The following is a 144,179-nucleotide window of genomic DNA, read 5'->3' as shown; positions in this document are numbered from 1 at the left end:
CGGTAACGGAATTCAAACATGCGTGGGATAAACATAAAGGAATCCTGTTCAGAAGGAATGGATCCTCAGGAGCTTAACCGAGATTGGATAGCAGAGCCGGTAGTGGGAGGCGGGGCCAGTGGTGGGAGGCGGGGATAGTGCTGGGCAGACTTATACGGTCTGTGCCCTGAAGAGCACAGGTACAAATCAAAGTAGGGTATACACAAAAGTAGCACACATGAGTTGTCTTGTTGGGCAGACTGGATGGATCGTGCAGGTCTTTTTCTGCCGTCATCTACTATGTTACTAATATCTACCATTCTATGCGGTGTACAAACTAACCTATGGGCGTTTATTCGAGGAAAATCCGAGGGAACAGTACAGTATATGGGGTGAAGTGCTTCAGTGTGTGAAAGAAGAGCGGGACCTGGGGGGGGTGATTGTGTCTGACGACCTTAAAGCTTCCAAACAGGTAGAAAAAGCGACGGTCAAAGCCAGAAGGATGCTTGGGTGCATAAAGAGAGGCATGACCAGCAGGAAAAAGGAGGTGATAGTGCCGTTGTATAAGTCTCTGGTGAGGCCTCATTTGGAGTACTGCGTGCAGTTCTGGAGACCGCACCTATGGAAAGATATAAACAGGATGGAGTCGGTCCAGAGGGCGGCCACGAAATTAGTAAGCGGTCTTGAACGCAAAAATGATAGGGACAGGCTTATGAACCTCAACATGTATACGCTGGAAGAGAGGAGGGAGAGAGGAGACATGATAGAAAGGTTTAAATATCTCAAGGGCATTTATGTACAGAAAGAGAACCTTTTTCAAATGAAGGAGAGCTCTGGAATGAGGGGGCATATGACAAAGTTAAGAGGGAATAGACTTAGGAGTAACCTAAGGAAGTATTATTTCACAGAAAGGGTGGTGGAGGCGTGGAATGGCCTCCCGGTGGAGGTGGTGGAGTCGAGGACTGTTCATGGGATAAGCATGTGGGATCGCTTAGGAACAGGAAGAATTAGGGGTTACAGAGGATGGGCAGACTGGATGGGTCATATGGCCTTTATCTGCTGTCATGTTTCTATGTTTCTATTATACATTTACCGGCCATCACTAGATATATAACTTGCACATCTATGTATTTTTTTTTTTAATTTGGTTAATATTAGGCTGTTTAAATCACTAAGGGTCCATTTTCATAAGATGTACTAAGTGCAGGGATTCTCAATTCAGTCTTCAGGACACACCTATCCAGTCAGGTTTTCAGGATATGTACAATGATTATGCATGAGATAAATTTGCATGTCCTACCTGCTTTCTATGCAAATCGATCTCACGCATCTTCATTTCGGATATCCTGAAAAGGGACTACAACTCCCATACTGCTTTGAGGTGTAAATGCAAAAGTAGGACTGGATAACTTGGGCAGCTGTAAGTTTTAGTGCTGAACAAGGCCCCTTCCTTAACTGAATTGTAATGGAATCGCTGACCATTTCCAAGCTTTGAGTTCCCAATAAACAATTAAAAGCTAATATTTTTACCAAGCTAGGCAACTTTTAAATTCACTGCGTTTTGTCATTCTATCTTACTGATTACAATGTCTCCTGTTAGTTTGCAGTTGTCCTGCTATTGCCAGACTGTATTATACAAAATGACCTTTCCAAAATGCCTGTGGGAACCATGTTCTAATTAGCTGAAGATGGTTTTTAAATTGATTTGGACTGTTACGAAAGTGATTTTTTTTTTTTTATTTACTTGGAAAGCATTTTTAATAAATATTCTTTGCTTGAGGTAGTAACAAAAAACACAGAGACACAATCAAATACTGTAGCCTGAAGCCAGAGATAACAGGAAGTCAAAGATTTACTAAGTGTCCCCAATCCACATCACCAGCAGACACCCACCCCCCTCCTTTAGCACGGTCAGCTGAGTTCACAAGGGCTATGAAGACTCATAGGATGGGTGTTCTTGCTTTTATTCTCCCCAGTATCTCTCCACACTGGTCCTTCCCTACACCCCTTCCCGTGCACTCCGCTACATGGATAAATCCTTCTTATCTGTTCCCTTCTCCACTACTGCCAACTCCAGACTTCGCGCCTTCTGTCTCGCTGCACCCTACGCCTGGAATAAACTTCCTGAGCCCCTACGTCTTGCCCCATCCTTGGCCACCTTTAAATCTAGACTGAAAGCCCACCTCTTTAACATTGCTTTTGACTCATAACCACTCACCTCCACCTACCCTCCTCTCTTCCTTCCCGTTCACATTAATTGATTTGATTTGCTTACTTTATTTATTTTTTGTCTATTAGATTGTAAGCTCTTTGAGCAGGGACTGTCTTTCTTCTATGTTTGTGCAGCGCTGCGTACGCCTTGTAGCGCTATAGAAATGCTAAATAGTAGTAGTAGTAGTCTCTTGTAACCAGAGCTAATATTGTGATGTCATAATGCCTCAGTCCACCAATAAGAGCCAACCTCATCAGTGATGTCACAATGGCTTGATTGTCCTATACTTGGCTCACTTTTATTACATAGCTCTTTGAGCAGGGACTGTCTTTCTTCTATGTTTGTGCAGCGCTGCGTACGCCTTGTAGTGCTATAGAAGTGATAAATAGTAGGTTAATTAACCAGAGCTAATGTTGTGATGTCATAATGCCTCAGGCCACCAATAAGAGCCAACCTCATCAGTGATGTCACAATGGCTTGATTGTCCTATACTTGGCTCACTTTTATTACATAGCTCTTTGAGCAGGGACTGTCTTTCTTCTATGTTTGTGCAGCGCTGCGTACGCCTTGTAGCGCTATAGAAATGCTAAATAGTAGTAGTAGTAGTAGTTTTATTCTCTGGAGGGTAATATGCAATCCTGGCACATGTCCCAGTGAAATGAGATGTTTATTTGTTTTTTTTTTTCCTACCTCTCCACATTGTTGCTAAAGTACATTTGTCTCTTTCACTGGTTTTCAGATCCATCCTCAGAAAGACCCCTCTTTTCCACCAGTCGGGTGTCCTGGGTAACCAAACATGTAAATTAAAATGGTTCTTACTCTATAGGTGGACATCCCAAAAACTGACCGCTTCAGGAGTATTCCAGGATGAGTTTTGAAAATCGGTGGTCTGTTTCATGAAATTGATACCGTTTGGATCCGTGTCCTAAGGTACAGGCTGAGCCAGTCCTGGTGTCTCTCCTCCATTATGTCTATGAATTTGTAGTTCCACATTTTTCTAAGACCGTCGGGAACTACAAGTCCCAAGATGCAATAGGGCTCAGCAAATCCACTAGTAACTTTAACTGCAGCCATCCTTCTTGGGTCATCCCACTGTAGAAAGCTACGAAGTGCCAAGTGCTTTAAAATGTACATTGAATCCATGAATTTTACGCATCCAGTTTTTCCTACGTAAGCACACAACTGTGGAACGCATTGCCAAAAGCCTTGAAAACTAGGTACGACCACCTAAAATTCAGGAAATCACTAAAAACTAACCTGTTTAAAAAGGCATACCTTACCGATCCACCTTAAATGCCTGATCTCTGCAACACAACAAAACTTAAGTAGGTAATGGACAAAACTCAACTCTTCCGATGTACGTTTCCCCCAATGTGGCCATAAGTACATAAGTAATGCCTCACTGGGAAAAGACCAAGGGTCCATCGAGCCCAGCATCCTGTCCACGACAGCGGCCAATCCAGGCCAAGGGCACCTGGCGAGCTTCCCAAACGTACAAACATTCTATACAATCAAGCCATTGTGACATCACTAATGAGGTTGGCTCTTATTGGTGGAATGAGCCACTATGACATCACAATAGGTTAAATCACTGCTCTATGTAATAAAAGTGAGCCAAGTAGAGGACATAACTACATAAGTAATGCCACACTGGGAAAAGACCAAGGGTCCAACGAGCCCAGCATCCTGTCCACGACAGCGGCCAATCCAGGCCAAGGGCACCTGGCGAGCTTCCCAAACGTACAAACATTCTATACAATCAAGCCATTGTGACATCACTAATGAGGTTGGCTCTTATTGGTGGAATAAGCCACTATGACATCACAATAGGTTAAATCACTGCTCTATGTAATAAAAGTGAGCCAAGTAGAGGACATAAGTACATAAGTAATGCCACACTGGGAAAAGACCAAGGGTCCATCGAGCCCAGCATCCTGTCCACGACAGCGGCCAATCCAGGCCAAGGGCACCTGGCAAGCTTCCCAAACGTACAAAAGAATGACACCATGCCACATGAACTTTATCTTGCCATAACATCACTTTGTATTTATTCTCACCGGAGTCTGCAAACGCCGCTCCGGTACTATGTAAGCCACATTGAGCCTACAAATAGGTGGAAAAATGTGGGATACAAACAGTGGCGTTCCTAGGCTGGCTGACACCGAGGCGGATCACCAATGCACCCCCCCCCCCCCGGGTGCATTTTTACCTGCTTGGGGGGGGGGGTCCGCGTGCCTGTCGGCTCTGAGTCCGCTCGTTCCTTGCTGCTCCCTCTGCCCCGGAACAGGAAGTAACCTGCTCCGCGCAGACGGAGCAGCAGGGAGGGAACGAGCGGACTCGGCCAACAGGCGTATGGCACCCCCCCCCCCAGCAGCTTGCACCCGGGGCGGACCGCCCCCACCGCCCCCCCCCCCTTGGTACGCCACTGGATACAAATGTAACAAATAAATAAATAATTTGCAAGTGACTCCTGTAAACATATGATGATTCCCCCACTCACCCAACCCCCCCCCCCCACTCACCCCCCCCCCCCCCCTTTTCATGTTGCCTGCAGGAATCAGCTGATTTGTTTGGCCTGCACCTTGGGCTCATGTTGGTAAATGAGATGATTTATTGTAATGTACTATTTTTTGGTAATAAGTGTCAATATAAAAAAAATTGCAGATCAATCAGAGCACGGCTGCCAGACTAATATTCAGACTGAATAGATATTCTAATGTATGATCTCACCTTATTCAACTTCGCTGGCTTTCCATATCAGAAAGAATAAGCTTTAAAGGCGGCTGCCTAGTTTTTCAAATCTTACAGGGTTTTACATCAGAACTGCTAATGAGAGTTGCTTCACTATGTCTGGTCCAGTCCAACAGATTAACAGCCCTTTTTACTAAGTGGCGGTAAGACCAATGCGGGCTTACTACTCGCTAAACAGGAAGTACCGCCAGGCTACTGCAGCAGCTCAGCGGTATTTCCCACCCCTAGTCCGCCGTCATATCCAGCGCTACAAAAATATATTTATTTTTGTAGCGCCGGAGTGTACCCGGTGGTAATAGGGCAGGTGCACTGCACGGTTACCACTGGGTTAGCGTGAGAGGCCCTTACCGCCACCTCAAAATGGCCGCTCCGCAAGTGTTTTACTTGCCGCATGGCCATTTCCTGCAGGAAAGACAGACTTCCTTTTTAGCCACTGTGATAAAAGGGGGCCTCGGCACATGTGAAAAACACACGCCTCTGCCAGCGCAGTCTCCCTTTTGCCGCACCTTGGTAACGAGAACCCTGAAAGAACAAATGATGCTAGCAACACCATATTGAAAGATCTTCGGTTGTCTAGTCCTTGTACTTGGAGTTCAAACATGGAACTCTCTACCTTTGAGCCATCAGAACAAAATATAACTACCTTAGCGTCCAGAAGAGGCTAAAAAAAACCTTTCTTTTCCCAAAGACTGCTTCATAACAGACCATTTTGATGTCTCCCTCCTCTTATTTCCACCAGTCTTCCCAATTAAGCTATTTTGAATCATGTATACACTTTAACAATTTTTTTTTTGCCTTGTCACACCCATAATGTAAACCACACTGAATCCTGAAATGGGGATTTTAGCGGTATACAAGAACTGTAACATAGTAGATCACGGCAGAAAAAGACCTGCACGGTCCATCCAGTCTGCCCAACAAGATAAACTCACATGTGCCATTTTTTGTCTATACCTTACCTTGATTTGTACCTGTCTTTTTCAGGGCACAGACCGTACAAGTCTGCCCAGCACTATCCCCGCCCCGCCCCCCACCACCGGCTCTGGCACAAACCGTATAAGTCTGCCCAGCACTATCCCCACCTCCCAACCACCAGCCCTGCCTCCCACCACCGGCTAAGCTCCTGAGGATCCCTTCCTTCTGAGCAGGATTCCTTTATGTTTATCCCACGCATGTTTGAATTCCGTTACCGTTTTCCTCTCCACCAAATCCCACGGGAGGGCATTCCAAGCATCCACCACTCTCTCCGTGGTTTGATTTAATGACACCAGAGCCCAGTGAAAAGCACAACTGAACAAATAATTATAGATACTCCAGCAGTAGGTACATAAGTACGTAAGTATTGCCATACAGAGACAGACCAAAGGTCCATAAAGCCCAGCATCCTGTTTCCAACAGTGGCCAATCCAGGTCACAAATACCTGGCAAGATTCCAAAAAAGTACAAAACATTTTATACTTCTCATCCCAGAAATAGTGGATTTTCCCCAAGTCCATTAAATAACGGTCTATGGACTTTTCCTTTAGGAAGCCGCCCAACCCTTTTTTAAGCTCCGCTAAGCTAACCGCCTTTACCACATTCTCTGGCAACGAATTCCAGAGTTTAATTACATGTTGAGTGAAGAAAAATGTCCTCCAATTCACTTTAAATTTACTACTTTGTAGCTTCATCACATGCCCCCTAGTCCTAGTATTTTTGGAAAGCGTAAACAGACGCTTCACATCTGCCCATTCAACTCCACTCATTATTTTATAGACTTCTATCATATCTCCCCTCAGTCACCTTTTCTCCAAGCTGAATACACCAGCTGCTTTGTTTTCGGTACTGGCTTCTTTTTTTTCGCTCTGTGCCCGAGGACTTGTATTTTAATTATTGGGGAGAGGGATGGGAGAAGAAGAGATAACTTATTCCAGTTTTCATCTTTCCCTCCTATTCACCCTTGATTGCAATGATAAGAACCACATTCGTGCACCAGATTCGAACAACAACAACAAAAATCAATGAACTTGGTAGCAGATTAAAGAAGTGGTTTCCACGGTAACGGCAGCCATGTGAGAACTCCGAGAGCATTGCCTTTCCCAGGAGCGTGGTGTGGCAACCCAAGGTGGAGAGTAGAGATGCCTGTCCATGTATTATGCAATAATGGCCGCAATGAAGAAATATTCCTAGAGGATTTCACTAAGGGTGTGCATTTGTTAGCAAAATTGATTTTAATATATGTTAACCTATGAAATAGGACTCACACACATTCGGTTTGCATGCGTAAAATAGTTCTAGCACATGTTAACAGTTATTACAACAAATGCATGAAATGAACCGAAACAAAGCTAATCAAAACGAAACTAATCTTTTTGACTTCTCTATATCCTTCGTTTTCTCCTAATAAGGTACTAAAGGGCCCTTTTAATTAGCTACGTAAGCATCAAAAATGGACTTACTACTATACTACTACTATTTAGCATTTCTATAGCGCTACAAGGCGTACGCAGCGCTGCACAAACATAGAAGAAAGACAGTCCCTGCTCAAAGAGCTTACAATCACATTAATTGATTTGATTTGCTTACTTTATTTATTTTTTGTCTATTAGACAAAAAATAAATAAAGTAAGCAAATCAAATCAATTAATGTGAACGGGAAGGAAGAGAGGAGGGTAGGTGGAGGCGAGTGGTTACAAGTGGTTATGAGTCAAAAGCAATGTTAAAGAGGTGGGCTTTCAGTCTAGATTTAAAGGTGGCCAAGGATGGGGCAAGACGTAGGGGCTCAGGAAGTTTATTCCAGGCGTAGGGTGCAGCGAGACAGAAGGCACGAAGTCTGGAGTTGGCAGTAGTGGAGAAGGGAACAGATAAGAAGGATTTATCCATGGAGCGGAGTGCACGGAAAGGGGTGTAGGGAAGGACGAGTGTGGAGAGATACTGGGGAGCAGCAGAGTGAATACATTTATAGGTTAGTAGAAGAAGTTTGAACAGGATGCGAAAACGGATAGGGAGCCAGTGAAGAGTCTTGAGGAGAGGGGTAGTATGAGTAAAGCGACCCTGGCGGAAGATGCCCAGCTACCGCGTGGCTCTTGCGGTAATTTCATTTTTGGCTTGTGTCTGATGCACATGTCTGAAAAATCATTTCAGATGTGTGTATTGGGCGCACGCCAAGTGGCACTTGATGCACCTAGGTCATTCCCTCCTAATTACCGCGTGAGACTTTACCGCTAGGTCAATGGCTGGCGGTAAGGTCTGAGACCCAAAATGGACGCATGGCAATTTTGATTTTGCATCAACTTCGTCGGTCCCAGATATTATTTTTTCTCCACCACTTTACTTAACGCAATTTTTTTATATATCACAATTTTCACAATCAATTCTAACTCTTGCCTCAGTAGTGCCAGATTGTCCAACGATAACTCTTGGCAATTCAGACGGCACTCAGTTCTCCATTGGCTTTATATTTCTATATTAATATTTTTAAAGCACTTATCTTAGGCATTTTCGGACCGGGGGCTCAAAGCTGTCTGACATGCATGTTTCGCCACAGGGCTGTGTCAAGGACTTCCCCTGTAAAACATTTTACAAATACCGTCTCAGCCACCTTATGCAGGAGTTATACTTTTCCTACCCACACCACCATGGAAATTTCTATCATAGTGATCATATTTACCCTTATGCCGTTCTAAAGCCAGCTCGACTGATTCACTCAAGGAACTATTCCTGTCAAGATGACGTCTAAACTGAAACCCTTTGAATGATTACCCACATGACATATCTGGAACCCCAGGCTCCCACTGGACAAAATTGGAAACCTTCAAATTAAAGAGCCCCACTCCAGTTCTGCATTCAAACCTACCGGGCTAACTGTATTTAACCAATAGATGTACCACTGCTCCTGATCTATATAAATAAAATCCCCCTCAGACGTTCTGAAGCTCACCTCTCTCCAACTGTGGCTCCTGACCTAGGCTATTCGGACTCCCGCACTCAGCCACGCCCATCTGCGCCCTAGGCCATGCCCCATCTGGACATAAAAAGCACTCTCAACGTTCCATTGACCACTGACGTCAATGAAGCCAGTTCGTTTGTTCGAAGCTCTGTAGCAGCAGATGTGGGCCCCGCCCTCGTGTCAAACGTAATGACGTTGAGGGCGGAGCACATTCAAGGAGCCAATCAGTAGCCAAAAGCAGGAGAGAGGCCAGGTTCACACTCTCGCACAGGACGAAGAGGGAGGGCGGCAACCAGGGGCGTATCTGCGTGGGGCCTCAGGGGCCTGGGCCCCCGCAGATTTCGCCTGGACCCCCCTACCGCTGCCAACCCTCCCCCTCCGTTGCTCGCCTACCTTCGCTGGCGGGGGACCCCAACCCCCGCCAGCCGAGGTCCGCGTCCTCCTGCCGCTGCCGGCTGCCTTTGGTCCTTTAATTCTTCCATTGAAGCTGGCGCCGACGAAAGTTTCTTTTGAGTCTGACGTCGCTGCACGTTGTACGTGCAGGACGTCAGACTCAGAAATTGTTTCTGAGTCTGACGTCCTGCACGTACAACGTGCAACGTGCAGCAACGTCAGATTCAAAAGAAACTTTTTCGTCGGCGCCAGCTTCAATGGAAGAATGAAAGGACCAAAGGCAGCCGGCAGCGGCAGGAGGACGCGGACCTCGGCTGGCGGGGGTTGGGGTCCCCCGCCAGCGAAGGTAGGCGAGCAACGGAGGGGGAGGGTTAGCAATGGCAGCGGCTGGGGGGAGGGGGATCGGCAATGGCGGCGGCGGCGGCGGCGGCGGGGGCGGCGGCGGCGGGGGGGGGGGCTATAATGTGCCCCCCCTCTCTGGCCCTGGCCCCCCCTACCGCCGCAGTTCAGATACGCCCCTGGCGGCAACACGGCGAGCAAATGGCTGCGGCGAGTGTCCAATGTGGAGGAGGCGGGTGAGGGCTCGGGGTAGAGGACCACTGGTGACTCGGAAGCGGGGGGGGGGGGGAGGAAACAGCACTGGCTACCACTCCAGCGCAGCCGTCATCCCATTCACTGAAAACAAAAGAAGCAAACCTATGACATGCTTCAGGACGTTTAATACACAGGAGTGGAAGTGACCCAACCAAGTGTACGCTAAGCAAGGAAGCCCATTGGTTAATCTCTGTTTCAACTCCCCCACGCAGCCGTCATTGCTATACACTCACAAACAAGCAAACCTAGGAGCTGCTGCTTCTAATTGAGGACAAAAGGAGAGGGGACACAGACAGACCCTGCAACTGGGAGGGGGGACCCTGCAACTGGGAAAAAGGGACGGGGGAACCCCCCTGCAACTGGGAGGGAGGGGGGAATCCCCCCTGCAACTGCAACTGGGAGACAGACGGGGGGGGGGGGGAGACCCTGGCACATACTCTCATTCTCACACACACACTCGCACCCAGTCTCACTCTCCCTCTGTCACACACACACACACACGCGCACATTCACTCTCTCTCACACACTCACTCTCTCAAACATACACACTCCGAGGAAAACTTTGCTAGCGCCCGTTTCATTTCTGTACGAAACGGGCCTTTTTAACTAGTAGTTTAATATTCTCTTAACTGATCCTCCCTCACTGCCTTGCTGTATATGTTCTAATACTCGCCATCGGATATCCTCCACCTTATGATTTCTTCCTACCCAGTGCTCAACCAGTGCTGAACGTCCATTTTCAGCAAAAAATTTTAAAGAGCCCAAAACACGCGTCTACACTACCTCAGGCCATTTTTTCAGCTTGTCTTTGTAAAATCTCTCGTGTCTTACATTTCATTCTAGAGCCACCCTTTTATGTCAAATGCTCACGTGTAGCATTTGCTAAACCAAAGGGATCTCAAGTCGAGTCCTCAAGTGCCATCAACAGATCCAACTGTTCAGATGTCTTCAATGAATATTCATAAAGTTTATTTACAACGTGCAGCCCCAATTCAGAGTCCGTTTCAAAATTTGGAGAGTACATAAGTATTGCCACACTGGGACAGACCAAAGGTCCATCAAGCCCAGTATTCTGTTTCCAGCAGTGACCAATCCAGGTCACAAATACCTGGCAAGATCCCGAAAAAGTTCAATACATTTTATGCTGCTTATCCCAGGAATAAGCAGTGAATTTTGAAAAGTCAATTTAATAATGGTCTATGGGCTTTTCCTTTAGGAAGCCGTCCAGACCCTTTTTAAACCCCGCTAAGCTAACCGCCTTTACCACATTCTCTGACAACGAATTTCAGAGTTTAATTACACGTTGAGTGAAGAAATATTTTCTCCAATTTGTATTAAATTTTACTACTTTGTAGTTTCATTGCATGCCCCCTAGTCCTAATATTTTTGGAAAGAGTAAACAAATTACTCACGTCTACCCTTTCCACTCCACTCATTATTTTATAGACCTCTATCATATTTCCCCTCAACCTGAAAACAAGACCAGACTAGTTTGCAGCCTCCAACAGTAGACATTTGAGACTCTTCCATTGTCAGCTTCAGAAGAGAAAAGGAACCTTTCAGGGAGAAAGGTGGGGGAGAAGAATTGAACTCCTGTTAAAAAAAAAAGTGAACTATTAATTCTGGAAACAAAAACATAACTATAACTTTGGAGACCTCTCTTAGCACTTCCCCAAAATGGCGCCACTGATAAACCACTGCTGGAGTTCCTAACTAAAAAAAAAAAAAGGGTTAGCTTCCTCCAATCTCAAGGGTGTAAAGAATTTGAAAAGAACAGTTTTTTCCTATCGCATCCATTTTATATCCTCCATAATCCCTCCTTGTCCCCTTCTACCAACCACCAAGAAGAGTTTAAAAAAAACAAACAAACCTGATTTTGTCGAGAGCTATGTAAGACAAGTGTTGGAAGTCAGGATGTGAAAAATGAACAAGATGAATGCAGTGGATGTGTTAATCGGAAAGTCGTCTTTGTATGTGTGAGCTGTTCTACTACACAAAAGCTGGAACATTGTTCGTTGATTTATTTTAGATTCGGGGCCAAGAGTAAATTGGAAGTCATGAATCATTTTTGACACAGGCAGCCCAAGTTAGATTACCTGTGTTAAGGACTCCTTTCTTCTCCTTTTCACTGGGATTTTTTTTTTTTTTTTTGGAATCGTGAGGAAATTAATTTCCATGACAAGCAAAGTGAGTTGAGACACTGCTGAAGCAGGAATATGGGTTCGCCCAGTGATGGTGTTGCCTCTCCAAGAGTGTTCATCAGTTCTTGTACTGCTCCACTGGCAGCTGAAATTCACTCCCTGACTCACACAACACAAATATGCAGCCACCTGGTGAACCGCTATGAATTTACAGCCTGCTTCACTGACACAGACTATGCGCGCCTGACCAAAATGGAGTCACCGCCCGGCTACCACGTGGCTCTTGCGGCAATTTAATTTTTGGTGCACATCCGATGCGCGCATCTGAAAAATAATTTCAGACGCGCGTATCGGATGTGCGCCAAGTAGTATTTGACGCGTGTAGGTCATTACCGCCCTGTTACCGCGCGAGTCTTTTTTGATTTTGCCGCACATCCATTTTTGCCAAATATTTTTAAAAAGGCCTTTTTAACAGGTGCGCTGAAAAATGGATCAGCGTGCACCCAAAACCTGCGCCAAAGCTACCGCAAGCCATTTTTCAGCGCACCTTAGTAAAAGGACCCCTTAATATCCAACTTTAGATACTCTACTCTCCATGTTAATGTCCCACTTAAGGTACCCTGCTCTCCAAAATGGTGTCTGAATATCTTCGAGCTCTGCCCTGATGCTGCTGCTTCCAGAGCACCTTGGCACTGCCCAGTTTGACCTGATATTCAGCCGCACATCTGGTTTAGCACCGCTGAATATCAACGAACAGATTGTTGAGTGCGATTTCACCGAGCAGTTAAATTGGTTTCAAAGGAGTGGAGGAGTGGCCTAGTGGTTAGGGTGGTGGACTTTGGTCCTGGGGAACTGAGGAACTGAGTTCGATTCCCACTTCAGGCACAGGCAGCTCCTTGTGACTCTGGGCAAGCCACTTAACCCTCCATTGCCCCATGTAAGCCGCATTGAGCCCGCCATGAGTGGGAAAGCGCAGGGTACAAATGTAACAAAAATAAAATAGATACTATTGGAGATTCTACATGGAATGTTGCTATTCCACTAGCAACATTCCATGTAGAAGGCTGCGCAGGCTTCTGTTTCTGTGAGTCTGACATCCTGCACGTATGTGCAGGATGTCAGACTCACAGAAGCCTGCGCGGCCACATTGGTGATCTGCAAGGGCCGACTTCTACATAGAATGTTGCTAATGGAATAGCAACATTCCATGTAGAATCTCAAATAGTAGCAACAGTGGAGGAGTGGCCTAGTGGTTAGGGTGGTGGACTTTGGTCCTGAGGAACTGAGTTCGATTCCCACTTCAGGCACAGGCAGCTCCTTGTGACTCTGGGCAAGTCACTTAACCCTCCATTGCCCCATGTAAGCCGCATTGAGCCTGCCATGAGTGGGAAAGCGCAGGGTACAAATGTAACAAAAATAAATATTGATCCCATAGTTTATATATCACTGAATTGCCCGATGCCTACCTTCAGCGCGCTCAAGGCAGACACAGAGAATGTCAGTGAGGGTATTTTAGGAAGATGGCTGCAGAACAACTAGGGTCTACAGTGACACAGTGAACAAGAGAGCAACTTGGAAGGTTTCAGGGCCAGTTTAACCCTCGGGCAACTCTAGGCAGCTGCCTCTGATCATAGGAGAACAGTAAAGAGCAATATAAGATTGTTCTAGTAACATTGTACATGATGGCAGATAAAGATCCGAATGGTCCATCCAGTCTACCCAACAGTCAAACTCATTAACAATTCATGATTACACCAACAATGAATGTGATATCAACTATTTGATCATGGTCTTTCTTTGGCGTTTCTGGGACATAGGCCGGTGCTGGGCAGACTTCTACAGTCTACGCCCTGATGGTGACTGAATAGATACGGATGGGCTTGAGTGTGAATTTTAAGGGATTTCGATGTTAGCTTCAGAACTTTTAGTACAAGAAGAGTGCTGGGCAGATTATAGGGTCTGTGCCCTGAGAATGGCAAGGACAAATCAAATTTGGTTATACATATAAAGTATCACATACCATGTAAATGAGTTTCTTGTTGGGCAGACTGGATGGACCATTCAGGTCTTTATCTTTCACATCCTTACTATGTTATCACGTAAGTCTACCCAGCACTGACCTTACGTTCCAACTACTGAAACAAAAGAAGGTATTGTAAGTACGTGTACGTGTTTGTCACAGTATTATTATTATTATTTATTACATTTGTACCCCGCGCTTTCCCACACATTGCAGGCTCAATGCGGCTTATTATACTTTGGTTTGTAATTCAAATCTACATTTTTAATGTTTTTATTTGTTATTTTATGTTTTGTTGTTTTTTAGGCTTTGTTTTTACAAGCTTTGTTTTACATTTATGATTATGTTTGTTAGTTGTTATCTGCATTGAATTATTAGAAATAGCAGGCTACAAATCTTTTAAATGAATAAAAACCAAAGTCTTGCCAGCCACTTAAATGCAAAAACCATCAGGCTGTACTGATATACGTAGGGAGTGTTGGCAATTTCCAAATAATTCATTAACCCAGGAAGAGTGGCTTTTGAAAATTGCTCTTGTTATGTGCATATATATGAAATAAAATTTAAAAGTACAATACCCAATTACGCATGTCAATAAAACAACAATATCCAATGTAGATATTTATTTATTTATTTGTTACATTTGTCTCCCACATTTTCCCACCTATTTGCAGGCTCAACGTGGCTTACATAGTACCGTAAAGGCGTTCGCCAATTCCGGTATGAACAAATACAGTAATGTTGTGGTAGAATAAGGTTCGTGTGTACAGACACATTAGGGAATCGTAGAGAGGAAGAGTTATTATATGTCCATTACGAGCTTTGGTTTCGTTGTGTTGCAAGGTACCGGCATTTAAGTTGGGTCGGTATCAGAATTGAGGCAATATCCAACGTGGAAATTGAAGAGAAGCAGGATAGTTATATTTAATTGTAGACTTTATTCACTATATATGCTCCTGAATGTTTATACATACGTGCCCAACATGGCCATGTTTTGCCCAAGGGGCTGCCTCAGGGACAATAATTACAGAATTGTTCCCTCTTTCAGTTGGTGTTATGGCTTAAACCACAGGAGCAAATCCAAGAGAACAGGAATAGCTTCCACGGAGAATCAAAACAGCGAAAGTGGAGGCTGACAAATTTACAAACCAATAGGAAGATAATATTTAAAAAAAAGTTTATTCAGAATATTCATATCAAGGACCTGACACGGTCCGTGTTTCGGCGCCAAAGCGCCTGCCTCAGGGGTCACAAGGTGTTGTTTGCTGATCGGTTTGCTGTTCTTTTGTTCTCTCCGTGGAGTAATTTGTTTTATAACCACGTGCATACATTAAGAATTTATCCAAGCCAATCAGCTACTTTTCAGGGAAAGTTGTTTGTGACCCCTGAGGCAGGCGCTTTGGCACTGAAACACGGACCGTGTCAGGTCCTTGACATGAATATTCTGAATAAACTTTTTTTTGGTATTATCTCCCTATTGGTTGATACATTTGTCAGCCTCTACTTTTGCTGTTTTAAACCACAGGAGCACATATACCGCTGGACTCTATATATCACGGTTAACATTCTGCGCCAAAATCTAAACATATTCTATAACAGCACGTGTAACTTGATTGGCTTAACAAGTGTTTTTAACAGCATTTAAAGAGCAATAATGAGCACTAATTGGCAATAATTAGAATTTATGCACATAACTCACTAAGGGGCCCTTTTACTAAGGTGCGTAGGTGCCTATGCGCATACAACATGCATCAAATAACTACCGCCTGGCTACCACATGCCCCAGGCAGTAATTCTAATTTTTCTATTTTCTACCGCGTGGCATTAACTGGGCGGTAATCAGCAGTGTATGAGCACTGACGATTAACATCCAGTTAACGCGTGAGACCTTACCGCTAACTGAATGGGTGGTGGTAAAGGTCTGAGGCCCAAAATGGATGCACCAATTTTAATTTTGCCGCACATCCATTTAAGGCCAAAAAGGGGGGGGGGGCATTTTTTGCAGGTACACTGAAAAATACACTCGCCTACACTAGCTCAGGCCATTTTTCGGCACGCCTTACTAAAAGGGTCACAAGCATATTCTGTAATGTAGTGCACCTAAATTCTAAATGGGTGTGGTTATGGGTGGGGAAATGGGTGTTTCATCAGCAATCCAAAATTTACACGCACTGCTACAGAAAATGGTTCTCTGCGCCGAAATCTACGTGCTGATATTTACGCCACATTTTCCTTGGTGTAAATGGATGCACGTCGTTCTAGGCGCTGGGATATCAACTAAGCGTTTTCTATGTACCGAGCCTACACTCTAGTCCACAAAATTATATACGGCATAGTCCCAGGATACATGATAGACCTTATAGATCTACCAGTAAGAAACAGAGTCGGATCGTCAAGATCATACCTAAACCTTCACTACCCAAATTGCAAAGGACTGAAATACAAAACAACTCACGCATCCGGCTTCTCCTACATAAGCGCACAACTATGGAATGGACTCCCAAAAGCGGTGAAAACAATCCATGATCACCTGAACTTCAGGAAATCACCTAAAACCATCCTCTTCAAAAAGGCCTACCCCAACGACCCAACGTAAACCTCTTCACCCAGGAACATAACATGACTAATGATCGAACTGGACATCACGCAATCTTCATCCCTTCCGATCCTCCACATATACCTCATTCGATCACTATACAACCTTGTATTTGTTATCAACCGACTGGGCAAACGCCTTTGACAGTACTATGTAAGCCACATTGAGCCTGCAAATAGGTGGGAAAATGTGGGGTACAAACGCAACAAATAAATCTAGATGCCACTTATTGAATATGGTTAGGCAGAAATTTATTCCGTGTGGATTTTTCAGGCGCCACATATGGAATCTAGCCCATAGTGAATAAAGTCCATGACTAAATATAATTGATCTGCTTCACTTCAATGTTCAATTAGACATTTTTACAGGATTGTTCCAGGCGGAGCGGCATTGAGGTAGTCATGAGTTTATCAAACTATCGGGGGTGGGCGGGGCCTAGTGGGCTTAAAGTTAATTGGTGGAGGCATAATGGTGAAGGTTCACCTACCACCTTATAATTGAAAGAGAAAAACGCCTAGATTTCGACCCAAATCGAGAGATAGACGTTTATCTCACAAAAACGAATAAATCGGTATAATGGAAAGCCGATTTTGAACGTTTTCAACTGCACTCCATCGCGGAAGCGTACAAAGTTGACGGGGGCGTGTCGGAGGCATGGCGAAGGTGGAACTGGGGCGTGGTTATCGGCCGAGGAGAGATGGGCGCCTTTCGCCGATAATGGACAAAAAGTATGCGTTTGTAGCTAGAATTTAGGGCACTTTTCCTGGACCCTGTTTTTTCACGAATAAGGCCCCCAAAAGTGCCCTAAATAACCAGATTACCACCAGAGGGAATTGGGGATGACCTCCCCTGACTCCCCCAGTGGTCACTAACCCCCTCCCACCACAAAAAAAATGATGTTTCACAACTTTTTATTTTCACCCTCAAATGTCATACCCACCTCCCTGGCAGCAGTATGCAGGTCCCTGGAGCAGTTATTAGGGGGTGCAGTGGACTTCAGGCAGGTGGACCCAGGCCCATCCCCCCTACTTGTTACAATTGTGCTGCTTAATGCTTAGTCGTCCAACCCCCCCAAACCCACTGTACCCACATGTAGGTGCCCCCCTTCACCCCTTAGGGCTATAGTAATGGTGTAGACTTATGGGCAGTGGGTTTTGAGGGGGATTTGGGGGGCTCAACACACAAGGGAAGGGTGCTATGCACCTGGGAGCTCTTTTACCTTTTTTTTTGTTTTTGTAAAAGTGCCCCCTAGGGTGCCCGGTTGGTGAGGGGGACCAGTGCACTACGAATCCTGGCCCCTCCCACGAACAAATGCCTTGGATTTATTCGTTTTTGAGCCGGGCGCTTTCATTTTCCATTATCGCTGAAAAGCAAAAACGCCCAGCTCACAAATTGTCGACTAAAACATGGACGTCTATTTTTTTTCGAAAATACGGTTCGGTCCGCCCCTTCACGGACCCGTTCTCGGAGATAAACGCCCATGGAGATAGACGTTTTCGTTCGATTATGCCCCTCCTAAGGTACCTGTACTATTGTGTTTCTTTGTTGCCCTAATTTGTGATGGAATTACATTCCCCCACCCCAAAATCAAGAGCATTACAGTGAACGTGCTCATGAGAAAAATGAATCTGCAATAAAAATAATACAGAGCATTTCATATTATTCACTATCCAGACACCTCTCACATTTTACCAAAGATGTGAAATATGATTTTTAATTAGTGATTTTTAATGGGAGAGGAGAAAGAGGGAGAAAGCCAAATATAGTTTTTATTACAGATCTAAACTGCAGCTTTGGCTTTTCTGAAAATATTTATGCAGTTGTAAATCCAGTCAAATGGAAAAATAGCCATCTTTATACACATTATTATGTAAATTATGCATTTGACAATATATGCTTCGATTATCGTCATTATTATTACTATTATTTTTGTGTTGCTAAAGCAGGTCCTTTCTCTGCTTCGGAACCTAATTCCCCATTCTAGCCTGACATACACAGGGGAAGGTTCCTTTTAGGAAATTCTTTGATCGCCTTGCCTCAAACACGAGTTGGGTTTTTACTCTCTCGTCCTTGCACTTTCCCGTAAAAAAAAAACAGAAAATGCCACATGAAAAATGGAGTTAATTTTTTTTTTTTAAAACAGCTTTGTTTGTCTTGTATTTAAATTCATAGCAAATGATTGGAAACCCAACACATTTGCAGTCCATTTAATTTGTCTGCGATGATAAAACAAAGCAGGAATTAGATAACATGGAAACAAAGACAGCGCTCATGAAAGCTAAAAAGATAATTTCTCAAATTGCAAAGAACCGAACTCGCCTGCAAAACATTTCAGTCACAGAAACAGAGACGTTCTGTAATATGGATAAGCACATTTAGTGAAGTTATTATGCACATGGGGGTCCTTTTGCTAAGGTGCGCTGAAAAATGGCTTGCGGTAGTGTAGACGCATGTTTGGGCGCGCCCAGAATTATTTTTTAGTGCACCTACAAAAAAAATGCCTTTTAAAAATTTTTTTTGGGGGGGGATTTAAATTTAAGTTTATTGATTGTTATAACAAAGGTAAACAACGTAACATACTCATAACATCATACATACATATCGCGGTTAAACTATACAACATGTAAAGTTCCCTCCCCCCCCCCCACACCCCCTCCAACCCCTCCTCCCCCCTAGTACTTAGTCTCGGGAACCTACGTACTGCTAACTGAGTGGTTACAAGTAAATACATCAGAACCATGTCATACCATCCTCAATGAGCATTAATAAGCAAGCTTCTACCCCTTGGGCTGAGCACCTGAAGATAAGGCATCCATATCTGAAGAAATTGTTTCCTACGTTTAGGCGATAATTTTGAATCTCTAGCCTCCCAAGAAGCTAATTGGTGCACCTGATTGTGCCAATGCCAGTAGGCAGGTGCTTCCGGTGAGGTCCAATATTGCATTATACACTTCGAGCCACCAAACACAACTTTCTACATAACAGAGTTGCTGGAGCACACAAAGGGGAAAAAGCTCTTGGTCGATCAAGCAAAAACTGGCCCTCCGTTCCCTGTATTTTATATCCTAGTCTAATCAGAAACCCTCGGATCCGCTGCCAAAATGCACGCACTTTTGGGCATTGCCACAATGCATGGTAGAAGGAGCCTGTTCGTGAACAGGCGCCTACGCATCTTAATTAAAGGGCCTCTTAGTCAATATTCAGACTTAGCTGGGTATCTTGAAACCAGCCAAAGATATTCTACAGTTTCATGAGGCCAAATATGGCAGCTAAACTTGCTTTAAAAATCGGCAAATAGCCAGTTATACTGCATGATATAATCGGCTAACCGCTAGTCGCTAACTGGGGATATTCAGAGGGGGATAATCGGTTATCCCCTGCTGAATATTGGTGGATAGCCAATTAAGCACTATTTAACTGGTCAGTAGCTGTTCTGAATATTGGGAGTATCATGACCAGAATTGCACGCAATACTCAAGGCGAGGTCACAACATGGAGCACTTCAGAGGCATTATGATATTCTTTGTCTTATTTTCCATCCCTTTCCTAATAATTCTTAGCATCCTGTTTGCTTTTTTCAGTGGCGTTCCTAGGCTAGCTGACACCCGGGGCGAATCGCCGATGCACCCCCCACCGGGTGCAGCGTGGCCCCCCCATGGTGAAATTACACCCCCCCCCCTGGTGCAGTGCGACCCCCCCCCCCCCCCCCGGCGAACTTACACCCCCCCGGGTGCAGCGCGACCCCCCCCCCCGGGTGCATTTTTACCTGCTGGGGGGGTGCCGCGCACCTGTCGGCTCCGAGTCCCCTCGTTCCCTGCTGCTCCCTCTGCCCCGGAACAGGAAGTAACCTGTTCCGCACAGAGGGAGCAGCAGGGAGGGAACGAGCGGACTCAACCAACAGGCGCGCAGCACCCCCCAACGGCGTGCACCCAGGGCTGACCGCCCCCACCTTGGCACGCCACTGGCTTTTTTGGCTCCACTGCACACTGGGCAGAGGATTTCAACATATTGTCTACAATGACACCTAGATTTTTTTCTTGGGTGCTAATTCCTAAGGTGAAACCTAGCATCAGGTAACTATGATTTGGGTTATTCTTCCCAAGGTGCATCACTTTGCATTTGTCCACATTAAATTTCATCTGCCGTTTGGATGCCACAGTCTTCCAATTTCCTAAGGTCTTCCTGCAATTTTTCACAGTTCGCATGTGTTTTAACAACTTTGAATAGTTCTGTGTCATTTGCAAATTTAATTCACCTCACATGTCATTCCGATTTCCAGATCCATTTATAAATATGTTAAGTAGCACCTGTCCCAGTACAAATCCCTGTGGCACTCCACTGTCCACTCTCCTCCATTTAATCCTACCCTCTGTTTTCTATCCATTAACCAGTTCCTAATTTACAACAGAACACTGCCACCTATTCCATACATTTTTAAGAGGTCCTTTTTCAAAGGCGCACTGAAAAATGGCTTGCGGTAGTGTAGGCGTGGGGTTTTGGGTGCGCGCAGATCCATCTTTTAGCGCGCCTGTAAAAAAGACCTTTTTTTAAATTTTTCCTGAAAATAGACGTGCGGCAAAATGAAAATTGCTGCGTGTTCCATTTTGGGTCTGAGACCTGACCGCCAGCCATTGACCTAGCAGTAGACTCATGCGGTAACCGGACGGTAATTACCTACTTGTGCCAAATGCCACTTGGCGTGCTTCCGTTACAGGTGCCCAAAAATGAAAAAATATTTTTCAGATGCGTGTATCGGATGCGCGCCGAAAACAAAATTACTGCAAGAGCCACGCGGTAGTCGGGCGGTAACTCCATTTTGGCGCACGCTGGGCGCATGTAGACACTTATGCGGCTTAGTAAAAGGGCCACTAATTTTCTTAGGAGACTCTCATGAGGAACTTTATCAAGGAGCTCTCTGAAAATCTAAATATATCACATCAGCCGGTTCACCTATATCTACAGGTTAATTCATGCATTCAAAGAAATGAAGCAAATTGGGTCAAGCAAAAACTTCCCCAGGCGGAAACGCATACTGACTCTGTCCCATTAAACCATGTTTGTCTATCCAGCTTATTTTCGAAAGAGAAAGACGCCCATATTTCCACCCAAATCGGGAGATGAGCGTCCGTTTCCTGTGGGCGCCCAAATCGGTATAATCGAAACCTGATTTTGGCGTCCTCAACTGCAGTCCGTCACGGAGACGAACAAAGAGCACGGGGCCTGTCGTAGGCGTGGCGAAGGTGGGACTGGGGCATGATTATCGGCCGAGGAGAGATGGACGTCTTTAGCTGCTAATCGAACCAAGAAGGGCGTTTTTGACGAGAATTTGGTCCGCTTTATTTGGACCCTTTTTTTTTCATTTACAAGTCCCAAAAAAGTGCCCCAACTGACCAGATGACCACCGGAGGGAATCAGGGATCACTTCCCCTGACTCCCCCAGTGGTCACTAACCCCCTCCCACCAAAAAAACCCCACTTAAAAAAAACTTTTTCCAGCCTCTATGCCAGCCTCAAATGCCGTACCCACCTCCATGACAGCAGAATGTGTTCTATCCTCTGACAGCCTTTCCCTGGTTCTGATGTGGCTCTCGGGTGAGTGTGACACCTTTTCTGTTAAGGGCACTGCAGAGTCACATCAGCAGTGCATTGTGGTGGGTGTAGGGTATTGGGCTCCGTGATTCCACTAGCTTGTGTTAAATGCTCACAATGTTGGTAGTTGGTAGGCTCTACTCCCATGGTGCTTTTCCCTCTGCTTACTGGGTCAGAGTGTGCCCTGTTTTGTTTCCATGAGGTAGTGGCCATTTGTGTAAGACACTTTTAGATCCCTTTCATGTGTTAGCTACGTTACAGCACTTAGTTCTTACCTTGAATGTTGCTGAAAGAGGGCATTGTACACCATTCTGCCAGCTCGGACCTACTGCTAATCTCTGTACCAGCGAGACTCATTGCCAGTGGGGCACAACCTCTGATCTGCTGTTAACTGTGAGTAAAGGTGCTTATTCAAATAAAGGACGTTTTCAGCGAGATTAGTCTTCAGGTGTCAACTGCTGTGCCAAGGTTATACAGCAGCAACAAGTCCTGTCCCTGGAGCACTTTAAGTGGGTACTACAGTGCACTTCAGGCAGGCAGACCCAGGCCCATCCCCCCCCCCCCCCCCCCACCCGTAACACTTGTGGTGGTAAATGGGAGGCCTCTAAATCCCACTGTACCCACATGTAGTTGCCTCCTTCACCCTTAAGAGCTATGGTAGTGTTGTACATTTGTCTCTCCCACGACCAAATGGCTTGGATTAGGACGTTTCTGAGCTGGGCGTTTTTAGTTTCCATTATCGCAAAAAAAAAAAAAAAAACCCCGCCCATCTCAAAAAGGACCAAATCCATGGCATTTGGTCCATCCAAACCGTATTTTCGAAACGAAAGATGGACGCCCATCTTTTTTGAAAATAGGGTCTGTCCCGCCTCTTCACATACCCGTTTTCGGACATAGACGCCCATGGAGATGGGCGTTCGCGTTCGATTATGCCCCTCCACGTGTTCTATAACAGAGAGAGGGAGCGAAGCACAAAAAAAGCCAGGAAACAAAACAAAAAGCACCAAAGGCCTTCAAAAAAAAAGGGGATAAAGTCTTTAATTGTAAATGGTGATGATGTAATACTTAAATGGATCCGACATGGTCCTTGTTTCGGCGCCCAGCACCTGCGTCAGAGGTCGCAAGAAATAGCTCACAACATGCGGCAGTATTGTGAAAACAATACAATGTGTAGAAGCAATATACTGCAATGTCCACAAAATTGATCAATATTCTGATTAAACACACACAGTCCTTCAGTCCCGGACTCAATCAGGTACCCTGACGCAGGCGCTGGGCGCCGAAACACGGACCATGTCGGGTCCATTTAAGTATTACATCATCAACATTTACAATTAAAGACTTTATCCCCTTTTTTTTGAAGGCCTTTGGTGCTTTTGTTTTGTCTCTTGTCCATGTGTTCTGTAATTTTATTCTTTATAATAGTTTGCAATGTTTTTGTCAAGCTTACCGATCTGTAATTTCCGGGATCACTCTGGAGCCCTTTTTAGAACTCGGTGTTTCATTGGCCACTCTCCAATCTTCAGGTACTATGGATGATTCTAAGGGCAGGTTATAGATCACTAACAGCAGACCAGCAACCTCTCCCCCCCCCCCCCCCACACCAATTGCTCTTGTATCTGCTGATGGAGAACTTCGAGGAGCTGGTGTGGGAGGGTGCAAGTGCAAATGCAGAGGGATAAGTAGGAATCACGGCTCCACAGCCCCAGAGGAACTGCATTAGTGACTGTTTCCAGTCTATCAGATTATCAATAGAAATCAAACAAAATAAAACATGGAAAAGAAAATAAGATGATACCTTTTTTATTGGACATAACTTAATACATTTCTTGATTAGCTTTCGAAGGTTGCCCTTCTTCGTCAGATCAGAAATAAGCAAATGTGCTAGCTGACAGTGTATATAAGTGAAAACATTCAAGCATTACTATGACAGTAAAATAGATACTATTGGAGATTCTACATAGAATGTTGCTACTATTGGACATTCTACATGGAATGTTGCTATTCCACTAGCAACATTCCTGCGCAGGCTTCTGTTTCTGTGAGTCTGACGTCCTGCACGTACGTGCAGGACGTCAGACTCACAGAAGCAGAAGCCTGCGCGGCCACATTGGTGATCTACAAGGGCCGACTTCTACATGGAATGTTGCTAGTGGAATAGCAACATTCCATGTAGAATCTATAGAAATCAAACAAAATAAAACATGGAAAAGAAAATAAGATGATACCGTTTTTATTGGACATAACTTAATACATTTCTTGATTAGCTTTCGAAGGTTGCCCTTCTTCCTCAGATCGGAAATAAGCAAATGTGCTAGCTGACAGTGTATATAAGTGAAAACATTCAAGCATTACTATGACAGTAAAATAGATACTATTGGAGATTCTACATAGAATGTTGCTACTATTGGACATTCTACATGGAATGTTGCTATTCCACTAGCAACATTCCTGCGCAGGCTTCTGTTTCTGTGAGTCTGACGTCCTGCACGTATGTGCAGGACGTCAGACTCACAGAAGCAGAAGCCTGCGCGGCCACATTGGTGATCTACAAGGGCCAACTTCTACATGGAATGTTGCTAGTGGAATAGCAGCATTCCATGTAGAATCTCAAATAGTAGCAACGGTGGAGGAGTGGCCTAGTGGTTAGGGTGGTGGACTTTGGTCCTGAGGAACTGAGTTTGATTCCCACTTCAGGCACAGGCAGCTCCTTGTGACTCTGGGCAAGTCACTTAACCCTCCATTGCCCCAGGTTCAAATAAGTACCTGTATACAATATGTAAGCCGCATTGAGTCTGCCATGAGTGGGAAAGCGTGGGGTACAAATGTAACAAAAAAAAAATGTTGCTATTCTTTGTTTTTCTGCCAGGTACTTGTGACCTGGATTGGCCACTGTTGGAAACAGGATGCTGGGCTTGATGGACCTTTGGTCTTTCCCAGTATGGCAAATACTTATGTACATATGCCAATGTATTCCTATGGTCGTCTTTAACATTTAGCGCATGCCTATTTTTAATGCATGCTAAGTAGAGGAGTGTGGTAGCCATGTTAGTCCACTCTTAAGGTTATCAATAGAAATCAAACAAAATAAAACATGGAAAAGAAAATAAGATGATACCTTTTTTATTGGACATAACTTAATACATTTCTTGATTAGCTTTCGAAGGTTGCCCTTCTTCGTCAGATCGGAAATAAGCAAATGTGCTAGCTGACAGTGTATATAAGTGAAAACATTCAAGCATTACTATGACAGTCTGACAGGGTGGGAGGATGGGGGTGGGTCGGAGGTATGCATGGGGACATCAAAGCATATCATTGATATTCTAACAGGATGGGTGTGGATAGGAGTGGACTAACAGGGCTACCACACTCCTCTACCAGTCTATCAGAAAAGCAGAAGAACTGATGTAAACCCCAGAAGAACAAATTTCAAAACATATTGACTGAGCAGCACCAAGACTGCAGATAGAATAGTACAAGTGGTTATCTCATTCCAAAGCAAAATGACACAGCCTGTGTGACTTCTGGACATGTTGTTAGGAGCTGTCTGAGACCCCCTCCTCCTATCCCTTCCCTGACAGTGCCTTGTTGGACAATTCAACCTTTTTATTCCTGTCTTTGACAGGCTGCTGTGTTCTGACTGGGATAATGAAGCAACAGCGACATCTAGAGAAGAAACATTTAAAAGAAACAGTGAACGGGAAACAACACAGCCTTCTGGATGGAAAGCCCAGCCGTCCCACCTCCCCATCCCTCCCTCCACCTCCACCTCCACCCCACATCTCTGGATGTCCTTACAAATTTAACTCATGTACCACTGTAGAATTAATTTACTTGGGAAGAGATTGTTTCTTTTTATTGTTTTCAGACCATATTTTGAAGGGTTGCTGTTTAGTTTGTGGGGTGCCCCGAAGTATTGTAATTTTGGTTCTGATGTATTTACTTGTAACCACTCGGTTAGCAGTAAGTAGGTTCCCGAGACTAAGTACTAGGGGGGAGGAGGGGTTGGAGGGGGTGTGGGGGGGGAAGGGAACTTTACACGTTGTATGGTTCAACCGCGATATTCTATTGACTGTATGTAGGATGTTATGAGTATGTTAAGATGTTTACCTTTGTTATAACAATAAATAAAACTTAAGGTAAAAAAAAAATTGTATGGAGGGGGGGGAATAATTGTTTTTTTTTAAGTTTAAAGTAATTTTATTGATAACTCAAAGTTAAGCAACACAACACACAACATACTCAATATTGCCAACTTACAAACAATAAGATACAATGCATGAACCATACAGCTTGTAAACTGCCCATACCCCCCCCACCCCACCCCTCCCCTTCCCAACCCCTCCATCCCAACCCCTGTACCACTCAATTTCCAAGTCCAATTGTTTTTAAAGTTTCTAAGTAATGTTTGTTTCCTAGATATAGCCCCCCCCAGAGTATCTACCCCTCCTAAAGCCCCCAAGAGAATCCCATTCCGAAAGAGCCACTCAAAAGCACCCCTCTCTCAAAGTGCCCCCTCTTGAAGATCCTCAGAGCAGCCACATCCTCTTGAAGCCCCTCAAGAACATCTCCTCTTTCAAAGCCCCCCAAGACCCCTCCAAGAGCATCCATCACTTCTCAGTTCCCCAGAACATCTACTCTCTTAAAAAATCTGAATTGAATGTGGAAGTGGGGAGTCCACTAGGAATGGGGAAAACCAAAGACATATCTCATTAGCAGAAAAAACACACTCTTTCCTAAATAATGCACCCCTTTCAAACCATTGCACATGCGTGACCCACGGCATGCACACACTATCAGGAAAAGCGTGCATATTCTTTCCAAAAGAGCACATCCACTTTGCAAATTGTGCCGACTCTTTCAAGAGACAGCGCTCAGGGGTCCTTTTACTAAGGTGCGCTGAAAAATGGGCTGCGCTAGTGTTCTGGATGCGCGCAGATCCATTTTTCATCATGTCTGTAAAAAAAGGCCTTTTTTTGCCAAAAATGGATGTGCGGCAAAATCAAAACTGGAGCGGGTCCATTTTGGGTTTGAGACCTTATCGCCACCCATTCACTTAGCGATAAGTTCTCAAATGTTAACCGGGCGGTAATTGTCAATGTGCATACAATGCCAATTACTGCCTGGTTTTCACCGCGCGCCGGAAAATAAAATATATTTTCCAGTGCAGCGTAAAAAATGAAATTACCACTCGGGCCATGTGGTAGCCAGGCGGTAACTCTGAATTGACGCGCGTTGTGTGCACGTAGGCGCCAGCGCGGCTTAGTTCCTATGACGACAAATGGGCCAAACAAAAATGAATAAAATAAACATTCCCAGAAATGACATTGGAAACAAAACAAAATGAAAATTCTTTGCCTGCCCATCCCTAGAGTTCGTGTAGTGACCTGGTGAGATGAATTTGTGTGAGATTATTAAAAGCTGCACTTCACAAGTTAACCATTCCAAGAGGGAGACTTTTTGGGCAATCCTGGTTTTAAACTTGCATCCCAAAGCAGTGTAGTATTTGTCGTCCATGATTCTACCCATTGTAATTAGTGCTGCAGGTCCCATAATGCACCAGGATGAAGTTAGCAGAAATCCGGGACTGGCCAAAAAGTCTTCCTCCTGGAACGGGTAACACGGCAGCTCTGATTTCAAGGAATGGCACCTCTTCTGCAGTCCACATCCAAACAGAATGAGTTTCATGTTTTATTTCAGGGATGGGTAGAAGCAACCTGCTCTACATTGGTTTCCTAGAATTTTATTTATTTGTTGCATTTGTACCCCACATTTTCCCACCTATTAGCAGGCTCAATGTGGCTTACATAGCACCGTCAAAGGCGTTTGCGCAGTCGGTTGATAACAAGTACAAGGTTGAAAAGTGATCGTATGAGGTACTATATGTGGTGGGTCGGGAGGGATGAAGATTGCATGTTGTCCAGTACGGTCAAAGTCATGCTGTGTTGCTGGGTGAAGAGGTTTACATGGGGTCGTTGGGGTAGGCCTTTTTGAAGAGGATGGTTTTTAGTGATTTCCTGAAGTTCAGGTGGTCGTGGATTGTTTTCAGGGCTTTTGGGAGGCCATTCCATAGTTGTGCACTTATGTAGGAGAAGCCGGATGCGTAAGTTGTTTTGTATTTCAGTCCTTTGCAGTTTGGATAGTGTAGGTTTATGTAGGATCTTGACAGTCTGACTTTGTTTCTTATTGGTAGATCAATAAGGTCTATCATGTATCCAGGGACAACGCCGTATATGATTTTGTGGACTAAGGTGCAGATTTTGAAGATGATCCGTTCTTTGATTGAGAGCCAATGCAACTCTTCACAAAGAGGTTTGGCACTTTCGAAGTGTGTTTTGCTGAATATCAGCCTGGCTGCTGTATTTTGGACGGTCTGGAGTTTTTTTATGAGTTGTCCTTTGTAACCCGCGTATATCTTCATTCACCTTTGTCATCATTCAACCCTGCTTGGACTGCTAACAGAAGTCATCACTTTCTAAAAGTCAGTTTGTGGCTTGTAGGAAATAGCACTTTGGCAGATTGGCATCATGGCCGCCAGTCTCAGCAGAGAGGATTGAAGATTCTTGTTTCGATAATATGGGTTGCCCCGCCCCTTTACGGGGCCGTCCTTAGAGATGGGCGCCCTTAGAGATGAGCGCCCCCCCCCCCCCCCCCGTTCATTTATCCCCCTCTCTGTCACCTACGAACCTTAATACAATATAACTCTGTATTTCTCATTCCGGAAATGGCGATCGCCATTATGGAACAATGTAAGCCACATTGAGCCTGCAAATAGGTGGGGAAATGTGGGATACAAATGCAACAAATAAATAATTAAGATCATATTGGGTATCTACTGACACAAAGCACATTAGTGGCGCAGTGTCAGGGAAGCCTACAATACTAAAGTCACCAGCAACACAGTGAAATTGTCAACACAAAATAAGGGACAACAGTTCATGCTTCTTGTTTCTGTATGAGGATTCCCTTGCAGTGGCGTTCCTAAGGGGGGGGGTGCTGCGCGCGCCTGTCCTCCGTTGTTCCATGCCTCTTCTCTGCCCCGGAACAGGAGCGGCGTGCACCCGGCGGGGGGGGGGGGGGGGTCCTTCGCGGGGGTGTCCTTTTGTCACGGGGGGGGGGGGTCCACGCTGCATCAAGGAGGGGGTGCTGCACCCGGGGGGCGGGACGCATCGGCGATCCACCCCGGGTGCCAGCCCCCCCAGGAACGCCACTGTTCCCTTGTCCTCCTGGATCAGCTGAAAGCTGCAGCTATGTAGGAAGCCAGAAAAGGCTGCTGAAGGAAGTGTGAATCTGAGAGAGGACGAAATCTTCTTCCTTTTGCCGCTAGATGGCAGGCGGCACCATCCTACAAACAGATGGAGAGTGAGTTGTTTTGGAAATGAGGCAGGGAGCACAGATCACCATTTTTCAAACTTGTGCAAGTTCACTCCTTGTGCCCAGTCACTCTTCTAAATATTTCCGTGACTGGGCTGAATTCCAGGACTGCTTCCCATGACCTCCGTCCCCCTTGCAGCCTCACACGTGTGAGTGCTCATTGCATAGGTGTCTCCTTTCAACTCAGAGACTGGAGTAATACACGATGGATTTTGGAAAAAAAGCATTCAGGCAACCTGACCAATGTACAATTTTACTTCATATGTCGGAAGTTAAAAACTACAGACAATTCTAGTAGCACTATAGAAATAATAAGTAGTAATAGTTGAATGGTAAGTAATAAATTCAAAAAACATCTGAGCAGGTAGGATAATGGATATATTTATTTGGTTACATTTACCCACATATTCTGCCACATTTTCAAAGCACGTAGACTTAAAAAGTTACAAATGTTACTGTGTACTTTGCCAGCTAGTAATATAGCTGAATAGCCAGGAAGTTATCAATGGGAGTTACCGTTAACTAAGACATCTTATTTTACCATTAACTTGTGCTATTTTACCAAAGGTTCCATTTTATACAATGAGACCTAGTCACTAATAACTAGGGTTAACAGTAAAATAACACATCTTAATAGTAAGGCTGCTAACTGGATCCAGATTCGCAGGCTAGGGTTCGTCCAGTCTTGGGTTTACCCCATTGCATGCAGGGACTTGAAGTTCTGATTTCCATTTTGCATTCCCTAAGAAAGCCTGTCTTAATAGTAGGCCACAATAACTTCTTCCCTTAATTAAAGAAAAAATGTTTTTAGAAATGGAAAGCAGTGCTTTATGTAATAAAAGTGAGCCAAATATAGGACAATTAAGCAATTGTGATGAGGTTGGCTCTTATTGGTGGACTGAGGCATTATGACATCACAATATCAGCTCTGGTAACCAGAGTCTGAAACTCTTCACACTATATGTAATAAAAGTGAGCCAAGTATAGGACAATCAAGCGTGACATCACTGATGAGGTTCGCTCTTATTGGTGGACTGAGGCATTATGACATCACAATATCAGCTCTGGTAACCAGAGTCTGAAACTCTTCACACTATATGTAATAAAAGTGAGCCAAGTATAGGACAATCAAGCGTGACATCACTGATGAGGTTGGCTCTTATTGGTGGAATGAGGCATTATGACATCACAATATCAGCTCTGGTTACCAGAGACTGAAACGTTTCACACTAAAGGTGGAAATTAAAAACATGCGCTACTGTTAAAATGGGTTATTAACACAGTAACGTAGTAACATAGTAGATGATGGCAGATAAAGACCTGTATAGTCCATCCAATCTGCCCAACAAGATAAACTCATAGCATAAGGTATGATGTAATACTACATATGTATACTTAATCTTGATTTGTACTTGCCATTTTCAGGGCACAGACCATAGAAGTTTTGCCCGATACTGGCCTCGTTACCCAGCTACTGAAGCTAAATCTGTCCAGCCATTTTCAGGGCATAGACCGTAAAAGTCTGCCCATCACTGGCTTTGCTTCCTAATTAATAGTGTTGCCATCTAATCACCGCTAAGCTTCTATGGATACATTCCTTCTGAACAGGATTCCTTTGTGTTTATCCCACACATTTTTGAATTCCATTACTGTTCTTATCTCCACCACCTTCTGCAGGAGAGCTTTCCAGGTATCTACCACCCTCTCCATGAAAAAGTACTTCCTGACATTATTTTACCACTAACTCAAGCTATTTTAGCACAGGTTCCGTTTTATGCAATGAGACCTAATTATTAATAATTGGGATTAACAGTAAAATAGCCTGACAAAATAGTAGCCCACAATAACTTCTCCTCTTAAGTAAAGGGAAAAAAGTGTTTCTATGACAGCCTCAGATGTTATGGCCAATCCTATTAGAGCAGCAAGCAGGTCCCTGGAGTAGTCTAGTGGTTGGTGCTGTGCGTTGTGGAGAAAGGGACCCAAGCCAATAATCCACAGTTACACTTGTACTGGAAAGTGTGAGCTCTCCAAAACCCACCAAAAACCTACTGTGCCCACATATAGGTGACACCTGTAGCCATAAGGGATATTGTAGTGGTGTACAGTAGGTTTTTGGTGGGTTTTGGAGGACTCACACCCAGTGGCGTAGCCAGTATGGGGCCACGGGGGCCTGGGCCCCTGTAGATTTGCCCCTTGACCCCCCTGCTGACGACCCTCTTGACCCCCCCCTCCCACCGCCAACCTGCTGTCACCTACCTTTGCTGGCGGGGGACCCCAACCCCCGCCAACCGAGCCGAGGTCCTCTTCTTCCCAATCCCACGCAAGGCTTCGTTCTAGTCTGACGTCCTGCACGTTGTACGTGCAGGATGTCAGACTCACAGAAACAGAACGAAGCCTTGCAGATGCGCATATTGGCGGCAGGAGGGGGGTCGAGAGGGTCGTTGGCGGGGGGGGTTCAAAGTTGGTGGTGGGGGTTCAGCAATGGTGGGGGGGGGGTCGGCGGCACCAGGGGGGGCTAAAATGTGCCCCCTCACCTCGGGCTCTGGACCCCCCTCCCGCCAAAGTCTGGCTATACCCCTGCTCACACCATACAATGTTACTATGTTACTATGTACCTGGGAGCTTTTAGGCGAAGTCCACTGCAGTGCCCCCTAGGGTGCCCCTCTGCTCTGCTGGTACGTTTGTGTGGCAGCTAGCTTACTAAGAATGCTGGCTCCTCCTACACCCCAATGGCTTGATTTTGTGTGTTTTTCATTTGGACTTTTTTTTTCCAAAAGTGGTCAAAAAAAAGATAAAAAATACTGAGTACAGCAACATCTAGAAAAAGGCCATTTTCAAAACAAAAAGATAAATGTTTTGCTGGTTCAAAAATGGTCATGTTTGCTATTCGATTTCCGGACATTTTGAGCAAAACGTCCAAAGTTGGATTTAGACATATCAAAAATGACCCTCCACTGATCCTAATTATTATTCTTATTAAAGAGCACTTCCTGTTATTGCATGCTGTTTCTCATGTCAAGGGATACCTCTGATTCTTCAAAGGCCAAACCTAAGAGAAGTATTCATATCCATAAACAACCCCCAGTGACCAGGAGCTAAGTACATAAGTATTGCCATACAGGGACAGACCAAAGGTCCATCAAGCCCAGCATCCTGTTTCCAACAGTGGCCAATCCAAGTCACACATACCTGGAAAGATCCCAAAAAAGTACAAAACATTTAATGCTGCTTATCCCAGAAATAAGCAGTGGATTTTCCCCAAGTCCATTTTAATAATGGTCTAGGAACTTTTTTTAGGAAGCCATCCAAACCTTTTTTTAAAACCCCGCTAAGCTAACCACCTTTACCACATTCTCTGGCAACAAATTCCAGAGTTTAATTGCACGTTGACTGAAGAAACCTTTTCTCTGATCATTTTAAATTTACTACTTTGTAGCTTCATTACATGCCCCCTAGTCTTAGTATTTTTGGAAAGAGTAAACAGACACTTCAGGTCTACCCATTCCACTCCACTCATTATTTTATAGACCTCTATCATATCTCCCCTCAGCCATCTTTTCTCCAAGTTGAAGAGCCCTAGCTGCTTTAGCCTTTCCTCATAGTTGAGTTGAGCTGATACTGCATCATATTTGTAGCTCCTAATGAGGTCAGGTATAGTCAAGTAACAAATTGCAGTCCTCATGCCATGAATCTAGTTGCCTCATTAGCAAAGATATTCTCCCATTGGCCCTTCAGGAAACATCTGTCCAGAGATTTTCTGTACAGCAAAATCATTAGTTATTTCTCCTTCTTTATAATTACCATTAAACATTTATGTAAAGTAGCATTTTTAATTGAAAGTGAATGTGCTTAATTTTCAACAGTGCGTTACTCCTTAAGGAAAGATGTTGAAAGATGGAGTGAGATAGTGCTCTGTCTTATTTGTTGAGGGATAATTATGTTTGTATTGTTCAGCTTATCTCATATTTCTTTGAGGTTTTCTGATTAATTTATTCATTTCCATTTCCTACTATAGAAAGTCAATCAGTAAAGGAGTTGCAGAAAAAGTGTTCATTTTACAGTGAGACAAAAATAACGTTTCAGAGATACACGTACCACTACTACTACATAAGTACATAAGTAATGCCATACTGGGAAAAGACCAAGGGTCCATCGAGCCCAGCATCTTGTCCACGACAGTGGCCAATCCAGGCCAAGGGCACCTGGCGAGCTTCCCAAACGTACAAACATTCTATACATGTTATTCCTGGGATTTTGGATATTTCCAAGTCCGTTTAGTAGCGGTTTATGGACTTGTCCTTTAGGAAACCGTCCAACCCCTTTTTAAACTCTGCTAAGCTAACCGCCTTCACCACATTTTCCGGCAATAAATTCCAGAGTTTAATTACACGTTGGGTGAAGAAACATTTTCCCCAATTTGTTTTAAATTTACTACACTGTAGTTTAATCGCATGCCCCCTAGTCCTAGTATTTTTGGAAAGCGTGAACAGATGCTTCACATCCACCTGTTCCACTCCACTCATTATTTTATATACCTCTATCATGTCTCCCCTCAGCCGTCTCTTCTCCAAGCTGAAAAGCCCTAGCCTCCTTAGTCTTTCTTCATAGGGAAGTCGTCTCATCCCCGCTATCATTTTAGTCGCCCTTCGCTGCACCTTTTCCAATTTTACTATATCTTTCTTGAGATGTGGCGACCAGAATTGAACACAATACTCAAGGTGCGGTCGCACCATGGAGCGATACAACGGCATTATAACATCCTCGCACCTGTTCTCCATACCTTTCCTAATAATACCCAACATTCCTCTCTTCACGGTCAAGGATACTTCCCAGCCAACGGCCACAGAATGTGACTGCCCGCAGGACAGCATTCTACCCATGACAGCTCTTCTCCCAATTCTCCGTTGCCTCAGCCACCTTGGCCAGATGAGCTTATTAGATCCTCTACTTGGTTCACACCCTAGCACCCCGCTTTCCCAATCTAACCAGAAAACTTTGCAATAGGGATAGGCAGCCAGAAAATGTTCATTCTGTGTAATTTCTGAGAATGTGTATTTTGTTTGGGATTTTACTACTACTACTTAACATTTCTAGAGCGCTACTAGGGTTACGCAGCGCTGTACAAATTAACAATTAAGGACGGTCCCTGCTCGGAAGAGCTTACAATCTAAAGGACGAAATGTCAAGTTGGGGTAGTTAAGTTTTCCTGATTAGGTGCCGAAGGCGACATTGAAGAGGTGGGCTTTGAGCATTGATTTGAAGATGGGTAGGGAGGGGGCACGGCGTATGGGCTCAGGGAGTTTGTTCCAGGCATAGGGTGAGGCGAGACAGAAAGGGCGGAGCCTGGAGTTGGAGGTGGTGGAGAAGGGTACTGAAAGGAGGGATTTGTCTTGAGAGCGGAGGTTACGGGTAGGGACGTAAGGGGAGATGAGGGTAGAGAGGTAAGGAGGGGCCGCAGATCGAGTGCATTTGTAGGTGAGTAAGAGAAGCTTGAACTGTATGCGGTACCTGATGTGTATTTTGTTTGGGATTTTCTCTCCCCCCCCCCCCCCCCATTATGTTACGGTGGTGCAATGTTGTTAAAAGTGGGTGCTCTTTCAGAAGGAAAGCATGCACTCTTTCAAACAACGCAGACCTCTACTTTGCAATAATCTATTTATTTATTTATTTATTTTATTGCATTTGTATCCCACATTTTCCCACCTATTTGCGGGCTCAGTGTGGCTTACAATACATTGTGAATGATGGAAATACAATGTGTTACAGCCACCAGCAATAGGACAAAATAGCTTTGCACCAAGAAGAAGTTACTTACTTTCAGGCAGCTGGACACCTGGAAACAGCACTGTTACTCTAAGTCAGAACAGAACTGAAATTACGGAACCCACGTAGTCCCAACTTCCCCATCCTAAATCATGACCTCATCACTTCTTTTTTTTTTTTTTTTTAGTTTAAAGTAATTTTATTGATAACTCAAAGTTAAGCAACACAACACACAACATACACAATATTGCCAACTTACAAACAATAAGATACTATGCATGAACCATACGGCTTGTAAACTGCCCATTCCCCCCCCCCCACCCCTCCCCTTCCCATCCCCTCCATCCCACCCCTGTACCACTCAATTTCCAAAAACTCAGGAACCTTCCTGTTGCTATCCGGATTAATTCAAGGAAGTACAACAGTACCAATAATCCAGAACTGTTTGGCAGTCTACAGATTATGCAGTTACCTCTGTACTCTAGGGAAAGCAGCTTACTACGAGGCAGAGAGGAGATGGGAACCCCCCACCCACCTACTCCACAGCCAAAATCAACAAGCATTAATAAGTAAACTTCTTTTTCTGTTTTTTTTTTGTAAATCTTGTAAAGCCAGAACTATCTTTGTTTTTGTTTCTCTGCGGGCATCCATACAAGATGCCCATAAGACTGGGCAGGTAGAGCAGAATAAGGGCAGAGTGGATGCCCAGCATTTCTGTAGGACCACAACTTCCAGGCTAGAACTGAAGGAGTCCCGTTACTACAGTTTGCTAAGTCCTAATTGTGGACTATTTATTTTGTTCTACACATTTTTGGGGCATTAGGTGTGACGTGGGTAGGGAATGCACATGGAAAGTTACCCAGTTAGTATGCTCACAATACCACAGACTTAACATGGAAGCATTTACCTGTATATAATATATGTAAAACTACTTTGATTGTAGCCATTGGAGCCAACTTTTCAAAATGATTGGGGGTGCCGAACATTTTTTTTTTTACAGGTTGTGCATTCCCCCTCCTCCCTCACTTTCCCCCATCTCCCCTCCCTTTCCTCCGTTCCAGGCCCCCTCCCTCTCCTCCGAGTTCCAGGCCCCCCTCCCTGTCCTCTGAGTTCCAGCCCCTCCTTCTCCGAGTTCCAGGCCCCCCTCCCTCCCTCTGAATTCCAGGCCCCCCTCCTCTGACTGAGTACCAGTCTCAACCGCAGCCCGACCTCTTCTCCCACAACAGTCCTCCGCCCTCGCCTTCCTGCATGCCACCCAGAATTTTAAAACTCATCTTACCTCAGCGGCAGCAGTGAAAGGCGACCAGGCTCTGCGCTTCAGCCTTCCCTTTTCTCTCAGCTCTGGTCCCGCCCTCATTTCCTGTTTCCGCAAGGGCGGGACCAGAGCTGAGAGAGAAGGGAAGGCTGAAGCACCGAGCCTGCTCGCCTATCACTGCTGCCGCCCGGACCCCGAGGTAAGATGAGTTTTAAAATTCTGGGCGGCACGCAGGAAGGCGAAGGCGGACCAGCGGAGGACTGTTGTGGGAGAAGAGGGCGGGCACCGGGCAGGTCGGGCTGCCTGGGAAAGGAACTTTCGACTTCCGGCGGGTGAAAATATTGGGGGTGCTCGAGCACCCACAGCACCCATGGAGTCAGCGCCTATGATTGTAACCACAAAAAGGCAGTATATCAAATTCCATCCCATCCCCTCCTAAATAGGAGGCGATAAATGCTCTGACAATATTTTTGCCAGTCCTGCACACAAATTGAAAACTTAGTGCAGGCCCTGTATAAATAAAATAGAAAAAAAGAAAAGCCCTATTTCACCGCCATGGTTAAAATGATAGCATGCAGGAAAGTCCTGCTTTAGGATGCTGTAATCCCATTTTTTAGCACAGCTTAGAAAAAGGGCTCCACTGTTTCTGGGATACGCAGTATAAAATGTTTTGTACTTTTTTGGGATCTTGCCAGGTATTTGTGATCTGGATTGGCCACTGTTGGAAACAGGATGCTGGGCTTGATGGACCTTTGGTCTGTCTCAGTGTGGCAATACTTATGTACTTGGGATTCTGAATGTAATCTTGCTACTCTTTGGGGTTCTAAATGGAATGTTGCTACGCTTTGAAATTCTGCACGGAATCTTGTTATTCTTTAGAATTCTAGAATGTTGCTGCTCTTTGGGGTTCTACATGGGATGTTGCTAATCTTTGGGTTTCTGACAGGTATTTGTGACCTGGATTGGCCACTGTTGGAAACAGGATGCTGGACTTGATGGACCTTTGGTCTTTCCCAGTGTGGCAATACTTATGTACTTGGGATTCTGAATGTAATCTTGCTACTCTTTGGGGTTCTAAATGGAATGTTGCTACGCTTTGAAATTCTGCACGGAATCTTGTTATTCTTTAGAATTCTAGAATCTTGCTACTCTTTGGGGTTCTGCCAGGTATTTGTGACCTGGATTGGCCACTGTTGGAAACAGGATGCTGGACTTGATGGACCTTTGGTCTTTCCCAGTGTGGCAATACTTATGTATTAGGGATTCTGAATGTAATCTTGCTACTCTTTGGGGTTCTAAATGGAATGTTGCTACACTTTGAAATTCTGCATGGAATCTTGTTATTCTTTAGAATTCTAGAATCTTGCTACTCTTTGGGGTTCTGCCAGGTATTTGTGACCTGGATTGGCCACTGTTGGAAACAGGATGCTGGGCTTGATGGACCTTTGGTCTTTCCCAGTATGGCAATACTTATGTATGTACTTATAGCTATTCTGGATACAGAAACTGAGTCACAGTAGCATTTTTAGCTCCCAGTAAAAATCAGCTGGCTGTAAACGCTAAGGGACCATAGAAATATAATGGGCGTCTCAGCGTTTACTGCCAGCTGATTTTTACCACCAGCTAAAAATGCTAGCGCAGCTTTGTAAAAGGACCCCTGAGTCTGCTATGTACGGTGTTATCTCATACATAATACCCAATGCCATTTTTCACTGCTTTAAGCATTTTGTAATAAACCCAACAATACCTGGTGTGAAGCAAGTGGCTCAGGAACAGACTGAGCAGGAAGAAGAGAACAAGAACGTTATTTCAGGGAAACAAGGAAAGAAAGAAATTCATGACAGCTGAAGCTTTTTTTTTTTTCAGTTGCTGCCTTACTGCCCAATCATTTGCATATAAGAAATACCTGAGCTTATTTATCCTGTAACACATTTCCCCTCTGGGGAAAACTTTGCTGGGTTTTCTTCAGGAACAGTAAAGTAGCATAACAACAGACTGTGGCAAGAAAAGACCCAGAGCCAGATGCACTGAAGTCGTCGGTAATTCCCGTTCCCTACCGATTCCATAGCGAATCGGTAGGGAACGGGAATGCATCAACGATAGGGAATGCAAATGAGCTACTGGTTGTAGCTCACTTGCATTCACTATTTTCCTCGGTTGCCAGTCAGAGAATCAGGCCGTCCCTTTCGATTATGCACCTCTTCCTGGTCTCTTCAGCCAATCAAAGCGGGTTTAGCTGGCTGTTGTCAGCGAAACGCGCTCTGTTTGGCTGAAGAGACCAGGAAGAGGTGCATAATCGAAAGGGACGTCCTGATTCTCCGGCAACCAGGAAAATAGAAAACTTTTGCTGTGGAGAGGTAAGTGGCACGGCGAAGACAAAATAGAAGGAGGAAAAAAACATCAGAGCGAAAAACGGCAAAAAAAAAAGACGTCTCTCACAAGCGCAGGGAGAGTACGTCCATAAAGGACGCCCCTCACATGCGCTCCCTGCTTTTTTTTTTTCTTTTTTACCTTTTTTGGAGGGCCCTTTTCCTTTCCGATTCCCTCACAGGAGCCCTAACAAGAGGTGCAGACCTCCCGTTAGGGTTCCCACGGTAAGGGAATCAGAAAAACGGTGGTGCATCTCATTATAATGGACTACAACGGTAGTGCAGCCTACTACCGTGGCAGGGAAAATGCCCTTAGTGCATGCCCCCGGTAAACTACTTGCGTTTTAAACTGGCTGGAACCAGTTTAAAACGCAAGTTGTGGGCTCGTTAGGTTTAGTGCATCTGGCCCCCAGTTGTTTGATCCAGTCTGCCTGTTATTCCCTAATTATCAGGGGTGTGCAGGCAACATTCCCTCTAAGGTGCATTTGAACTCCTATCATAGGGGGAGGGGCAGCATTTTCACACTTTCAATCATGATGGGCAGGCAAGAAATGTGGGATTCCCTGGGGACCTGACCAAAGCCACAAGATTGTTGTACCTCTCCCAGTGTTGGGAATGTGGGTACACAGATGCCAAGGCGAATCATCCCACAGAGTAAGATTTAGGGGGAAAGTTATCACCATGGGCTACTGTTAAAACATGTCATTTTATTGTTAAGCCCAGTTATTAGTAACTAGATCTCATTGCATACAATGGGACCTGTGCTAAAATAGCATAACTTAGTGGTAAAATAACACATTTTAACAGTAGTCCAACTTGATAATTTCCCTCCTTAGTGTCAAGAGTTTCAGCCTCTGATAACCAGAGGTAATATTGTGATGTCATAATACCTCATTCCACCAATGCCTAAGAGCCAACCTCATCAGTGATGTCACAATGGCTCGACTGTCCTATACTTGGCCCACTTTCCCCCCTTAGTGTGAAGAGTTTCAGTCTCTGATAACCAGTTGATATTGTGATGTCATAATGCCTCATTCCACCAATGCATAAGAGCCAACCTCATCAATGGTGTCACAATGTGGTTTATAGAATACACCACGCTGACGCCTAAATTAGATGCAGACCAGGTGTATTCTATAACCGCACACATAGATTTTTAGAAACGCATATGACCCGCTCATTCCACACCCATGGCCATGCCCCTTTCCAACTATGCGACTTAGAATTTACGCGCATCACATTATAGAATATGCTTAGGCAGTTGTGCACACAAATTCTAATTAATACCAATTAGTGTCAAGAATTGCTTGTTAAGTGGCAATTATCAGCACAGATTGGCTTTGTAACTAATTAAATTATACGTGCAAATCCAGAATATGACTGGATTCGTAAGCACAACTTAGGTTGTGCTATGTAGAATTCGGGGTTCTCTGGATAATGCTGCTGAATATCATACCGGTTACCTGAGTGGCAGGTCCTGCTACCAAATTAACTAGTTTTAAATATCGATCCCCATTGCGTGTACACTTTTGGTCTCATTTGCTTTGTGCATGAACAGAGATTCCCTTTTTAATATGCCTTTTTTTTTTTCTAAAAGGGATATACTTTCTCTTGGATCAAATGGTGCTGCTAATTGGGTTTCTGGCAGGTCAGTAGTTCCCAAACCTGATCCTGTAGGCACCCCAGCCAGTCAGGTTTTCAGGATATCCACAATGAATATTCATGAGAGAGGTTTGCATGCACTGCCTCCACAGCGTGCACATCTATTTCACGAATATTCATTGTGGATATCCTGAAAACCTGACTGGCTGGGGTGCCTCCAGGATCAGGTTTGGGAACCACTGTGCCAGGTACTTGTGACCTGGATTGACCACTGTTGGAAACAGGATACTGGGCTACATGGCCCATCGGTCTGACCCAGTACAGCTATTCTTATGTTCTTAGGATGTAGGTTCCCGGTTTTGTTTTGTTTTTAATGTTCCTCCTCAGGGCAGCCTGAATAATAGGCCATATGGTCTTTATCTGCCGTTATTTTCTTTGTTTCTATGTTTTAATCTAGCTTAGTCAGTACCTCCGCTGCCATCTGCTTCTGATCTGATCTTCTTGTGGAGATATCTTAGCCCTCCACTGCCTCATGTACAAACTCAGACTGAGCCTTACAGGGACAGAAAAATACCCATCGTATCAGAACGTACACACTGCTTCGATTGCTTTCGGACTTGCAGGCAGCATCTTAAGAAATTAAAAATAAAATACTTTCTGAAAACGTTTGATCTCACAACCTATGTGAATGACCAGGCCCCAAATCTGTACTGAATGTGGTCCCTAAACTAAACTGCTGAGCACTTTGGAGAGACTGATTAGTCAGGAGGAGCAGACAAAAACCCCCGACTGCAAAAGCTGATTACAAGACAACTCTCATGATTCATTCAGGTAAAAAAGCAAACCAATTTTAAGAGATCAGGAAATCAGTGAAGCCCGGAAAGAAGGAACTGTACCAGCAGGCTGCACTGCTGAGCCTGGCTGACTATTTGATTTCTTTTTTATCCTCTGAACTTTACTTTGGGTGAAAGCTCCACGCCCCTCCGAGACTCTTTTAAAAGGGCCTAGCAGCGTGCCTTCTGCTTTCCTGGTGCGGCGTTCCGCCATGGGCCTCACCCTGTCCTCTGCCCTGACCAGAGCTCGCTGAGCACGGAACAGCCACTGACAGTAAGTGCGGCTCATGTGTTCCGTCCGGATAAACTCTCTCTTTTCTCCCGGATGACTTTGTGATGAGACGGGGGATTGGAACTCACCTCCTCTTCTCTCAGCTTCCCCTGTTTATACATAGAGATACATTTTGGCATTTCGTTCCCAAAGAGGCGACTTGTTTCTGAACTCAATTTAGGGTGGGGGGGGGGGGGGCACAGTGGAGCCTGTACCAGGTGTACAACAGATTTGACGAGGGTTGTGACTCTCTCTTATCTATATAGGGCGACTTCATGTACACTGCACTGTACAGACCAACCATAAGATACAGTCCGACAAATGAAAAGTGTCAGGAAATGGTTTTATTATAGAAAAATCTACCCTTGCTATAACATCTCTCAGCCTCTGGCTGATGGGCCGATGATCAGAAGTAAACGCGAGCGCTAAGGGCCACAGGTGGCTTAACCCTTTAGTGTCCAATGTTCCCACCAATCTGCTCCCGTCTGGCTTATTACGGGCAACTTTGGACACTAAAGGGTTTTAGCATTTAATGGCCCTTGTACTATGCCAGACCAACTCCAGCTATTCTAGGCGTGTTTATGAGGGGGATCTGCAATGTCTGGGGGGGGGGGGGGGGGGGGGGGGGGGGGAAGTTATTTTTATTTTGTTCTAATAAAAGCTTTGCCAGTCAGTAATGCAGCTTATGTGTTCAGGTGCTGGGGTTAGCCCTGTATCCCATTGGAGCTGGCTCTGTGGGTGCTTGAGCACCCCTAATATTGAGAAAATTCCTTGTATGTGTCCAGGGAGGGGTCATTTCCATTGGGCTTAGCACCCCCAATAATTTTGAAAAGTTGGCTCCGATGCTGTATCCGCAGTTTGGAAAGGAGAGAAAGGGACTTTGCTTTGACAATCAAAATCCGTGGGATTTCAGGGGCCTCCACCGAGCAGCTGGTTCCAGCTGAGCCCTGGGCTCTGGGAAGGGGGGGAGACTGGTTTTATGTAGTTTTTTTTACGATGGGGAATATTTCTGTGTAGGTGTCCGCAGAAGGGAAATTAATAGTAGGCCCTTCCTTGACTGGAATAACACTATCCCTCTTGTTCCAGAAGAGGACAGGGAAAGGAAGGACATGTGGACCCTCCCCTTCAATTAACCCTTTCTATACTTAACCTTAGCCACTTTAGAAGACAAATTGCACATAATCCTTTCTAATAAATGAACTGAACTGGTTTGCCTGGATCCCTGTTCAAAAAAAAACAGCTCTACGTCATGACAGCCTGGGACAGTCCGGGCTTACCTCATGCCACCAACTTTTATAAGCAACGCTCCCATCCACAGAAGTTTGAATGCATTTGTGTGGTGGAAAGTGGGGGGGACGTGGACGTGAGGACCCAGGGAAACCATGGCAGAATTCAAGATGAGGGATAGATGCTGAGGATCCCTATACAGCAAAGAGGATAGACAAAAGTATGAAACATTTTCACCCGGAGCAAACAAAATATGCATGATTTTTAACACCTTACAGGGGTAACTTTCATAGAGTGGCAGATACAACCCTAAAATCAAAAGGGAGGTAACCTTCACAGAGGGGCAGTTACAACTCAAAGGGGGGGGGGGGGGATAAGCTTAATAGAGCAGCAGTTACAACCCTAAAAATAAAAGAGGGTAACCTTCTCAGAGAGGCAGATACAACTCAAAGGGGGGGGGGGATAAGCTTAACAGAGCAGTAGTTACAACCCTAAAAATAGGGGGGGGGGCAGATACAACACTAAAAAGAAAAGGGGAGTAACCTTCACAGAGGGGCAGTTATAATCCCAAAATCAAAAGGGGAGAGCAGCCTGCACAGAGCGGTAGACACAACCCTAAAACAAAAGGGCAGGTAGCCTGCATGGAATTGCAGGTACAACCCTGGCCACCTTTCTGGGCTGACCGGATAGGCCATGCTGACCTTTATCTGCCGTCATTTACTATGTTAGTGTGTAATTATATGTGGATGGAGTGTGTGTGTGTGTGTGTGGGGGGGGGGGGGGTAAATTAAACTCTCAAATGAGACGGAGCTGGATTATATTACTGTTTAGGCCTATTTCATCCTCCCCCTTCCAACATAGTTGTTTCTGTACTTGCTTTTGGGAAACTGAGTGGACACTTATCAATTACACTAGACTCTAAAGGATAGAGTAGTGGACTGAGAACCCCGCAAACCCAGTTTGAATCCCACTGTGGCTCTATAGAACCTTGAGGGATCCTGGTCACTTCAAAGTACTATGCTCTCACTGCCTTTCAGACTGATAATATGGGTAGAGATCGGGCAGGGAAAACTAAAATAACTAGAAGCCAGGACCTCCCAGAGAATTAAAAATATAGAGAGAAAATGAAAGTAAGTAAGGAGAGGGCATTGTCTTATTGAGAAGAGAAGCCTTGGTTAATTTTGTTGCTTAATATCTGTTGACATTAATGAATAACCGTGTATTCACAGGATTTGCATGCACGGGAAGAGCAGGACCTGCCTGAAGGAAGTTATGAATTTACATAGTATTTCCTATCCATCAAACTGCACTGTGGAATTTTCCAGCTGGAGTCAAAAGCCATCAATTGGCAGAGGCGATGCTACCGCTACCAGCTCTCCAGATTGGAGCATGAGTCCCGGGCACAGTTTGGAAAGGGATTCTCCTAGCCTAACCCATGTGCCTGTGAAGACCAGCAGTCTCGGGGGGTCCAGCATGAGTAGCATGGTGGATACGTACCAGGGCTACCCACAAGAACAGCCAGGCTGTGCCGAGTCCCTAGACCAGAACGAGGTGCAAATGAAAGTTGACTTTTTCCGCAAGCTAGGCTACTCTTCAGAAGAGATCCATGTTGTCCTCCAGAAACTGGGCTGCCGTGCGGACACAAATACGGTACTAGGGGAGCTGGTGAAACATGGTGCAGCCGCTGTAGAGAAGGAGGTGTCGCTTGAAGATTCCACTGACTCATTTTTGCTGCCCCGTGGGGGAGCTTCTGTTAAGACCCCTTTGTCATTGCCGTCATCTGAAGAGACAGAAGCCAATAACTTGAAGCCGATTGTGATTGACGGCAGCAACGTTGCAATGAGGTATGAATTATGAGATATTTAACTGCTTTCGAAGTCCGAATCAAGTAGGGGTCTCATACAGCTTCGCCATAGCAATTTTTAAAAGTAAATTTTTAAAGCATGAAACTGTTGGAATTTGGCATCATTGTACAGTAGTTGCAAGACTCCGTATTTCAAGGGTCCTTTCCCTAAGGTGTGCTGAAAAGTGACCTGTGCTGGTGTAGACGTGTGTATGGGATGCACGCCAGGTTCATTTTCCAGGGCACCTTCAAAAAAGGCCTTTTGGGGGGGGGGGCCGAAAATGGACGGGCGGCAAAATGAAAATTGGCGCATGTTCATTTTGGGCCTGAGATCTTACTGCCACCCATTGACTAAGCGGTAAGGTCTCATGCGTTAACCGGGACTGTAATAGTCAGCACGCGTACAATGCCGAATACTGCCCAGTTAGTACCGCATGCCGGAAATTTTCCGGCGTGCGTAAAAAAATGAAATTACTGCCAGGGCCATGCGGTAGCTGGGCATATCTAGTCGCCTACGCGGCTTAGTAAAATGGCCCCTTAATCCTTGGTTATCCTGTTAATCCTTTTGGAAATGTAGAAATAAGGGTCAACAAACATTTTATAAAGTCATTTTAACAGAAACGCAAGATTGGGTGGTTCCAAGAACAACCAGAAGTCCAAACTCTTCAATTCTAAAGCTTATTTTTAAAAAAAAAATAAAATACAGCGTCCAGACCTTACATGGCCCGTGTTTCGGTGTAGTATCTTTTTCAGGAGTCACAACTATACAGTGAAAATAATACAGAGCTAGAAGTACAGACAAAAATGCCTGGCGTGTACATAAATATTGAATAACACATTGAAATATTTACAAAGCCAGGATCAGATATACAATAAAGTGATCCTGGCTTTTTAAACATTTCAATGGGTCATTCTACTACTACTACTACTATTTAGCATTTCTATAGCGCTACAAGGCGTACGCAGCGCTGCGCAAACATAGAAGAAAGACAGTCCCTGCTCAAAGAGCTTACAATCTAATAGACAAAAAATAAAGTAAGCAAATCAAATCAATTAATGTGTACAGGAAGGAGGAGAGGAGGGTAGGTGGAGGCTCAGTCCACCAATAAGAGCCAACCTCATCAGTGATGTCACAATGGCTTGATTGCCTGATACTTGGCTCACTTCTGATATTGTGATGTCATAAGGGAAAGGGGGAAAGGGAAATGGGACTTGATATACCGTCTTTCTGAGGTTTTTGCAACTACATTCAAAGCGGTTTACATATATTCAGGTACTTATTTTGTACCAGGGGCAATTGAGGGTTTAGTGACTTACCCAGAGTCACAAGGAGCTGCACTGCACTAACCAATAGGCTACTCCTCTACTACTACTACTAGTACTATTTAGCATTTCTATAGCGCTACAGGCGTACGCAGCGCTGCACAAACATAGAAGAAAGACAGTCCCTGCTCAAAGAGCTTACAATCTAATAGACAAAAAATAAAGTAAGCAAATCAAATCAATTATTGTGTACAGGAAGGAGGAGGGTAGGTGGAGGCAGGTGGTCATTCAATATTTATGTACACTCCAAGAATATTTGGCTGTATTTTCACTTGTGTTTGTTTATTATTTTCAATATATAGTTGTGACCTCTGAAGAAGACGCTATGCCGAAACACGGGCCGTGTAGGGTCTGGACAGTGGTTGTTATTTTCATCGAAAACTAAGCTTTAGAATTAAAGATTTTGGACTTCTGGTTGTACTTGGAAAACTATCTCTTGTGTTTCTGCTTTTGACATTTGTGGAACTTCTTTCCCGCTTTGCTTTGGTTCGATAAAGTCGTTTTAGGTCATTTGTGGCAACAGACGGGTGTAAAATGGATTATGTAAAATTAGATTGGCCATAAATTAGACATGTTGGCAGGAACGTGTACACCTTTGCTGGGGGTGTGGTCTGGGCAGAGCTCGGGCAAAGTTATGAAGAAAGCATGTTGATGATTAAAAATACTAATCAGTGCACGAACTTGCATGCTCTGCCTGAACCCGTTTACGCCCATGGCTTCAGTGTTGGCTGCTATTGCTGCCGGATTTGCACTAGTACTTTATAAAAACACGTACTGCCGGATTCTATATAGCGCGCCTAGAAATTCGCACCGAAATCCAGGCGTATCCTACAACTATGTGCTTAATTTAATTAGCGCGCCTAGAAATTCGCACCGAAATCCAGGCGTATCCTACAACTACATGCTTAACTTAATTGGCTTAACAAGGTAATCAGCGTTGAAAACAGCAATCAAGCAATAATGAGCACTAATTGACAATAATTAGAATTTATGCGCATAGTTTTAGGCACTGGGATATCAATTATGTGTATTCTATATACCGCATCTAAATCTAGGAGCCGCTTGTAGAATACGCTTAGGCGGAAATGTTCACCGCTTGGATTGTTTAGGCTCCTTATATAGAATCTGGCCCATACAGCCTAGGTTAATTGGGCAGGATGGCACCTATCTGGACAAATTATTGCATTCGGCATAGATCAACTAGTGGGGCACTAGGAGAGAAAGGGGTACTATGAAAAGGAAGATGCGTAACTCAATCATTGCATTGCATGTTGTAGACTAGTTATGATAGAACAATACAGGAACAGAAGGGGGTTGATTTGAACTTTCTGCAAGCTTGAATAAATAATTATACAAAAAAAATGTATAGGAGTCCAGTGGTCAGACTGAGAATAATTAGCTGCACAGTCCAAACCACATGAGAGCCACTCAACCAGACTGATTTACAGGCAGTTCCCGATGAATATGTATGAGATACATTTGCATGCAGTGGATGTGCCTGAACAGATATCTCATGCAAAGTCATTGGGGTTATCCTGTAAACGAGACTGGCCATGTGGATCCTGAAACTGGGTTAAGAACTGTTGACCTTTCTGACCTTCAGTAAGTCTCGTTAGCTCACTCTGGCAGTATCATTTGCCCAGGTCTATTAAAAGGTTATTTAAAGCATTACTCTGCCCCCTTTTCAACCCAAACAGTGAAGCATTTGAACATTTTTTTTCCTTTCGTCATGAAGGAGACCATGTAAGCCCCCCTCCCCCCCCCCCGCCTTACCCAGCACCATGTCAACAAATTATTCAGAAAATATTTTTGTTCCATAAGCTTAAGTTCTAATTGCTTGTCAAAATGTGATGTAGAACCAGGCGTAATTTTATTTTTACACTATGGAAGTAAAAAGGTTTCCTGTGCTCTTTGAAGTAAACACAGAGATTGTAGGAGTGGAGGAGTGGCCTAGTGGTTAGGGTGGTGGACTTTGGTCCTGGGGAACTGAGGAACTGAGTTTCATTCCCAGCACAGGCAGCTCCTTGTGACTCTGGGCAAGTCACTTAACCCTCCATTGCCACATGTAAGCCGCATTGAGCCTGCCATGAGTGGGAAAGCACGGGGTACAAATGTAACAAAAAATAAAAACCAGGCAAAGAAGGAGGATTTGGGGGGGACACCGGTGCCGGAAAGAATATTTGAAGCGGGGGAGTCAGAGAAACTAAACAAATTCTCTGTAACCTTGGAGGATGTAATGGGTCAGTTCAGCAAGCTGAAGAGTAGTAAATCACCGGGACCTGATGGTATTCATCCCAGAGTATTAATAGAACTAAAAAATGAACTTGCGGAGCTACTGTTAGAAATATGCAATCTGTCCCTAAAATCGAGTGTAATACCGGAAGACTGGAGGGTAGCCAATGTTACTCCGATTTTTAAGAAAGGTTCCAGAGGAGATCCGGGAAATTATAGACCGGTGAGTCTGACGTCGGTGCCGGGCAAGATGGTGGAGGCTATTATTAAGAATAAAATTGCAGAGCATATACAAAAACATGGACTGATGAGACAAAGTCAGCACGGATTTAGTGAAGGGAAGTCTTGCCTCACCAATCTAATGCATTTTTTTGAGGGGGTAAGCAAACATGTGGACAATGGGGAGCCGGTTGATATTGTATATCTGGATTTTCAGAAGGCGTTTGACAAAGTGCCGCACGAAAGACTCCTGAAGAAATTGCAGAGTCATGGAATCGGAGGTAGGGTATTATTATGGATTAAGAACTGGTTGAAAGATAGGAAGCAGAGAGTAGGATTGCGTGGCCAGTATTCTCAGTGGAGGAGGGTAGTTAGTGGGGTCCCGCAGGGGTCTGTGCTGGGTCCGTTGCTTTTTAATGTATTTATAAATGACCTAGAGATGGGAATAACTAGTGAGGTAATTAAATTCGCCGATGACACAAAATTATTCAGGGTCGTCAAGTCGCAGGAGGAATGTGAACGATTACAGGAGGACCTTGCGAGACTGGGAGAATGGGCGTGCAAGTGGCAGATGAAGTTCAATGTTGACAAGTGCAAAGTGATGCATGTGGGTAAGAGGAACCCGAATTATAGCTACGTCTTGCAAGGTTCCGCGTTAGGAGTTACGGATCAAGAAAGGGATCTGGGTGTCGTCGTCGATGATACGCTGAAACCTTCTGCTCAGTGTGCTGCTGCGGCTAGGAAAGCGAATAGAATGTTGGGTGTTATTAAGAAGGGTATGGAGTCCAGGTGTGCGGATGTTATAATGCCATTGTATCGCTCCATGGTGCGACCGCACCTGGAGTATTGTGTTCAGTACTGGTCTCCGTATCTCAAAAAAGATATAGTAGAATTGGAAAAGGTACAGCGAAGGGCGACGAAAATGATAGTGGGGATGGGACGACTTTCCTATGAAGAGAGGCTGAGAAGGCTAGGGCTTTTCAGCTTGGAGAAGAGACGGCTGAGGGGAGATATGATAGAAGTGTATAAAATAATGAGTGGAATGGATCGGGTGGATGTGAAGCGACTGTTCACGCTATCCAAAAATACTAGGACTAGAGGGCATGAGTTGAAGCTACAGTGTGGTAAATTTAAAACGAATCGGAGAAAATTTTTCTTCACCCAACGTGTAATTAGACTCTGGAATTCATTGCCGGAGAACGTGGTACGGGCGGTTAGCTTGACGGAGTTTAAAAAGGGGTTAGATAGATTCCTAAAGGACAAGTCCATAGACCGCTATTAAATGGACTGGAAAAATTCCTCATTTTTAGGTATAACTTGTCTGGAATGTTTTTACGTTTGGGGAGCGTGCCAGGTGCCCTTGACCTGGATTGGCCACTGTCGGTGACAGGATGCTGGGCTAGATGGACCTTTGGTCTTTCCCAGTATGGCACTACTTATGTACTTATGTAAAGAAGGACTTTTTAACGTCCTTGTAGTCCAGGAGAAATTCCTTTATGAGCCGGGAGCTCTGAGAAATTCCCAGGGAGCTCTGATCATGACGCTTTCCTGTTCTCCAGATTACTGCATGCAATCATGACTGTGCATGTAGAATTCCCTTGGGCTTCTGGGTCACGGTGTTTCTCTGCTGCTGTTCTACACCCAGTGAGAAGGCCTGTTATTTCTGTCTATGTAGTAGGTGGATTCATTTTTCCGAGAGTGAAGATGGGGCACTTTCTTCCTCTCGTCATAGCCTGTCAATGTGGGTTGTTGCCAAGTCAACCAGATCAGAACAAAAAAAAAAAAAAAAAGCCCTCACAAACAGGAAGCAGCTCGAAGTATGAAGGACTCTTCAGTCTCGGCAGGTCCTCCCACTTCAGCTATGTTAGCAGGAGCGAAAAGAGAGAGAGGCGAAAACTTATCTCTCTTTCCCAAATGCCGATCCTTGAGGGCCACATCCAGGCCGGGCTTTCAGAGGAACCAGAAGCTAAGCACACCTAGTCAATGGTCACTGTGGCCATCCTAAAAACTAGGTCCCTCTGCAGCCCTCAGGAACTGAAGGTCAGAAGCCTCACACTCACGAGTCCCAGGCGAGTGAAGAGAGGAAGCCCCAGTGCAGAATCAATGGGGAAATCCAAACGTGAAAATCAGGATAGCCAGATAATATTTCAAGATGAATTTAAACACACAATCACACAATATATCACAGAACACTACACTTTGCTTTACAATTCATTTGAGTTCATTTATGGCATTTCTATACCAGACTTTTCACTCATCCGGGTGGTTCACAGCCTAATGGTGCTTCCTTTCTGACAGGGCTCAGAAAATTGTTGAACGTGTGCTGGGTCTTGGGTGTGAAAGGGCATATTTTTGTGTGTTCTAAATTGTAACCGTTGTGTGGCTTTGTGTGAGACTGGACATCAAGCTGAAGGAAGAAGAAAGGTCTGGGAATATTATAAAGTCTGAAGTAGCTCACGGTAACCGCAGATGCTGATAAGTCTTGAAATTCTTCTCAACACAGCAGGGCACCTTTTGCCAATTAATATCTGAGCTTTGGCCCAGGTCTGCCCCACTGTTTTTTTTCCCACTGAAAACACTGTCTTGAAGCTTAGTTGCTTTTCATTGGCAGCTCAAGGAAAGCTACGTTCAGACACAAGAGGGCTGACAATCAAGGGGCTAGATTTAGTAACACATATTAATGTGATTTTTAACACAAGCCCTGTTATTTGTTAAACACATAATTTGTCATTAAATCCAGCCCTAAGATTTGCGCAAGGTCAACAGGAATATCAAGCAGAAACCCAGTCCCCTGCTCGAACCACTAAACTACGCTTCCTCTCCAAGTTTGCTGCTGTTCGTGGGACTTCTTCAAGCTCCCAGTTACCAGGATTCATTCAAAATAGCCCCGACAAAAAAAGCTCCTGACGTAATAGTCCCTGACATAACAGCCACTGTCAAAACATCCTGCCCACAAATAACCCTTGACAAGTTAGCCCCCTGACAAAAGGGCCCGATCAGGCTGCCCAGAATATGGCACTGCATTGTTTTTTCCTAATAATCTTACTTTGTCAAACAGGATAACGTTGGTAAGACCAGGGCATATCTGCGTGGGTTCATGGGGGCCTGGGCCCCCGCAGATTTCGCCCTGGACCCTCCTCCCGCCGTCAACCCTCCCCCGCCGTGGGCTACCTTTGCTGGCGGGGACCCCAACCCCCGCCAGCCGAGGTCCGCTTCCTCCTGCCGCTGCCTTTAAAAATATTCCTTCAGCTGGCGGGGGACCCAACCCCCGCTAGCCGAGCCAAGGTCTTTTAAGTTCTTCTTCGTCCTCCGTGCTGTTCAAAGCTGCTGAATCCAGTTTCGGAGTCTGAAGTCGCTCACGGACTCTGTTTCTGTGAGTCTGATGTCCTGCACGTACAACGTACTGTGACATCAGACTCCGAAACTGGATTCAGCAGCTTTGAACAGCACGGAGGACGAAGAAGAACTTTAAAAGACCTCGGCTCGGCTGGCGGGGGTTGGGGTCCCCCGCCAGCAAAGGTAGGTGACGGCGGCAGGGGGGGTTGGCAATGGTGGCGGCGGCGGGCAGGGGGGAGGCTATAATGTGCCCCCTCACTCTGGCTCTGGCCCCCCCTACCGCTGAAGTTCAGATACGCCTCTGGGTAAGACTATGAAAATGATGATAATATTGTTTTGGGTTTTTTTTTTAATTAACATGGTGATGGAAGAATAGTTTCCTTGGTACAAAAATAAGTACCTGAATATATGTAAACTGCTTTGAATGTAGTTGCAAAAACCTCAGAAAGGCAGTATATCAAGTCCCATTTCCCTTTCCCTTATGACATCACAATATCAGAAGTGAGCCAAGTATCGGGCAATCAAGCCATTGTGACATCACTGATGAGGTTGGCTCTTAATGGTGGAATGAGTGGAGGAGTAGCCTAGTGGTTAGTGCAGTGGACTTTGATCCTTGGGAACTGTATTGGGCAATCAAGCCATTGTGACATCACTGATGAGGTTGGCTCTTATTGGTGGAATGAGTGGAGGAGTAGCCTAGTGGTTAGTGCAGTGGACTTTGATCCTGGGGAACTGTATAGGGCAATCAAGCCATTGTGACATCACTGATGAGGTTGGCTCTTATTGGTGGAATGAGTGTAGGAGTAGCCTAGTGGTTAGTGCAATGGACTTTGATCCTGGGGAACTGAGTTCAATTCCCACTGCAGCTCCTTGTGACTCTGGGCAAGTCACTTAACCCTCCATTGCCCCTGGTACAAAATAAGTACCTGAATATATGTAAACCGCTTTGAATGTAGTTGCAAAAAACCTCAGAAAGGGGGTATATCAAGTCCCTTTCCCTTTCCCCCAAACAGCAGAACAGATCATGAATACCAGTTGGTAGCTGTAGAAGTTTGTTTAGTTATAGTAACATAGTAGATGATGGCAGAAAAAGACCTGCACGGTCCATCCAGTCTGCCCAACAAGATAACTCATATTTGCTACTTATTGTGTATACCCTACTTTGATTTGTACCTGTGCTCTTCAGGGCACAGACCGTATAAGTCTGCCCCGCACTATCCCCGCCTTCCAACCTCCAGCCCCGCCTCCCACTACCGGCTCTGCTATCCAATCTCGGTTAATCTCCTGAGGATAGTTATATATGCTTTATACAATGCAATGCTGGTAGGACTCTTTATCAGTGAAGATTTCAGTTGTAGTTTATTATAGTTTTTGTGATGTGTTATTTTTTCTTAGGGGGCTGTTTTGTGTAGAGGCTATTTTGTCAAGGGCTATTTTGTTAGGGTGTGAAATGTCAAGGGTTATTTTGTTACAAGGCTGTTTTGTCGGGACTTTTTTGTCAGGGCTATTATGACTGGGTGCCCATTTTCGTAATTTTACCAGTTCTTTTCAGGGCTGCCGAGAGGGGACGAAAGTTTCCCTGAGCCCAGCCTCCAAGGGGAGGCCCGGCACCGGCAAGGTTTCGAGGGAGCAGAAGCCTTCTTCCTGCCTGCGTCCGGGTCTCTCTCCTGCTCCTGTGTGCCAGGACCCAATGATTGCATTAGCGCCAAAACCCGGGTCCCGGCACACAGTAGCAGGAAATGACAGACTGAGGGAGGAGCAGACACAGGAAGGTAAGGGGGCGGCAGCCCGAGAGTGGGGGAACACAGCGGCGACCCAGGTGAGGGGAGGCAGTCTTGACCTGGGCCCAACAGTGTCTCTCGGGGTCCCGGTTCTTTTGTCTTAACATTGCACATGACAGATTCAAAACCAAATACTTGTTTAGACATTATCATGGAAGCAGTTGAACCTGCCAGGCCACCACTGGAGGCTTTGCTATAGAACCAACAGGCTTCCAGCTGGACGGCAGTGACAATTGCGCCCAATCAGGTCATGAGCAATATAAGCAGCTTCTTAGGGTTCAGATTTGGAAGACGTCAAGTAAGATCCTGACTCTGCCTGGTTTAGCACTGTGCTCTTTGATCTCTGGGGGATCAATAGAAATCAAACAAAATAAAACATGGAAAAGAAAATAAGATGATACCTTTTTTATTGCACATAATACATTTCTTGATTAGCTTTCGAAGGTTGCCCTTCTTCGTCAGATCGGAAATAAGCAAATGTGCTAGCTGACAGTGTATATAAGTGAAAACATTCAAGCATTACTATGACAGTAAAATAGATACTATTGGAGATTCTACATGGAATGTTGCTACTATTGGACATTCTACATGGAATGTTGCTATTCCACTAGCAACATTCCTGCGCAGGCTTCTGTTTCTGTGAGTCTGACGTCCTGCACGTACGTGCAGGACGTCAGACTCACAGAAGCAGAAGCCTGCGCGGCCACATTGGTGATCTACAAGGGCCGACTTCTACATGGAATGTTGCTAGTGGAATAGCAACATTCCATGTAGAATCTATAGAAATCAAACAAAATAAAACCTGGAAAAGAAAATAAGATGAGACCTTTTTTATTGGACATAACTTAATACATTTCTTGATTAGCTTTTGAAGGTAGCCCTTCTTCCTCAGATCGGAAATAAGCAAATGTGCTAGCTGACAGTGTATATAAGTGAAAACATTCAAGCATTACTATGACAGTAAAATAGATACTATTGGAGATTCTACATAGAATGTTGCTACTATTGGACATTCTACATGAAATGTTGCTATTCCACTAGCAACATTCCTGCGCAGGCTTCTGTTTCTGTGAGTCTGACGTCCTGCACGTATGTGCAGGACGTCAGACTCACAGAAGCAGAAGCCTGCGCGGCCACATTGGTGATCTACAAGGGCCGACTTCTACATGGAATGTTGCTAGTGGAATAGCAACATTCCATGTAGAATCTATAGAAATCAAACAAAATAAAACATGGAAAAGAAAATAAGATGATACCTTTTTTATTGGACATAACTTAATACATTTCTTGATTAGCTTTTGAAGGTAGCCCTTCTTCCTCAGATCGGAAATAAGCAAATGTGCTAGCTGACAGTGTATATAAGTGAAAACATTCAAGCATTACTATGACAGTAAAATAGATACTATTGGAGATTCTACATAGAATGTTGCTACTATTGGACATTCTACATGAAATGTTGCTATTCCACTAGCAACATTCCTGCGCAGGCTTCTGTTTCTGTGAGTCTGACGTCCTGCACGTATGTGCAGGACGTCAGACTCACAGAAGCAGAAGCCTGCGCGGCCACATTGGTGATCTACAAGGGCCGACTTCTACATGGAATGTTGCTAGTGGAATAGCAACATTCCATGTAGAATCTATAGAAATCAAACAAAATAAAACATGGAAAAGAAAATAAGATGATACCTTTTTTATTGGACATAACTTAATACATTTCTTGATTAGCTTTTGAAGGTAGCCCTTCTTCCTCAGATCGGAAATAAGCAAATGTGCTAGCTGACAGTGTATATAAGTGAAAACATTCAAGCATTACTATGACAGTAAAATAGATACTATTGGAGATTCTACATAGAATGTTGCTACTATTGGACATTCTACATGAAATGTTGCTATTCCACTAGCAACATTCCTGCGCAGGCTTCTGTTTCTGTGAGTCTGACGTCCTGCACGTATGTGCAGGACGTCAGACTCACAGAAGCAGAAGCCTGCGCGGCCACATTGGTGATCTACAAGGGCCGACTTCTACATGGAATGTTGCTAGTGGAATAGCAACATTCCATGTAGAATCTATAGAAATCAAACAAAATAAAACATGGAAAAGAAAATAAGATGATACCTTTTTTATTGGACATAACTTAATACATTTCTTGATTAGCTTTTGAAGGTAGCCCTTCTTCCTCAGATCGGAAATAAGCAAATGTGCTAGCTGACAGTGTATATAAGTGAAAACATTCAAGCATTACTATGACAGTCTGACAGGGTGGGAGGATGGGGGTGGGTCGGAGGTATGCATGGGGACATCAAAGCATATCATTGATATTCTAACAGGATGGGTGTGAATAGGTGAGGGGTGGGGTGATCAACAGAGAAAGAAGAAGGGCAACCTTCGAAAGCTAATCAAAAAATGTATTAAGTTATGTACAATAAAAAAGGATTCATCTTATTTTCTTTTCCATGTTTTAATTTTGTTTGATTTCTATTGATAATCTCTGGGGGAGAAACCACCTCTCCCCACCGCTCTCTGTTCCGGCCTGTGACCACCAACATCTTACATTTGGAGCAGATTACAGTACTGCTCTACCAGGCCGACCCTTTCTCAGACCTCCTGACACAGGAAGTGGTTTAGGCTCAAAGTCCAGGAAGCGTGATATGACATTCACATTATACCATGCATAGTCAATGAACTGAGACCTGGCACCCATTCCTAAATTACCCCATGCAGTCACAGGACTCAGGTCCCTGGCATGAACAGCTCCAGCCATTGCTGCACACTGAAACAGGATAGTTGCTAACACCTGGACCTTTCACGCAGTCCACACTAAATATATCAAGGGTTCGAGTGGGGATAAGTTTCTATAACTTCTTTTCTTTCAATCTCCGATGCCTTCAAATGAGGAGAATAATTACTTGATTCCCATCTTGCATTTCCCAGGTACTGAAGCCAATAATGGAAACCGAGGACGCCCATCTCAAAAACGACCAAATCCAAGGCATTTAGTCGTGGGAAGAGCCAGCATTCGTACTGCACTGGCCCCCCTGACATGCCAGGACACCAACTGGGCACCCTAGGGGGCACTGCAGTGGATTTCCTAAATTGCTGCCAAGTCCATAGCTCCCTTCCCTTGTGTGCTGAGCCCCTCCAAACCCACTCCCCACAACTGTAAACCACTACCATAGCCCTTATGGGTGAAGGGGGGCACCTACATGTGGGTACAGTGGGTTTGGGGGGGGGGGGGGTTGGAGGGCTCAACATTTACCACTACAAGTGTAAGAGGTAGGGGGGCATGGGCCTGGGTCCGCCTGCCTGAAGTGCACTGCACCCACTAAAACCTGCTCCAGGGACCTGCATACTGCTGTGATGGAGCTGGGTATGACATTTGAAGCTGGCATAGAGGCTGGAAAAAATGTTTTTTTAATTTTTTTTGGGTGGGAGGGGGTTAGTGACCACTGGGGGAGTATGGGGAGGTCATCCCCGATTCCTTCTGGTGGTCATCTGGTCACTTCGGGCACCTTTTCGAGGCTTGATCATGAAAAAAAATTGACCAAGTAAAGTCGGCCAAATGTTCATCAGGGATGCCCTTTTTCCATTATCAGCCGAGGACGCCCATCTCTTAAGCACGCCCCCGTCCTGCCTTTGGTACGCTGCCAACACGCCCCTGTGAACTTTGGTCATCCCCGCGACGGAATGCAGTTGAGGTCGCCCAAAATCGGCTTAGGATTATGCTGATTTGGGCGACCCTGAGAGAAGGACGCCCATCTTCCGATTTGTGTCGGAAGACGGGCACCCTTCTCTTTCAAAAATTCACCTGAAAGTGATCAACAGAAGGCACTTGGTGGGGGAGGGGGGAATTCTATAAATGATGCTCAAAAAATCGGCGCTATCTTCTACTCTAGAAAGGTCGTGCGCCCTCTATAGAATAGTGCTTTGCTCCGATTCCCATGCCCAACTCTGAGCTTGGAGACCCATTATTGTAGAGCACTGTACCATGACCCACTCATCCCCCTCCCATGGCCACACCCCCTTTGCATTAGTATGATGGGATTTAGACACCCTGAGTTATAGAATAGCACACAGCTGGAGCGCATGCACTAATTCTAATTTTTGCCAATTAATGTCAATTGGTTGTTAGCATCCAGTTATTGATGGGTAACAGCTCGTTAGCTCACATCTCAGGCACATGCTGAAATCTGGGCGCCATATATAAAATGTGGGGGTTAGGGAGCAATTCTATACCAAGATGCTTTGAATCTTCGCAACTGCTTTATACAATTACCCCCTTAGGACTCGGTTCTATAAATGGCGCTCAGACTTGGGTAGTGTTTATAGAATAGCGTTTGGCGCCGGGATCCCTGCCTAATTTTAGGTGCAAGGGTTTACACCAAGTAAAACCTGGTGCGAATTGTCGCGCCTAAATTATGCGTAGATATCCCTTATTCTGTAAAACTGCGCGTACATTCCAAGAACGCCCCAGATCTGCCCATGATGGCCACGCCTCCTTTTTGGATCTAAGCATATAATTTACGCCCAGATCCCAGCGCCTGAAAATGTGCATGGAAATTTTAATGCCAATGAATGATAATTAGTGGCCAATTATTGGCATTATTTGGCTTGTTAAATTACACGCAAAAACTGGGCATGTGCTCAATATTCTACACACAGTTTTTAGCGCCATAGAATTGGGCCTTTCTTGTGCTCACAAATTCGCCTAAAAGAAAGCAATTAAACTGTATCCTAAGCTTTACCAGAAGCAAGGAATCGGATCACGTCTTTATGATCAATCCTATTGGCCACAATTTGCTTTCTAATGTACCAGGAAAGGAAGGAAAAACGGATGAGCTGCATTGTGTAAGTTTCCTGCTCTGTACTCCCTTAGCACCAAGGCCTGACCTGAAACAGCCTTGTAGCACCCAGGGCCACTCCTGCCTGCCTGTTGCTCCAATCCTTTAATGATGGCTGTAAACACACACTTGGTAAGAGTCATTACGCCTCATTAAATATTCTTCTGGAACTTATGGTGGAGATTCTCCTTTGAACAGACTTCCTTAAGGAGTGCCAATGCTGAGAAAAGACAAAATGTGTTGCATTTTCCAAAGAGCAGCACAAGGCACAGCTAATCCAGCAGGTTTCAGAGCCATAAGCTAGCATCGCCTCCTCTTACATAGTAACATAGTAGATGACAGCAGAAAAAGACCTGCACGGTCCACCCAGTCTGCCCAACAAGATAAACTCACATGTGCCATTTTTTGTGTATACCTTACCTTGATTTGTACCTGTCTTTTTCAGGGCACAGACCGTACAAGTCTGCCCAGCACTATCCCCGCCTCCCAACCACCAGCCCCGCCTCCCACCACCGGCTCTGGCACAGACCGTGTAAGTCTGCCCAGCACTATCCCCACCTCCCAACCACCAGCCCCGCCTCCCAGCACCGGCTCTGGCACAGACCATATAAGTCTGCCCAGCACTATCCCCACCTCCCAACCACCAGCCCCGCCTCCCACCACCGGCTAAGCTTCTGGGGATCCGTAGTCTCTTGAGAGACTACAGAAAAAGAGGAAGGTTCAGGGGAGTTTTCTTTTAGTGTGGCTTTTTTTTCCCCAAGAGGTTCATTCCTCACATCAGACAGGATCCAAACAATTTCATATCCCCTGGGGGGGGTCAGATTACAGCCCGCCCCCTCCCCCAATTGGGCAGGTTCTGGGTTTTTAACCAAGGGACCATCCTGTGCTCACAACTCAGACCTTGAATGTAACCTTAGTATTGTACTGTGGGCCCCTCCTACGAAACTGCATTTACGATTCCCGCGTGGCAAATGCAGCGAAGCGTATTTGGGCTACGTTGCATTTGCAGACCCAGGAATCACTAGTGCGGTTTAGTAAAAGGGGCCCTATGATATTTTTGTAACCCCCTGAGTGTAGGACATATGGAGCGTGTAAAAATATAATTGATTTCACCAGTTTTTTTTTTTTTTCATTTTTATAACACATTGAAAGACAGGTGCAGAAAACCCTGTGCTTTTTAATTAAAAAAAAGTACGTAAACAAGACAGCGAGGAAAATCCAAGGAGGATAACAAAGAAGTCTTTATTCAGATATTTAAAAACCGACCCGGCCGTGTTTCGGCCCGAAGGCCTGCCTCGGGGGTCTTGGTAAATCTCTGGTGTTGCAGGATAATACTCTACAACGGAGAAATTTAATACACGGATCTGGCAATCAAAATCCTTCGTTTATCCTCCATCTTGTAAAAACGCTGATGCATCATTTACATCAGCCAACAACTCGGATTTTTAATAATTTGTATCTTTGGTTCTTTTTTAGAGACTTTTTTTTTTTTATTTTAAGTTACATTTGTACCCCGCGCTTTCCCACTCACGGCAGGCTCAATGCGGCTTACATGGGGCAATGGAGGGTTAAGTGACTTGCCCAGAGTCACAAGGAGCGGCCTGTGCCTGAAGTGGGAATGGAACTCAGTTCCTCAGGACCAAAGTCCACCACCCTAACCACTAGGCCACTCCTCCACTGTTGCTACTATTTGAGATTCTACATGGAATGTTGCTATTCCACTAGCAACATTCCATGTAGAAGTCGGCCCTTGCAGATCACCAATGTGGCCGCGCAGGCTTCTACATGGAATGTTGCTAGTGGAATAGCAACATTCCATGTAGAATCTCCAATAGTATCTATTTTATTTTTGTTACATTTGTACCCTACTACTACTACTACTATTTAGCATTTCTATAGCGCTACAAGGCATACGCAGCGCTGCACAAACATAGAAGAAAGACAGTCCCTGCTCAAAGAGCTTACCCTGCGCTTTCCCACTCATGGCAGGCTCAATGTGTCTTACATGGGGCAATGGAGGGTTAAGTGACTTGCCCAGAGTCACAAGGAGCTGCCTGTGCCTGAAGTGGGAATCGAACTCAGTTCCTCAGGACCAAAAGTCCACCGTACAGACGTCAGACTCACAGAAACAGAAGCCTGTGCAGCCTTCTACATGGAATGTTGCTAGTGGAATAGCAACAGAATCTCCAATAGTAGCAACATTCCATGTAGAATCTCCAATAGTATCTATTTTATTTTTGTTACATTTGTACCCTGCGCTTTCCCACTCATGGCAGGCTCAATGCGGCTTTCATGGGGCAATGGAGGGTTAAGTGACTTGCCCAGAGTCACAAGGAGCTGCCTGTGCCTGAAGTGGGACTCGAACTCAGTTCCCCAGGACCAAAGTCCACCACCCTAACCACTATGCCACTCCTCCACTTCATGTTCCTCCTTGGATTTTCCTCACTGTTTCATGAGGTTTTTTTCCTCGTTTTTGGTTGCTTTTAATAAAACGTATCATATGTCCTGTTTTCCACATTGTCTGCAGAATGTTTGTGTTCACTGGCAGTCTTTACACTGATAGCTCTTCTTGACAACTGTGTGCATTCATTATTTATTATTTGTTACGTTGGTATCCCACATTTTCCCACCTATTTGCAGGCTCACTGTGGCTTACAGAGTACCGTAGCAGCGTTCGCCGGTTCCGGTCTGAACAAATACAAAGTGTACATAAGGACAAGGTGTGGTTGTGGTAGAGTGGGGATCGTATATAGTAGATACATTGGGGGAACAATTAGGTAGGAAGAGGGAGAGTTGGGGTGAATCCATTGCATTCTTGGTGTCGTTGTGTAGCTGGTAGTGTTGTTCTTATGTTGGGTCGGTGGGGTATACTTTTTGGGACAGGTCGTTTTTGGTAGGAAGCAACGTGAAATCAGAGATCAAGTGTTTATTTCAGTAGGATATAGCACAGTAGAGCCCCAAATTATTAATAATCAAATTTAAATCACTATTCAGTCAAATACAAAATAATATATTCGGGGCACTATTGAACTGAATATGAATATTCATGCATTAATATCACCAGTTTTCTGCAGAACTATGGTGATATTTTCCGGACCCACAGAGCTTTGATCAGGATCACTTCACACATTGCATTGTGTTGTCACTACCTTCTGTTGTTACATTTTCAACGATGTTCAAATCAAGGTTATTTCCTGGCCAGGGTTACAATAGTTGTATTTGTTCCTGAGCTGGTGATATCGTCACGGTTTTTTTTTCCATGGCATGATGCACCATCCTGTTTTGAAAATAAGTAATCTCATGAGTATGCATGAAATTCAGGAGAGTTTCTTTCGGCACAATCAAATAGTTTCATTGAGTCTTAGGTATAATCCTTAATCCCGCTTCACCAGCCGCAAACCATGACCTTTGACACTTTATTCACTGTGGGTTGTGTCTATGGTGTGATGGTCTCTTCACATGTCTACAAAACCTATAGAATTGAGTGATTAGTGTTTCATCTGAAGACGTAACATGCTTCCATTGCTCAGGTGTCCAGGGCTTGTATTTGTCGCATAAAGTGAGCTCCTCTTTAATACTGTTGGCAGAAAAACATTCAGCTTCCAAGAAGACCGATATGATTGAAGTGTAGCATGGAACAATCTTCTGCTTATTGCCTTCTTACTGGGCTTCTTTGTTGGAGGGTCTGGACGTCTTCACCTAACACGTGATGATGCCCTTGGGGAGAATTTTGCCGTCTTTATTGTTTGTTGTCTATTCACATTTCCATAGCCCTGGGTCACCCAGAACTTGCCTGCAATCAAAAATTGTTGAGCTCATGATTTCACCTCTTGACGCCACCTTTGGCTTTTTTGCAATTGCTAGTATTTATTTATCTTCTCTTTGTATAAAGTATCTGTGTGTTTCTCTGGTGTAAGTTCTTTCACACATATCATGATGCTGTACTAATTTACAAACCTGATAAATGCCGTGCCAAAACCACCACAGTATATACCGTAAATAAATAGATGTGTCGAGATAAATTAGTTTCATAAAACAGAAGACAGCAAACACGTTCATTTTGCTTCTATACTTTTATCAACTTGTTAACAAACTCGGCAATCGGTTTGCATTGCTTTGTATGGTTCGGTGAGACAAAAAGTAAAAACAAAATAGGTCATAAAACCCCTTAATGTCAACTCAGTTGTGATTATCTCAACATTATCGTAGACACTTGTTTTGACAATACCAAAGAGTGGGTTAGAATTTAAAAAACGATAAAGCAAATAGCTTTAGTTACACAAAATCCACTACATATGCCATAAATGCCCAAGGATTTATTTGTAAATATAATAATTATTAAGATGGCTGCAGCAATCAAAACAAACACCAAGTAGCCCATACAAATAAAGATTAAAGCCCAAACCATAGCCTAAAGCAAAATCAGAACAACAAACCCCAAAATAACAGTTGAAAACTGCCTAGCCACAAACTTTGGGCTGTGACTGTAGGGTTAGCTTTTAGCGAAGGACTAGCCGTTAAGCCCGTCTCCCCTGGCCTCACCCCGCCCACCGATCCTCCCCTCCCCCCATGTCCAGCAACCCTCCTCTGTGCCCTGCTCTCACCCCAAGTCCAGCAACCATGCCCTCTCCCCCCTGCCCAGCTACTCTCCTCGCCGCCCCCCTCCCCCCTCCATGCCGGGCCCCCTGCACGGACCTGACAGCACCTCTCACCTCCGTGTGAAAGCGCTACAGGCAGCAGCGGATCGCTGTGCTGCTGCCTGCAGCGCTTCCACAAAGAGGTGAGAGGCGCTGTCAGGTCAGTGCAGGGGGCCTGATACGGAGGGGGGTGGAGGTTGGTGCGCGTGATGTTCGTTTCCAGGCTCCAGCGGTGGCGTCCGACAGTGCGACTCCGTTTCCCTCTCTGTTCCGCCCTCTGACGTCATGACGTCTTGACGCGAGGGCGGGACAGAGAGGGAAGTCTGTACTGCGCATTTGCAGGTGAGTCGGTCACTTGCCGTTTATATGTTTGATGGACTCTGCCTGTTTTGAAGACAGACCCTCTTCTCTTCTTCATCCACCACGATTCCCAGTTTCACAGTGTCTCTCTTGTTCTTAAAAATGCCGTGGTCTCAAATAAATTCCAGTACAGAATAAAACATTTCCCCATTCAGGTCTTTCTTAAGAAGCTTCCAGGTGTTGGCAATTGTGCATTTCCTTTTACTAAGCTGTGTAGGTGTCTATCCTGCTTATTTTCAAAAGAGGACGCCCATCTTTCGACACAAATTGGGAGATGGGCGTCCTTCTCCCAGGGTTGCCCAAATCAGCATAATCGAAAGCCAATTTTGCGCGTCCTCAACTGCTTTCCATCACGGGAATGACCAAAGTTCACGGGGGCGTGTCGGAAGCATAGCGAAGGTGGGACTGGGGCGTGCTTAACACATGGGTGTCCTTGGCCGATAATGGAAAAAAGAAGGGCGTTCCTGACGAGCACTTGGACGACTTTACTTGGTCCATTTTTTGTTACAACCAAGCCTCCAAAAGGTGCCTGAACTGACCAGATGACCTCCCCTTACTCCCCCAGTGGTCACCAACCCCCTCCCACTCTAAAAAAAAAATGTTTTAAATATTTTTTGCCAGCCTCTATGCCAGCCTCAAATGTCATACCCAGCTCCCTGACAGCAGTATGCAGGTCCCTGGAGCAGTTTTTTTTGGATGCAGTGCACTTCAGGCAGGTGGACCCAGGCTCATCCCCCCCCTTGTGGTGAGGATGGTTACACTTGTGGTGGTAAATGTGAGCCCTTCAAACCCCACCAGAAACCCACTGTACCCACATGTAGGTGCCCCCTTTCACACTGTAGGGCTATGGTAGTGGTGTACAGTTGTCGGGAGTGGGTTTTTGGGGTGGTTGGGGGGCTCAGCACACAAGGTAAGGGAGCTATGCACCTGGGAGCAATTTCTGAAGTCCACTGCAGTGCCCCCTAGGGTGCCCGGTTGGTGTCCTGGTATGTCAGGGGGACCAGTGCACTATGAATGTTGACTCCTCCCATGACCAAATGGCTTGGATTTGGTCGTTTCTGAGATGGGTGTCCTCGGTTTCCATTATCGCCGAAAATCGAGGATGACCATCTCTAAGGACGACCATCTCTAAGGTGGACCTAAATTTTGCAATTTGGGCATCCCCGACCGTATTATCAAAACGAAAGATGGACGCCCATCTTGTTATGATAATACGGGTTTCCCTACCCCTTCGCCGGGACATCCTGCGAGGATGTCCTCAGGAAAACTTGGGCGCCCCTTTCAATCATGCCCCTCTATGTGCACCCAACATGCGTTAATTTGGAACTACCATGCTGCAACTGCGTGGCCCGGGTGCTAATTTCATTTTGTATGTGCGTCCAGTAGGCGCGCCGGAAATTTTCCAGCGCACAGCACTAACCGGGCGATAATCGGCATTCTACGCACACTGACAATTACCGCCCGGTTAATGCGTGAGACCTTACCGCTAAGTCAATTGGTGATGGTAAGGTCTCAGGCCCAAAACGGGCACGCACCAATTTTCATTTTGCCGCACATCCATTTTCGGCCAGAAGAAAAAGGTCTTTTTTGCAGGTGCGCTGAAATATGAACCTGCGCGTGTCCAATACACGCGTGTACACCAGCGCAGGCCACTTTCCAGTGCACCTTAGTAAAAGGACCCCTAAAGATTTTGATATAAGGGATCATCTGCAGAATTCTAGAGGCAAAGGTCTATACCAAAAATGCAGGAAACTGAGTAGACCTAATATATGGAACAGTAACCCTATATCCCCTCATTCTCAGGGGCTTAGCTAGGGCTGTTAGCAGTCTGCTCTCTGCTTCCCCCGATGCCTCACCTAGCTACGCTTCTACTCATTCTATAACCTTCTGTGCAGAATTTTACATTTAAGAATCCTTTTACGAAGCGTTGTTACCAATTAGCGTTTACTGAATGTGAAGAAGCCCATTCAATTCCCACGATCTTCTTCACATTCAGCCCACGCTAATTGGAAGTCACTTTGTAAAAAGAGCCTTCAGGGCCAGATTCTCTATATGGCGCCTAAAAAAATCCACGCGGTAAATACCTAAGCATATTCTATAAGTGATACCTATATTTAGGCACAGTATATAGAATACGCCTAGGTGGAAATCACAGAGCCTAAAAGTATACACATTCGTTTACACCAACGAAAATGTGGTGTAAATCCTGGCATGTTAATTTACACACACTGGGCCATATTGTATAACAGTGCGTGTAAATTTTGTAACGCCCAAAAATGCCCGTTTTCCCACCCATAACCACACCCCTTTTTGCCTGCACACATTAAAATTTAGCCGCAGTACGTTACAGAATATGCTTAGGGATTTACGTTTGTAAATTCTAATTATTGCAAATTAGTGCTCATTGTTGCTTAAGTGCTGTTAACGCTGATCGGTTTGTTAAGCCAATTAAGTTACGCACTTTGTTATAGAATCCTCTTGGATTTCAGCTCGGAACTCTAGGCGTGCTATATGGAATCCGGAGGTTAGTGTGGAAAATTGTGTACGCAAGTTACAAGAGTACCTACAGTTATGTGTATGACTTAATTGACAAATTAGCTGCTAGCTGGCACTGATCACCCATTGGTAATTAGTATTAATTGGCACTAATTGGCAGTTACATGCATAACCGTACTTAATATTCTATAACAATAGCATGCAAATTTTATAGATCATAACTGCAAAGTGGGTTGGATGTGGGAGGGGCATGAGCGGGGCAGGCCGCAGTTACGTGCTAGGGTTGTAGAGTACTGAGTTATTCATGCAACGGTGACATATATTTATTTAGATTTTGCTCACACCTTTTTCAGTAGTAGCTCAAGGTGAGTTACATTCAGGTACTCTGGATATTTCTCTGTCCCAGGAGGGCTCACAATCTAAGCTTGTACCTGAGGCAATGGAGGGTTAAGTGAGTTGCCCAAGATCACAAGGAGCAGCAGTGGGATTTGAACTGGCCACCTCTGGATTGCAAGACTGGTGCTCTAACCACTAGGCCACTCCTCCACTAGTAACATTCCATCTAGAATCTCAAATAGTAGAAACATTCCAGAATCTCCAATAGTAGCAACATTCCACAGACTCACAGAAGCAGAAGCCTGCGCGGCCACATTGGTGATCTGCAAGGGCCGACTTCTACATGGAATGTTGCAACATTCCATGTAGAATCTCAAATAGTAGCAACAGTGGAGGAGTGGCCTAGTGGTTAGGGTGGTGGACTTTGGTCCTGAGGAACTGAGTTGGATTCCCACTTCAGGCACAGGCAGCTCCTTGTGACTCTGGGCAAGTCACTTAACCCTCCATTGCCCCATGTAAGCCGCATTGAGCCTGCCATGAGTGGGAAAGCGCAGGGGACAAATGTAACAAAAATAAAATAGATACTATTGGAGATTCTACATGGAATGTTGCTATTCCACTAGCAACATTCCATGTAGAAGGCTGCGCAGGCTTCTGTTTCTGCATGTACGTGCAGGACGTCAGACTCACAGAAGCAGAAGCCTGCGCGGCCACATTGGTGATCTGCAAGGGCCGACTTCTACATGGAATGTTGCTAGTGGAATAGCAACATTCCATGTAGAATCTCCAACAGTGGAAGAGTGGCCTAGTGGTTAGGGTGGTGGACTTTGGTCCTGAGGAACTGAGTTCAATTCCCACTTCAGGCACAGGCAGCTCCTTGTGACTCTGGGCAAGTCACTTAACCCTCCATTGCCCCAGGTACAAATAAGTACCTAAGCCGCATTGAGCCTGCCATGAGTGGGAAAGTGCGGGATACAAAAAAAAAAATCTCAGATCACAGATAACCAATAAAATAAAAACACACTAGTAAAACACACCAGCCTCTGCAGAAGCCTAAAAAATATTGACAAACTGTATAGTTTGGTGCAAGATATAAAGCAATAAAGACCTTCCAGATTACCATGCAATAAACATCCAATCACAAATTATATACCAACGTACCATTAAAAGAAAAGTCTGCCATACGTATTTATCATTCAAACTCCTCAATAGTTTTAAATTAATTATTACAAGGCTGATAGTTGAAGAATTATTGATTTACAATGTTTATACGTTCCTGTGATATGAGATGACAATTATCAATATACCTTACAGGAGATTTTAACTGTGGGGAAAATGTTTGTGGTACCTTAACTGGTAAGGATCCAGGTGTTTGCATGACTTATTTTGCCTGTATTGTTGAGTATTTTGTTAAGATTATTGTTTGCAGTTTAGCCCTGATGAAGATTCTTTGAAATATGACTATGCTGGGTGTGTTAATAAGAACCGTTTAAGTCGGTAGTTCTTAAACTTATCCTTTTTAGGAGATCCCTAATTTTATGTTATTTATTTATTGCATTTGTATCCCACATTTCCCCACCTATTTGCAGGCTCAGTGTGGCTTACATAGTTTAGTTATGATATTGTCACTCCAGGAAATTGGATACAATTAGTAATCTGAAAAGACTGAGCACGGGGAAGAAGAAGGAAGTGGTTGGGTGAGAAAGTTTAGAAGGGTGGAGTTTCATAGCTGGATGGATTGGTGAGGTGGATTGTTGAGCTATGGGTTCTCTTGTTGAAGAGATATGTTTTCAATGAATATGCGTGTTAGAGATTTGCCTATAATGAAGGTAGTAGGCATGCAGATCTCTCTCATTCATCTTCATTAAGGGTATCCTGAAAACCCAAGTGGCTGGTGCCCCCCAGGACAAGGTTTTAGAACCACTGGTTTAAGTCATTATCCCTAAATGTAGGTATCTTTTGCAATACATAAAATGATAGAACACCACCATAATGTGGGTGAGTGTACAGTTACCCCCGAATTCTATATATGCACGACAAAATTTGGGTGCCCACCCAAGATGTGCACGTCAATTAATTGGCTAATGAGCTAATTGAATGCTAACAACCAACTATTGAAGTTAATTGGCACCCCATTAAAATGTGCATCTGGCTGTGCTCTATTCTATAAGGCATGGCGCCTAACTCTACAAGTGCATAGCTCACAAAGGGGTGTGGCCATGGACATGTCGGGGCACCAGCATTTACATCGGGTTTCAGTAGGCGTAAATCTTGTGCCCAAAGTTAAGCATGGAATTTAGCGCTAAGCGGGATTCTATAAAGAGCGCACATTCTTTCTAGAATCACACTTAGTGACAGTTTTTTCCGGCACCATCTTTTAAGCGTCACTTATAGAAAACCCCCTTTAATTTGCGTAAATGCCTGTAGAATATCTAAGCTATATACTATCCTATATAATAATTCTCACCTCCAACAGGATGTGCCTGGGACCGTGCCTGCCGGAAGTGGTCTGCTAGGCAGGCACGCACTGACCTCAGTGACAGACAATTTGGCAAAGCAAAACAATCTGAGTGCTGGCCATTAGGACACAGGGTTGATAGGAGAGTTTTAAAAGACTGAAGGAAACGAAAGTGTTAAACTGGAGAAGGGGGGGGGGGGGAGTTGTGAATGACTGAAAGACATGCAAATTTGGGATAGGAAAACAATCTCAATGCTGGCCATTAGCACACAGGGTACATAGGACAGTTTTAAAAGACTGAAGGAACCAAAAGTGTTTGGGGGGGAGGGGGGCAAGTTCTGAATGAATGAAAGAAATGAAAATTTACGAGAGGAACACAATCTGAATGCCAGACATTTGTACACAGGGTAGATAGGACACTTTTTTAAAAAATGAAGGACGTGAAAGTATTACATCTTGGGGGAGGGGTGAGGAGGAAAGCAGTGGGGTATCCGGATACTGGGCGTTAGGGCCACTGGGGTACATAGACTTTTGAAAGCCTTAAGGAACCCAAAGTGTGGGAAGGAGGAGGAAAAGGAGGGGAGGGAACGGGGTGAGGGGCATTAGGAATAGGGGAGGGGGCCCTGTCACACACTCTCATTCTCACACACACAGTCACACACCCGCACATTCACTCTGGCTCTGTCTCTCAAACATACACACTCCCAGGAAAACCTTGCTAGTGCCCGTTTCATTCGTTCCAGAAACGGGCCTTTTTTACTAGTAATTACATGTTACAATGGCATCATGCATAATTGTAAGAGACAGAGGCGGATAAGAACACTTACACTACACACAGAAATATGCCACCTAAAAGTTGATGCCCTGTTTTAGAAGTACTTTCTACAGTGGGGGAAATAAGTATTTGATCCCTTGCTGATTTTGTAAGTGTGCCCACTGACAAAGACATGAGCAGCCCATAATTGAAGGGTAGGTTATTGGTAACAGTGAGAGATAGCACATCATAAATTAAATCCGGAAAATCACATTGTGGAAAGTATATGAATTTATTTGCATTCTGCAGAGGGAAATAAGTATTTGATCCCCCACCAACCAGTAAGAGATCTGGCCCCTACAGACCAGGTAGATGCTCCAAATCAACTCGTTACCTGCATGACAGACAGCTGTCGGCAATGGTCACCTGTATGAAAGACACCTGTCCACAGACTCAGTGAATCAGTCAGACTCTAACCTCTACAAAATGGCCAAGAGCAAGGAGCTGTCTAAGGATGTCAGGGACAAGATCATACACCTGCACAAGGCTGGAATGGGCTACAAAACCATCAGTAAGACGCTGGGCGAGAAGGAGACAACTGTTGGTGCCATAGTAAGAAAATGGAAGAAGTACAAAATGACTGTCAATCGACAAAGATCTGGGGCTCCACGCAAAATCTCACCTCGTGGGGTATCCTTGATCATGAGGAAGGTTAGAAATCAGCCTACAACTACAAGGGGGGAACTTGTCAATGATCTCAAGGCAGCTGGGACCACTGTCACCACGAAAACCATTGGTAACACATTACGACATAACGGATTGCAATCCTGCAGTGCCCGCAAGGTCCCCCTGCTCCGGAAGGCACATGTGACGGCCCGTCTGAAGTTTGCCAGTGAACACCTGGATGATGCCGAGAGTGATTGGGAGAAGGTGCTGTGGTCAGATGAGACAAAAATTGAGCTCTTTGGCATGAACTCAACTCGCCGTGTTTGGAGGAAGAGAAATGCTGCCTATGACCCAAAGAACACCGTCCCCACTGTCAAGCATGGAGGTGGAAATGTTATGTTTTGGGGGTGTTTCTCTGCTAAGGGCACAGGACTACTTCACCGCATCAATGGGAGAATGGATGGGGCCATGTACCGTACAATTCTGAGTGACAACCTCCTTCCCTCCGCCAGGGCCTTAAAAATGGGTCGTGGCTGGGTCTTCCAGCACGACAATGACCCAAAACATACAGCCAAGGCAACAAAGGAGTGGCTCAGGAAGAAGCACATTAGGGTCATGGAGTGGCCTAGCCAGTCACCAGACCTTAATCCCATTGAAAACTTATGGAGGGAGCTGAAGCTGCGAGTTGCCAAGCGACAGCCCAGAACTCTTAATGATTTAGAGATGATCTGCAAAGAGGAGTGGACCAAAATTCCTCCTGACATGTGTGCAAACCTCATCATCAACTACAGAAGACGTGTGACCGCTGTGCTTGCCAACAAGGGTTTTGCCACCAAGTATTAGGTCTTGTTTGCCAGAGGGATCAAATACTTATTTCCCTCTGCAGAATGCTAATAAATTCATATACTTTCCACAATGTGATTTTCCGGATTTAATTTGTGATGTGCTATCTCTCACTGTTACCAATAACCTACCCTTCAATTATGGGCTGCTCATGTCTTTGTCAGTGGGCACACTTACAAAATCAGCAAGGGATCAAATACTTATTTCCCCCACTGTATATGGTCAAACCATACGAGGAGAGACTTGCTGACCTGAACATGGATGCAAACGTTTAAATATTTGAACACAAATTAACCTTTTCTAGAGACGGGAAGGCGGTAGAACTAGAATTGAGGTTGAAGGGGGGCAGACTCAGGATTAATGTCAGGAAGTAGTTTTTCACAGAGAGGCTGGTGGATATGTGGAATGCCCTCCCACGGGAGGTGGTGGAGATGAAAACGGTAATGGAATTCAAACGTGCATGGGATAAACACAAAGGAATCCTGTTTTGAAGGAATAGTTCCGTGGAACCTTAGTGGAGATTGGGTGGTGACGCCGGTAATTGGGAAACAAAACGGGAGCTGGGCAGAAGGTCTACGCCCTGATCGTGACTGAAAAGATAGGGATGGGCTGGAGTGTAAATTTTAAGGGGCTTCGACATTAACTTCAGAACTTAGTACAAGAACGGTGCTGGGCAGACTTCTGTGCCCTGAGAAAGGCAAGGACAAATCAAACTCGGGTATACATATAAAGTATCACATACCATGTAAAATGAGTTTATCTTGTTGGGCAGACTGGAAGGACCGTACAGGTTTTTATCTGCCGTCATTTACTATGTTACTGTTCCATCTGTCAGATCTGCAAAATGTCACATCTGTGCAGTGGACTGTCTTTTAGGGTATTTTCTCTAAAGAAAATAGTCTTGAGCTAACCATAATAACATAGTAGATGATGGCAGAAAAAGACCTGCATGGTCCATCCAATCTGCCCAACAAGATAAACTCATATGTGATACTTTTTGTGTCTACCTTACCTTGATTTGTTCCTGTCCTTTTCAGGGCACAGACCGTATAAGTCTGCCCAGCACTATCCCTGCCTCCCAACCACCGGGCTCTGGGACAGACCCTACAAGTCTGCCCAGCACTATCCTCGCCTCCCACCACCAGGAAAGTTGGAGATAGCAGTCCTAGAGATGTTATGGTTATTTCTACAGATCTGTCTTTCAAGGAAAGAAGGTCTTGTGTGCCTGGCACTGTGATTCACATCAAGGTGCAATTAGAAGGGGGAAAAAAGAGCAGAGTACAAAGTTTAATGTTTTGTGAGTCAGTCAGGTGATTTTCAAAGCCATAATCTAAGCAGGAGGGGAAATTTTGCCTCTGTTGCATAGGTACTTCCTTGCTGTGCTGATTCAGTGGTTTAGTGTTCTGCTGGCCCCTCCACCACAGCTGGTTGTGAGTTTATGCAAATCTTTTTTTTTTCTTTATGTAAATCAGGCCCTACTTCCTTCTGAGGGGAATTTTCTCAGCGGTTGCCAAATCTGATCACCCAGTTTGGCAGCGTTCCTCACAGACAAACAGCCTGGGTGATTGTTTTTCTTTACTTTTTTTTTTTTTTCCTGTAATACAAATCTCACACGTTGTGTAAGCAGTCCAAGGAAGTTAAGGGAATCATTTTGAAAAAAAAAAAAAAAAGTCTGTGAAAAATGTCACAAGGTGGCAGAAGGACATTTTTCTCTTAAACATCCAAGCTGCAAATTTTGACACCCCAGTTTTGTCCAAAGTTCATCCAAAATTCAAGGGTGGCGGGCACCAACAGAAATGATTTTTCTGCAACATATATTTATTTGGATTTTGCTCACACCTTTTTCAGTAGCAGCTCCAGGTTACTTCCTGTTCCGGGGCAGAGGGAGCTGCAGCGAACAAACGAAGTTTAGCGAACTCGGAGGAGCAGGTGCGTGCCGCGGCACCCCCCCCCCCCCAGCGGCGTGCACCCAGGGGGGTGTCATTTCGGTGCTCCGCCTCGGGTGCCATCCAGGCCAGGAACGCCACTGATTGGAAGTTGCAGATGTGATCTAGAAACCTCTGAGGGACGGTCCAGAAAACTCACCCACATTTTGCCTCTGGCTAACTCTTGTTTGGTTTCCATAAAAGGTAATCAATAGAAATAAAATAAAACAGAGAAAAGAAAATAAGATGATGCCTTTTTTATTGGACTAACTTAATACATGTTTTGATTAGCTTTTGAAGGCAGCCCATCTTCATCAGATCAGAAGAAGGGTTACCTTCGAAAGCTAATCAAAAATATATTGTTAGACCACTAAAAAAAGGTATCATCTTATTTTCTTTTCTCTGTTTTATTTTATTTCTATTGATTATCTTTAAAAGTCAACTAAAACGGCTGCCGCATCACTCTACTCATAGAAGGTATCAGAGCATCCAGGGACCCTTTTACTAAAGGGTTTGTTCATGGCAATAGGTTTGCCACACACCAATCTGGGACTACCACAGGAGCCCGGTGGCTGTTCCCACCGTCCAGCACGTGCCAGTTGCAAGGGCCACCGAGAGACTGGGCCGGGCCCCGACCCCACCGCCGCCCCCCCCCTCCTCGAGGTCGTCGTCGTCGCCGCCCCCCTCTGTCCACCACCGGGCCGGGCCCCCCTCGACGAAGGCGGGCACAGGGAGGGAAGGCCCGAAGGGAGGTGATCTGCAGACTGCCGCTGCTTGCGGGTCTTTTACACGGAGCGAGGTCGAGGCGAGGCGCTATGATTTGAATTCAGGGGGGCCCGGCCCGGTGGTGGATGGAGGGGGGCGGGTGGAGGGGACTGCAGCGCCCCCCCCCCCCCCTCAGTGGCCCTGCCAGTTGCAGCGCTACAAAATGTTCTGGTTTTGTATCGCTGGTGCTTACCCAGCAGTAATCAGGCAGTGCTGTGATTTTGGTGGGAGCCCTTACTATCACGTCAATAGGTAGCGTTAACTGCTACCCCCCCCCCCCCCCCCCCCCACGAATTGGCCATGCAGTAAGTGGTTCACTTACCGCACGGCCATTTTTAATTTTTTTAAAAAGAGACAGCCTTTTACCCACTGCGGTAAAAGGGAGCCTCGGCGTGCGTCATAAACACGCACTGATGCTACCACAGGCCCCCGTTTACCACAGCTTAGTAAAAGGACACCCCCCCCCCCCTCCCAATTAGTTAAAAAGATTGTAACCAACATACAACCTCTACGGTCATAATCCTACCTGAAAATTCAAATTTGTTCTTATCACAGCAGTAGACAATGCGAGCGCATTGGACGCAGAACAAACATCACCTACCTAAGCATTTAACTGGATATTCAGAGGCACTTAAAGTGGTTAATGTCGCTGAATATCCGCACTAACTGACCATCCCCTAACTGAGAAGGTTAGAGGGGCTGGGGGTGGAACATAAGCGGAGCATCAAATTAGCCCATTAACAGTGATATCAATGAGCTAACGAGCCAATTAGCTGCATACAGTTAGGACAGCAAAGCTGCTGCCCTAACTTTGTATGGTAAGTTAACTGGGCAGTGGTCTGACTATCAACCAGTGCCCAGGTAACTTCAGGGTCGGCGGATATATCCGGATATTCAGTGCTGGAATCCATATGTGCCTCGACATTGAGTGTCTGGGGTTATGTGAGCCCGCAGTGGGCTAAATATTCCTCCCTTGGAATTATTGCCATGGGATACATAAAATGAGGACAAGGGCTGTGCCCAAAATGTAGAGTTGCTCTCTAGAGAGGAGGACTTGTATCTCTCAGGAGGCTACATTCTAACTCGGCTGTAAATTCATCTCGCAAGTGTTCTGTGGGTGCCCAGAAATAGCCCTGAAACGTACAGGAGTAAGCCTAGCGCATCCCACTGATGCTCCTTGTGACTCTGGGCAAGTTTTTATTACCCGAGATCAGTGATGTAGCTACGTGGGGCCCATAGATTTGGCCCTGGACCCCCCTGCCGACGACCCGCCCGACCCCCCCCCTCCCGCCGCCAAACCGCCGTCGCCTGCTTTTGCTGGCCGGGGACCCCAACCCCCGCCAGCCGAGGTCCTCTTCTTCTCGCAAAAGGCTTCCTTCTGTTTCTGACGTCAGAAACAGAAGGAGGCCTTTTGCGAGAAGAAGAGGACCTCGGCTGGCGGGGGTTGGGGTCCCCCGCCAGCAAAGGTACGCGACGGCGGGTTGGCGGCGGGAGGGGGGGTCGAGAGGTGCAGGGGGGGCAAAATCGGCAATGGTGGGGGGGGAGGGCTAAAATGTGCCCCCTCACTTCGGGCTCTGGACCCCCCCTCCCGCTGAAGTCTGGCTACGCCCCTGCCCCAGATACTCTTTTGGATTATTTATTTATTAAGATTTATTAACTGCCTTCATGAAGAGAATCACCAAAGGCAGTGTACAACAGTTTTAACATAAAATGTTGTTAACAGCGTAACAATAGTAAAATGCTCAAACGTAATCAAAATTACAATCAATGAGGTAAACTTGGATGTGGCAATAACAGGACTAACCTGGAACAGTACCAGAAATATACACATTTAACAACAATGTAGAATAATCATGTAACAGAAATATAACACAGTTCAAACAATGCCATAATAGACACCATGGAAGAACATTCAAATAACATAGATATAATGCAATGTCAGCATAATACTGATGAAACACCTAATAAACACACATTATTAAATTCTTTAGGGAGGGGAATATTTATACAAGTTGCTTTTGAGCCAGGATTTGGGGAAGGCGAGTATTTTAAATGGGGAAGGCAAATATTTAAATGTAAAAGCCTTTCACCAACCCAGTGGCGTTCCTGGCCTGGATGGCACCCGGGGCGGAGCGCCGATGCGTCCCCCCCCCCCCCCGGTGAAATGACACCCCCCCCGGGTGCCGCAGCGCGCCTGCTCTTCCGAGTTCGCTAAACTTCGTTTGTTCGCTGCAGCTCCCTCTGCCCCAAAACAGGAAGTAACCTGTTCCGGGGCAGAGGGAGCTGCAGCGAACGAACGAAGTTTAGCGAACTCAGAGGAGCAGGTGCGCGCCGCGGCACCCGGGGTGGACCGCCCCCCCCCCTTGGTACGCCACTGCACCAGCCTAAAAAATGTATTGTCTCTACTCAACCACTGTGTTTATTTCTTTATAATCATTTTAAACATTGACAGGTAGTCACAATATTGCTTTCTAATGTCTGTGGCTACTATAGCCGTTTGGTTGCATTAGTAATTCATTTGTTGTACAAGAAGACTATTCAGTTCTAATCGTTGAGAGACAAAATTTTCTCAGTGCAGTGAGACTGGACTGTCTCTTAATCTGATGTGTATGCCTTTGGGAATGTCTGAAAACTCCATAGACTCCTAGTTCTAAAGATTTTAAGTGCACAGAAAAGCAAGGCGCAGTGCCCCAACGGGTGCACGGAGCCGCCATTAACATGGCGCCGTGCCCCGACGGGGATGCGCAATAGCCCGAGCAGGGCGAGGCAGGCTCGTTCCCGCCCCTCAGAGGCACCCCGCTGGGAAGGGTGGGGAAAGAAAAGGGGGTTTAAACCCCTAGGCTGAGCCCGGACGTCCTCTTTTGGCGTCCGGGCATCAGCATGCACACAACCCCCCCCCCCCTCCCAGTTTAATGTTTAAATGTACATGTATATATTTGTCGCAGCTTTGGCGGGGTACCCAAGCCTGATGGTGTAAGCTAGGCAGCTGGGATAGCTGCACTTACGGTTAAGCGCGGGGTACAAATTAACAAAAATAAAATTGGAGATTCTACATGGAATGTTGCTATTCCACGTGCAGGACGTCAGACTCACAGAAGCAGAAGCCTGCGCGTCCATGAGGAACAGAGTTTGATTCCCACTTCAGGCACAGGCAGCTCCTTGTGACTCTGGGCAAGTCACTTAACCCTCCATTGCCCCATGTAAGCCGCATTGAGCCTGCCATGAGTGGGAAAGCGCAGGGTACAAATGTAACAAAAATAAAATAGATACTATTGGAGATTCTATATGGAATGTCGCTATTCCACTAGCAACATTCCATGTAGAAGGCTGCGCAGGCTTCTGTTTCTGTGAGTCTGGCGTCCTTTACGTACATGCAGGACGTCAGACTCACAGAAGCAGAAGCCTGCGCGGCCACATTGGTGATCTGCAAGGGCCGACTTCTACATGGAATGTTGCTAGTGGAATAGCAACAGTGGAGGAGTGGCCTAGTGGTTAGGGTGGTGGACTTTGGTCCTGAGGAACTGAGTTTGATTCCCACTTCAGGCACAGGCAGCTCCTTGTGACTCTGTCACTTAACCCTCCATTGCCCTATGTAAGCTGCATTGAGCTTGCCATGAGTGGGAAAGCGCGGGGTACAAATGTAACAAAAATAAAATAAATACCTGAGCCTGGGTGATAGGAGTAGCTCTATTTTCAGCAAGTTATGGCTTGGTGCAGGAAGGTTTACTGTACCTGGATTGGATGCACCTTGCTGCTCAGCAGGGCCGCCAAGAGGGGGGGGGGGCAGGGGAGGCAAAATTCCCAAGGCCCAGGCCCCCTTCATTCAAAGCGGCAGTCGCAGATCGTGTCTCTTCTGGCCTTCCCTCCCTGTGTCCCGCCCTCGCGGAAACCGGAAGTTACATCAGACGAGGGCGGGACCCGGGGAGGGAAGGCCAGAAGAGACGCGATCTGCGACTGCCGCTTTGAATGAAGGGGGCCCGGAACCGTGGAGGCAGGCAGGTGAGACCGGCGGACTACAGTGACGGGGGGCGGCAGCAGCGGTGGGGGGGGGCGGTCTTGCCCCGGGCCCGGCCTAGTCTCTCGGCAGCCCTGCTGCTCAGCAGGAGCATCCTGGGTACAGCATATAGCACTTTTGGTCAGTCTTGATTATGGCAGTGGACTGGCATATATTATTCATAGCTTTTAGAACTTGCGAGCATCCTGTCTTTGGTTGCTGGTTTTAATAAAGCTGCGGCCAAGTTGTTCCCATTTAATTATCGTGTGTATGTAAGCCGCATTGAACCTGCTTTGAGTGGGAAAGCGCGGGGTACAAATGTAATAAATAAATAAATGTGTGTCATTATTTATGACTTTGGGTTCAGAGTGCTAGGAGGCTGAGGCAGGGTGTCCCAGTTGCCTATGTTATGGCTCTGAACACGTGCCCCCATTATTTAAAATAGCCAGTAAATCCTAGAGTTAAAAGTGTCTTGTTATGAAACCAAATCTCATCTGCTTCGCAATAAATGACCTCTCAAAGCTGAAGGTTAGTTAGCTGAAAGCCTAGAACTGGTTTATACTAGTTTTCCAATGAGCTGGAGGAATTAGTCATGATAACCGCACATTTTAGCGCATCCTGCTTCCAGTTTCTCTTGTGCAACCAGCAACCCTGAAGCTACTGCTAGATTTCCTGGTTAATGTGCAACTTTTGCTCTGATAACACTGGAAATGCTGAGAAATGTTTCCGAGACATTTTGTCAATGCAAACTTTAACTACCGATTAATTATGGGACTAACCTAAGGTGCTTCCAAAAACCAAGCTGACCCTTCTTCTCTCAAATAATATCCGTTTATAAGTCCCTGCGGTCTTGCTGGGGAGGAACCTCGTGTGAGTCTCCACTGTGCAGAGGCTTGCAAATGCAAAAGACCCAGGGGCAGCAGCGAATCTCCCTGGGACAGAGCTGAAGATTACACAAGCTAAAACCAAACATTGATTCTTGCAGCGTGACACAACTCAGGAATTTTGCGGCCTAGAACTCTCGGTCTCCCCAGTCCTGTTTACTCTTATCTGCTGGGGGAGACTGGTAATCAGGAAATATGCTGGTTCATTTGTAAAAACCAGGAAATGAAAAGACTTCAAATATGCTCTGAAGTCAGTCAAAGTGAGGCTTGAGCTCCTGATCTCCTGGACAGTGCAGGCTATCAAGAAATCTGTGGTTTTAGGTCAACATATCACTGTGGAAATATGCACACATAGTAACATAGTAGATGACGGCAGAAAAAAAGACCTGCACGGTCCATCCAGTCTGCCCAACAAGACAACTCATGTGTGCTACTTTTTGTGTATACCCTACTTTGATTTGTACCTGTGCTCTTCAGGGCACAGACCGTATAAGTCTGCCCAGCACTATCCCCGCCTCCCAACCTCCAGTCCCGCCTCCCACCACCGACTCTGGCACAGACCGTATAAGTCTGGCCAGCACTATCCCCGCCTCCCAACCACCAGCCCCGCCTCCCACTACTGGCTCTGCTATCCAATCTTGGTTAAGCATATCTACATAGTTCCTTTCTAGCGGTTTTTCTTTTTATCACTTAGGGAAACAAATTTAAGTTGTACTCTTTATGCATCCTATATAATTCTCACCTCCAACGTTCTGACTTGCTGCCTGGGACCGTGGCTCATTCCGAGTTGGTCAGGATGGCTCCGTAGATCAGGCTGACATCACCATAGCCATTATGATGTCAACTTCAGAACCTGGGGGGGGGGGGGGAACATGCCTCACAGCTGATTGTCCAGAGGAGGGTCACTGGACATGGGTGGCTGGAGGGGGGTGCAGGGGAGAGAGGAGGGTCGCTGGACATGGGTGGCTGGAGGGGGAGGCAGGGGAGAGAGGAGGGTCGCTGGACATGGGTGGCTGCAGGGGGAGAGGAGGGTCGCTGGACACGGGTAGCTGCAGGGGAGTCGAGGAAAACCTTGCTAGCGCCCGTTTCATTTGTGTCAGAAACAGGCCTTTTTTACTAGTTTATTAATAAGAAACAGTAAGAGTAATTATAAATAAAGCAATTCCTCCTTAGATGTAACCTGTTCTGACCACCAGTTAGTCGGTATATCGAGAATAACACTTTAACTTTAGGAGGGGGGGGGAGGGAGAACAAGACTTGAGTTGAAGCTGAGCAACCTGTGCAAGGTTGCCAGGTGGGCGGTTTTCCAAGACCCGCTGCGGGAAATTTTTGTCCGTTGCGGGTCGCGGTTTTTTGGGCAATTTTGGGGGTTTTTGTGTGTTTTTTGGGCCGTGGGGGCGGGGCTAATAATGTTTTGGGTGGGGTTGATGACAGAGGAGGCGGGGTTGATGATGGCGGGGGTGGAGCTGATGACGGCCGGGGCGGGGGTGTGAACGTTTTGGGCGGGTTTGGGGACTGGGTAATTGGCAACACTGAACCTGTGCACTTTCTGTTTGAAAATTGACTATGAAGGTCTCTCGAAACTAGTTGCCCCCCTAATTTATTCAGCATGCTCAATATCATCCTGCTAGAACTCTCTGATCTGATGCCACCCCCTCTTCCAGAAAATGAGTATTTATTTATAACATTTGTATCCCACATTTTCCCACCTGTTTGTGGCTTACATAGTTCCGTAAGTGGTGAGTACCAGTTCCGCAGAGGAGAAATACATAGTTGAGGAAGAGGAGACAGAGTGGATTAGGTTATAGGAAGGAAAAGTTTGACGTGATAAGAAGTGAAAGGTATTAGGTTAAACTTCATTCGTGACAGATTAACTTGATCAAATTAGGAATATTAAACTATAAATCCAGATAATTTAGGATAAACAATTAAGACACAAAGAATACATTTTGTATAGGTACGTTTTGTTAGTTGGCATTTAGGATGAGTTGTTATTGTAGGCTCTCTTAAATAGATTATGTTTTTCAATAGTTTACGGAAGTTCACTGTGTCGTGGATTATTTTTATAGATTTTGGTAATTCGTTCCAGATTTGCGTGCATATGTAGGAGAAGCTAGATGCATACGTTAATTTATATTTCAATCCCTTACAGTTTGGATAGTGGAGATTCAGGAATGTACGTGATGAGCTGGTAGAGTTCCTGGTAGTAACATAGTAAATGACGGCAGATAAAGACCTGTACGGTCCATCCAGTCTGCCCAACAAGATACTTTATACGTATACCCGAGTTTGATTTGTCCTTGCCTTTCTCAGGGCACAGAACGTAGACGTCTGCCCAGCACTGTTGTACTAAGTTCTGAAGCTAACGGTAGGTCAATAAGGTCTGACATATACCCCGGAGCTTCACCGTGTATGATCTTATGAACCAGGGTGCAAACCTTGAAAGCAATACGCTCTTTTAACGGAAGCCAGTGTAGCTTTTCTCGTAAGGGAATCGTATTTGATTCATCCTGTACAATGGTCTTTAGCTACCTGGCATCAAGTTTATGGAATCGGTTTTCTCTTATTAGATTTAGGTCATTATTGAAGATGCTGCTTTTCCAAAGAGCTTTTTCTTTTTTATAACTGTGCTCTCTTTGTTGTGTAATTTTTTACCATTTATTAAGTGTCAGGATTGTGCACGCTAAGCCCAAACTCTATAATGGCAGTTCCATGCGTAAGTCCGCAGTTTAATGACTGGTGTAAAAGGTTGCGCCTAACTGCAAGTATTTTACTGTATGACCCAAACGCATAAGTGCCAGACATGCCCCTGACCTGTCCATGCCCCCTCCAGGTCCACACCCCCTTGCAGTTGCTCGCTATAGATTTTGCAAGGGCAATTTGTAGAACCCCAACTAAGGGCAGTGTGAAGGGGTTTGCAGAACACTGCCCCTCCCCTGTCAGTATAGTCCCTCAAATAGTCTGAGACACCTTAAAATCACCAGTCCTGCCCAGGGAGGAAGTGAGAAGGGAAGGGTGGAGCCAAAAGGTCAGGAACCAGGAAGTATAAAAGGCAGGGCCAGAGTGGGGTTAAGGAGGCCCAGGGAAGGAAGAACTGAAGCCCCAGCTTATCACTTTACAACATACATACGTTTAGCAACGGTGACCTGTCTGAGGTAAACCAACCTTGTGATTTGAAGACTTGGAAGCCTTGTTCTGAGGTCTGACTGGAGCCAGGCCTGGAAACCTAGAGACAGACTTTACAGATTATATTTGGGGTGTGGCAGTCACAGGCCCATGTTGAGAATTTTGCAAAGAATTGAAGAGACTTGACCTGACCCTAGTAACAGGCTTTAGGGACAGTGAATAAAGTGCTTGCCTCATTTTACAACCTTGTTAGGCTGTGTTATTTGAAGGCCCAACCTCAACCCTTGCTCAGGGCCGCAGAGAGACTGGGCCGTTCCTGGGACAAGGCCGCCCCCGGGGCCCTGCCCCTGCCGCCCTCGCCGCCCCCCCCCCCTCCGAGGTCGCCACCGCCGCTCCCCCCCAATCCAGGCCACAAGTACCTGGCAGAACCTCAAAGAGTAGCAACATTCCATGTAGAACCCCAAAGAGTAGCAAGATTCCATTCAGAATCCCAAGTACATAAGTATTGCCATACTGGGACAGACCAAAGGTCCATCAAGCCCAGCATCCTGTTTCCAACAGTGGCCAATCCAGGTCACAAATACCTGGCAAGATCCCCCAAAAAAGTACAAAACATTTTATGCTGTTTATCCCAGAAATAAGCAGTGGATTTTCCCCAAGTCTATTTTAATAATGGTCTATGGACGTTCCCTTTAGGAAGCCAGCCAAACCTTTTTTTTAAAACTCTGCTAAGCTAACCACCTTTACCACATTCTCTGTGGTCTTGCATTAATCGTAGCCTTTCAGGGAGTGCATTCCAGAGTGAGGGAGCTTCTCCGCAAAAGGCTTGTTGCTGGGTGTCACAACGTGATACTTCTTGGGAGGACCTTAGAGGCCTTGGAGGTGTGTAGAGGAAGGTCCTCTTTTTCAAGTCCTCTGCCCATTTCCTTTAAAGGCCCTGAAGATCAGACATACTCTTAAATTTAGCTCTGTATTGTACTAGTAGACAGTGAAGCTTTTGTAGGCATGATATGATAGGATTACCTTCTTTTACAAGAGGCCTCGACGAATTTTCTCAGAATCTAAAAGCCAGCCCAAAAACTTAAGGACCAGTAGTTGAAATCTTTTTCATTTCTCCACTCCACACCCAACGTTGTCCACCATGAAATTCAAGTATTGGGGGGAGGGGGGGAAGAAAAGGGAAATGTCCTCCGATCAACAGCACTCCTTTAGAAACTGTCTGTAGCTAATGAAAGTTTTAGAAATCAGTCCCTTAAGGTACTTCTGTATATCACCGTCACTACTAATCATTTCTATAGCGCTACTAGACATACACAGCGCTGTACACATCGTATGCAGTTACTTTCTCTGTCCCTAGAGGGCTCACAATCTTAGTTTTGGTACCTGAGGCAATGGAGGGTTAAGTGACTTGCCCAGAGTCACAAGGAGCTGCAGTGGGAATCGAACCCAGTTCCCCAGGATCAAAGTCCGCTGTACTGACTGCTAGGCTAGGCTAGGCTAGGCTAGGCTATCAACCTCTGTTCCAGAAGCCTGGTGTCAGCTGTGTTTCACATATGACCATGGCATGAGTCCCCATCTCAGTCTGTCTGTCTTTCTCTCATACCCCCTCAGCCTTAACCCAGTCTCTCTCTCATATCCCCTCCTGTCTTCACCCAGTATTTTTCCTCTCTCTCTCTGTTTCATACCTCCTCAGCCTCACTAAGGGGTCCTTTTACTAAGGTGCACTGAAAAATGGCCGACGGTAGTCTAGGCGCCCCTGCAAAAAAAAGGCCTTTTAACATTTTTTTCTTCAAAATGGGACGTGCGGCAAAATCAAAATTGGCGTGCGCCCATTTTGGGTCTGATACCTTACCGCCAGGTCAATGGCTGGCGGTAAAGTCTCACGCGGTAACCGGGCAGTAATGACCTACGCGCATCAAACGCCACTTGGCACACGTCCGATACATGCGTCCAAAAATAAAAATTATTTTTTGGACCCACGCCAAAAATGAAATTACCACAAGAGCCATGTGGTAGCTGTGCGGTAACTCTATTTTGCTACATGTTTGGTGCGTGTAGTCGTTTACGTAGCTTTAGTAAAAGGGCCCCTAAGACTACCTCTATCTCTTCACTCAGTTCATCTCATACCTCTAGGGTTACCATATTTTGTCCCCCAAAAAGGAGGCTACATGCCCCACCCCCTTTCACGCCCTCGCTCCGCCCCCTGTCACATTTTCTCCTCCCCCTTGTCACACACCCCGTCACCCCCCTCCCCTTACCTTACCTGGTGGTCTAGTGACCTCTTCGGGGCAGGAAAGAGCCCCCTCTTTCCTACCCGGACCTGCCCTGCATGCATCCATCCTGTTGGTGATCTAGGCACCGATTCAGAATGGCCGCCAAGAGTTGAAGTCTCGCGAGGTCACCAACTGTCGGCGGCCATTTTGAATCAGCGCCGAGATCAGCAACAGGAAGGAAGCATGCAGGGCAGCGCTCCGGGCAGGAAAGAGGGGGCTCTTTCCTGCCCCGAAGGCGGAAGAGGTCACTAGACCACCAGGGCAGTAGTAAGTAAGGAGAGGGGAGGCTAGCAATCTGCCCATTTGTCCTATAGGACGGCCCGCCCACCAGCCTGCCCGTTTGTCCAGAAATCCGGACAAACGGGCAGATTGGCAAAACCCGCCCGGTTGCCCGGACATGTCCTCAAAGAGAGGACATGTCTGGGTAATTCCGGACATATGTTAACCCTACATACCTCCTCCTTTAGGCTTTACTACTACTACTACTACTTAACATTTCTAGAGCGCTACTAAGGTTACGCAGCGCTGTACAAATAAACAAAGAAGGATGGTCCCTGCTCAAAGGAGCTTACAATCTAAAGAACGAAATGTCAAGTTGGGGCAGTCTAGATTTCCTGGGTTAGGTGCCGAAGGCGACGTTGAAGAGGTGGGTTTTAAGCAGAGATTTGAAGATGGGCAGGGAGGGGGCCTGGCGTATGGGCTCGGGGAGTTTGTTCCACGCGTGGGGTGAGGCGAGGCAGAAAGGGCGGAGCAGGGTACTGAAAGGAGGGATTTGTCTTGAGAGCGGAGGTTACGGGTAGGAACGTAAGGGGAGATGAGGGTTGAGAGGTAAGGAGGGGCTGCAGATCGAGTGCATTTGTAGGTTAAAAGGAGAAGCTTGAACTGAATGCGGTACCTGATTGGAAGCCAATGAAGTTACTTGAGGAGAGGAGTGATGTGAGTGTATCGGTTCAGGCGGAAGATAAGACGTGCAGCAGAGTTCTGAACGGACTGAAGGGGGGATAGGTGGCTAAGTGGGAGACCAGTGAGGAGTAGGCTCTCTCAGTCTGTCTGTCTCTCTCTCTGCCACCTAGTCCTCTCACCTTGGTGACTTCAGCTACAGAAGAAGCAGCATGTTTCCTGCTTCCCTCTGTTAAGTATCGGTTGTCCAGGGCAGGAAGTTCGGGCTGATCCTGTGGTTTCAAGTCCCAGGAGACTTCCTCAACCTCCTGTCCACCATGGCTCAGGCTTAGAGAAACATTTGGCCGTGAGGAAGGAAGAAAAGTAAATGTTTCTTCTGTAGTTAGTCAGTAAAGAGAGGGGAATAAGTAGCACAAAACAGCAGAAGCACAACAACAACAAAAAAACATTTTCACCAAGAATTCAAGGGCTCCAGTCATGTTCAACATTCTGAGTCAACTGGAGCGGGGGTCAACAGTTTTGTATTTAGACCAGTGTAGCGTTGTATTACAGTAATCCAGCCTTGATGTTCTCATGGTGTGAACCACTATGACAACTTCCCTTTTCAATGTATGAAGAGAGATGGGTAGTTCCAGATAATAGAGGCAGCTCCTGGAGGTTGTTTGAATTTGGGGAAATCAGCGGAAGTGTTGAGTTTAGCTTAGGGTCCTCTTTTTGAGGACATGTCCGGGCAACCGGGCGGGTTTTGCCAATCTGCCCGTTTGTCCAGAAATCCGGTCAAACGGGCAGATTGCTAGCCTCACCTCCCCTTACTTACTACTGCCCTGGTGGTCTAGTGACCTCTTCCGCCTTCAGGGCAGGAAAGAGCCCCCTCTTTCCTGCATGCTTCCTTCCTGTTGCTGATCTCTGTGGGCTAGTGTGGGCATAACGATTTTGGCGGAAAATAAGTCGTGCTGCAGAATTCTGGACAGATTGGAGAGGAGAAAGATGATTGAGTGGAAGACCAGTGCGAAGTAAATTGCAATAGTCCAAGCAAGAAGTAACAAGGGTGTGAATAAGGGTTTTGGTGGCGTGTTCAGAAAGGAAGGGGCAAATTTTGCTAATGTTGAAGATAAAGAAGCGACAGGTTTGGGCGATTTGTTGAATATGACCAGAGAAGGAGAGAGAGGAATCGAAGATGACTCCAAGGTTGCGAGCAGAGGAGACAGGGAGGATATGAGAGCCATTAACAGAGATAAAGAAAGGGGGAATAGGGGAGGTGGGTTTAGGGGGAAAAATGAGAAGTTCGGTTTTAGCCATGTTTAAATTTGAGATGGTGTTGAGATATCCAGGCAGCAATGTCAGACAAGCAGGCAGAGATTTTGTCCTGGATTAAGGTTGAGATTTCAGGGGTGGAGATGTAGATTTGAGAGTCATCAGCGTAAAGATGGTAGTGAAAGCCATGGGAAGAGATTAGGGCACCGAGAGAAGAGGTATAGATGGAGAAAAGGAGTGGGCCAAGGACAGAACCCTGAGGCACAGCAACTGAAAGCGGGAAGGAAGTTGAAGAGGATCCACCATAGTGAACACTGAAAGTATGGAGTGAGAGGTAGGAAGAGAACCAGGAAAGAACAGGGCCCTGGAATCCAAGTGAGGACAGCGTATCGAGGAGTAAGGTGTGGTCAACAGTATCGAAAGCAGCGGATAAGTCAAGAAGGATGAGGATGGAATAGAGACCTCTGGATTTAGCCAGAAGCAGATCATTAGAGACTTTAGTAAGTGCAGTTTCAGTAGAGTGAAGAGGGCGAAAACCAGATTGAAGTGGGTCAAGAATAGGTTGAGAAGAGATAGGGTTACCATTTTGTGTCCTCTGAAAAAGAGGACACATGTCACGCCCCTTTCGGGTCCTCGTTCCGCCCCCTGTCACATACCCCCCCCCCCCTCACTTACTATCTAGCCCTGGTGGTCTAGTGACATCTTGGGCAGGAAAGAGCCCCCTCTTTCCTGCCCGGAGCGCTGCCTGCCCTTGCCTGCATCCTCCTCGGTCTCGGCTGGGGATTCAAAATGGCCACTGAGAGTTGAAGCAGCCTCGCGAGACTTCCACTCTCGGCGGCCATTTTGAATCCCCAGCCGACTGAAAAGGATGATGGGACAAGGGAGGCAGCGCTCCGGGCAGGAAAGAGGGGGGCTCTTTCCTGCCCCGAAGACGTCACTAGACCACCAGGGAACATGGTAGGGAAGGGGAGGGGAGACCAGACCAGACCCACGGCGCAGATCACCCGCCTGCACGCATGCCTGTGCCCACGTTTGTCCAGAAATCCGGACAAACGTGCGTGCAGGCAAAATCCGCCGGACGCCCCGGACATGCCCTCAAACAGAGGATATGTCCGTGGAAATCCGGACGAATGGTAACCCTAAGAAGAGAGAAAGTCAAGACAACGGCGGTGAACGACACGCTCAAGTAATTTGGAGAGGAAAGGGAGAAGGGAGATGGGGCGATAATTGAAGAAATATACCTGACATAAATATACCAAGCTTTGTTTCCCTCTGTCCTCCTGTTAGCAGACGTTTTATGACGGTGCAATGCAGAAACAAATATTTTCTTATTAAGTAATAGGGAAGCTGTGTTTTAAAAGAACTGTATTCAAGTCTGATTTACCAAAGGTTGTTCTTTTGTACTTTAGCAAGAATCAAGGGCCGGTGAGTCACTGATAACCAACAGTGATGAAATGGGGGAGGGGCGAGTGCAAGCCGCGGTATCCAGTGTACATCGTTTTAGAGCCGATATAGACCACTTTCCGTATCATACTGACAAAGGAGATTTGATTTATTAACTTGATATACAGCTTTATGTCCTAGGACACCACAGCGGTTCACATTTAATGAATGTGTTAATCTTTTCTCTTTTTTTTCCCCCATAGCCACGGAAATAAGGAAGTATTTTCCTGTCGTGGAATTTTGTTGGCTGTGAATTGGTTTTTGGACAGAGGTCACCCCGATATCACCGTCTTTGTGCCTTCATGGAGGAAAGAGCAGCCAAGGCCTGATGTGCCCATTACAGGTAATCAGGGCTTTTTTTGAGGGGGTACTTGGGGGTACTGAGTTCCCCCACCTTTTCCATTGTCTTCTAAAATTGACCCATGGTCCCCAAGTTTTAATGAAAGAGCTCAGGCTCTGCACACCAATTCTGCCTTGTCATAGATTCTGTGACTGGTTGCAGGGGGCCTGGCTACTGTGGGGTGGGTGATCACCCCACCTCTGAAGGATGGCCTGGCATTTGAGTACCGGCACCTTTTTTGCTAGAAAAAGCTTACTGCAGGTAATTAATCTCAGTCAGGCCACTGCTGGGTTCAGACTGGTCCATGAGTGGGAAGATACCATTATGAATTAGCGTTATAACTTAGACACATCTTCCAAGGGTCTTCTGGGTTCTGTCGAATTAAGGTTTCCATAGGTGATCAGGCATGGAGACGTGGCCATGCCGACAATTACTGTGTTTGCATCATGTTTCCAATACTGACAACTAAGTATACAATCACTGGCTTAATAAATTAAGGGGTCCTTTTTCAAAGGTGCAGTAAAAAGTGGGCTGTGGTAGTGTAGCTGCGCGTTTTGGGCGCGCGCGCAGACTTACATTTCAGCGCACCTACAAAAAAATGCCTTTAAAAAATTTTTTTCCCGAAAATGGAACCTGCAGCAAAATCAAAATTGCCATGAGTCCGTTTTGGGTCTGAGACCTTCCCGCCAGCCATAGACCTAGTGGTAAAGAATTTGGGCGGTAATGACCTTACGCGCGTCAGATGCCACTTGGCAACCACATCCGCTACGTGCGTCCAAAAACATTATTTTTTCAAATGCGCGTAGCGGACGCACGCCAAAAATGAAATTACTGCAAGAGGCACACGATGGTCGAGTGGTAAATCCATGTTGGGTATGCGTAGAGCCTTACACGGCTTAGTAAAGGGGGCCCTACCATCGTAAGCCACAGCTTTGTCAGTAGAAAGCTTGTCTGGTCACAGTTTGGTCTGCTCCATCCTAAAATGAGAAGGAGAAGTGGCATAGTGGCCAGACCAAGTGGCTGAGAAATGTGGAAATGAGGTTTCAGATCCCACTTCCCTGCTTGTGACCTTGGAGAAGTCATTTTAGCTCTTGCTATCTTCGGTACCCTCTGAGATGTTAAACTCTTCATGGAAGGGAACGATTAGTCCTAAATTTAAATATTGGTGTAGGTCATCTGGGGCATTCTTTGCAAAGGGGAGGCTGAAAATCTAAATGAAAGGGAACATGAGTGTGAACCCCATCCGTACAAGTGATAGTTTCAGGCAGTCAGCTGGAAGCATTACGGAAGTGAAAGGACAAAAAGGGATGTGTTGTCGTTTAAAAAAAAAAATCCTTCTTTCTAAGAAAATGAAACCTTTATTTTTAGCAAACTTTAAACAACTCAAGAACCAAATGTACAATAACAGGAAAACTGCAGGGCTCGTGCAAGCCCCTCCCTCTCCGCTCACTGCACGTCACAATAATCCTCGGCCCTTCACACGCAGAGGGTGAAAGTTTGCCTCATTACGAAGTCACTGTGGCAAAAAAAATTCTGTAGAGATCAGTTCCAGATGGATGCTGACTACATTTCATACTTTAGTTTCTGTGACAGCACTGAATATTCTGAAGACCCCAAGTTTATCCACAATCAGCAGTAGGGAGGGATATGTATTGAGGCTTGAGATTTTTTTTTTAAGGCGTTATAGTTTTGATCAGGCTCACCCTCCCCCGTTTCCACCCCACAAAGAAAAAAAATTGTATCAGCAAATCTCAAAACTTGAAGCTCACCCCCAGCTATTCTTTCATCCACCTATCCTTTGCTTATACGTACCTACCTCATCCGTTGGTCTTCAGAAGTCCATTTGAGGCAGTCGTTCCTGCCCCACCGTTGCTAATGTTTTTTTCACAATGGTGACAGCCAACCTGAGGCCATCACCATTATAGTGTAAGAAGACAGCATCCTGGGGAAAATCCACAATATCTGTAAAGGAAAAATTTCAGTCTCAGGCAAATTGTGCTCCTGTCTAGGCTGCACTTCACCAGCGTTTGCTGGTCCCTCAAAAGCAGAGTCCAGGGGGTTCCCAAGAGGGGCCAAGGGCTGCGGTAGTGGGGTTCTACCTCCTGGGACTGAAGGAAGCACCGAACTCTGAAAAAAGAGGTATTTGACCCAACAGAACCAATTGCCCTGGCTTGGATGTACTTGTCCAAATAAATAAATATATTATCCCAAGGGAAAAGCAGTTTCCTATGTGGTACTTCCATATAGGAAAGAATCCAAGAATTTTCTCCTTGTCCAATGGGACTTATACATTTGGAAGACAAGGCCACCAAACTCTTGTGTTGCCTTTTCCTCGTTATTACCCTAATCAAGAAAACCACAAATCTCACTGTACAAAATCACCGTTATTTTCACAAGAATGCAGCCAGATTCCAAAAGTTCCTCCACAGCACCTTAGTGGTTCCAAAGGGCTCCCAAGGGGCATGTCCCTTGGGCATTCCCCTTCAGGCACGTGCCAATGACTGTGTTCCAAAGTGACACAGTTGCTGGCATGACACTATGCAATGACATCACATTGCACCCTTGAAGGAGCAAGGTTTTCTGGTTCCCACTGATCTCCAGATACTTAATAGGATAGAGTTATTTCTCTGTCACTCTCTACTCCCCCCAGCACCATCGTATCGTTCTACAACAAAATAGCGTAGGAACCATTTTGAAAAATAGTAATGGTGAGGCAGAAGCAACAGGGATACTGTTGTCCCTTTGAAACTCAGACGGGATAAGAGGTAGGTAGAGGGCCCTGGAGGGTTCAAGAGAGCTGGCACCAAGACTGGGGGGGTAGGGGGTTTACTTAAACTTCAGCAGCAGCTATGGGGAAGGATTAGGTGCAGACCCAACTGACCAACCATTTTTTTTTGGTGCTTTTTCCCCCCTTTTTCATCTGTTTTGTTCATTTTTTGTTTTAAAGAAACACAGACAAAGCAAAACAGAAATGTGAAACAGTTCAGTGCACACTCCTAGTAATGGGTCAGCCTGGGTCCAAGAATTCAGGCACATTCAGAAAAGACATGCAGTCAGGTTCTGTGAAACAGCAGGATCCAGATATCCTGCAACCACCACCTCTTAACAACAAGATTAAAAAAAAACATGGTAATTGATGACCTCTTCCAATTTTTTTCTGCTTTATTTTTCGGAAGATGTTTTGTTTGAAATGAAGGGGGGTTGTGTGTGTGTGTGTGTGTGTGTGTGTGTGTGTGTGTGTGTGTGTGTGTGTGTGTGTGTGTTTTCTGTTATTTCACTTGCCTTTTAGTATTTAGTATAATAGCACTTTGCCTCTGAACGATGGCCCTGCAGTTACATCCTAGGTTGGGAAGGGGCAGTTAAGGACACATACATCATAAACAAGGAACATTTAGCAAAGTTTCAACAAACCGGAGAAAATATTTCTTCACTCAACGTGTAATTAAACTCTAGAATTACACATTGCAAGAGAATGTGGTAAAAAGCAGTTAGCTTAGCAGGGTTTAAAAAAAAGGTTTGGGGAAATTTCCTAAATGAAAAGTCCATAAACCATTATTAAGGTGGATTTGGGAAAATCCACTGCTTGCTTCTGTTTTACTGTTCTGGGATCTTACCAGGTACTTGGAAACAGGATACAGGGCTTAATGGACCTTCTGTCTTATCCCAGTATGGCAACGCTTATGTTACGTTCACTTTTTTTTTCCTTTCTTTTGCTTGAATTGTGTTATATGTTTTCAATCCTTTTCATTCCTGGCCTGCAAATGGGAGATAATGGTAGTTGAGTGCCCAGATGGAGGTAAAACCTCGGGTACCTGCATGTGTACTTTTGCGCTATTCTGTAACTGAACACCTAAATGTTCTCGTACATAACTCCAAAGGGGGGGGGGTTCCCTTGGGTGGGTCACGGGTGGTCCCACTATTAGCTCACTGTTTACAGAGTACTCCCATTTGTGCCACCATTTACACCAACCCTAGACATGGCATAAGAGGTCGCACCTAAATGTCGACGTACGTTGTTCTACTGTAATCGATTAGGCGCAATATAATTCCATTATAGAATACTAGCTGATCGCCCTAATTTTAGGTGCCTAAGGGGAGGTCCTTTTAATAAGATGTGCCAAAAAATGGTCTGCGCATGTATCGAATGCGCATAGGTCCGTTTTTCAGCGCGCCTGCAAAAAAGGCCGTTTCTTTGCTCTGAAAATGGATGTGCGGCAAAATGAAAATTGGTGCCGCATCCATTTTGGGCCCGAGACCTTACCGCCACCCATTGACTTAGCGGTAAGGTCTCGTGCGTTAACCGGGCGGTAACCGTCAGCGTGCGTACACTGCCAATTACCGCCTGGTGAGCACCACGGGGTAGAAAATAAAAAAGTTATTTGCTGCCGCGCGTATCGAAATGCGTGTTTAAAAAAGGAATTACCGCCTGGGGCATGCGGTAGCTCCAAATTGACGCGCATTGGACGCGCATAGGCGCCTGCGCAGCCTAGTAAAAGGGCCCCTATTGATTTGACGTCTTTGTGGATGGTCAGTTCAATGTATCCTTCTTCCTCCTGGCATGAATCAGCTGTGCTTGGTCAGATCCAACACAACATTGCCGTGGCGTAGCCAAGGGTGGGCCCGGGTGGGCCCAGGCCCACCCACTTTGGTCTCAGGCCCACCCAGTAGCAGCACACCTATGATGTGGCTGGCAGGGATCCCTAAGCCCAACCAGCCGAAAACTCCCAACAACTGTCCCTCCTACATACCTTGTAAATAGCAGATCATTGCCTGCAGCGAGAAACAATTTATATGTACTGTTTACACTGGCCCCACAGCCTTCCCTCTGATGTATTACCGATTATGCGGAAACAGGATGTTGCCTCAGAGGGAAGGCTGTGGGGCCAACATGAGCAGTGTGTATTAGTTGCTGCCGTTGAAAATCTGCTATTTAAAAGGTATGCAGGGGAGGGGGGATGTTTTGAGAGACCATATGGCATGCAGGCGAGAGAGAGTGGGACCAAATCACTTGTGGGACAGGGCGGAGTTCTTCTGCCCACCCATCTTTGGCCCAGGCCCACCCAAAATTGGGTGTCTGGCTACGCCCCTGCAACTTTGACTCTGATGTGAAGAGGGAGGGCTTGTACCAGATCAGTGCAACTGTACGAAAAAAAATCCACTCGGCCATTAAAAAAAAAAAATCCAATTCCAGCAGAGTGTGTTGGCAGATGTCATAGCAAGGTCCCGATCGAATCAGGTTGCCTTATCTTGCCTTCTTTTTTTTACAATTGCCACAGATCAAAATATTCTCCGGGATCTGGAAAAGAAGAAGATTCTTGTCTTCACGCCTTCCCGGCGAGTCGGGGGGAAGCGGGTTGTGTGCTACGATGACCGGTTCATCGTCAAGCTAGCCTACGAGTCCGAAGGCATCATTGTATCCAACGACACCTATCGTGACCTGCAGAATGAGAGGCCCGAGTGGAAGAAGTTTATCGAAGACTGGCTTCTGATGTATTCCTTTGTGAATGACAAGTAGGGGACTTTTCTTCCAGTTTCATTGTTTTCTTTATTTCACCCTTCTGAATGTGTAAATTCCTTTTTATCTTTTAAGGGATGGAAGTTGGACTTAACTCAAAAGGGATAACACTGCCCAATTTTGTGGTCCAGCGTGGTAAAAAAGTGTTGTCACTTTAAAACAAGAGGAAAATAACAATATTTGCTGTTTCCCAGACCAAAGGGCCGTTTTACCAAGCTGCGGCAAAAGTGTTTTTCATGTGCACCGAGGCCCTCTTTTACTGAAGTGAGTAAAAGGGAAGTCTGTCTTTCCTGCAGGAAATGGCCATGCGGCAAGTACAGCACTTGCCATGTGGCCATTTCGGAGGGGGGGGAGCCCTTACCGCCACCCATTCAGGTGGCGGTAAGGGCTCCTGTGCAAATCCAGCGGTATGCACTGCCAGATTACCGCTGGGTACACTCTAGCGCTACAAAAATAGTCAGATATGACGGCGCACTGTGGGTAGGACGTACTTCCTGTTTAGCGAGCAGCAAGCCCAAATTGGGCTTACCGCCGCTTAGTAAAGGGGGCCCAAAGAAAACCAACCATTGTATCATTTCTATTGTTCAGCACGTGTTAAAAATAATAGAAACAAGATGAAATTGCCATGCTGAGGGGAGATATGATAGAGGTCTATAAAATAATGAGTGGAGTTGAACGGGTAGATGTGAAGCGTCTGTTTACACTTTCCAAAAATACTAGGACTAGGGGGCATGCGATGAAGCTACAATGTAGTAAATTTAAAACGAAACAGAGAAAATGTTTCTTCACTCAACGTGTAATTAAACTCTGGAATTTGTTGCCAGAGAATGTGGTAAAAGTGGTTAGCTTAGCGGAGCTTAAAAAAAGTTTGGGCGGCTTCCTAAAGGAAAAGTCCATAGACCGTTATTTAATGGACTTGGGGAAACTCCACTATTTCTGGGATAAGCAGTATAAAATGTTTTGTACATTTTTGGGATCTTGCCGGGTATCTGTGACCTGGATTGGCCACTGTTGGAAACAGGATGCTGGGCTCGATGGACCTTTGGTCTTTCCCAGTATGGCATTTCTGCAAGTCAAACACTATTTTACCTATGTAAGTACCTTTGATTATTGCCCTGCCTGGGGCGGTGGGGGCGGTCCGCCCCCCGAGTGCACGCCGCTGGAGGGGTGCAGAGAGCAGCCGCGCGCCTGTCGGCTCCGCTGGTTCCCTGCTCCCTCTGCCCCGGAGCAGGTTACTTCCTGTTCTGGGGCAGAGGGAGCCAGCGGAGCCGAGAGCCGCGCGGCTGCTCCCAGCAGCCAAGAATGCACCCCGGGAGGGGGGGGGGGGGGTGCGCATCGGCGATCCGCCCCGGGTGGCAGCCGACCTAGGATCGTCACTGCCTGCCTTCTCCCATTTGCTAGTCTAATTTGTTTTGGTCTGGAATTGGGATAAATCACCAGCATTTCTTTTTTATAGCAACGGTCATCAATGTTGTTCCTCTTGCAGCTCGTTCAAGAGCTATAACAGAGTCAGGAAACCAATCGTACTGAAAAATAACTAAAGCGCGCATTTTTTTTTTCTCTCCTAGATTTATGCCTCCTGATGATCCTCTGGGTCGCCATGGGCCCAACCTGGACAATTTCCTAAGAAAGAAAGCTGTGGTACCAGAGCACAAAAAAGTACAGTGTCCTTACGGTGAGTACATTTCACAAATAAGGTTCACTGCTGGAGCTCTCCTTTTCTTAAGGAGCGGCGGAGCAGCCTAAGGGTTAGAGCAGTGGGGCTGAGAACCGGAGAGGCCGGGGTTCAAATCCCACTGATCACTCTGGGTTCTTGGGCAAGTCACTTAACCCTCCATTGCCTCTGGTTCAGATTTGGATTGTAAGCCCTCTGGGGACAGAACAATACCTTCCGTAGCTTGCCATAAGCTAAATCCAACATCCATTCCTCTTCCCTTCAAATGGTATAGCGCCAGAGGGTTTTCCTGTTTTAAAATTATTATGAGACGCTGCTCAACGGTGCCCACGAAAGGAATGGAATTATCCTCATTCCTTGAGGTCCTATAGTTTGGTAGAGGGCAGAAGAGAGAACAGCTGCAAACTTGGCCCAAAAAAGTGAACTGTGTCACACTTGGCTGCTGTCATTACAGTAGACTCGGGGGGTCCTTTTACTAAGGTGCGCTGAAAAATGGCCTGCGGTAATGTAGACACGTTGTTTTGGGTGCACGCAGAATTACTTTTTAGCACACCGAAAATGGACGTGCGGCAAAATAAAAGTTGCCATGCGTCCATTTGGGGTCTGAGACCTTACCGCAAGCCATTGACCTAGCAGTAAGGTCTCACGCAGTAACCGGGCAGTAATGGTCTACATGCGTCAAATTCCACCTGATATGCGTAGCTGCCGCCTGTCAGAAAATAAAAAATATTTTTCAGACACGCATAGCGGATGCATGTCATGCGGTAACCGGGCGGTAACTCCAATTTGGCATGCGTTGGGTGCGCATAGGCGCCTACACGGCTTAGTAAAAGGGCCCCTCAGGGATCTAATTAGATAGCTCTTCTCATTGGATAGATTACAGTGAACGAACACACATTGAACATGTAGCTTATTCCAGATGTCCTATGGTTTTTGTTTATCTTTTACATGCAGGTAAAAAATGTACCTATGGAATTAAATGCAAGTTTTATCACCCAGAGAGGATCAATCAGCCACAGCGCTCCGTGGCAGATGAACTTCGAGCTAATGCAAGACTTTCACCAACGAAAGGCACAACCACGTCACACAGTGCTCACAAGGACGACAAAAAGGCAAGAAAGTCATCCCAAGCTGATCTTGCATCAGCTATGCCTGTAGACCTAGACAAAGTCTCCATGCAAAAGGTTTCCATGGAGAGAAGAAACTCCGGACCTACAGCAAAAATAACCGACGGTTCTGGTGCAGCCAAAGGCGGGAGCGCTTCAACCAATCTTCCTTCCCATAATGGAAGCTATGGACCTCTTGACTGGTATCAGCACTCTCCTTCATCCCACATGGATTCACTTTCTTATGTTTCCCAAGATTGCCTAGACTCTGGCATTGGATCTCTTGAAAGCCAAATGACTGAGATGTGGCCTAGTAAAGCTAAGAGCCACTGTGAACACTGCCTGGCGGAACCTTTGGGGCCTTGCAGTCACTGCAGATGTAGTACACCAAGACATCCATACCAGCCACCTCATTTTCTAGACTGTGATAGTCGTCCGCATCATGGGCCTGGATCTCATCAATCTGTTTCTTCAAATTGTTCCAGTTCTAAATTTGTACCATACAGCCAAGATCTTTCCCATGCCAAGTCATCTTGGAGCTCAGTGTGTCTACCATCAGCTGGATATTACAGTCTCCCTGACGATTACAGCTCTGCCTCAACTCCTTCTCCCGAGTACTGGTTCAAGTCAAAGCACAGTTCTATTCAACCCAGACCCAACAGAGAACCACAGCACCAACTGCAGAGAGCACCAGGGTCAGCATACAGTGATCATGGTCAGTGGTCTCCACATGACCGATATGAAAAGGAACGAGCAAGGATCCGCACAAATCTGTGTGGAATATTCCAGCCCCATTTGGTGGACACAGTGATGAATCTCTTCCCACAGCTAATGGACCCCCAAAGACTAGCTGTTGAAATACTAACCTATAAATCTCAAAAACCAGGAATGTAAAAGTGGATTACCTAAGCCTACCCATTGACATCCGCATTGAAGATATTCTATGAGATCTGATGGTAGAGGAATAATGAGGGTATCTACCCTTGGACATAGATTTTCCAAATCATGTCTTCCAGCTCTGGTCTCTACTTTGTGGTAATCAGAATGTAAAAATTATCCTGGCTGCTTGGCTCAATGAATGCTCTAATTGAGCACTGGATTTGACAATCCCAGCCCTGGCTTTAGTAATCCACATGCCTACCTTGTTTTTTGTGTACAAATATGGACCTTGCCCATTTTACAAAGTATTTACTAAGCCGCGTTATAGGCACGCTATCGTTTTTAGCATGCGCTAACGTTAGAGACACCAGTAGGAATGCACGGGTGTCTCTAGCGTTAGTGCCTGTTAAAAACGCACTAGTAAACAGGGTCCTATATCTATTATTTTTTTTATCGTTTATTTATTATCTATACCGTTTCTTAATTGCATACACAAACCAGAACGGTTTACATTCTTTAAAAATACACAAAACTTTAGAAAATAACCTACAGGAACTCCATTTCTTTGACAGGAAAGCGCGGCAAACCAAAAGCAACAGTAAAACAATCCATTCATAACAAATTTATGTGAACAAACATATGGGGGTTTTTTTTTCTGCAAATACATTCTGCCCCCGCTTCCCTTTTTTCATCCCAGATTACTTTCAAACGTATTTTGGAATAGGTATGTTTTTAGAAGTTTACGAAACTTAGCATACGACTCTTCTAATCTGATAATTTTTGGAAGGCAATTCCAGAGAGCAGGAGCTATTATAGTCAAAAGAATAGACAATGCTTCTCTTTTGTAAATAGTTCCCAAAAATTAATAAACTAACAAATCCCAATTGCTTCTCTGGTCATTAAAAAAAAAAAAAAAAAAATGCTCCAAAATTCATATTTTGGGTAGCAAAAGAAATGTTGACGGTGTGGCCAGAAGCAGTTGACTTGTTGATGCATATTGCATCTGTTCACGAGTGATAATGTGTCTGATAACGTCAGTCATCGTGGTTCAATGTGGAATGAAAAATGCACAGATTAATTTTGTCCTGTAAACAAAATAGGAATTTCTTTACTGGAATTCATGTCGGTGTTTTTTTTTTCTGTGCTTAAAATGATCACAGAGTGACCACCTGTACTAGCTTGGTTGGCACCATGTGCCATGGACCTTCCCGGTCTCTAAAACAGTGTATACACATTCGTTATACATTACAGAAATTGTAATGTTCCATGTTAGTAAGCACACTGCTTCTGTAATAATATTTTAACATAAGAAATCTGCAAATTTTATAATTTTAATTGCAAAAAAAAATTTTTGTTGGAATGCATGGGAACTGTGTTTTCACCTTTTATGGGGATTTTTAAAAAAGATGCTTCCGAATATATATGTTTCTTATTTGCTAACCTTGCACCCTGCTTCGTTATGAAAAACAAAGAAAGAAAATTGTAACATTGTATTTTCATCTGGAAATAAACCTGAAACATTCTAACAGTGACTCGCGTCTCGCAGGAAAGAAGTGTTACCTAGTTCATGACATTATGCCTTGTGGGGAAAGTAGAGAAACCCAAAACTACGATGTTTATCAACTGTAATGATTTAGTAAAGTAACACCTTCCCAAAGAACTGGGAAAGAAAACTGTGGATTTGGCAAAGACCGTCTGTACTTCCAAGTCTGGAAAATTCCAGAGGTGTGTAAACGGTCAGGTATCTAAAGATACTGACCGTTGTTTTTTTTATTGTGCAGAGAAAGGTACTCCAGGCAGCCTGGGGGATGGCGGAAATATTTGGTCTGGTTCTATCCTGTGCACGGGGGTTTTGGGTTTTTTTTTTTTGCATGTCTATGAGCTATCCCTTGTTAATTACAGAATCGCCAGCTTGAACGAATGTTGTGCAGAGCTGGATTTGCAGATGTTGTTCCAGAGTCCGGTACTGTTCCCTTGTACATGTACTTTAGAAATTGGAAGGTGACTGGAGTAACTCTCATAAAATAAACGTTTTGAATTTGAATTGACAGCAATTTCTGACTCTCTTCTTCCATGTCATCGCTGGGGCACAAAGAGGTGGTTTGGCATAGAATTCACCTGAAAATGTCACCAAATCCTATGCAGGGCCAGTTCTGTTCCTGATTTCAGTCTTTATTTAAGGATAGATAGTATGATGAAAAACGACACCTATTGTTTTTACAAGTCGGAGGGGGTTTTTTACTTGGGCGTGCTGGCGTTTTTTGCGCACGTTAAAAATAGGAGCACGCTAAGGATGCCCATAGGAATACATGGGTGTCTTTAGCATATAGCGCACGCCTATTTTTAACGCACGCTAAAAATGCCAGTACGTCTAAGCAGGGGCGTAGCTACGTGGGGCCACGGAGGCCTGGGCCCCCGTAGATTTGGTCCTGGACCCCCCTGCCGACGACCCTCTCGACCCCCCCTCCCGCCGCCAACCCTCTCCCGCCATCGCCATAGGCTACCTTTGCTGGCGGGGGAACCCCAACCCCCGCCAGCCGAGGTCCTCTTGCTTCCCGCGCAAGGCTTCATTCAGGACGTCAGAAACAGAACGAAGCCTTGCGTGGGGAAGCAAGAGGACCTCGGCTGGCGGGGATTGGGGTCCCTCGCCAGCAAAGGTAGGCAACGACGGCGGCGGGAGGGGGGTTCGAGAGGGTCATTGGCGGGGGGGGGGGCAAAGTTGTTGGTGGTGGCAGCGGGGGTCGGCAATGGTGGGGGGGGTCAGTGGCGCCAGGGGGGGCTAAAATGTGCCCCCTCACCTGGACTCTGGACCCCCCTCCCGCCGAAGTCTGGCTATGCCCCTGCGTCTAAGTAAAAGACCCCCTGAGGTCTTTGCGATCCAAATTTCTGCTTCTAACATTGAAAAACTTCTATTCTTTTTTGCATCGGTTATCAGGAGAATTTGTTTTAATTCTGTAGCTATGAAGAAAGAATACGCAAGTTCAATCGATATTTCGTAGCAAATCCAGAATGGCCAAGGGTGCCTGAGATAGACAATTTGCATAATCTACAGCGGACAAGAATGAGGCAACCTATGTCTCATTCGGTGACCAACCCTTTGTTCCTCTAACCCAGCTCAGGAGGAAATTACTCTGCACGGCTGTAATACAGGAAGAACAAACCTGGTTCAGACATTGAGAAATGCATGGCTACCACAATATGGCTGCTGGAAATACAAGCTTTTTGCTCTGTCTAGAGTTCTCGGTGAATTTAGGTCATTCTGGATAAGCTTGTAGAAAGTTTCCATTCTAAAAGGCAATAGAGGCAATGGGTCTATACCAAGCACTAGGCAACCGGAGGGAGGAGGAGGAAGAGATACAAAGCAGGTTTAAGAAGACCTGCAAATAGGTGGGGAAATGTGGGATACAAATGCAATAAATATATATATACTAGTAAAAAAGCCCCGTTTCTGATGCAAATGAAACGGGGGCTAGCAATGTTTTCTTCTGTGTGCATGTGGGAGTGTGTGTGTCCCTGCTCTCTGGCCTCTCTCCCCTCCCCCCTCTGAGTCCTTCACTGTTACAGAGCCAGCGATTTGATTTCGTGCTCTGCTGTTTTCCTTCACTGACTGTGTTACAGAGAGGGCGGGGCAGACACTCATAGGGAAACCGGATATCTCGCCCCCTTCACACTTCCGGCTGGAGGCTTCATAGAACGTTGGTGTTGCTTTTTATATAGAGAGATATTGTAAACGGGCCCGCTGCTCCAGTATGGGGGAGGAAGCTGCCTCCCATGAATAGCCAGAACTTCACAAAACTGCCACCAGGAAATACTTCAAAAACATTCCTTTATTTTCCAGATTCATAAACAAAACTTCACTCCAGAGTAGAGACTTGCTTCTCAGGCAGGGCTGTTCTGCCTTGCTTAGTACATCAGCCAATTACACCAAGACTTTGCCCCCTTCCCTGAGGGGAATGCAAGAGCCCTTTGGAAATCCCTGCTTTTTGTCCTGGTCAGTAACAAAAAAATAGTACCTTGTCCCACAAGCAGGATTTCCCCTCAAGACGGTTAATCACCAAGCAGCCTTTACTTCCAGGAGGTGCAATACTTTTGGGACTTCCTCAACCCAAGGTATTTCAGCCTGCGCTGCTCCTCTCCTCCTGAACTGAACCCCTCTTCCCACCAGACAGCCCTCCTTCATAAACAAGCCTTCCAACTTCAGAGGTTCTCAAAATAATCAGGTTTTACAAAAGGAAAAACCAGCTTCTCTACTTAAGCAGGGTTTAAACCAAAATAAATTCCCAAACCATGTAGGTTTCCAAACCTTCAGGGGCTGCCTTCCTCAGCTCTCAAGCTCCCATTCCATTCTGCCTTCTGCTTCTTGCTCATGTATTGATTACGGAGCCAGGGAACTGGGCTTCTTCCTTCTCCTTCCCTCTTGTGTCCAGAGTGGGTATATACCCATCTTGTCTATCCCTGGGGCTCCCCTTGCTGGGACGGGCAATGCATTCTGGGAGACGTAGTTCAGGATTTTGTTGTTTCATTTTGTACCTCTGGGCTGTAGCCTTGTCACAATATATAGGCTTAGGAAGGCGGGGGGGGGGGGGAGGGAAGACTATATATATATATATATATATAATCTTACTGCTCAGGAAAGTGCTGGAAGAGGTGCCCATTTCAAGCCACAATGTCTCCCACAGGGCTCTCTTCTCATCTGTGTCTTCCCTCCCCCCCCCCCCGCCCCGCCTTCCTAAGCCTAGAAAGTAAACGCAGCCCTGGCCATGGTTCTGACTGGCCCTGATCAATTCAATCCAGCAGCCAACTCAACTCTGGGTCTTTTTGAAACAGCAAACCAGCTGGTGGGTTCAGTGGGTCCTCCGTGGTCAGTCATCAAAGAGAATCTAGGAAGATCTAACAGGCATCATCGGCCACCTCCTTTCACAATCTTTATTTGTCTGATGCTTTAGGTCTTACTTTTTTTTATCCCAAGTCAAATCTGGAAAAACACATTTCTTTTTTTTTTTTTCTTTTGATGTCTTTAACCTCGGTCTCCCTGGCAAAACAGAGCAAGTCGGAACTTGTTTTAAGGGATCCTCCCCCTTGTCTTTCACCAGGTCCCCGTGCAGGCTGCACACCCAACCAACTGGCACGGAAGTCCATTCCACTCTTGGAAGCCGGCCAAGTGGTAATGTTTTCTGGGAAGTACCTGATCTTCCTCTGGATAATTCAGGTTCTCTCTGTCATTCTTATTTGCATACATGTCTATTTGCATTCTGAGCCTATTTGGATTTCAGATTGCAAAGAGATGTCAATAAATTATACAGTAATTAAAACTAATCACAAGATCTGATAGGCAATAGTTTACTCATGCTGCACAAGTGGCCTTTGTGTTGAGCAGAACAGCAGGACATTCATGAGATCTGTTCGCAGAGTGGAAGTATTTTGTTCTGAGCTTGTGCAGTCCGTGTGCTCCTGGAGTTTATCTTCTTAGCGTTTTCTTTTTTTTTTTTTTTTTTTCCTGACTTGTACACACAGCTCATGTCACGGTTGTGGCCGTGCCCTTATGTTCAGACCTACTGTTTCTCTGTGTGACCTCTCCAGTCTGCCTTTTTTTCCTGTTGTTGTTCTTCCTGTTAGCTAAGCCTCGCTTTGGTGTCCCTGTAAGCCAAGCCTCGCTTTGGTCTCCCTGCTTCTGCTTCATTTCCTGTTGTTGTTCTTCCTGTTAGCTAAGCCTCGCTTTGGTGTCCCTGTAAGCCAAGCCTCGCTTTAGTCTCCCTGCTTCTGCTCAGTGTTGCCAGGTGGGCGGTTTTACCGCCCAATTGGGCGGTTTTCCGCGACCCGCCGTGGGAAATTTTTGCCCGCGGCGGGTTGCGGTTTTTTGGGCTGGTTTTTGTGCTTCGGGCGGTTTTTTTAGGTGGCTTTTTCGGCCGCGGTGGGCGGGGTTAGTGACGTTTTTGGGCGGGGTTAGTGACGTGTGAGGCGGGGTTAGTGACGTGGGAGGCGGGGTTAGTGACGGGGAAGGCGGGGTTAGTGACGGGGAAGGCGGGGTTAGTGACGGCGGGGGCGGGGTTGATGACGGCGGGGGCGGGGGTGATGACGCGGGGGCGGGGGTGTCAGGGGCGGGGTTTGAGTTTGGGCGGGTTTTGGGCTGGATTTTGGGCTCCTTTAGGCTGGAAAAATATTTTCCACCTGGCAACCCTGCTTCTGCTTCATTTCCCACTTGTGACATCATCAGCCTACTCCTTTATAAGGACCCAGGGAGCTTTCCTACATTGCCTTTGCAAGAGGTCTCTTAATCTTGTGTTACCTGTTTAGATTATTTCCCTACTTGGCTTTGTTACTGAAGGTCTGTTCTGTGTGTCTTTGAGTCTTGTGTTTCAATGCTTTGCTTTGTTTCTGTGTGATTGCTTTTGTACCTTGATCCGGAAAGCCTGGCTGTAGAGCCACACTCTGCCCTTGGTGTCTGTATCTGTTTGACTTCCCTTGGTTTCTGCTTTTAGTCTAGCCCTCCTTTTGACTCTTGCTATAGTTAAGCTCTGTGTTTAGCCAAGCTCTCTGTTTCTGTATTCCCTGTTCTGTTTCCTGAGTGTGTGGTTCTTGTCTGTTTATTCTGAGTCTGTAGAAGCCAGCATCATACCTGATTAGTTCACTGCTATCCAGCTGTGGATGCTGGTAAGCACATTGCTTCTTTGTTTGTTTGTCTTCCCTTAGTCTGCTTAATCCTTTGCCTGCCGTGTTTGCTTCCTGGCTCTTGAGCTCTGTTTCTGCTAAGTTCTGTTCCTGTTGTATGTTGAATCCAGGTTCTGCTCCTGCTCTGTGTTTGAGCTAGTTCTGTCCCAATTCCCTGCTAAGCCAAGTCCGTTCCAGAATCCAGTTCCAGTCAAGCCAAGCCCGTTCCAGAATCCGGTTCCAGACAAGCCAAGCCCATTCCAGAATCCAGTTCCAGTCAAGCCAAGCCGTTCCAAAATTCTGTTCCAGTCAATCCTGAATCCTGTTTCAGCCAATCCTGTTTGTGAATCCTGTTTCAGCCAATCCTGTTTGAGAATCCTGAATCCCTGTTCCAGCCAAGCCTGTTTGAGAATCCTGAATCCCTGTTCCAGCCAAGCCTGTTTGAGAATCCTGAATCCTGTTCCTGCCAAGCCTGTATGAGAATCCTGAATCCTTTTCCTGCCTTGTTTACTGTCTTGCTTCTGTTATTCTTGTTGCCTAGCTCCTACCCTGTCTTGCCTGTCTAGGTGTGCTGTGTCTTGTCTCGTTCAGTCTAGTCCTGTCCAGACCCAGTCCTTGCCTTGTCCTTTTCTGGACCCAGTTTTAATCTACTTCCGTGTTTTGCTTTGTCTTGCATTTCTGGGTCCCAGTTTTAATCCAGTTCCGAGTCTTGCCTTGTTCTGGCCCTTTGCCTTCTTTTCCTTGCCTCGTCTGGATCCGGTTCTTGTGTTGTCCATTGTGTTTAGTTACCTCTGCTCTGCCTTGTTGAGTCTGTTAGTTTATCCTAGTCCAGTCTGATTCCTGCCTGTGCCAGCCCAGGTGATTTGTCTGCCAAAGCTCCAGCTTTGGTCCACGGGTTCACCATTCTTGACAGTTGTGACAGCTCAATTGGTAAACAAGCCAATCAATGTTGATAACTGGATGATAATAAGCAATTATCGGCACTAATTAGAAGTGTATCCTATAAAGTAGTCTGTGTCTCAAGTGGGCGTGGTCAGGGGAGGAGCATGGGTGGATCATGGGCGTTTCGTGAAATGTACGTGCAGTATTATAGAATAACCCGTTCCGTGCACCAGCTTTCATCGGTGTAAATGGCTGTGCGTAAATTTTAGTCGCATGGATGGCACTATGTATGCACAGCCTATAAACCGGGCCTAAGTCAGGCTGCACTTAAGTGATTACAGAATACTAGTGGAAACCTGCATTGGCACACTAAAATTGAGCCCCCCCCCCCCCCCCCCCCCCCCCCACACACACACACACAGTTTCTCCTACATATGCACACAGCTCTGGAACGCTTTACCAAAAGACCTGAAATTCACGAACAATCACCTAAACCTCCAAAAAAAACTGAAATACCCCCCCCCCCCCCCTTTTTCAGAAAGGCATACCTCACAGAACCAACACAGACAATGAAAAATGAAAAACAACACCTAAACTAGCAAACAAACCATTCTCAATACCTTGCTGCACTCTGCTTGGGGCGGTCCACACCAGATCTACGTAAATATAGTATACGCTCTGTATCTGTTCACCCTGGAGCCACCTCTCTGGAACTATGTAAGCCACATTGAGCCTACAAATAGGTAGGAAAATTGGGATGCAAATGTAACAAATAAATAAAGAAAATATGTACTTGAGTGTGCCATGCAACACGAACAACTGATAATACTGTGTAGGTTGTGAGAATTGCTTGGCAGTGTGCCCATGTGTATACCCTCCTCACTGTTATGTGCTAAGCAATTTTGGCATGTATGTAATAGTACAGACTTGCTAAAATAAATGAAAAAAAAAAGCCCTGTTTAGTGAGATGCAATGGACTTCGGGCTCTTTTTACCAAGTGGCAGTGAAAGGGGCCCAGCACTGGCATTGGCACAGCGAGGCTGCCTTTTACCAGCACTGATAAAATGCATTTTCTGGTAAAGGGAGGCAAATGGGCACGAGCTAAGCAATGACGTTGGCACGCGACCATTTCCTGAGAAAGCCCGGCAGTAACCAGGCACTGCCCAATTACCGCCGGGCACGCTCCCAGCGCTAAAAAATACAAAAATATTTTCTAGCACAGGAAATGATGTGTGATGGGGGCTGGAGCTGCCATCGGAATCCCCTGGCAAGCCGGCGGTGGGCTCAGTATTCTTTGATAAATGGGCCCCTTAGTGCACAGGAAAGACCCACGTTAACGCAGGCTACACCCGTTTGTTACTACATCTTAGTAAAAGGGCCCCATAATTTCACTTGCGAGTTGCTATTTTGCACCCATGTTCACTGAGGCACGCTATAGGCGCCTTAGCAGTTTTAACATGCGTAAATGGTGGAGTTTCATTAATCTCTAATGTACCCATAGGCATAGGCGCCGACTCCGTGGGTGTTGTGGGTGCTCGAGCACCCCCCAATATTTCACCCACCAGAAGTTCGTTCACCCACCGGAAGTTCATTCCCTCCCTTTCTCCTTCCATTGAGTTCCAGGCCCCCTCCCTCCGAATTTTAAAAGTCATCTATTTTACCTCGTCGGGGTTAGGGCGGCAGTAGCGGTAAAAAGCATGTAGGCTCGGTTCGGTGCTTAGTTGTTTTCCCTTCTCTCTCTCTCTCAGCTCTGGTCCCGCCCTTGCGGAAACAGGAAATGAGGGCGGGACCAGAGCTGAGAGAGACAAGGGAAAACAACTAAGCACCGAACCGAGCCTACATGCTTTTTACCGCTGCTGCCGCCCTAACCCCGACGAGGTAAAATAGATGACTTTTAAAATTCGGAGGGAGGGGGCCTGGGACTCGAAGGGAGGGAGGGGGGGACCCTGGAACTGGGAGGGAGGGGGAGGAACCCTGGAACTTGGAGGGAGGTGGAGGGGGAGGGGGGACAGGGGGGAATGCACCACCTGTAAAAAAAAAATTCAGCACCCCCAATCATTTTGAAAAGTATAGGCGTGTTAACGTTTAACACGTCTTAGTAAACATACCCCTTGTTCATGCTTTTTATTCCAAAAGAAAAAACATTTTAGATATCTTAAAATGTAATTTGTGGCTGTTAAAAAAAAAAAAAAAAAACCCTACAGCAGAAGGCATGACAAATTATATAGTTCTTGGTTTGGTTTTTAACTTTGGTTGTTAAAATTACTTTCAGAATTTTTTCCAGTAGTTTTCTTCACTTAGGGGCCTTTTTTTTCTTTTTTTACTAAAGCTTAGCATTAATTCTGTTAGCATGCACTAACCTTTCATAAAGGGCTCCTTAATCATTTCTAAAAGATACTGACAGTATTATTCTACCCCCCCCCCCCCCCCCCCCCCCCCCAAAAGTGTTCAGAATTTGCTTTCTGGAGTTTCCAAACCAGGTCAAAAACAGGAAGAAGTGTAAAAAAAAAAATGCAGAATTTTGTTTGTTTTTGTTTTCTTTCTACTCTTCCTGTACGTATTTCTCAACCCAATTACGTTTAAGGAAATCCAACCTTGCTCTGCTTTCCAGATGAAAATGACACCTCCTTTGTTCACCAGAGAACTAAAGGGTAGCTGAACGGACGACGTAAATGCTCTGCACTAGAATCAAATTTCCACCTGGGTCGCAGAGCTAATGTGAGGGAAAGGTACAGCAAACACACACACCACTCCTGATGAACTACTAAGATAAAGGCAAATGAAGATCATGTGTAAACCCTTTCCTGTAACAGCAGATGCTAATCAGATGAAAGCCAGTGTTTTTAGAATTTAACCATTTTTAATGACGACAAAGCATAGTTACTTTAGCCACCAGAAAGATTCAACATTGAATAAAATGCGTATAGTTGCATGGAAAACATAAACGGACTATCGCCAGTCATTCATTTTATAAAATAACTCCCTCCCCCACACACACACACATAAGTACGTAAGTAATGCCATACTGGGCAAAGACCAAAGGTCCATCGAGCCCAGCATCCTGTCCCCCGACAGCAGCCAATCCAGGTCAAGGGCACCTGGCAGCTTCCCAAACATACAAACATTCTATACTTGTTATTCCCGAAATTGTGGATTTTTCCCAAGTCCATTTAGTAGCGGTTTATGGACTTGTCCTTTAGGAAACCGCCCAACCCCTTTTTAAACTCTGCTAAGCTAACCGCCTTCACCACATTTTTCGGCAATGAATTCCAGAGTTTAATTACACGTTGGGTGAAGAAACATTTTCTCCGATTTGTTTTAAATTTACTACACTGTAGTTTAATCGCATGCCCACTAGTCCTAGTATTTTTGGAAAGCGTGAACAGCATCCACTCCACTCATTATTTTATATACCTCTATCATGTCTCCCCTCAGCCGTCTCTTCTCCAAGCTGAAAAGCCCTAGCCTCCTTAGTCTTTCTTCATAGGGAAGTCGTCCAATCCCCGCTATCATTTTAGTCACCCTTCGCTGCACCTTTTCCAGTTCTACTATATCTTTGTTGAGATGCGACACACACATACACACTCTTATCCCTCCACCCACCAACACATTTCCCTCCCCCTCCCCCCCCCCCCCCCAAAAAAAAGTAAGTACAAGGTGGTCAGAAACAAGAATCAAGGAAAAAGCAAGAGAAGTGCAAAAGTAGCATTAAAATTTAGGGGCCCTTTTACTAAGCTGCGTAGGCATCCTACACGCATCATTTTGCCGCACGTCCATTTTTGACAAAAAAAAGCCCTTTTTGCAGGTGCATTGAAAAATGGGACCTGCGCGCATCCAATACACGCGTCTACACCAGCGCAGGCCATTTCTCGGCACAGCTTAGTAAAAGGACCCATTAGAAATCCCCACACCCCCTTTTCCCTTCTATCGACCACCCTCAAAACTCAAAAACTAGAGAGAGCCTGTAATCTTATAGCTCCCTCCATTGTACAGAATAAACAAAGTCCCCAGGTCCCGTCTCTAAACCTAAAACCAGTCAGGCTGATAGTCAAAGAAATTTAAACAGGTGGGAGGGGCTCCTGCCCACTTAAGTCAATTGTTGCCACCTCTCCCCCCCCCCCCCCCCCCAATATTCAGTGGCACTAAAGCAGGCAGTGCCGCTGAATTTCACCTCTGACTGCTGCCAAAAAAAAGGGGGAAGTACGGAGGGCAGCGTTAGGGAGGAGCCCGGGGTTATGCAGGTGGCTCTTCAGCTTGGAGAAAAGGCGGCTGAGGGGAGATATGATAAGAGGTCTATAAGATAATGAGTTGAATGGAACGGGTGGATGTGGAGGGTCTGTTTACGCTTTCCAAAAATACTAGGACAAGGGGGCATGCGATGAAGCTGCAGTGTGGTAAATTTAAAACGAATCGGAGGAAATGTTTCTTCACTCAACGCGTAGTTAAACTCTGGAATTCGCTGCCGGAAAAGGTGGTTAACTTAGCGGACTTCAAAAAAGGGTTGGACGGCTTCCTGGAGGAAAAAGCCATAGAATGTTATTGAATGGACGAGGGAATAATACAGTATTTCTAGGATGGGCGGGACAAATTGCTTGTTCTTTTGGCCGCTGTCGGTGACAGGGTGCTGGGCTCGATGGACCCTTGGTCTGTCCCAGCATGGCGATGCTTATGTATACAGTGTCACCACTGTTGCCAAATTTGGGACGGCTCCAAAGCTGTCCTAACTGGTCGGCCTAGCTATGCAGGTGCCGGAACTGAATATCGGATCCGGACCTGCATCACTTTTGTTTGTTTTTGTTAAAAAATAAAAAAATCCCCGGAGCCTCCTACCCCCCCCCCCCCCCCACACAATGGCCCTCATTCCTTCCTCCGTCCCACAGCCTGTGGCAGGAACCCTTCCCCCTCCCTCGGAGGTCCTTTTACCCCCTGTCATCCAGGTAGGCCCCTCCCCCTGGGCATAGCTATAGCCCTGGTGGTCCTGCACTCCTGCCGCCAACGACCACCAGGGCTGGGGGCAAGAGGCTCTCCAGGCTCAGGCTGGGGGGGAAGGGAAGGAAAGGGGGCCATTGTCAAGAGTGGGAGGTGGGGCTCGGGGACTTTTTCTTTTTTTTTTTTTTTACCAAAAAAAGAAACCCATTATGTGGGCCATGGCCCAATATTCAGCCAAGGCTGCATGAGTTCCGGCAGCCTTTCCACCCAAAATTATCCCCCGATATTCAGTCCAAAGCTCGGACATAGACCGGCCTTGAATTTCCAGCGATTATGCTGGTGGAGGTCGGCAAAACACTGATCACTGCCAGCTGAATATCGGGCTCCTCAACTATCAGGCATCAGACGTGCCCCCGGATTCTACATATATTGTGCCTAGATTTACATGTCAAAAATTTGGCCCACTCCCCCAATGCATGTGCAAATTCATTGGCTAATGAGACAAGTAAACATCTACAATTGGGTACTAACAGCTCATTTCTACGATTAATTGGCAGCCATTCAAATTTGTATGCGTAACTGGCTGTGCTCTGTTCTATAAGGTATGGCGCTTAACTCTACTAGCACATAAGTCAAAAGGGGCATGGCCATGGGAGGGGCATGGGTGTGTCAGGGCGTTCCAGAAACTTATGTGCGTTGTTAATGAACTGCACCTAACTTAGGTGCCCTTTATAGAATCACAATTTTTGCTGGGGCCGAAGTTTGAGCACCATTTCTAGAATTTCTTCCAGATGGGGTTTTTGATGTTGCTGTTTTTGTTATTTCTAGGGAAAAGATAAGAGAGTTCAGCTGCTCCAGGCTTGTTTATAAATATCTCCTATTAATTTCAGTGATCAAACAAAGTTATATTCTAGGTATATACTTAATAATTGGTTGCAATTTTGTATATCATACATTATCTTCAACAACCATTGTATTTAATTATCAATCATTATTAAATGTTTAATTCAAATTATAATCATGTTACCCATATTTTAAAATATGGATAACACGATTATAATTTGAATTAAACATTTAATAAAGATTGATAATTAAATACAATGGTTGTTGAAGATAATCTATTAATTTCAGTGGGAGAAACAATGGGGTGGCGGTAAGGGGGGGGGGTCCCCTCCAAAATGGCCACGCGGCAAGTGCTTCACTTGCCACATGGCCATTCCTTTAAAAAAAAAAAAAAGACCTACCTTTTACCCGCTGCAGTTAAAGAGGACCTTGGCGTGTGTCAAAAACATGCACTGAGGCCAGCGCAGGCCCCCTTTTGCCGCAGCTTGGTAAAAGGGGCCCCTGAGTAACTAATTCAGAATCAAGTGAACCGGGAAATGCTGAGCCACAAAGTAGGTCTGAACCGAGGAACAGAAGCCAAGGGAAAGACATGGTACAGCGTGTTCGAAGCAGTCAGGAATGTAAGAAGGATTAGGCTGTATTGTTTTTGGATGGGGCTCCCGCTTAAAAACCATGTAGCATCTGCAGAGGCCAAATTAAATAACAGCCATACCAGGACTGAAAAAGTGCCAGTGCCGTGTGCCCGAGGAAGAGGCCCTGGATGCACCACTTCAAGAACTTTTGGACCTGCAGGTGGTATATGAGAAATTTAGTAAATTTAAAACGAATCGGAGAAAATTTTTCTTCACTCAACGTGTAATTAAACTCTGGAATTTGTTGAAAGAGAATATGGTAAAGGCGGTTAGCTTAGCGGAGTTTTAAAAAAGGTTTGGACGGCTTCCTAAAGGAAAAGTCTATAGACCGTTATTAAATGGACTTGGGGAAAATCCACTATTTCTGGGATAAGCAGTATAAAATGTTTTGTACATTTTTGGGATCTTGCCGGGTATTTGTGATCTGGATTGACCACTGTTGGAAACAGGATGCTGGGCTCGATGGACCTTTGGTCTTTCCCAGTATGGAATACTTATGTACATATGTATTTCTATAACACTATAAGGTGCATACAAAAGAAAATAAGAACAGGCATGCTGAGTCAGTCGAGCCCAGCATCATGTGTCCAACAGTAGCCAGCAAGTCCAAAAAGGTAGGTCTATTTCCAGGGAACTAGATCTACTTTTTCTGGATCTGCTGGGTCCTTTTGACCTGAATGGGACACAATTGGAGACAGGGATGGTGCAAACACAGAAGATATGGTCCCTGCCCATTTGAGCTTACAGTTTAGTTAACACAGACTGACAAGACAACAGACAAAAAAACATGAGGCTTTGAGTTACAACAGGGAAGCTATGGAGATTCTGGATGGAGTTAATCTAGGCAGGGACGATTTAAAATCAGAGATTGCCAGAAGATCCTGGACTTTTTTCACTGGGAATACATGCGATGTGAGAGGTGGGGGAGGGGGAGCAGCGCAATTCCAGCAGCTAAGAATCAGCGGTTGGGCGCTGGAGTTCAAATTCATCTCAGATGCTCTGCATGATCTTGAGCAAACTACTCTACATGCCATGGTTCTTAAGCCTGGAGACCTTCTGCCCCCTTCCCCGCTCCACCAGGTGCGGTTGTCTGACTATCCATCATGAATATGCACGAGATAATTTTGGATACAGTGGGTATGACATCCATGTTTATTTGCATATTCCCTCTCATTCTATAATCTTGAACGCGTATTTTTGCACTTAAGGGTGAATTCTATATATGACACCAAAAAAAGGCATTACTCTCTAAGCCACACTTAAAGTTAGGCCTGGTTTACAAAATAGCACTTACGCCTCGGAATCATGCCTAACTTTAGGGGCAGTCATTTGCACCAACTGAAATGTGGTGCAAATGTACACTTAGGCGTGTATCCCCCTTACTCTATAACAGCACATGTAAATGCTAGGAACGCCCACATTCCATCCATGACCCTCCCACTTCCACGCCCCCTTTTTTACTCATGTGTAAAGCTTAGGCTCGGATTCTGTGCCTAAATTTACATACATAAATTACAATTAAATCTAATTATTGCTCGTTAAAAACCAATTATTGGTGCTAATTAGCTTGTTATTCAATTAACTTGCACGTGCAAAACTGCACACACTGATTATAGAATGGTGCCAGTTTATCTCTATACGATGAAGACCACAGCTAAGCGGAGTTGCGGAGCACATATTTGTTCAAGCAACCACTCTCCTATCGTCACCGGTCTTCGTTGATTTTTTTTATTTTATTTATTCATGACATTTGAACCCCACATTAGTACATTAATAATGTACTAACAGCAATTACAATAAGTTCAAGAAGCAAATGAATACATGTGCAGTAAGTAACCAGGGATTTAGACTATCTCAAGGATAAACAATAATTAAGGGTGGATAGGTGAGAGCATAATTAGGCAGGACTAGATGGGAAACGAGATTAAGAAAAGGGTGTGGGTAAAATTCAAATAGAGGTCTTTGTATTCACAAAGGCCGGACTGAAGAAATGTGGTTTTAGAAGACTTGCAATGCACACTTAACGCAGGAAAAATGGTTGAATGCAGGACACACTAAAGCATTCTGAATTAGCGTTGCCATTGAGTGTTAAGTGTGCAGTATTTATACTTTCGGAGGGGCATGGGCAGCGCTCTTCAGCTAGGACGCTGACATTCCACCATGCTAACTGGGTAGATAATGCTGGAGCCCTTAACACTTCCTAAATAGGAGGCCCTAAGTGCTGCCAAGCTTTTTGGTTTGTTTGTTTTAATGGCTGCGTGCAAATGTTCTCAGTAAAAATAATCAAGAGAAAACAAACTGTAACTCTAAGTATCCTTAAGCGACTGACAATATAATGAAGAGTCCAGTAATGACACAAAAATATATATGGTCACTATTGAATAATAAAACACATGGACAAAGACCTCAAAATACCCAAACGCTTACTAAGATTTTGGCGTCTTCTGCTGGGGTTGTATCAGTCATCATGGGTCAAAAAAAAACCTTGTGATAATTTAATTTCTTTCTTTTTTTTAATATTTTTATTAGATTTAAAGATACATCAAACAAACAAAACAAAAAAAAACCCAACAACATGTACTATAGTACAACAGAATAAAATACACAAAGCTGAGTTCAAACCGAAAAGTTAGATGAAAGAATAAGGTCTAAAGTTCTCCATTTTTGAAGACCAGTTTTATGGCCAGGAGTAGAATTTTTTTTTTTTTGTTTTGTTACATTTGTACCCTGCGCTTTCCCACTCATAGCAGGCTCAATGCGGCTTACATGGGGCAATGGAGGGTTAAGTGACTTGCCCAGAGTCACAAGGAAAGAGCTGCCTGTGCCTGAAGTGGGAATTGAACTCAGTTCCCCAGGACCAAAGTCCACCACCCTAACCACTAGGCCACTCCTCCACTGTTGCTACTATTTGAGATTCTACATGGAATGTTGCAACATTCCATGTAGAAGTCGGCCCTTGCAGATCACCAATGTGGCCGCGCAGGCTTCTGCTTCTGTGAGTCTGACGTCCTGCACGTATGTGCAGGACGTCAGACTCACAGAAACAGAAGCCTGCGCAGCCTTCTACATGGAATGTTGCTAGTGGAATAGCAACATTCCATGTAGAATCTCCAATAGTATCTATTTTATTTTTGTTACATTTGTACCCTGCGCTTTCCCACTCATGGTAGGCTCAATGCGGCTTACATGGGGCAATGGAGGGTTAAGTGACTTGCCCAGAGTCCCAAGGAGCTGCCTGTGCCTGAAGTGGGAATCCAACTCAGTTCCTCAGGACCAAAGTCCACCACCCTAACCACTAGGCCACTCCTCCACTGTTGCTACTATTTGAGATTCCACTAGCAACATTCCATGTAGAAGTCGGCTCTTGCAGATCACCAATGTGGCCGCGCAGGCTTCTACATGGAATAGCAACATTCCATGTAGAATCTCCAATAGTAGCAACATTCCATGTAGAATCTCCAATAGTATCTATTTTATTTTTGTTACATTTGTACCCTGCGCTTTCCCACTCATGGCAGGCTCAATGCGGCTTACATGGGGCAATGGAGGGTTAAGTGACTTGCCCAGAGTCACAAGGAGCTGCCTGTGCCTGAAGTGGGAATCGAACTCAGTTCCTCAGTTCCCCAGGACCAAAGTCCACCACCCTAACCACTAGGCCACTCCTCCACTTTAATGCGGACTGCTCATATTTTTTGTATAGTAGAATCCAGATCCACCAAACAACCACGTTAACTTGAGAATTGTCTTTCCAGTGCGATATGGTCAGTTTCAATGCAACTGAGGCCAAGAAGTCAAACAGTTGGGGGTTTTTTGAACAGAATTTTTTCAATTTTTAAAAAGTAATAATTTAATTTTATTTCTTTATTACTTTTTTAAAAATTGAAAATTTCTGTTCAAAACCAACTCCCATTTCACAGCACAACAATGATTCGGCTACATTCTTTTGATTTATTTATTTATTTAAATTTTCCAATATATCACCACATAAAGTGAATATGCAATCGGCATTATTTAACATTAGGAAACAAAAATGATAAGTATATATCTTTACAGCCCATTTGTCCACAAGTTAAAGAAATTTGATTCCAAGATTAAGGAAATTAAAAAAGAAAAAAAAATACAAAAAGATTCAGCTATATTCTTGTTTCATGGAAATGCATTCACAACATATATGAAACAAGAGAAGTCGAGCGCTTAACTGACGTCCGACGGCAGCCAGACCCGTTTCACTCAAACGGCTTCTTCAGGAGTTGTGCCTCGACATCAAAACGTGAAAGGATGGTTTCATACATTCAGATGATAACAAACCGTCTTGCTGCTGGTTTTTGAACAGAAATTTAAATTAAAAAAAAAAATTTTATAAACAAAAGGATCAAAAAAGTAATAAAGAATAAAGGTTTTTTTTAGACCAAAGATGAATGATACAACCCTAGCAGAAGACGCCAAACTCTTAGTAAGCATTTGGTTATTTTGAGGTATTTCCCTTGTGTATTATTATTCAACTAGTAAAAAAAGGCCCGTTTCTGGAGCCAATGAAACGGGCGCTAGCAAGGCTTTCCTGTGGCCCCCCCCCCACCCGTCGTCGATGTTGGTGAATCGCTCTGCCTCCGCCCTCAACGTCATAACGTTTGACGCGAGGGCGGTGAATTGCTCCGCCTCTGCCCTCAACGTCATAACGTTTGACGCGAGGGCGGGGCCCAGAGACTGTGATTTTCGAGGCTTCAGAGCTTCGAACATATGAACCTTGGCTTCAGTGACGTCAGCAGCCAATAGTGACCTTATCTATTTTTATGTCATTATTGGACTCTTCGTTATATTGTCAGTGCGTGCAAATGTTAGCATTAGCATCCTGCTCCATATTCATCAAATAAAAAATGCCTCTTTTATGACTGTACTAGAAATGGGCTTAGCACATGCACTGGGACACGTTAAGCCCACTTACTAGGGCAGCTTAGTAAAAGGTTCCCTTTGAGATTATGTTTTTTGTAACGCGTCTTTATTGGACTTGCAGAACAAAGTACAAAGAAACCATGACATTGCAATGAAACGTTAGGCAATGAACAAGCGAGCCTTCTCCGGAGTAGCCCCCACACTCTGGAATGCACTGCCTGAAAGGCTGCCCTTAACACAAGACTACCTCTACTTCAGGAAGCAGGTGAAGGCTTGGCTCTTCAACCAGGCCTTTACTGGAAGAAGTAACTAACTCGTTAGTTAGTCTCGCTCACACACACAAGAAGTGACTCGGGCTGCAGATACTGCAGCGGGACATGTTAATCCACTCCTACCCTAGCTGAGATTAACCGTCTCTCTGACCTCATGTGCAACTTTCTTTAAATCAATCACCTTACTTTCTAACTCTTCCTACTTTCTTACCCTTCTATATGTTACGTCTTTGTTGGACTTGCAGAACAAAGTACAAAGAAACCATGACATTGCAATGAAACGTTAGGCAATGAACAAGCGAGCCTTCTCCGGAGTAGCCCCCACACTCTGGAATGCACTGCCTGAAAGGCTGCCCTTAACACAAGACTACCTCTACTTCAGGAAGCAGGTGAAGGCTTGGCTCTTCAACCAGGCCTTTACTGGAAGAAGTAACTAACTCATTAGTTAGTCTCGCTCACACACACAAGAAGTGACTCGGGCTGCAGATACTGCAGCGGGACATGTTAATCCACTCCTACCCTAGCTGAGATTAACCGTCTCTCTGACCTCATGTGCAACTTTCTTTAAATCAATCACCTTACTTTCTAACTCTTCCTACTTTCTTACCCTTCTATATGTTACGTCTTTGCTTTACCCTTCGGTATCACCTATAATGTTCTATTACGTATTGTGTTGACATTGTAAATAGTATACCATGCAATACTTTGTATTGTTTTTGAATATTTTTATTGCTGTAATTGTCTATTGCTGACGCTTGATCTATTCTTACTGTACACCACCTTGAGTGAATTCCTTCAAAAAGGCGGTAAATAAATCCTAATAAATAAATAAAATAATATCACCAATAACTTTAATACATTGCTCAAGGAGATAATAAATTCATGATCAATACAATTCAAAACAGACCACATGTTAATTTTTATTCCAAATTTTACTCAACTCAAATTTAGGAGCATACATGGTTGGTGGCAACAGGGGCAGATTTAGGGAGGAAAACAGAGGTTATGAGCTTAGCCCTAGGCTCATACAGCTAGACAAATGAAAGGCAAACCTAAAAGTATGAGAAAGTCTAAGCCCACCATTTCCACTCATTGTCAGTGGCGAAGTGGGTGGGATGCACCAGTGGTTCAGTCGTACAAAGTGCAACTATAGCTCAGTGCAGTCCTCGTTCCGAAAATTGTGTATATATAGTGGCAATATTTGGCCGTTATTCATATAACTATGCGGATAAAGTTTGACCAACAAAAAGGCGTAAACCACGTGGAGGGGCATAATCGAATGGGGCACCCAAGTTTTCCTGAGGGCGTCCTCGCAGGACGTCCTCGGGAAGGGGCGGGGAAGCCTGTATTATCGAAACAAGATGGGTGGCCATCTTTCGTTTCTATGATACAGTCAGTGACGCCCAAATCTTAACATTTAGGTCGTCCTTAGAGATGGTCGTACCCGGTTTTCAGTGATACTGGAAACCGAGTACGCCCATCTCAGAAACAACCAAATCCAAGCCCTTTGGTTGTGGGAGGAGCCAGCATTCGTAGTGCACTGGTCCCTCTCACATGCCAGGACACCAACCGGGCACCCTAGGGGGGCACTGCAGTGGACTTCACAAATTGCTCCCAGGTGCATAGCTCCCTTACCTTGGGTGCTGAGTCCCCCCCTCCCCAAAAAAAAAAAAAAAAACGAAACCCACTACCCACAACTGTACAACACTACCATAACCCTAAGGGGTAAAGGGGGGCACCTACATGTGGGTACAGTGGGTTTCTGGTAGGTTTTGGAGGGCTCACATTTACCACCACAAGTGTAGCAGGTAGGGGGGGGATGGGCCTGGATTCGCCTGCCTGAAGTGCACTGCACCCACTAAAACTGCTCCAGGGACCTACATACTGCTGTCAGGGAGCTGGGTATGTCATTTGAGGCTGGCAAAAAAAAAAAAAAAATTTAAGCTTTTCTTTTAGAGTGGGAAGGGGTTAGTGACCACTGGGGTAGTAAGGGGAGGTCATCCCCGATTCCCTCCGGTGGTCATCTGGTCAGTTTGGGCACCTTTTTGAGGCTTGGTCACAAGAAAAAATGGACCAAGTAAAGTCGGCCAAGTGCTCGTCAGGGACGCCCTTCTTTTTTCCATTATCGGCCCAGGACACCCATGTATTAAGCACGCCCCAGCCCCGCCTTCGCTATGCTTCCGACACACCCCCAGGAACTTTGGTCGTCCCCACGATGGAAAGCAGTTGAGGATGCCCAAAATCGGCTTTCAATTATGCCGATTTGGGCGACCCTGGGAGAAGGACGCCCATCTCCCGATTTGTGTCGAAAGATGGGCGTCCTTCTCTTTCGAAAATAAGCCTGATAGCCATCCAGATACAGCTGCTATCTGTAGAGCTCGCGGCATTTACCACTGGCTGTTAAACACTGCAGCTGGCATTTTAATAAAATGCTGACCATAGCGTTTGAAAATTAACTGGAGGGAGCGTGCACATTAGAACAGGTGCGTGCTATTTCTTACAAAAAAAATAACATCAAGACGTAAGAAATAAAATATACAAAGGCAAAAGAGAAGGACCGAGGAATAAGAACAACATGGGATGCCCTTGTTGATACGTGAGGAAGCTGGGGAAGAGGTTCCATGTTCTCAAGGCATCACATGTCTGGTGCAAACTGTTTCTATTCCTCTTCTGACAGGTTAATATCGAGCCCAGTGCTTACTATCTATCTATCTACTTATCATTTCTATAGCGCTACAAGGCATATGCAGCGCTGTACACCATACATGAAAAGACAGCTCCTGCTCAAAGAGCTCACAATCTAAATATGGAATGTTGCTAGTGGAATAGCAACATTCCATGTAGAATCTCAAATAGTAGCAACAGAATCTCCAATAGTAGCAACATTCCATGTAGAATCTCAAGTAATGAAAACAACAACGAAGAGAGTCCAAAAACTCCCGCAAGAGAACAAAACTGTAACAAAATTGAGCGGAAGCTATCCAGAAGGACCAGACCAAAGCCACAAATGTAGGAGCCAAAAAAAGGTTTATTACGACCCAACACGGTCCGTGCATTAAAAGCATCAGCATGTTTATGTCGATGGCACTTACAAACCCATTCCGATATCACTAGCGATCATCTCATTTTTTTTGTGAGCCCTTTTTGGAGGAACATCAATATAAGCCAGTTTGAAGACCCCTGAGGAAGGCCTTTTTGGCCGAAACACGGACCGTGTTGGGTCGTAATAAACCTTTTTTTGGCTCCTACATTTGTGGCTTTGGTCTGGTCCTTCTGGATAGCTTTCGCTCAATTTTGTTACAGAATCTCAAGTAATAGCAACATTCCATGTAGAATCTCAAACAGTAGCAACAGAATCTCCAATAGTAGCAACATTCCATGTAGAATCTCAAGTAATAGCAACATTCCAGAATCTCAGATAGTAACAACATCCCATGTCCCAACTGCACTAACCACTAGGCTACTCCTCCACTAGCAACATTCCATCTAGAAGCCTGCCCTTGCAGATCAGCAACGCGGCTGCGCAGAAACAGAAAGCCTGCGCGGTCGCGTTGCTGATCTGCTAGGGCAGGCTTCTACATTACTACTACTACTTATCACTTCTATAGCGCTACAAGGCATACGCAGCGCTGTACACCATACATGAAAAGACAGTCCCTGCTCAAAGAGATCACAATCTAAATAAGACAGGTAAACAGAACAACTAAGAGGCAAAGGAAAAGCACTATCTGGTTAGTGTCGGGGCCAACTATGGGTAAAACTGACAAAACCCTTCAGGAAAGGCCTCAAAACCTCTGTTTCAGGCTAGACGGAAAAGAGGAGGAACCAATCGTACCGTGATGCCATAAATAGGTTACACGAAAGCCCTAGATCCTTCTATCACCACGCAGTGGTTACTGAGAAAAATGGTATCAAGCAACAGAAAGACAAAGACAGAGGACAGAGAAGGCAAGAGCCAAAAGCAGCAAGGCCAGATTTAATCCTGTCTTGACATGGGAGATACGAATTCACCTCAGACACTAGACAGTGGTAAGTACACCCTGTTCTCTTTCTCTGTGCTCATCCTGAAAGGTGAGATTCTTCAGGTACCAGGGACTATTGTTTGAACAAGGAATACGAGAGACATTCAACAGGGGATAGAAAGCACAGACATGTTGGAGCAATCCAGGTATTCAGGGAGGCGTCTGACTAAGGGTTGAGACATCGGAGTGTAATGCGTTAACTCTGTATGTACTGATGTAAATGGAAGAAAGCACAGGACCTGTAGGTTAATGTTTTGGTATATAAGCAAAATCTGTAAGCGTCTCCCCTGCTTGGAATGCCCACCCGCGGGAGGTGGTGGCGATGAAAACAGTAACGGAATTCAAACATGCGTGGGATGTGCATAAAGGAATCCTGTGCAGAAGGAATGGATCCTCAGAAGCTTAGCTACAATTGGGTGGCAGAGCAGGTGGGGAGAAGAGGGGTGGTGGTTGGGAGGCGAGGATAGGGGAGGGCAGACTTTTATACGGTCTGTGCCGGAGCCAGTGATGGGAGGCGGGACTGGTGGTTGGGAGGCAGGAAAAACTGCTGGGCAGACTTATACGGTCTGTGCCCTGAGAAAGACAGGTACAAATCAAGGTAAGGTATACACATGAGTTTATCTTGGGCAGACTGGATGGACCGTGCAGGTCTTTTTCTGCCGTCATCTACTATGTTACTATGTTGGTTCTTATTTCTATTTTATTCTTTATGATATACTAGTAAAAGAGGCCCGTTCTGAGCAAATGAAACGGGCGCTAGCAAGGTTTTCGTCGGCAACACCCCCCCGCCCCTTCGTTGTTGTGGCATTGCTCCGCCCTCAACGTCATGACGTTTGACGCAAGGGCGGGGCCCATAGCGATTTCCCACCCCCCGCCTCCCTGCCAATCCCTTGCTGGTTCTGCCATTGCTCCGCGCTCGAGGGAGGGGCCCGTAGCGATTTCCCCCCCCCCCCCGCCCCGCCTCCCTGCCTCCCTCCCTGCCAACCCCTTCGTTGTTCTGCCATTGCTCCTCCCTCGAGGGCGGGGCCCGGAGCGATTTTGGTGGCTTCACCACCACGAACCTTCGAACCTTTTTGAAGGAAGTCAGGGCTTGGCTTCACTGACGTCACTGTCTTCAGAACGTTGAGGGTGAGTTTTATATATATAGACTAGTAAAAAAGGCCCGTTCCTGCCGCTGATGAAACGGGCCCTAGCCGGCACCGGACTCCCTTCCCCTCCCCTTACGCTTGTCTCCCTGGTGGTCTAGAGGTACCTGTTCGGTCGGGGCAGGAAAGAAAGAGCCCCCGCTTTCCTGCCCGTAGCGGTGCTGCTAGCTTCCTTGCTGCATCGCGTGGGAGTCCGGCTCTCGGCGTTTCAAAATGGACGCCGAGAGTTGAAGTCTCGCGAGGCAGCTTCAACTCTCGGTGGCCATTTTGATTCGCCGAGTGCCGGACTCAGACACGATGCAGCCGGGCAGCTAGCGGCAGCGCTCCGGGCAGGAAAGCGGGGGTTCCTTCGTTCCTGCCCGAGCGAACAGGTACCGCTAGACCACCAGGGAGACAACCGCCAAATAGTTTAGACTGACAGCGTTGTCCATGCTGATCAGGCTCTCGGAGCAATTGAGACTCCATTCCACATCAAAGGTGCTACACTGTGACAGTACCACCAACAATTTTTTGATCAGGATTAGCTGACCCCTGAGGCAGGCGCCAGTGCGCCGAAACACGGCCCGTGTCGGGTCTATCCGTCAATTAATAAACAAGAGACTTTGATCATCTCAATCCTGAAGGCCCAGTGTTGCTTTTTTGTTTCTGTATTATTTTGTATGCTGTCTTACCCTCTCTTTTGTGTCTATTCTCCAATGTTAAGCCAGGAAAAACACCTCCCTCCACCCCCCCCCCCCCCCCCCCAAAAGAGAAGATGGTCCCCTTTCATTAAAAAAAAAAAAAACAAGAAAAAGCAGAAAGATGGGAGAGGACCAATTTAATTCCAACGCAAGGATAAACAGAGTAAATTATTGTCACAAACATTGAAATTTGTTACAGTCAGGGGGAAGTCTTCAGCTGGCAGAGCTTGGGATCTCTACCAGCTACCGCTAAATGTGTGCTACTGTTGGGTGGGCCCTGGCCCACTCAGTCCCACCTGTGGCTACGCCACTGCCTGAGGCAGGCGCCTGTGCACTGAAACGCAGCTCTGTGTTGAGTCTAATTTCAAAGTAGTTTGTGACAATAATTTCTCTGTTTACCCTTGCGTTGGAATTGAATTGGTCTTCCCCCATCTTTCTGCCTTTTCTTCAGCTATGAAAAGGGCCATTCGGTTGCAGTGTTCGCTGTAGAACACGGCTGCCCAAGGGGTAGCAAATCCAAGTGCGACACAGTGACCCCAAAGTGGAACTTACTTAAGCTTTTTGTCCCTCTCTTACTACTACTACTACTATTTAGCATTTCTATAGCACTACAAGGCATACGCAGCGCTGCACAAACATAGAAGAAAGACAGTCCCTGCTCAAAGAGCTATGTAATAAAAGTGAGCCAAGTATAGGACAATCAAGCCATTGTGACATCACTGATGAGGTTGGCTCTTATTGGTGGACTGAGGCATTATGACATCACAATATTAGCTCTGGTTACAAGAGACTACTACTACTACTACTACTATTTAGCATTTCTATAGCGCTACAAGGCGTACGCAGCGCTGCACAAACATAGAAGAAAGACAGTCCCTGCTCAAAGAGCTTACAATCTAATAGACAAAAATAATCAAATCAATTAATGTGTATAGGAAAGAGGAGAGGAGGGTAGGTGGAGGCAAGTGGATAAGTGGTTATGAGTCAAAAGCAATGTTAAAGAGGTGGGCTTTCAGTCTAGATTTAAAGGTGGCCAAGGATGGGGCAAGACGTAGGGGCTCAGGAAGTTTATTCCAGGCGTAGGGTGCAGCGAGACAGAAGGCGCGAAGTCTGGAGTTGGCAGTAGTGGAGAAGGGAACAGATAAGAAGGATTTATCCATGGAGCGGAGTGCACGGGAAGGGGTGTAGGGAAGGACGAGTGTGGAGAGATACTGGGGAGCAGCAGAGTGAGTACATTTATAGGTTAGTAGAAGAAGTTTGAACAGGATGCGAAAACGGATAGTCCTGAGCCCCATCAGGTTGGGCTATTCAATGATATATATATTTTTTTCATGATGATACATGCAGGGAGATAGGGATTTAGTTCACATAGTTCAAGGTGGGTTACATTCTGACACAGTAGGTATTTCCCTGTCTCTGGAGGGTTACAATCTAACCTCCCTTTTGACTAAGCCATGCGCCAATGCCGACACTGCCCATTCACTTTGAATGGGCTACGTCTGCATTGTAGCACGGCTTAGTAAACAGCAGGGTAAGTTTGTACTCGAGGCAATAGAGGGTTACACGGTCTACCCAAGTTCGCAAGGAGCCACAGGGGAATTTCAACCTTGGCTTCCTTGGTTCTCAGCCTGCTGCTCTAGCCATTAGGCTCCTCCTCCTCACTCCCTGAGGTTCCGCCACTCTTAGGGACATCAGAACCACAGATCCATGCATGCAATGGGGTAGCAGCCTCCCCTGCATTCAAGACACTAGCTGACAATTCTCACATCAAAGGCTATCAACGATATCTACAGATGTTGATGCTGCTCTGTTTTATTCTCATGCCTCCAGGTTTTGTAGCAAAGAAGCCTTCAAGAGACTGAACAAGTGCCAGCCTGTAAGATAATAAATAACTTTACTGTTAAAAAACTGAATTCTAAGCTTAGACCAGACTGCCCTATGGCTCAGATCATCTAACACTGCTGATGGGCAAATGGATTCACCCACAAGGTGGCAGTCAAGTGACTAGGAGGGTGTGGGTATGTTATAGCTCCCCTAGGGATGGCTAGGTGTCCATACATGCTACAGGGATAAATGCAGGACTGGGCTGAGGTGTAGCCTTGTATTTATAGAGGTGTCAGCTGCAGGGGCGTAGCTACGGGTGGGCCTGGATGGGCCCAGGCCCACCCAGTTTTGTCTCAGGCCCATCCTCACCTTCTCCCACCCCTGCCGTAGCGCTGACTCCTCTCCTGCACTTCACGGTCTCTGTCTCCCACCCTCGCGGCAGCGCTTTCAATTTGCTATCAGCGCTGCCTGCCTGACAGCTGGCAGACGCGGCGCGACGTCCTCCTGCTCCGGGGCCTTCCCTCTGCCGCATTGATTCAACTTCCTGCTTACGCAGAGCGGATTGCATGCGGCAGAGGGAAGGTCCCGGAGCAGGACGTCGTTGCGCCATGTCTGTCAGCTGTCAGGCAGCGTCGATAGAGCGCTGCCACGGGGGTGGGAGACGGAGACCATGAAGTGAAGGAGAGGAGGCAGCGCCACGGTGGGAGAAGGTGAGTGGAGGCAGCGCCGATAACTTTAAATGTGCTGGACCGTGTGTGGGGGGGTGGGGTTGTAGTGCCCACCCATCCAACCTGCTGGGCCACCCAAAAATTGTCTTCTGGCTACGCCACTGGTCAGCTGACTTTGTTTATTCACATCAGTCATCCAGTGCAATTCCCCCCCCCCCCCCCCCCCTCCTTGCATGCAAGAACTTCTCATGCTCATTTCTTTACAGAGGAAAAGTCCATATGATCAACGGGGGCAAAACCAAAACTGAATCAACTTGTCTTGAAGAAAAGGGAGCCAGAGGGTAAAAGTGCGGTGGAGTTTTACTTCCCATAATTACATTTCTTTGCTCGGATTTTCTTGTAAGACAATAGAAATCCACAAGAAGCCAAAAGGAAGTCTCACGGTTCAAAACAAGAGGTTTATTGATAAAGCATCACAATTGAACAGATCCAACAGGGAGCTGTGTTTCGGCGAAGGTTGCCTGCCTCGGGGGTCACAAAATCTTATGGAATGCTATCAAATTGTTTTCTCGATGTATTATCCATATGGCTTTATATGACCTTGGGGTCATCTTCGACTCCTCCCTCTCCTTCTCTGCACATATTCAACAGATTGCTAAAACCTGTCATTTCTTCCTCTATAATATCGCCAAAATTCGCCCTCTCCTTTCTGAGCACGCTACCAGAAACCTCATGCACACTCTCATCACTTCTCGCTTGGACTACTGGAACTTACTTCTCAAAGGTCTTCCACACAGCCATCTCTCTTCTCTTCAATGTATTCAAAATTCTGCTGCTCGATTAATATTTCGCCAAAATCACTATGCCCATATCAGCCCTCTTCTGAAGTCTCTTCACTGGCTCCCTGTCCGTTTCCGTAAACAGTTCAAGCTCCTCTTATTAACCTATAAGTGCATTCACTCTGCTGCCCCTCACTACCTCTCCACCCTCATCTCTCCCTACACTCCTCCCAGGATCTCCGTCCACTAGGCAAATCTCTCCTAATTGTACCCTTCTCCTCCATCGCCAACTCCAGACTCTGTTCCTTTTGCCTTGCCGCACCTTATGCCTGGAATAGAATCCCTGAGCCATTACGTCAAGCTTCATCCCTGGCCGCCTTCAAATAGTAACATAGTAACATAGTAGATGACGGCAGAAAAAGACCTGCACGGTCCACCCAGTCTGCCCAACAAGATAAACTCACATGTGACATTTTTTGTGTATACCTTACCTTGATTTGTACCTGTCTTTTTCAGGGCACAGACCGTATAAGTCTGCCTAGCACTATCCCCACCTCCCACCACCGGCTGAGCTTCTGGGGATCCCTTCCTTCTGAGCAGGATTCCTTTATGTTTATCCCACGCATGTTTGAATTCCGTTACCGTTTTCCTCTCCACCACCTGTCGCGGGAGGGCATTCCAAGCATCCACCACTCTCTCCGTGAAAAAATACTTCCTGACATTTTTCTTGAGTCTGCCCCCCTTCAATCTGTTTGATGCTGCTTTTAATTCTTAATTTGTCACCTGCTTGTAACCTTTATCTTGTCTTCCTCTCTTCAGTTGTCCCTTTCCCCTTATTCCCTATCTGTCTGTCCTACCTTATCCCTTATTTGTCCTGTCTGTCTGTCTGTCTTGATTATCCCTTATTTGTCCTGTCTGTCTTGATTCAGATTGTAAGCTCTTTTGAGCAGGGACTGTCTTTCTTCATGTTAAATTGTGAAGCGCTGCGTACGACTGGTAGCGCTATAGAAATGATTTATAGTAGTAGTAATTCCAAATCTTATCCACCACAAGGCTGAAGAAAAAAGCTGCCTTTCTGATTATGCCAAAGCTTTAAAGCACATGGGAAGAAAAAAAAACCCCAAAACAGTGATGATGCCAAATCTTTAAAGCATGGGAACTGAAAGACTTCTTTTTGGTTTCTTGTGAATTTTGTCCTATCCTACTCCTCTTGTTTTTGAATCTTCTTTGACGTAGGGTATTCCTTCTGGTTCTGACTGTTTTCAGATGTTCTTGTGCCGTGGAGTTCTACGACTGCCTCTGTAAAATGAACCTGTACTAAACTTACCTCTGGCTCTCCTCACTGGGCCAGAACAGGACAAGCGCTAAGGACACACAATATGCTAACGAAAGGTGCCCTTCCCAGCACTGCTTTAATCAAATGCTATTCAGAACCTGCCAGGCAATGCCAAGAAGAAGTGCTTTTGTTAGGGGAAATTATTTGCGCAACATGTAAATATAATCCTCAGGTGTTAACGCATTTTCCTACTTATGTAATTACTTTCTGTTCACTTCTACTTGCTTGCCATAAATTATGCAAATAAAAAAAGGAACCATGAGAAGGCAAGGTAGCGAGATCTGCCCATTACCTGGGGAATGCCATGAAAATTTACCATGCGGACACTGGCAGGGCAGGTTTACCTTCCATTAATGCAGAACATTTTAAAGAAAAGCTATACACCCTGTGTTTACTGCTTACAAAAGTGATCCAGCAAATAGGTATTCCCACCCCCCTATAAGTTAAAAACTAAAAATACACACACACACAAAGAAACAGGACATGAAATGTGATTGAAGGGGGGCAGACTCAAGAAAAAAAATGTCAGGAAGTATTTTTTCATGGAGAGAGTGGTGGATACTCCCGCGGGAGGTGGTGGAGATGAAAACGGTAACGGAATTCAAAAATGCGTGGGATAAACATAAAGGAATCCTGTTCAGAAGGAATGGATCCTTAGAAGCTTAACCGAGATTGGGTGGCAGAGCCGGTGGGGGGAGGCGGGGCTAGTGGTTGGGAGGCGGGGCTAGTGCTGGGCAGACTTCTACAGTCTGTGCCCTGAAAACAGCAGATACAAATGGGTATACACAAAAAGTAGCACATGAGTTTGTCTTGTTGGGCAGACTGGATGGACCGTGCAGGTCTTTTTCTGTCGTCATCTACTATGTTACTATACAGAAGAAGAAGAAAAGATTTTGCTAGTCACAATGGGGCCTTTTACTAAGCCGCATAGGCGCTTACATGTGCTCGTGTGCCAAAATGGAGTTACCGCCCAACTACCGCAAGGCTCTTGCGGTAATTTCATTTTTGCACACATCCAATATGCACGTTTGAAAAATAATTCTTATTTTCTGGCGCATGTAGCGGACGCATGCCAAGTGGCATCTGACGTGTGTAGGTCATTACTGCCCAAATTCTTTACCGCTAGGTCAATAGCTTGCGGTAAGGTCTCAGACCCAAAATGGACGCATGGCAAATTTGATTTTGCCGCACGTTCATTTTCGGGGGAGGGGGGGGAAATGATTCTGCGCATGCCCAAAACCCACACCCACACTACCACAAGCCACTTTTCAGAGCGCCTTTGTAAAAGGACCCCAATGTTTCCAGTTTCTTCAAGTAGCTCCCCTTGCAGCTCCTCCTGGAAACCCCTGAGGGCATCTGTGCAATTAATTACCCTGCAACAGGTTCTGAATTGCTCATGTGGAGTGTTGATGTCATTTGTGACATCAGAGCCAGGATGGACCAATCCGATCTGTCAGATGTCTTATGACCTACCTTCTTGATAAGGAGGTTGCTGCCAGGGTTCAGGGCAGGAGCATCACTGGTGCAGGGAGGAGGGGAGCAAGCAGGGCAATTGCCCAGGCCCCCCACCACAAAGAGAATCCTTGCCCTATTCAATAGCTGAGCATCCAACATTGGGCACTATTTACAGATTTTGAGGTTTAATCATATTTTCCTTCATGATTTTTATTCGGCTAACGAAGCAAAGATCTAAAGAGAGATGGGGTAATGTTTTTTGTAGTGATTATAACTTTCAGATCCTCCTGACTGAGGATTCAAAATTCATCCCATTTGCTTCTTTAGAATCTGATGTTCACTTTCTAGATCTGGTACTGACAAATTTCCAGATAATGCCTACCAGGGCACCAAGAGACTGGGCCGGGCCCGGGGCAAGGCCGCCCCCGGGGCCCCGCCGCCCCCCAAGGCCACCGCCACCATCCCCCCTCCCCCCCCTGAGGTCGCCGGTCCCCCCCTCCACCCACCTCCCTCCGTCCGCCACCGGGCCGGGCCCCCTGCATTGAAATCACAGCGCCTCTCACCTCCGTGTGAAAGCGCTGCAAGCAGCAGATCCCTTCGGGCCTCCTTCCCTCCTTGTGTCCCGCCCTCGTCTGACGTAACTTCCGCGAGGGTGGGACACAAGGATGGAAGGAGGCCCGAAGGGAGGCGATCTGCTGCCTGCAGCGCTTTCACACGGAGATGAGAGGCGCTGTGATTTCAATGCAGGGAGCCCGGCCCGGTGGCAAACGGTCGACGACGGAGGGTGGGTGGGACTGCGGCGCCGGGCCCCCCTTGGAGGCCTGGGCCCAGGGAATTTTGTCCCCCCTGCCCCCCCTCTCAGCGGCTATGATGCCTATTGGGTCTTTAGAGCAACATTTTCCAGAAATGGATCTGGGCCAGGCATCCTCTGTGGATTGGCCACACACGGGACTTTAGTTAAAGATTTCACCAGAAACTATCAGGTCCCTAATAAATTCAGCTGCAAGCCGCAGAGTAAGCGTCATGGCTGTGCACTGGATACACACAGAGGCTGGCTTTCTTGTGAAAAGCCATTTCCTTCCTGTTCTGGGTATGGCAGACGTTCTAACATGTGATTAAAACAGGCATGAGCAACAGCAGCCTTCTCTTGTGTAAATCAGGACTTCTTTATGCCAAGGAAAGAATTTTACCCTTTCTGCTGAAACAATGTCATTGGTTTATTTCCTTCACTTCCTTCGCTGCATAATTTGAAGAGCTGCAGAACTGCAAAGTGCACCAGACCCTGGTAAGTTCCCAGGGCAGATTTCTGCACTGGATTAGTTCCTTTTTTTCATACAAAAACCCCATATTTCTTCTGTTGGATTTTGACATTCAGGTTCTAAAAGAAACAAAAAGCATTATATTTTAGGTAATCCGGTTGGCAACGAAGCAAGGGTCCCAACTTTTTTTTTCCCCATTTCGGTTTTCACTGGCTAAAAGTCCTGCTCCCAAGCTGACAGAATGCTCAGAAATACGATGCACATTGTAAGCAACCGAGCTTCCAAAATCGCAAATGGAATACAGTGAAACCTCGGTTTTCGTCCATAATCCATCTGAAAACAATCAGCGAAATCCGAAACCGACGAAAACCGAGGCAAATATTTCCATATCAGTCAATTTAAATCCAATTAACTCATTCTAGACACTACAAAATACATACCAAAACACATTTTATAGAGAATAAATATAGTGTTTAATATTAACAACATGTAACATGGCATTTATGGTATCAAGGCACTATCTGAGGTCACTTCCCTTCTTGGTCTTTTGGCACTAGGACCAGCTTCAGAGTCAGTGGACCCATGTCGCACAAGAAAGCTGTCCAAAGAGGTCTGTTTCTGCCGCCTCTTTAAGATTTGCCTTATCGTGGATGGCAACTTTCCGTACATGCGGCCGATTTCAGCAATCTTAATGCCGCTCTCGAATTTTTCATTGATTTCCTTCTTCAACTCGACCGTGTTCCTGGCCTTCTTCTTCGAAGGGCTGCTGGCTCTGGAAACTTTCTTGGGTCCCTTGGTGGAGCTAATAGGGAACAAAGCCACACTGAGCAGGAGAACGCGTGGGTCACACTTTGTTTTCGCAGCGCGGTCACGTGGGCACGAAATCCGAGGCAACTGACGAAAACCAAGAGGGGGCTAAAATGTGCCCCCTCACCTCAGGCTCTGGACTCTCCTCCTGCCGAAGTCTGGCTATACCTCTGGCCTAAATAGGCACAGACCAAGTGTATTCTATAACAACGTACGCAGATTTTAGAGGAAAAGGATCTCAGAAACCTCAGGGGCGACCGAATTCAACTTGTTGTCTGTGTTTTATGGCTACAGTTTTCTTTCATTGATCCTAAGAAAAAAAATCTCCTAAATGCTGTATGTTTTAGGAGGTTGATATCGGTTACATTTTGATCTCTACACATCTCATACTGTCCTTACAACAACCCCAGTCAACCCGGTTTTCAGGATATCCATAATGAATATTCAAGAGAGAGATTTGCAAGTGCCTCTGTCACATGGTCTATAAAAATCGTCAGGGCAATTCTATAAATCGATGCCTCAGCCTACACGCCCCAATGCTGGGAGCTTTCCACCAGTTTTATAACAGATCCAAACAAGATTGAGAGTACATTCAAGATTAGCAGGGGGTGGGCGTGTTCGGTGGTGGAAAGTAGGCGTGCCCTACGCTAATTGGCAAATCACCGCGTACTGCCAATTAGTGCGGGGTTTAACACAGGAGCCCTTACCACCTAGTAAATAGATGACGATAAGGGCTCCCACGTTAATGGAAGTGCGCTAATTGGAAAATTAGTGCATAGCCATTAATGGTAAAAACCAAATTTGCTCCCATTTTATCGCCACGGTACAAGTGGCCTCAGCGTGCGGGAACTGCATGCACTAAAAATAGTGCATGCCACTTTTTGTAAAAGGGCCTAAGAATCAAGCCTATGCTACAACTCAGAAAACAAACACTCACACCCTCCCTCTCCCACTTCCCTCCGTCAAGCACAGAGCGACAAAAACAGTATGAATGGACAAAAAAGACACCTCCTCCCCCTCACATCCACCGTTTCTTTAGGGAAGAGCTATGTCTTGATTTCCTCTGGCGCAGGGCCACCGAGAGACTAGGCTGGGCCCGAGGCAAGGCCGCCCCGCCTCCTCGCCACTGCCACCCCCCATCGCTCCGCCCCCCGCCGCTGCAGTCCGCGGTCTCACCTGCCTGCCTCCACAGCTCCGGGACCCTGCATTCAAGGCGGTAGTCGCAGAACGCCTGGCCTTCCCTCCCTGTGTCCCACCCTCGTCTGATGTAACTTCCGGTTTCCGCGATGGGCAGGACACAGGGAGGGAAGGCCCGAAGGGAAGCGATCTGTGACTGCCGCTTCGAATGCAGGGGGCCCGGAGCCGAGGAGGCAGGCAGGTGAGACCAGGAACTGCAGCGCCGGTGGCCTGACCCCAGTGCAGGGCCCCCCTTGGAGGCCCGGGCCAGGGGAATTTTGTCCCCCCTGCCCCCCCCCTCTCGGCGGCCCTGCTCTGGCGTATTCTGTAATCCCGCTGTAACCTTACGTCCTGCAAAAGCTGACGCGCAACCAAGGAGCAACCATGAAAAGGCCCAAAGCTCTGGGTCTCACTCGCTTCCTTAACCACAGGGACCAGCAGATGTGCCAGGTGACAAGAACTGAAATCGATACTGTTAACTAAGAAACGTTAAGTGCTTGTAGTATTTTTCTGGACAGTTTGTAGTAAAACCGTGTGCGCTAAAGGAGGGTTTTTGTTTTTTTTAAAAGCCGATCACGACAGTGTGATTGAAGTGGAGTCTGTTGAGGATTTTCCCGCCTAAATATTAAAATGTTCCTTTTGTTATAATCTGTCTACACACATAGTGGAAGGGTTTATTTTCTTTGCTGACAGTATTGAATTCCCTTCCGAGATCCCAGTAATTTATGTAGTAAGATCTGAAATTAAACGTATCGAGGCAGGAAGATGAGACCTTGGAAGAAGATAGGTGGCCAGCAGTACTGCTAAGGGACCACTTGATCCATCGAAGATGCTTTAAAATCATTAGGTAAAGAGGCCCGAACATATTCAGAGTCAAAAAAAATCTGTTTCCTCCACACCAACTTTATTACTAAGTACTGTGATGAACCCAGGCCGTCCTGGTCCCAGATTCTCAATGTTCTGGGCCTAGCGCCCTCTACAGGTCACCGAGACAATCTTACAAAGGCCTTATTAAGCAGTCGCTCCTTTCAAGGTCCTCACACATGGCAGAGAGCCACACTAAAGCCTTGAGTGAATTCCTTCAAAAAGGCAGTAAATAAATCCCAATAAATAAATAAATTAAATGAAAAGCTTTAATGTTTGTTAACGAAACCAAACTCATGGCATCTTTACAATCACTGGCTTGGGATTTTTTTTTTCCTTTCCCACTTACAACGGGTAATTCCTTATTTCCCCCTTTAATTTCTGTTTTACATGGAATTCCAGTCCAGGTTTTCTGACACACCACGTGCACACACACAGACAGCAGTGCCTTCATGCCATGTTTGTGGGCTCAGCTGCGTTCTCTTTTACCTTCCTTGTTCTGCACCTCTGCTTCAGATTTCAGGGCAACTTTTTGCATCTGCAGGTGGTGGATCCTTAAGCTTTCGATCTCATCAATTCCCTTCTAGAATCTGGATAAGAGAGCAAATCTCCCCGAACTAAAACCAAAGCTTCTTATAAAGGCAACTCACAGGTAGCTTCCTGCAGGCTTCTTTCTTCCCGGACTGGTTTTTCACCCTTTCACCCATGGGCTTTTGAATACCTTAAGCTTCAAGCAAGGCGCAGTGCCCCAACGGGTGCACGGAGCCGCCAGTAACATGGCGCCGTGCCCCGACGGGCCTGCGCATAAGTGCCAGCGGGGTGCGGGCGAGGCGTGGCGGGCACGTTCCCGCCGACCAAGGGCACCCCGCTGGTAAAGGGGGAAGGGCTAAGCGGGGTTTAAAAACCCTTGGGAGGAGCCCGGAGGACCTCTTCAGGCGTCCGGGCACCAGCATGCACCCAGCCCCCCCCCCCCCCCCCCAGTTTATTGTGAATTGTACCTGTATATATCTTGTTGCAGCGTTAGCGGGGTACCCAAGCCTGATGGTATAAGCTAGGCAGCTGGGATAGCTGCGCTTACGGTCAAGCCCCCTTGCTGTATGGCGGGGAGCGCTGGTTACGATTGGTCAGTCTTGCTATGACGGCGGACTGGGTTGGAAAATGAGCCTGAGGCTGGATCGGCTTGGGTTTACCTAGGGTTAAGATGTTTTGTATATAAATAAAGCTGCGGCCGAGTTATGCCATGTTAAGAAAATACTATGTGTCGTGTTATTATTGTAAACATCAGATAACCTTTAGGCCTGAGGGGTCTCGGTTGCCTATGTTATTTCTTAGGTGAACCTCTTCTCCTTCCTCAGACTCCCATCTATCTGTTGTGTAGACCAGGTTCATCTGCCTGTACCTAGGAAAGCAAGCAAGGAGAGGGAACCTTGCTACAGTGGCTAATTGCCCACTCTCTTTTTTGTTACATTTGTACCCTGCACTTTCCCCACTCATGGCAGGCTCAATGCGGCTTACATGGGGCAATGGAGGGTTGTGACTTGCCCAGAGTCACAAGGAGCTGCCTGTGCCTGAAGTGGGAATCGAACTCAGTTCCCCAGGACCAAAGTCCACCACCCTAACCACTAGGCCACTCCTCCACTCTTAGGGAAATCCTTCCTCCTTTCCCTGTAAACTGTGCCATGCTGTGTGCCCTGGCTGCGTCTGTCTCGTCTAAAACACAAGACCTTCTTTTAAATTCTTCTCATATAGCATGAGACAGGTCAGTAGTGAAGCACCTGGGAGATTGCTGATTTGCCATCCTGCCAAGATTCTCAAGCGCCTGCTCTCTTTCCCAAATCCAGCCTAGGAAATGTAATCTGGCTTTCTCCTCCCTCAAGCACATGCTTCATCAAATTCCAGCCCTACTGTCTGCCGGGGGGGGGGGGGGGGGGGGGGAATGCAGTCAACCCCCCCCCCCTTTTTTTAAAAGGGACCCAAGCTTAGAATTTCCCTGCTTTTTCCACTTTTCTGGCTGCATCCACGGTGGCCTCTAGTAAACAGCTATAAGTCTTACAGGGTTTTTCTATGTGCACAATGCCTCCATTCTCCACCCCCCCCCCCCCCCCACCCCCCCTGAGAACAAGGAAGGAACAGTTGGCTCTGCACTACTCAGCCAAGATGTTGCATAAATGAACTTGGAGCGAATCAACCTTACATTAAAAAAACAAAACAAAACAATGTGGAAATAGATTAGGTCACAAATGCCATTTAAAAAAAAATCAGGGTGTGGCAGCTCATCACTAGGAGGGTAATTTCAGTTCTTCTTTGAAGACTTTGGGGCAACTCTTTGGTTAGTAATTTCAGTATTAACCAGAAGAGATTTGGGTTTGTGTATGTGTGTAGGGGAGGGCATGGAAATATGCTAGAAAAGCCAATAGGGCATGGGGATATGCTAGAAAAGAGCCTTGGAAAGAAACATATAACTGCAAGGTCCCTTCTAATTTCCCCATTTTTGCCATGAAGGTCATGTTTGCGAAACGATGCTGCTACTTCACCGCATGCTACCAAAAATGAATGCATGCAATTTAATGCAGGTGCCATTTTATGCAGCATTAAGGAGGTAGCTCACTTTTTGTGAATCCTGTGCGTGATTGCTGATGTTTACCGTCACTTCCCCACAGATTAGAAGGATGTATTATTACCCCCCAGAATCAGCGGTTGCAAAGATACAAAGGACCCTTGGCTGGGTACAAGGTTCCAGCTAACTGGAATTACTGCATTTATTTCAGGGGGTCTAGAGCTGTTGGTACATTCTCCCCTGAGACCTGCATCAGGCTTCCCCTCACTTCACCTGCAGCTGTGCATAATCGCTCTTTCAGACCAGGCATCGAATGCCACTCAGGGCAAGATGCACTAAACAATCATTAGAGCCCTTCCCTTACCGATTCCCTTAGCGAATCGGTAAGGAACGGGCATGCGTTAAGGAAAGGGAATGCAAATGATCTGCTCTTTGTAGCTCACTTGCATTCTCTATTTCATCGTTAAACAGAGCATGCTGGCTGCTCTGCGCATGCCAAATACGCCTCCCTGTGCCGCCCGAGGAAAAAAAACATCCATTTTGGCTGTCATTCCCCCCCCCCCCCCCAAAGACATCGCACCGCTCACCCCCTCCGATGCGACTCGATCCAGAGGACAATGCACTTGAGGACATCCATCCCCCCCCCCCAAAAAAACATCCATTTTGGCCGTCATTTCCCCCCCCCCCCCCTGCAATAATAAAAATGTCCTTTTTGGCCGTAATTCACTCAGCTGAGAAACCTGGAAGTTTCTGAGCCAATAACAACCCATTTATCTGAGCTAAATGCACTTTGATTGGCTCAGAGACTTCCAGGTCTCTCAGCTGAGTGAAGCACAGCCAAAAAAAGACATTTTTATTATTGCGGGGGGGGGGGGGGGGGGAATGACACCCAAAATGGACGTCTTTTTTGAAGCGGAGCGCTATTTTTTTTTTTTTTTGAGTGAAGGACGTCCATAAAGGACGTCCCTGACGAGCACTTGATTTTTTTCCCCCCGATTTTTTGTTTTTGTTACTTTTGTAGCAGTTTTGCTATCCCGTGCAGCCCCAACGAGAGGGACAGACCTCTCGTTAGATTTTCCAGCGTTAAGGCAATCGGAAAAGGTTAATGCATCTCATTACAATAGGGTTTCTACACAATTTGCTCATCTGCATTCCGTTTTCGTTAGCTGCTACCGTCGTCGGAAAATGGCTCGGAGAAATCTTTAGTGCATGCCAGGGTTTACTACTTGCTCGTTAATGGCAGTGGCGTACCAAGGGGGGGTGGTGGGGGCGGTCCGCCCCGGGTGCACGCCGCTGGGGGGGTTCGCGCGCCTGTGGGCTCTGCTCATTCCGTGCTCCCTCTGCCCCGGAACAAGTTACTTCCTGTTCCGGGGCAGAGGGAGCATGGAACGAGCGAAGCCGACAGGCGCGCAGCACCCCCCCCCCCCCCAGCAGGTAAAAATGCATCCGGGGGGTGTGTCCTTTCGCCAGGGGGGAGGGGGTGTCCTTTCACTGGGGGTGGAGGGGTCGCGCTGCACCCAGGGGGGGCGCATCGGCGATCCACCCCGGGTGTCAGCCACCTTAGGAAAGTCACTGGTTAATGACTCGTTAAGTTTAGTGCATCTGGCCCTCAGACCTTTCTGCAGCACCTGCCTTTTCCTCATTCTTCTGGAATAACTCTGCAGCTCAGCTTCCTCTCCTGAAGTAAAATGAGGCGGGCAGGGCTGCAACAGCTCACCGAAGTCACAGTCACGTGTTAAGGAAATGCCTGCAAGAACAGTCTGTTTTCTCTTTCCTTGTAGGAGAACACCACAATGGCTTTCTCCATGCCTTTCTGCATCCCAGTCCACTTCTTCTCTTTTCTCCTCCCCCTGCCTCCAGCTTCCTAGTGTACAAGTGTCCTCCATCCCCAGCCACTGATCTTCCTTCAGGCCAACAGAAAGTAAGGAGAAGCTAATTCTACAAGGACCGCAGCCAAGTACTGGGTGATCCTCGGGTAGTCCAGTGTTTCCCAAGAGTCTCCTCAAGACACACCTATCTAGTCAGGGTTTCATGAAACTCATAATAAATATGCACAAGATAGATTCGCAAACATCAGTGTACACAAATCTACCTAATTCATATTCATTGGGCCAATCATGCAAACCTGACTGAGTAAGTGTGTTTCCAGGAAAGGGCTTGGGAACAGTGACCTAGTAGTTACTACTTATTTTCATGTTCAAAGTTAGTGAACCAGTTCCAAACTGGTTTTAAGCTATCTAAGGGCCAGTTCAAAGACTATGAATTAGACAAGGTACAGAGAAGGACAATGGAAATGATAAAGGAAATGGGAAGATTTCCCTATGAGGAAAGGCTGAAGCGGCTAGGGCTCTTCAGCTTGGAGAAAAGACAGCTGAAAGGAGATATGATAGAGGTCTATAAAATAATGAGTGGAGTGGAACGGGTAGACCTGAATCGTTTGTTTACTCTTTCCAAAAATACTAGAACTAGGGGGCAAGCGATGAAGCTACTAAGTAGTAAATTTAGAATGAATCAAAGAATTTTATTCACTCAACATGTAATTAAACTCTGGAATTGTTGCCAGAGAATGTAGTAAAAGCAGTTAGCTTAACGGGGTTTTTAAAAAAAAAGATTTGGCTGGCTTCCTAAAGGAAAAGTCCATAGCCCATTATTAAAATGGACTTGGGGAAAATCCATTGCTTATTTTCAGGATGAGCAGCATAAAATGTATTGTACTGTTTTGGGATCTTGCCAGGTACTTGTGACCTGGATTGGCCACTGTTGGAAACAGGATGCTGGGCTTGATGGACCCTCGGTCTGTCCCAGTATGGCAATACTTATGCACTTATGATTTGCTTGGGCTGTTACCTTCTCTCCTTAGCCCCACTATTCACAAATGTTCATGAAACAATTATGAACGTTTGAGTTGTTAGATAGATGTTGTGAGCAGCAGGTTACGGCTACAGTTTTGGAAATAGCCCCCACTGGAACCCACCTTAGACGGTCTGAGAGAGGTTAAGAGAGGGTCCTGTTTTCCATTGAGTGCTTCTGTCTTGCAAGGGCTACTTGGATAGAATTGACAAAAGATGTAAGTAAATTTTGTTTATATTGTTTTACAATTTTGGCTGAGCCAGGATATAAACCCTCAGCCCGCCTCCAGTTCCCTTCAGCCTCCCAGATACTCTTATCTCATCTGTGGTGACGGTAGTATCTTCACAGAGTAGGAGGAATCCTGAACCTCACAGTCAGCATCATTTTGCACAGCAAAATTTTGCTTAGTTTATCTTGAGACTTGATAACCCCGCTTCAGATTCTACCAGCAAATTTCAAAAGAGAATTGAACTATGCCACCACCTTGAGCTCTTGAGGTCACGGACTCCTTATATCAGTAGGTAACTGGATGTAAGAAACCTTTGCCTGCTGATATGACACGTGCTGCTCTAAGCCATCTCCTCTCCCAGTAAATCTTCTGAATCACCAGGAAGCAAGTTCCAGCAAATCTCTGGATATGCTTTTCACATCAGATGGGCCAGATTTTGTTTTGTTTTGTTTTAATAGCCCCAAGGGGACTGACAAATTGGAGAAAAAGGAAAAGCCTTAATTATGTAACTATGGATATTCCAGGTTCTGTCAACAGCAAAAGCAAAAGCCCAGGCAGACACATACTAAGACCAGATGTGGGGCAGACAGATGACGTCTGCAGTGGTAAGAAGCCCAGTAAAACTCCACTAGTGTCACGGCCCTACCGTGACTGCTCCTGGTCCGGTGCACTTCTGTCCTCTGGGGCCACTGGTCATGGTCTGTCGAAGCACTGACCCCCGACCATGTGACTCTCAGGGGCGGGGTCCTTCTGCATCCGTGCACGCTTTTCCCCTGGGGAGTGCATGCATGGTTGCCTCGGTTCCCCTAGACAGGAGTTGACACCTGAATATCGGTGGAGAAGCGCGCCAGGGCCTCTTTTACAAAGCCACGTTACCGATTCTCGGTGCAGCAAATGAGCGGAAGCCCATTATTCCTATAGGCTTCCTCTCATTTGCCGCACAGGAATCGCTAGCGTGGCTTTGCAAAAGAAGCACTAAGATTCTAGAATGCTGCCAGTTACATGCGGTCAATTTACACCGGCCACTGACACGTCGTATGAAGCTGTGCGTAAAGTTTCAACCAGCCCTTTAATAGAAGAAATAACTAACCTGTTAGTCTCTCTCTCTCTCTCACACACACACCAGTGGCATAGCCACAGGTGGGCCCGGGTGGACCGGGGCCCACCCACTTTGGACTCGGGCCCACCCAAAATTGTGACACTGTTGCTGCGGCTGGTGGGGATCCTCAAACCTTGGCAGCTGAAGATTTTGTCTCCTTGGGCAGCCAGCGCTCTTCCAAATGTCAGCCAGAAGCACTTGCCTCGAGCTGACGCTGAGACCGGCCCTTCTGCACATGCTCAGTTTTCACACACGCAAAAGCACTGAGCATGCACAGCCTGGCGAGCAGCATCAGTGTGAGGCAAGTGCTGCCGGCTGCCATTTGGAAAAGTGCTAGGTGCTTGAGGAGGAGGAGGGAATCTTCAGCTGGCAGGGTTTGGGGATGTCCACCAGACTGCAGCAGGACATGTTTATCCACGCCTACCCTAGCTGAAATAACATTTAATCACCTCTCTCACCTCATGTGCAAATGTTTTTAAATCAGTCACCTTACTTTCTAACTCCTTCTTACTTATCTAAATGTTCCATCTTTGCTTTAACCCTACACGGTCTATTAAAATGGTTTATTGCGTATTGTGTTGACATTGTAAGTAGTATACTAGGCCATACTTTGTACTGTTATCTGAATATTTTTACTGCTGTAATTGTCTTTTGCTGTACACCACCTCCAGTGAATTCCTTCAAAAAGGCAGTAAATAAATCCTAATAAATGCCCACTTACTCTAGTGTAATATAACAATTACACATGTAATTGCAGATATAGAATTCATGCTTAGCGCACAGCATACTTTCAGAAACCTTTTCAGAATTGTCTCTCGCATTGGTTTTGGGCAAACCTTTAGCCCCTGGCTCTCTAGCAGCAATATAAAAATAACAGTAAGACGGGTAAAATAAGCACTATTTTTATAAATGTTAATCCTTTCATCCAAATTGCGTACAATGGGCTTGTCCTGAGTGCAAACCTGTTAGCAGGGGTTTGAGCCCCTTGCCAACCACAGATGGACCTAGCTTGGCTCCACAGCAGGGTTGCCAGGTGGAAAATTTTTTTCCCACCCAATCGAGCCCAAATCCAGCCCAAAACCCGCCCAAAGTCAAACCCCGCCCCTGACACCCCCACCCTGCGTCATCACCCCCGCCCCCGCCGTCATCACCCCCGCCCCCATCGGCCCCGCCTCCCCAGTCATCGGCCCCGCCTCCCCGTCATTGGCCTCACCCCGCCCAAAATGTCACTAACCCCGCCCCCGCGGCCGAAAAAACCGCTTAAAAAAACCGCCCGAAAGACCCAAAACAAGCCCAAAAAAACGCAACCCGCCGCGGGCAAAAATTTCCCGCGGCGGGTTGCGGAAAACCACCCAATTGGGCGGTAAAACCGCCCACCTGGCAACACTGCTCCACAGAAGGGTGTCAGGCAAAACAGGAAGGGGCAAGGCTTAGCATAAAGCAATCCGGCCTGCTTATGGATCCCGCCCCCCCATTGTGCCAAGGGCTTTGTCTAGTAATACCATTAACTGTCTGGTGTTTCCTTATTAATAATTAGAACTGGTTTTATTCAAACTTATTGGGGGCGTGAAAAAACTCAAGCTGGGATTGAAATCATCCCAAGTTTCAGGGTGGGGATGATTTTATTCTTTAATTTATGTGTCTCTCAGGATAAGGCTGCTCCTTGGGGGAGGCTTTCCTACCTTCTACACCCTTTCTGTTATTGTCAATTTTGTCTTCTTCTTTAGCAGGGGCGTAGCCAGACACCCAATTTTGGGTGGGCCTGGGCACAAGATGGGTGGGCAGAACTCTGCCCTGTCCCACAAGTGATTTGGTCTCTCTCTCTCTCTCTCTCGCCTGCATGCCATATGGTCACTCAAACATCCTCCCTCCCCCTCACTGGCAGCGAGAAGCAACTAATACACACAGCTCACGTTGGCCCCACAGCCTTCCCTGATGCAACTTCCTGTTTCCACATAGATGGGAATACATTAGAGAGAAGGCTGTGGGGCCGGTGCGAGCAGTATGTATCAGTTGCTTCTTGCTGCTTTTTACAAGGTACGCAGGAGGGGCAGCTGTTGGGAGTTTTCAGCTGGTGGGGCTTGGGGATCCCTGCCAGCCACATCATAGGTGTTCTGCTACTGCGCTTTGGGCTCAGGCCCACCCTTGGCTACGCCACTGTTCTTTAGTAGGGAGTCTGTTCTAGTTGATGCAGACAAGGGATGGGAGAGGGGGCACCTGAGCAAATGCTCATTTAGAGAGCTGTTTTAATTCTTGGGGTGATCATTAGGCACAACCGTTGTGGGCTGTGACCCAGACACTGGCCAAGGAGGCCCATGCCAGAGCCTACAAAACCCAAACTGGCATGGAGGGGCACCGCAGACCAATTTAAGGATTAACCAGCTTGCTATAGCAGATAACTTATATGGGTTGGAATTGATTATTGTTTACAGTTTTAACCACTTGGGAAGGTTATCAATAGAAATCAAACAAAATAAAACATGGAAAAGAAAATAAGATGATACCTTTTTTATTGGACATAACTTAATACATTTCTTGATTAGCTTTCGAAGGTTGGCCTTCCTTGTCAGATCGGAAGTAAGCAAATGTGTTAGCAGATAAAATATATAAGAGAAACATCAAAGCATTACTTTGACAGTCTGACAGAGTGGGAGGGTGGGGGTACGCATGGGGACATCAAAGCATTTCACTGATATTCTAACAGGATGGGTGTTGGTAGGTGAGAGGAGGGTAATAAACAGAGAAATAAACAGAGAAATACAGCTTATGGTTTATAATGGGTTAGAAAACCCAGATCCTTATTAAGTCCTGTTTGTTGCGTGTCACAATATTCAATCATTCTTATTTCAAAGGTCTTACGTTCCTGTATTGTTTTAAAATTACCTTTCAGTATTCTTACTGTGAAATCACTGGTGCAGTGTTCTGGTCTTGTAAAGTGTTGGCCCACAAGGGGTGGGGGCTTGACTGGCACCGGCTATTTTCATGTGATGTCTGTGCAGATTGAATCTTGTCTTAAGCATCAATAAAAAAGGTATCATCTTATTTTCTTTTCCATGTTTTATTTTGTTTGATTTCTATTGATAACCTTTAAGAGTGGACTAACACGGCTACCACACCTAACCACTTGGGAATTAATTGATGTGTTTATATTTTGCAAAATAAAGCTATGTCCTAATACCATGAACTGTCTGGTGTTTCCTTATTAATAATTAGAACTGGTTTTAATGTAATTGTGGTTTTAACGTAATTGGTGGTGTCATGTTGATAGGGTTTGGTTTCTCTTTATCTAATGAAGCATCTTGGTGTTAAGGGTGGTCTTACATTCCCCCGTTATGGAACATGCTAAGCCATTCTCCTGTGCTGTACTGTGTGATCCATGCTAACTGCGATCATGTATAGCGAACTGCAGACCATAAAGAAATGTTGTACCAATCACTACCTGAACAGCCTGTCCCCTATAATTATGGTCACTGCCATTTTAACTCAATCGCCCTTCCTAAGACCTGGAGCCAAACTGTCATGAACGGGAAAAAGGTATCCAACAGAGTTTTCCCTGCAAACTTCCCTCTTATTGCAACACACCGGAAGGACTGACTAACATTGTCTTCTATGAAGCCGACACTCAGCATCTTTAAATGTTATCCCACTCTCATCAGCAGCGTCAGCACATGGTCATGCGTGTCTGCCTCACCCTGAGTGCACACCATTAGGGTTTTCCCCTGTAGCTGTGAGCGGGGACTGGAAATTACATTAACCGCTTCGGCACTGTGACCTCATATTTCAACAGTGAAAGTTACATAAGTAATCCCACACTGGGAAAAGACCAAGGGTCCATCGAGCCCAGCATCCTGTCCACGACAGCGGCCAATCCAGGCCAAGGGCACCTGGCAAGATCCCAAACGTACAAACATTCTATACATGTTATTCCTGGAATTGTGGATTTTTCCCAAGTCCGTTTAGTAGAGGTTTATGGACTTGTCCTTTAGGAAACTGTCTAACCCCTTTTTAAACTCTGCCAAGCTAACCGCCTTCACCACGTTCTCCGGCAACGAATTCCAGAGTTTAATTATACGTTGGGTGAAGAAAAATTTTCTCCGATTTGTTTTAAATTTACTACACTGTAGTTTCATCGCATGCCCCCTAGTCCTAGTATTTTTGGAAAGCGTAAACAGACGCTTCACATCCACCTGTTCCACTCCACTCATTATTTTATATACCTCTATCATGTCTCCCCTCAGCCGACATTATCACGGCACCTGTCCTACCCTCTCAGCTCCCTCTGCTCCTGGGGCAGTTCTTAGTACCTTTCATTCCATATCAGTTCTCCCCATTCTCTCTCTTTGTTGGCTGCTGCATCTCCTGTTCCATCTCATTATTTCCTTGCAACATTAAATGACGTAACTCTTGAAGCTGCTCCTGAAAAGATTTCCCTTGTCTAAAGAAAGGCAAAGTGATTCACTTTGCACGTACTAGTTACAAACCTAAATATCTTGGAGATCTGAATCTTATAATAGATATGACATTAAAAGTGACAGTGCTCAGACGCTCCAACCAGAGTCAGCAAAATAGATGAACATATGGAGATGTCAATCATTGCACTAAGCTGCCCAGAAGATTTAAAATATGGCCCGTTCTCACAAACTACATAAAGATGTCTTCACTTAGCTCAAACAATGAACGATCTTCTCTCCAATGAAAAGATGCTGTGTCTAGTGGCAGGGCCACCGAGAGACTGAACCGGGCCCGGGGCAAGGCTGCTGACACCCACCCGATCGCTGCTGCTCCCCACCCCCCCCACCGCTGCCTTTGCCTAACTACCCGAGGCCCCGACAGCAGGAGACGTCTTCCTCCAGCGCTGACTGCCTGCCCCTGCGGCTGCTTTTCCTCTCAGGGCATGCTCGGTTTCGAAACTGAGCACGGGCAGCGCCTAAGAGGAAAAGCAGCCTCTCAGCAATGGGGAGAAGAGCAGCGCTGAAGGAAGCTCCAGGTCCTCTTCAGCCTCCAAGGGGGGCCCGGCGCCAGATTTTTCTCTCTCCTGCTCATGTCAGGATGTGATCACTTGGGTCCCGTCAGGAGCAGGATAGAGAGAGAGAGACCCCGGTGCTGGGCCCCCCCTTGGAGACCTGGGCCCGGGGAATTTTGTCCCCCCTGCCCCCCCCTCTCTTGTCGGCCCTGTCTAGTGGAGCCAAAATGTGTCAACCCGTTTCCCAGTGATTAGATGTGAGACACAAACTC

The 144,179-nt window shown here is 45.9% G+C and overlaps 1 protein-coding gene across 1 annotated transcript; it reads left to right on the top strand.

The window, feature by feature from the left end:
* Positions 1-41,567: 41,567 nt before the first annotated feature.
* On the top strand, positions 41,568-97,136 carry ZC3H12A (zinc finger CCCH-type containing 12A). Its single transcript, XM_030218600.1, has 6 exons — positions 41,568-41,672; positions 44,126-44,740; positions 87,787-87,926; positions 93,200-93,434; positions 95,007-95,113; positions 96,068-97,136. Exons 2-6 carry the CDS (start codon positions 44,133-44,135, stop codon positions 97,111-97,113), a joined length of 2,136 nt encoding a protein of 711 aa, XP_030074460.1. The 5' UTR covers positions 41,568-41,672; positions 44,126-44,132; the 3' UTR covers positions 97,114-97,136.
* The last annotated feature ends 47,043 nt before the right edge of the window (positions 97,137-144,179 follow it).

Source organism: Microcaecilia unicolor, chromosome 11 (assembly GCF_901765095.1).
Source record: "Microcaecilia unicolor chromosome 11, aMicUni1.1, whole genome shotgun sequence".
In the NCBI taxonomy this organism is placed as follows: domain Eukaryota; kingdom Metazoa; phylum Chordata; class Amphibia; order Gymnophiona; family Siphonopidae; genus Microcaecilia; species Microcaecilia unicolor.
This window is presented reverse-complemented; position numbering and strand designations above follow the sequence as displayed.

Coding starts and splice junctions, on each gene's coding strand:
- ZC3H12A (XM_030218600.1), top strand. CDS start 44,133: ATGCACGGGAAGAGCAGGACCTGCCTGAAGGAAGTTATGAATTTACAT. Junction 87,927..93,199: donor GCCTGATGTGCCCATTACAG/GTAATCAGGGCT, acceptor CAATTGCCACAG/ATCAAAATATTCTCCGGGAT. Junction 95,114..96,067: donor AAAAGTACAGTGTCCTTACG/GTGAGTACATTT, acceptor TTTTACATGCAG/GTAAAAAATGTACCTATGGA.